This window comes from Ceratotherium simum, chromosome 3 (assembly GCF_057802395.1).
Source record: "Ceratotherium simum simum isolate JZ-2026a chromosome 3, ASM5780239v1, whole genome shotgun sequence".
Taxonomy (NCBI): Eukaryota; Metazoa; Chordata; class Mammalia; order Perissodactyla; family Rhinocerotidae; genus Ceratotherium; species Ceratotherium simum.
Genome location: NC_141902.1, coordinates 36,721,069 through 36,865,247, shown reverse-complemented (window position 1 = coordinate 36,865,247; position 144,179 = coordinate 36,721,069).

Here is a 144,179-nt window from a genome sequence, read left to right as displayed (position 1 = left end):
AAACACCAGACCTTAGAGTCAGGAGAAAGAAGGAAACACCACAGTTTGGGTTAATGACAATGGCAGGAGACGGGCAAGAAGAAAGGATCTTGAGGTCTTAGCTACCTGGTTGTGTTATGTGGATTTCTCCTCCTGTCCCTGGTTCACAGGTTAATTTCTGCATGTCTAGTCTACCTATTTTTTCACAAAAAAGGGGAAAAATAGTATGCAACAAAGCACATTCTGAAAATAGTTTATTGTATCTGGCCTGATAAATCACTATTTTATCTGCTTATTAAATATATCCCATCTTTAAATTCTAGGAGGATTTCTGATCAGTGCCTGGCCACTCTGTAAACCCTTATCAAACACAGAGAGCACATCTGAGAAGATTTGGTCAATCCAAATCCATTAGTGTGAAAACAGAAGGAATAGATTTATTTGTAAGGGAGGGTGTTACAGCTTCCTCAAGCTTCTCTCAGAGCTGGTAGGCACCACAGGGATTGGGACTTCAAGCATAGTTTTTCATTCTTGAATTAAATGTAGTGCTCGTATTCACGTGGGGTAATGCTCAATGTTTCTCCGGCTTGAACTTGATCACTTAGTTGACTATCAGCACCAGAGAATCGGGAAGAAGAGAATGAAGCTTCCAAGGTACATAAAAACTTTATCAGATGTGAGTCCCAACTTGTATATCAAAAATTACACCAATGGTTGAGTGGAAAAATGGATAGAAATATGACTTCCAAACCATAGTGAGCTAGTAATTACAAACTATCATAATAATCCTAGTGAGCTTTTATTAAGGATGGTGTTATGTGGAATTCTATATGGACTGAGTTAATCAAGAGCGTCCCTGCTCTTAGGGCGTTATGTCAGTTCTCAACTTAGAAGACCGTTATGCGAAAGTATCTATCACCCTATAAACAGCACCCTGTAGAGAGCCATATTGTTATTACAAAACTCAATGAAACAGATATTTAGATCACATGCAAGAAATGAAGCTGGAGAAATAGCATCTGATCCAAAGGTTATTGGTACAGAGTGAGAGGATCCTGGTTACTCAGGGCTCAGGAAACCATGGATACATAGGCTGGGATCTTTTATTATCACATAGGCCTCTGGATTAGATCAGGATTCAAATAAAGCAGGAGATAGGAAGAAGGCAAAAATCAAATAACCTGATAGAGCTAATGGCGTGTCTTATTATGATATTGTGAAAGTACTACCAGTTCTGCCAGTTTATTTTTGGTGAATGGGTAGAAATTTAGGATCTATTTATGGGGCTCAGTTATTACCCAGGAAGGAAAATGTTCTTTGCAGCAGGAGAAACATAAATATCTATGGGTTTAGTGAGTCACAATTTTTCTTGCTGAAGGCTGGTTTTAGAACCTTCCCGCAGGGACCTCTGCCCAGGCTGGTTAACTGTTGGAGGAAATGCAACTTCATGGGGTCTCTGTCATTGCTTCTTTCCCTAGCCACCAGGACTTTAGGATGGGGAAAGGAGTTGTGATGATGATAGTGATGATGGCAATGATGATGATTATAATAATAATAATAACAATAGCTTCCATTTTGAGGGCCTACTATGTGTCAAGGGCTGTTTAAGAAAAAACAATTGGTAAAACTAAGAGAACTTAGCAGTTAATTTTGCATTCATATCTTTTGATTCTGACAATTCTTGGTGGCTCATCTTTCCATTATGAGCTTTAATCAGATTGTTGTTCTCGGACACGATGATGACAACTTCATAAGTGTCCATGTTTAAATTCAAGTAAAACTCCGCCGTTTGCTCGGCAAATGTTTTCCTGCTCATTTATGCAATAAGCACTTTCATGAGGAAACAGGACGTGGCCAGTTACTTCAAGGTCTTGGCCCCAGCATGCGCTGCTCAGGCATTAAGCCCTCCAGGCAGTGCCACTCTCTTGATGGGAAAAGGCAGGGAGACTTCACATTGCTTCAAAGGATGCCCTCCGGCCTTGCTGCAGACCTGGCAGGCTTGGGGAGGGTGAGTGTGTTGTGGATGGAGCACGCTGGGGCACAAACCGCCGAAGCACAGCCAGCTCTTTGTAGTCTCTTAGGTGACTCCTCTGCACCCCAACAATTAGACTGGAAATGTCACAAAGCGTGTCAGCGAGAACAGGCTAGACATAAAGCCTGGGCTTTCTCTTTGATTTTAGAATGTAAGTGTGAAGATTCTGCAATCACCTTGATGGCAGAGGTATAATGGTTAACAACACTGGCTTTGGAACGAGATGCAATTGAGTATATAACCTCTCTAAGGTTCTTCTTCTGTGATAGGGGATAAAGCCTTCTGCTTCACAGGCTTGTAGTGTGGATTAAAGGAGATGTAATGGACTGTTCATTGCTCAGATGATTACCCAGCTAACTCTCCCAATTCTTTTAGGTGTCTGCTATTATACTGGTTCCTCAGAAGGGCTTTCCCTGCCTACTTTGTGTAAAATATACTCTACCTTTTTTGTCCATGACTTCCTAGCACCTTACTCTGCTTTAGTTTTCTTTATGGTATTTATCATTACTCAAAATATGTCTATGATTACCTTTTTTTTTTTTTTTTACTGTTTCTCTCTCCCTCCCTAGAATGTAAGTTTTATGAGGGCTAGGAATTTTTAGCCTTGTTCTCTCCTTGGAGATTGATGACACATAGTAGGTGCTCAATAAATGTGTTGAATGAATAAATGCATGAATGAGATGAATGAAGGTAAAATGCTTTGCACAGTGGCTGGCACATAATGAGTGCTTGATGGATTGAAATTTCTGCTGTCAATTATATATGGATTGGCACTAGGTAGAAAGCCCTCCTCTGGGGAGAGTGTCGTTCTATTTTTGGTTGGGCCAGACAGAATGTGGAAGGCCCAATGGCTGGGGATGGATGCAGCATCACCAAGAGAACTTATCAGGTCTTTGGTGGTGTAGGGTCCAGCCAACAGGGTCTGGAAGAAATTCCTCAACTCTCACTCTTCCACACACGGAAACCAGGCAGTGCTCGCAGGTCACAATTGGATACTATGAATGCTCACTTGGGAGGTCACCACGGCCAAGACAACATTGGCCTGCTCACTGGTACACATCATCTGCTCCTGCTTTTCCTTCTGTTATGGGAATAGAGAATGGCCTTTTGCTTTGATACTTTCCTTTTGGCCTAAACTTACATAATGGATATTTATTTATTTTAATGTGTTGCATACAAAATAAAGTTATGGACAAAATTAATCAACTTGAACTTCTATATAGTGTTCCCTGGCTTCCAAACCTATGAAAATCTCAAGAAATCTTCAGGATGCTAACTTATATCCAGGGGACAATCTTAGCCTCTTCCATTTTGTTCCTGCAGACATAATTCAAATGTTCCTCCTTGTGTTAGTCAGGGTCCTCGAGAAGCAGACATCAAGATAGTGTTAAATGTTGCAAGGATTTTCTTAGGGGAAATGCTTGTGTTAAAGGAGGGAGCCAGAGAGGGCTATGTTAGCAGTTAGATTGCCAGTGGGCCTGACTCAGTGAAAGGGATAGGGAGATAAGGCAAGGTGGAAGCAGGCTGCATCGCCATGCAGCCTAAGGAAGCATCAGCAAAGCCGGGAAGTCTTTGTGCCTGAGTCAGCCAACAAAGGAGTCCTGTGTCTCCCAGGAGTGAGTACCCCCCCACACACCCTATCATTGGCAGAGAGAAGCCCTTGGAAGTGGGGTCATGGTGCAAACACTGCAATGGACTTAAAAGTGTAGCAGTTGGGGCCCTGGGTCTATTCCATTTCCTGTAGAAGGAGGTCTGCGAGGCATGTTCTCATGGCTACCATGCTCCAGGAAGCCAGATAATGCCATTACCATCCCCTAAAGCTGGTAGCTTTGCAATGTGGTACCAGGCTGCCAAGTGGGAGAGCTGTGTCAGGCCTCTCACTGAGGAAAATCCAAATTAAATGGGTTAACACAGACATGATAATGGAGGGGTACACTCTCTTCTTCCAGCAGCTGCCCCAGTCACACTGGTTCTCTGATATTCCCTAACCTAAGAATGTACCACTCAAAAGTTGATCTGTGGCCTCTTAGATTCTTCTACATCCCTCTAGCCTAGGACACAAGTTTGTGCTCAGTAAGGCTAGGCTGGGTCAATACCAGGTCTGATAGTTACAGCCTCAAAGAACCAGGACCACTACTTACTCCCAGAGGTCAATCTTGGTGTACAGGCCTGCTCACTGGTCCAATCTCTTTCCACCATGATGTTTTCTCTTAAAGGGGCTGGTAGCTCCTTTTCCTAGGCCTTGGTTAGGGTCACCCAAGTCCTCCTTGAAGATTTCCCACTAAGGAGAATCTCCAGGAGTTGGGTTTGCAGTCTCTTTCCCCTCAGACGGCCATTTGGGCTCCTTATGAAAATTTCCTCATCCTCTCCTTAGCACCTTAACATTCCTGTATCAATAATTTACTTCTGGGGGAAAATTACAAACACATGCTTCACTACAGCTCTACTATACTTGCTAACTGAGAAGGAGGACACTTGAAATAACATCCCAGACAAATATTTTCCATAATCTGTAGAGAGTAATCAATACTCAGAAGGAAAGTTACTTGGCGACAGGGTCAACATTCCATTTTCTGAAGCATTCTTGTGTGCTCCACTTTGCGGTCTCATACCTTTCCATTATTTCTCAACCACTGGTTTGTGGAACTTCTCAGAACCAAGAGGTCCTCCTTGTGTAGATTTGTGTGGCTGATTTCTGCTAAATTCCTTTTATTTTCCTAGAGGTTTGGTATCATGGGACTAGGTCTAATGAAACGAGTCAAATAAATAGCTGATTTCGTTCCCCAGAGCCCTCTCCTTCTGGAACATTGGCTGTCTGATTTGTCTGTGGGAAGACACAGCTGTTAGCAGGCAGCCTGTGTGCCCCAAAGCAAATGGGGAAAAGCCTTCTGGAGAACTTCAGAGCACATGCTGGGGGTGGGGAGGACTTTGTTTTTCACCCTTTTAGAGATTGTTGCTCCCAAATAAATGGCTGTAAATGGAGATGAAGGGATAAGACTTGTGACTAATTTCTCTGGGGAGCCTAAATATCTCCGCTCCTGACCCCAGTGTGTTGCCTCCCCCGTCTTCCCACTGCAAGTCTCATAGCAGCTTTATGACAAGGTGGCTGTTTGTGATCCAGATCAGGATGGGGACTGACCAGTCCTCTCAGGGGTGGTGTTCTTTCCATGACGAGGCTGACGCTCAGCCAGTGGAATCCCAGTGAGCTCAGGGAACATGCGGTGTGTGTCAGGTTGATTCAGCTGAGGAAGTCATGGCCTGGGTTTAACCTTATATGGCTGTGGTTCCGGTGGAAGCGAGACTGTCTCAGCTTGAAACTCAAAGCTCTGAGCCTTCCCAGATGACATCTGTAGTTTTTCCAACACACATTTGGCATCTTTGGTTTCTCGCAGCGCTTGATTGTGCAATCACAACTTGCAGTTTCTTCTGAAATCTGTACGTTTTCAGCTCTGATGTCTCAGAAATAATCATTGAAGAATTTTTATCAGGGTGGTTTATGGTAAAGCAGAACCGCTCCCACCGACATTTCTTGTAACCAGTACCAAGAGAGTGACAACTTAGGAGGGAGGAAGGGGTAGTAGAAGGAGAGCTGGGTTTGGAATTGGATAGACCAAGGTTCAAGTCCTCGCTTCTCTTTTTCACTTGTGGAAGGACTTTAGGCCCTCAGCGGCTCAGATTAATCTTCTGTGAAACGGAGAAAATAGTATCAACCTTGCAGGGCTGTTGTGAGGATTAGATATAACGTAAGCTAAGAGTTCACCAAGCCAGCCCTGGTGGTCTAGTGGTTAAGATTCAGCGCAGCCCGGGGTCTGTTTCCCGGTCAGGGAACTACACCACTCGTCTGTCAGTTGTCATATTCTGGTGGCAGCATGTTGCTGTGATCTGATAGCTATGCCACTGGTATTTCAAATGCCAGCAGGGTCACCCATGGTGGACAGGTTTCAGCAGAGCTTCCAGACTAAGACAGAGTAGGGAGAAGGACCTGGCCAAGCACTTCCAAAATTATTGGCCATTAAAACCCTATGAATAGCAGTAGAGCATTGTCTGATATAATGCCAGAAGGTGAAAGGATGGTGCAAAAAATCCAGTCAGGGTTCTGTTCTGCTGTACACAGGGTCACTAGGAGTTGGAATCTACTCCACTTCACTAACAACGAAAGAATTAATTAAATAAATGGACTCTAAGTTTTGTGCAAAGATATAGGTGGGGTGTGTGTGTGTGTGTGTGTGTGTAGTAATGGTCTTAGTGTAGAGATGGGAGTGGTTATAAGCTGATTGCGTATGTAGGGAATCTCAGCTCACTTTTTAGCCCTCAATAAATCGCACACACATACTCACACATGTACACACACATGCTCGCATGCACGCATACCAACACCACATGCATGCATGCATGCATGCACACATTCCTTGGAAACCTCAACTTTACTTTTGATAAATAATTTGCTTCTCAGGCTGGTCCATGACTACGTGTCTGTGAGTTATTCCTCAAACCTCCATGTTGTCTGGGAATGTCTGAACTGGGTTTTGTGCTGATATCCACAGAGACAGTCCTGGGCTTTTCCTTTTCAGCCATCAACTGGTAGCAGGTACAATCAAAGGATGACCAATTGCTTCTAACTCTCTGACTAATGTCTAAGATCTGAAGACAGAAATCATTCCGAATCGTAGTCTGAGATGTCTGGGAAAGAGAGTAATATTTCTCTCCAGCTCTTGGAATACTTCCCTCTCATTGCAGCATTCATGTTGCTTCCAAATATCGTTTATGACAGACCTTCTTTGGCATAGCGAGAAAAGATACAGTCCTTTCCCTTATGAAGCCTCTATGCCAAAATATTGGCCACTAGCTTCTTAGCACATTTAGTAAAAGGCTTGATGTCTCAAAATTATGAAATGGAACCCCCAAGCAATATATTGTTAAAAGAAAGATAACTCCTGCCTGGAACAAACATAGCAAATTTGACTTGCCATTTGTTTTTACTATTGATAGGTTGAGCTTTGTTTTCATTATTTCATTACTCAGCCAATGGATTAAGCAAAATATTTATTAATAATCCACTACATTCTAGGCACTGTTGAAGTGCTGGGAATACAATGGCGAACATGACAAAGAAAATTATTGTCTTTTATGGAGACTATAGTCCATGAGTTAAGAAGCAAAGAGAAAGTTCTAGGGCGAAAAGATGTACAGGACATTGTGGGAGCACAGGGGAAGGGCACTACATCTAGACTTGCAGAGAGAGAAAGCAAAACGTAACTTGGGATCTGAGAATGATTTAGTGTGGATGGGCCCAGAGTGCCAGGGAGAAAGTGGCCATAGGTGAGGCTGTAGAGGAGAGGTGACCCCAGATCATCAGATCTCAGGCCCTAAAAACCATTGTGGAGAGTTTGGATTCTATTCTGAGGCACCAGTGAAACTATGAAGGATTTTAAGTGTGTGTAATGTGGGAGGAAGGTCAATATTTCATTTTAGAAAGATCAATCTGGTGACAATGTAGAGTATGGGTTGAAAGGGCTGTAAGCTGGGAAGATACTTGGGATTTGTTGTTGTGATCAGTGCAAGAGATGATGGTAGCCTCAACTTTGGCAGTGGAAATAGAAAGGAGTAATGGATTGAAAACATTATTTAGCAGATAGAATCAATAGGACTTGGTAATTTATTGAATATACAGACTGGAGAAAAGAAAGGAGACAAGGGTGATATCAGGTTTTTCTAACTTAAGCAACTAGTTATTTGGAGGTGCCATTTACTAAGACAAGGAATATAAGAAGAGGAGCGAGTTTAGGGGAAAGAGTGACTTCCATGTTTGCGCATGTTAAGCTTGAGATGTCTCTGCAATCAAGCGGAGATGTTGAATACACAGTGGGATATGCAAATCTGAAACTCTGCAGAAATATCAAGCCTATAAACATAGATTTGGAAGTTATCAACATACAGGTGGTAACTTAAGCCATGAGGATTCACACACTAAGAGGGTGTGGAGTGAGAAGTGGACCAAGGGCAGATCCCTGAGGAATGTAACACGTCAAAGATGGGAAGAGAAACAGCCAAAGGAGATAAGAAGGAGCCATCAGAGAAGCAGGAGAAGAATGAGGAAGTGGCTGCAGGAGAGTGGGGAAGAGAGGGTTTCAAAGAGGTAGTGGTCAAATGCGTCTAGTGCAAGTTAGAGGTCAAGGGAGATAGCGATTGAAAGTTTCCTTTGGATTTTATAAAAGAGGGGGTAGTTGTTTACCTTGGCAATGGCAGTTTAAGTGGAGTAGTGGTGAAGGAAGCCAGATTTCAGTGGGATGATCAGTGAGTGGGAGGTGAACAGTGGATGGATATGTGAGGGCGGTGAGATGGTGCAGTAGCCAGAAGGGCACAGGGCAGAGGGCAGATTTAGAGTTCTTTTCTTTCTTCTGTCTATTTATTTTTCAGAGTTAAGAGAGGCTTGAGAGTGTTTAGATGCTACTGAGGAGGGGCTGTTAGGGCGAAGGTGGGCTATGAGAGGGATAACTGACAGAGGGGGTCCCCAGAGAGGGAGAGGGGTAAGTTCCAGGTCACTAGATTATTTAGAGGAATTAGCTCCATAAGTGGGCCACCTTTTCTACTGTAAAAAAGAAAAGGAAGGATGTATACAAGCTGGTAGATTTGGTAGCTGAAATGTAATTTTTCCTGCCCTCATCTCCTCTCCCAAACCATGAATCCTTACCTTCAGCTTTATCCTTGTATTTATGTATTATTTTAAAATACAAGGATTTATCTACCTGGGCATTTCCCCTTGTCTTTTAGGTCATCAGCTGGTATCTTTAATCACTCAACTGTAAGTTCTGGAGGACTGGGCATCTGTTTGTTCACTTTGTCCTGCAAATGAAGGATCTTGCCTTTGCGGGATGGGTAGCCAGGAGTGAGGGCACAGCCTGTGGCCTCCGAACAGAACAAGATGAGATTAGGGCCTGGGTCTCATTCATCTAGTGCTCTAACTGGCTGTGCAAACCAGCCACAGACACTAGTCAGCACTTTATGCAGGTTGGTGCTTCATATTTTATTCTTGAAAAATACTTCAAGAGCTATTTTCAGCTCACTAAGGGAAGGGAGTCTAGGTTAGTTTTGCTTACTTTTTAATTGCTCAAGCAATTTGAAAGCATGGCAAATATCAGACTTGTCTTCTCAGCAACAATTTCCTTTAAATTCATTTGATTGGCTTGGCTCTAAATGGATTTATGTCTTAGGGTAGGACTATCCCAGGGGCAGTAGTACTGGGGCAAATAATTAGCTTCTATCCCCTATATAAATATTGTTTATATGTGTGAAGTTGGGCTACAATGAGTATTAAAGGCAACTGTGAATGGGGAGAAAGATGCCACAGTGTGGCCACTGGTCAGTGTCCTGGAGCTGTTGTGGAGGATAAATACTAAGTCTCTCAGGTGTCTTTCCATCATCAGCCAGCAGATTTACCTCCTTCTCTCCATCCCTCTGTTGGGTGGTTTGCTCTTCACTTAAAATGTGTGGCCCAGGTGAGCAGCTGGATTGTCCAGACCTTGGGGCACTTGGCCCCTGGGAATCTGTGACCAGGGAGAAAATTATGTCTGGTTGTTGTCTTTGAGAGGCCAGCCATGTCTTGGGGCTACTCTCAATGTGATTGAGCAAACTTCCAAAATCTTGCTGGCCTCTGGATCTGGTTCTCAAACTTGGCTTCACATTAAACTCATCAACACATTAGAAGTTAAAAAAAATACTGATACCCGGGTCCCACATATTCTGATTTAATTGGTCTAGGCTGTGTTCAGGGCATTGAGATTTAAAAAAAAAATCTCTCTAGATGATTCTGATGTGCAGCTAAGTTTGAGAACCACTGCTCAAAATCGTTGGGGCTTTTGAGAGATTGGATGAGCTGGAGATCACAAGATGTAAGAGGACTACAGATAACTGATGAGTTCTTAAAAATACATTTTGTTATTTGCAGTCATTGCAATATAATGGACTCTTATACATTTGTTTTTCAGGGCTGCGTTCATGTTTATTTCCTGGAAACCCTTTGGGATGAAGGGTTCATTCATTACTATGGTTCACTACATTTAGTATTCCACACAGCAGGCATATTCACCAGTGTGGCACTTGGACTAAAGAAAAGGGGCTATCTCTAGGGGAGACAATTTGGTTTCTATGTAAGTAGTCTCTGTAGAGAAGGTGGAAACTAAGGAAATGTACTATTCTCAGCTGTCGGAACCTCATTTCAATAGTACTTGACAACATGGGTTAAAGGTGAATTTAGAAATTGTTTCTTTGCAGGACCAGAATTTCTGAGGAACTGGGAATGAAAACAGGACCCCAAGTAAACCCAAAACATGCAGAACTGTATGTCTGAATTCTATACTGCCTAGTTTTAGCGTGCCTATGGAAATGAGCCAAGAAACTCTTCAATAGCCTAGGTTTTATTTGTTAGCATGACTCTTACTCTTAAAATCTGTGTGAACTCTACAGGAAAGAACATAGTAGTCATTTCTACTGGAGCTAAATATGAATTTTTTTTAGGTGAAAGAAATAAAACCAAAACACATCTTCTTACTTAATTCTCAATACTCTAAGAGGTTAACCCAATGACAGTGTGGTTCCTGGAGAAGGTATCAGAGATGGCTTAAGTTTGAGAACCCTTCTTTGTGACTTGAACAAGTCTTGTCATGAGCATGATACATAAATTCTCTCCCTTTGGCTTCATTCTGGCACTATATTTCCTCATAATCCTTCAAAGCTTTACTAAAATGCTATTGATCAAGAGTCTTAGTCTTCTCATAGGTAAGAAGAACTTCAGAACTGGTGGTTCCTCAGAACAAAGTCTTCATCTATGGAAAGCAAGGATTTTCTTTGGTGGACAACTCCTTCTGTTGCTATAAATTCCAAGTTGTTTATCTGGTATCTGAGTTATTTATTTTCATTTTCTTCTTTGGCATGTTTATTATTGATTTTCTAATTTACTTAGCTTTGATTATTCACAGGCACATTCACATTTTTTGGAAGTTATGAGATCATTTTGTAGTTCTTCTCAGTCTTGCTTTCTAGGAATTACATTAATCTGTCCCTCAAATACTCTTTGAGAAGGAAGGCATGGTGGTTCCTTAGAACCTCTCCTTCATACAACTTCAGCTCTTTTGGGAGCCTTGCACTGAATGTGATAAGGGCCAGTGAATGTGAATCATTCTTTGTGAATGTGGTCAACTAGAAAATACTTTCTGGTATAAAGGAGATTGGGATTTTACACAGGAAGAGTTGGCAGTCATTTTGTGATTCAACTCTTGATGTCTCATGAACTATTTCCTGGCAGCCCATTCAGCACTAGAGCTTTCTATAGGAAAAAACATGGTCAAAACACAAGTCTCTCAATTCATTGGCTATTAGAGTTTACAGGAGGCCTTTTACATTTTTCATGGCAGGGGCTCAGTGACTGGGATGCAAAGCAAGGTTTGAGTCACAGAGGAACTGTAAGACCAGGCAGCAATCTAGTTATAGGAAATCCATAATTCAAGGCGAAAACAGAACTTGCAACAAGATCAACGTGTGCTGAATTGATGAACTCTTGAACTTCTCATTTTCCCTTTAAAACGTGTTTGAATTTCTTTTTTAAAAATTAAAATAATGCATGTAGAACTGCAAAGGAGAATACTTTTACTGAAAGAATATTTGTTAAAATAAAAAAATGTAATATAGAGCCAGCCCTGATGGCCCAGTGGTTAAAGTTCGGCACTCACCACTTTGATGGCCTGGGTTCACTTTCTGGTGGTGGAACCACACCACCTGTCTGTGAGTTGCCATGCTGTGGCAGCGGCTCACATAGAAGAACTAGAGTGACTTACAACTAGCATATACAACCATGTACTGGGGCTTTGGGGAGCAAAAAGAGAAAAGAGGAAGATTGGCAACAAATATAAGCTCAGGGCGAATCTTTCCCCACACACACATACAAAAAAAGTAATATAGCGATACATGTGCCTCTTCATTAACACATTACATAAAGAGATCTACCGATGGATCTAGTAACTATCATAATTTCAAAATAGTGATGCGTAACATGGTATTCCTAGATTTCTGTAGCAACTATAATGTGATCTGCGTGTTTAAAATGTTTGAAAGTTTTGTGCATTCACAGAGGTAAGACCACGTGGAGACCCTGGAGGCAGATGGCCACCTACAAGCCAAAGAGAGAGGCCTTAGAAGAAACAAACTCACCTTAATATTGGACTTCTAGCCTCTAGAATTGTGAGAAAATAAATTTCTGTTGTTTAAGCCACCTAGTCTGCAGTATTTTGTTATGGAAGCCCTAGGAAAGTAATTCAACTGATAAAACCATTCAAGAGTTTTGTCTCCGTGGTTTGGCCAATAAGCAGACCCCAGGTCTCTTTCCTCAGCTCCGAAGAGTAGGATACTAGTAGAAATAACCTCCTGCCTGCTAGAACCATGGATCTTTTTGGGCATAGTGGTTCTTAACTAGTGTGTGTGGATGGGATTCAAGGATTCTTTTTTTTTGTGTGTATTATTTCTTCATTTTTCTAGCAATAGGGTCCAGAACTTCCACAAGATTCTCAAAGGGGCTTATGACTTTCCAAAGATTTGTAACCACTATTTTAGAATTTGTCATATATTCTAGGCCTCTCTACCTTGGTTTCAGCAGGACATAGAGTGTACCTAAGGACTACTGATCATCTCTGTAGCTAAAATTATTCATTTATGCAGCTCTTATGTGTGGGGCTGCCCATGTGTTCTGAGAAATACATGAAAGCCCAGAGAACAAAGTGAAGGCATTTATATAGGTGTACATTAAGTATAAGGCATGGTGTTAGGCATGGAGATGTATGAGGAGGCATAAGGAAATATCCCCAACCTCAGATGTTGGGAGAGCAACAAACCTAGACATTTTCTGAGTTTCATAACCCCCGGTGGGTCCTGGCTCTCTTTGGCTGAGGTCAGACAGACAGCTCTGCTCTTCCTGACCCTGCAAACAGCCATGAACTTGCCAAGCCTATGGCCTCGCCAAGCCTATGGCCTCCACATACGTCCATGGGGCCCCTTCCTTTTCACAGGAGTATATTTGTATAAGTAGCTTCATGATTGGGTTTGGTCTCAGAAGAAGGCTGGGAGAGAAAAGAGAGGAAAAAAAACCCCAACCTGACAATACTAAGTGCTGGTGAGAATGTGGAGCAACTAGCACTCTCATATATTGCTGATAGAAATGCAAAATGATAGAGCCACTCTAAAAAGTTTGGCAGTTTCTTATAAAATTGAACATGCATTTACTATATGACCATCAATCCCATTCTAGGTGTTTGTGTAAGAGAAAAGGAAACAGGTTTACATCAAATCTGTATGCAAATATTTATGGAAGCTTTATTCATAATAACCTGAAAGCGCAAACCACTCCAATGTCCTTCAACTTGTGAATGGATGAACAAACTCTGTTGCATTCATACAAGGGGGTAGTACTCAGCAATGAAAAGATGAACTATTCCTGTACAAAAAGGCTTGGATGAATCTCTACTGCTTTGTGTTAAGTTAAAGAAGCCAGACTCAGAAGGCTATATACTGTCTGATTCCATTTATATGACGTCTGGAACAGGCAAAATTATGGGAACAGAGAGTGGTTGGTAGTTTCCAGGGGCTGAGTGAGGGGAGGATTTCGCTACAAATGGGCATTACCAGGGAATTTTTTAGGTGCAAAGGAACTGTTCTGTATCCTGATTTTGGTGATGGTTACGTGACTCTAGGCTTATGTCGAAGCTCACAGAACTGTACACCAAAAAGAGTTAATTTTACTATATGGAAATTTAAAAATAAATTTATAAAAGCAAAGAAAAAGAAAAGGAAGAAAAAAAGAAAGCAGTTCCTGGCTGGACCACAGCCTATTTCAGAGCCAAGAAGGGAGCGCGAGGTCACAAGGGGACATTCCACTCGCTATTGCGTGTTCCACTGGCTTTAGCCAAACCCTTGGTGTGGACAGGCAGTGGGAAGAACATGGCCCTTTCCAACGTTCAGAAGCCCTAAGGTTTGACTCAGGAAACTAGATATAAAGGGAAATCTTGGGAGAAGGCAACTGTGTCGAAGTGGACAAATCGGTCCTCTCAGAATGAAGTTGGGAATGAATATTTTGGTGTTACCTCGTTGGAAAAGAACAATGCAGGTCAGAGCTTATGGTGTTTGGCCATGAGAATTGAAAAGCTGCTGGAAGACTTCCAAAGCTTGGACCCTTCTCCATGTGTTTCTTCTCTGCTAGCAGTTCAGTGAGTAAAGGCTGTGTCCGTAAAGGGAAACCAGTTCTTTGTGGCAATCAGGCTGTATAGCAGCAGATTTTAAGCATTTCTATGAGTCAATGGGTTCTGCTTTTACTCTCAAGCAGGGAGGAAACAAGTTGTGGTAGAGGGAACAAAAGGTTTACCCTCAAGTTTACTTGGGTTATAATAGGCTGTGTGACCTGTGATAGTTACTTACCTTCTTGAAGCCTCCATTTCTTCCTCTGGGACATAAGATGGTTGGAAGATGAGAGATGAGGCAGAATGAAATATTCCCCCTGACCTCCATGCACACGCACATGTGACAGGGCAGGGAGAGCCATCCTCAGCCATTGTTCATCAGGAGCAAGATCAGGGTCAAAGTCATGTTCACAGGAGGGATATCCCTTCCTTATATGGGATAGAGATGGTGGTGAGGGGTGTCTCTAGAAAAATACAGTGCCCCTCTTAGCGTGGCAGCATGCTTCCTAGGCAACTCATGAGAAGTTCACTGTAGCTCTTTTCAGTGGGAACGGGAGGAGTGAGAGTACCTGCTATCCCCCTATTCCTGGGACCAGGGTCTACTCCTTTACCTTTGGGTTTGGCAAAACATGGGCAGAGGGGAGCCTCCATTAGCCGCCTGATCAAGCTTTAGGGCTAGAGTCTGGAAACCCCATCTTGTTAGGAGGGTTGGAGGTTCCCTGGAAGGAGATACAGAAATGAGGGGGATGTCGAGTGAGTGGGTTACGAGGGGAAGAGATGGAGAGAGAGCATGTGAGCACACCATTGTGGGGTATGCTGCTTTCTGACCTCCACGTCTGTCGTAAGCCTTCTTTCTTTTGCGCAGTAAAAGGCAGCAAGCAAGTTAGAAAAAATGACAACCTCCATTCCTTTCATCCTGAACGGCTCAGTGTCACGGTGTGAGTTCATACTTCTATCATGGTCTGTGTGTTGGGTCTGGAGAAGACTAATTAGGCGAGGTACTTGGTGGTGGGGATGTTCACTGTTGTGTGGTCATTATCATCATCACCATAGTTAATGTTTACTGAGCACTGACTACATGCCAGGCCCTGTTTCAAGCACTTCAATCGTTTTAACCTTTATTTAATCCTTACATTAGCCCCAGGTGTGTACTTTTATTTTCGAGCTGACTGTGGGGCAGAGATGGGTTAAGTACCTGGGCCTTGATCACACAGTGAGGGAACAATTTAAGCCTAGGCCACTTGGGTCTAGAGCCCACACTTTTAATCACCTTCCTGTGCACAGAGCCCCCCAGTCACCCCCACCCGCACACGAGAAACTGCAAGAATTAGTTCTCAGACAGAAACTGCCGGTTATTAAGGAACCCTGTTTGGTTTTGAGACCATTAGGAGGGGTGTAGTGAGAATCAATGGCTTGGAAGGCCACTGACACATCGTTAGTGTTAGCAAGGCCTTCACTCCTTGTATTGTTTTTGCATTCTGTCCATGGCTGAAGCATAACAAATCACACTTCGATTAGTTTCTGATTATCTAGATGAGCTTTTCATTAAAAGAAGTTGATTTGAAAACAAATTGAAAAAAAAATGAGATCTTGCTTGGTATTGATGTTCAGATAATATAACAAATTCTACACGCAACTGAAATGATGATAAATAAAACCAATAAAACAAAAAGCCTGAAAAAGATTCTGAGCCTCGAGTCCCTGCTTCTGTAGAAAGAAAGCCCTCTATGTGTTTCTTAAGGCAGTTTGAGCATCACATTTCTTATAAAGAAAAGATTCTTGGTGACTTTCTATCTTCCACCCACACGTTCACTTTGTACCTGGGGTGTGCGGAGCAGCAGACCTGTGGGGCACAGTCCATCTCTTCAGGAAGATACTAGAGGAAAACCAGGAAGAGTTCAGTATGGAGACAAGGTGAAAAACAGGACGAGATTTAAATTGGGTACCCAGGGGTCAATTCAAGGCCTTCCCTTCTCAGGTAGGCTAAGTCCCAGTGTTGAAAATTCGAGGGCACCACTGCCCTCGAATTTTCAGAGCCGTGAGGACAGAAGTCCTGTTTTATGGTCTTCATGAGGCTGTTGTTGGAGCCTTTGCCTCAGTTGGTTAAAGTAGAGTTCAAGTTTGGGCCAGTCTTCCTGATGGCTTAATACAGAGAGGCAAGTCTTATCTGAACTTGTTGGCAAGTGTTATATACCAAAAACTCTTTCGTTTTTACCTATGTCTAGGGCTGCTTTACCATTAATACACTATTTAAGCTATTAGGGACTACTGATATTTACTATTCAAAACACTATTATATAATTATTCTTGCTGCCATGGAACATTTGACATTTTGCAAAGCTCCCACTAGACCTACCCACAAAGAGTTGAACTTTCCACAGTTTTTGGAAAGGATGCCTTATTATAAGTGCGTTATCAGTGATATTTTGAATTGGTTGGTCACAGTTTTCAACTGTTGCTCTTCTTGTATTAATGACTGTAAAATTTAAGGATGTATGTTTATTATCTAGCCTTAGTGTAATTGTTATATTATTACCATTTTGATTTTTTCATTCCTTTCTTTATCTTTTTTTTATCATTGAGATCTTTCCATTGGTAAGTGGAAGTTAATAGGGTAGATGGGTCACTGAGTCTTTTTTCTTCCATCTATAAGAACCACTGGATGGAACATGGTGTTAAAGATCCAGTATAAAGTTATTTCCACTGATACATTCCTGTGTTTCTACCAGGTTGTCCATCTGGGCTTGTGGTTGTGAGCTGAGTGGCTAGGTCTATGAGTGCAGGGCCAGTAGGGCAGATCAGAACCACAGCCTCTGCCAGAAAAAAACAAACAGAAAACCAAACCAAAACAACAATAACAAGAAACTCCAAAGTGCATGCTCTATTGCTGCAGAATGGTGCTCTTTCAAATAAGAAACAAGGCCTTAATAAAACCTGCCCTTCAAACTCTGGAGACATAGGTCCTATTGTTTATACAATCACGTGTAGACTCTATTCTTGAGATGAGACATTTGAGGCTCTTCACAATACTAGTTGACTTTGCCCAGCAATAAATCCTGCCCCCTCCCCATTATCTCACACTCTGGCTTGGGTGACTGTCCCCTACTCACACATTTCATGCCCTGCCATCTCTGTGCCTTTGCTGAGGCTGTAAATCTCAGTGGGAGTGGTCGTCTCCCCTCCATCTCCATGCATGTGGCTATATGTGCATGCACACACGTCTACACACTCCCCTTGACTATCTGGAGAGCTCCAACACATCCTTAAAGAGCTAGTGCAGCCTTTTTGATTCTCTCTTGTAGCTTTTACATCATAGCTCATTTTCAGGTTCAAAAGAGCTGATTTTGTTATTAGTTCCATTGCACAACTGGATCAAGACCCTCACCTCTCTATGATTTTTACAAAATGACAATAGTAATCCCTTTAATCAGATGAAGCTTATTAAATATTTGTGGGAATCTTCAGATAAAAGAATCAATTTAATTGATGAGTTTTATGTAACTTGACTACTGAAGCCAAATTCTTTCTTACATTTGATTTATGTCTGTTTGTATCTGTGTTTGTAAGAGAAAGGCATAATGTAGAATGTATATATGTTGTTTCATGCTTTCCCATGAGCTCAGTCAAATGTACCCTGTGGTATTTACATTTTATTCCACACAGTATAGAAAACACTGACTGTTCAGTCAGCGACAAATTTCCAACAAGCAATAGCTCTGGGAGGGACATGTTGTTAGGAAATGTACAAGGTCACACAGCAGGGCTATAAAGTTTGATTAGTCCATATGGAACATTCTGTACTTTGCAAGAGGAGCAAGATAGATATTTGTCTCAATTTCATTTAAAAGGCATTCTCCTCAGATTTATACACTGAACCATGTGACAGATACGTTTTTTCATAACTCTTTCACTGCATGTGTTACTCATTATAGATTCAGAAGGCTGCAAAAACCACAGTCAGTGTGAGTGAGCAGAAGCCATATGCAGAAAGTAGATTGTTTCAAGTTATACCCTCTGTGGGGCTTCCTTCAGCTCATCCTGACCATCTCACACAAGATGCCCTCCAGAAGCCCGAGCTGGGTTCTGGCATTCCTGGGTGTAAATGCTAGGACTTCAAACTGAATCTCCTGGCTATTCCTTTAGGGCGTTTCTATTAGTTAGAATCCCATAGTGGGAGGCATCCTTTTATTTACTAGAAAGGAAAAAACTTTTTTTAAAAAAAGTTTGAGATATTTCTTTATTCAAGAAACATTTGGGGGCTGGCCTGGTGGCATAGTGGTTAAGTCTGCACACTCTGCTTTGGCGGCCCGGGGTTTGCTGGTTCGGATCCCAGGCATGGACCTACGCATGGCTCATCAAGCCATTCCTTGGTGGTATCCCACATACAAAACAGAGGAAGACTGGCAACAGATGTTAGCTCAGGGACAATCTTCCTCACCAAAAAAAAAAAAAAGAAAAGAAACATTTGTGCATCTAATATGGACTGGGCACTGTGCTGGGTGCAAGAGATATAAAGATGGACAAGAAGAAATATTTGTCCTTCAAGAGCTCTCTGTCTGCTGCCAAGAGACAGAGTGCAATGTGGGGAGAGCCGTAATACAGGTCTGGAGGGGGTGTCATGGGGACCTTGAGGGATGTAGGACCAGATCTGACTGGTGAGGCTGGGAAAGCCTCATGGAGGAGGTGACATTTGAGTTGGGTCTGGAAGGATGAGTAATATTTCACCAGTTTCAACCTCATAGGTATAAGCAAAAGATTATCTTGTTTCATTGCAGATAAAATAAATTCATGTATCAAAATCTAATTTATTTGGCAGAGGGTCAAAAGTAAGATTTATCAGATAATTCCAAGTCCATTGTCAAATGTAATTACAATTAGCAAATACTGATAGGACATGATGTTTGGTTTCCCATCCAAGAATTCACCCAAAATAGAGTAATAAAGATATCATATGAGATTTCAGGACCCACTAAAAGGCTTTTAGAAAAATATTTTGCAATACAAGCAGTCCTTGCTTTGCACAGTTTTGATATGTATGGATTCCAGTTACCACGGTTTACTTAAATTACACCAGCCCCCCAACGACACAGTTCAAATTTCTGTTACTGTGGTATGTTAACTGTGAGCAGTTGCATAAAGTGCAAACTTGGCTGCTGCCTCTTCAGTCTACAAATGACTATGTCAATGATAGATGTACTTTATGATAAGTGACCAATCATGTTGCCTCCTTGTCACTTAGTCATAAAGTGACATGTCACAAAAGAGGATAATCAAAAGAGAGAAGTGGCCAACAAAGATAAAAATACAGCAAAGAACCAGATTTGATAGTGCTGGAAGTGAAATTCGAATCAAATATAAATGGAGTTATAGAAGAAACAGCTGAATGTGCAACTGTTGACTCTGCTGCTAAGACACTCTAGAAATGCAGCCAGAGGAACTTAGTGAAGATGAACTTAGTATGTCAAACTGAAAAGCTTCTGCACAGCAAAGGAAACCATCAACAAAACGAAAAGACAACCTAACAATTGGAAGAAGATATTTGCAAACCATACATCTGATAAGGGCTTAATCTCCAAAATACACAAAGAACTGATGCATCTCAACAACAAAAAAACTAACAACCCAATTAAAAAATGGGCAAAAGACCTGAACAGACATTTCTCCAAAGAAGATATACAGATGGCCAACAGGCACATGAAAAGATGTTCAAAATCATTAACTATCAGGGAAATGCAAATCAAAACTACAATGAGATATCACCTCATGCCCATCACAATGGCTATAATTAACAAGACAGGAAACAACATGTGTTGGAGAGGATGTGGAGAGAAAGGAACTCTCATACACTGCTGGTGGGAGTGCAAACTGGTGCAGCAACTATGGAAAACAGTATGGAGATTCCTCAAAAAATCAAGGATAGAACTACCATACGATCCAGTTATTCCACTGCTGGGTATTTAGCCAAAGAACTTGAAAACACCAATGCATAAAGATACATGCACCCCTGTGTTCACTGCAGCGTTATTCACAATAGCCAAGACGTGGAAGCAACCTAAGTGCCCATCGAGGGACGAATGGATAAAGAAGATGTGGTATATGTACACAATGGAATACTACTCAGCCATAAGAAACGATGAAATCCAGGCATTTGTGACAACATGGATGGACACTGAGGGTATAATGCAAAGTGAAATAAGTCAGAGGGAGAAGGTCAAATACCGTATGATTTCCTTCATTAAGTAGTAGATAACAACAACAATAAACAAACACATAGAGACAGAGATTGGATTGGTGGTTACCAGGGGGAAGGGGGGAGGGGGGAGGGCGAAAGGGATAATTCGGCACATGCGTGTGGTGATGGGTTGTAATTAGTATTTGGGTGGTGAACATGATGTAATCTATGCAGAAATAGAAGTATAATGATGTACACCTGAAATTTATACAATGTAATAAACCAATGTTACTGCAATAAACAAAACAAAAAAAAAAAAAAAAGAAAGGACCCCAAGGAGGAAAGTATTTGAGACGAGAAGGATTAAGATGTCTCAGGAAGTGACGAAAGCAAAAAATCTTCATGTTAAAGGAAATCTTGGAGATATTTCACAACAATGAAAACACAAAGGATAAAGTGTTGGAAGCTGACTCAGATTTAGAAAAGAGGATGGCAACTTGCCAAGGCATAGAAAAGATGCTCACTCTGGAGTTATGAGGAAAAGAAAGCAAGCCCAGTTCAAACTCCTATCGATAAGGTTTTTTTTAACAAATAAATAAAATATTTTAATTTTCAATGTTTCTAATTTTTAAATTTGGTGTACTAAATGAATATTAGTTTGACTATTTTTTTTTTTTTTTTCTTGTGAGGAGATCAGCTCTGTGCTAACATCCGCCAATCCTCCTCTTTTTTTGCTGAGGAAGATGGCCCTGGGCTAACATCCGTGCCCATCCTCCTCCACTTTATATGGGACGCCGCCACAGCATGGCTTGCCAAAGCAGTGCGTCGGTGCGCGCCCGGGATCCGAACCAGCGAACCCTGGGCCGCTGCAGCGGAGCGTGCGCACCCAACCGCTTGCGCCACCGGGCCGGCCCCTTGACTATTTTTTATTTCCCTTATATATTTATAACCAACAGTAGGAGAGTTTTTAAGGTTTGGACAAAAATTTCTAAAGACCATGTAATAATTTTAACTTTTCTCATTAATTATTCAGATCACTGTGTGTGGTTTCAGCTTGCACAGTCATTTTTACGGTTCCCTGCCACCATGCCAAGCAGGAACTTCCTGTATTTTGAAAAGACCAAAGACACTAACAGCCAGTAAAAGCCCAGAGCAGGGAAATACACAAACCTGCTTCTGTTGTCAATTCCGTTCTTAAAACGAAGGCTTTAGCTATTTAAACCGGGTGCTTTGCTTTACATTTCATAAGTCTTACATTTCACAGGTTGGAGGAACTTCCCGGATACAAAACTAATCTTAAGAAGTTGTATGTAAATTTTGCAGCATGGACTGTTTTCATCTCTTTGGCCTCCTAAAGACTTCCCTGCTTGCTATTTGGACCTGTTAGAGCTCCCTTCATGGGGGCAGTTGTGTTCTGTCCTTAGACCACGGTGAGATTTGCTTTTTAACTGTAGGTCATGTTCTAGTGGAGTCCCCAAGTCTGGGAAGTCTGTTGTAAGGAACGTCGGGTTTTTGCCTCTGCAGGGTCCCTTCCCCAGTCTGCGGGAATTGTGTCCTGCATTGGGGTATGCATTTCTCATTGCACACAGTATTGGTGGGAATCTCTTAAGGGGCCTCACACTTCCTTAGCTTTTCTGCCTGGAAATCAAGTATTGAATAGTGTGACCATTGTAGCTGAGTCTCCCCAAGCAGATGTACCCTGCAATGCTGTCCATTAATTCTCTTTATATCCCCAGAGCTGCCTTAATTCGCATTCTTTCTGAATCTCATTACAGTGGTCCCTTGGAATCTGCAGGTGGATTTGTTCCGGGACACCCCGTGGATACCAAACTCTGGGGATCCTCAAATCCCTTAGTCAGCCCTTCTTATCTGCCGTTCCATAGCCAACTTCGGATGGTAAACATAGTACATGATCCATGGTTGGTTGAATCTGGATGCCGAACCCGCAAATACGGAGGGCCGACTGTACTTAAGTTTTCTTTTAATTTTGCAGGCTACCTTGTTCTTTTCCAATAGATTTCCTTTTTTCCCCCCAAGTTAGCCAGAATTAGTTTCTTTGCTTGTTTAAAAAATGTAAACTGTGTTTTGCTCTTAAACTGGGCCTAGTTAAAAAGTAAAGACAAACTTTAAAACCTTCATGTAAAAGAGTAATCCATGAGATGCATTTCCAAATCCTAACAAATCAAAGACAAAGAAATATCAGAGACCCTTGGCTTAATTCAGTGGACTTCTCCTTCTTTCTCCAAATGGAGACTTGCTGGGGCAGCCGCCCCAAACTCACAAAAAAGTAACTAGATCCAAAAAATGGCAGCATATTAGAGATTCATTCTTTCTTTCACTCAAGGTCCAAGTGAGAGGAGAAAGGAACGTCCTGCCATGAAAAAAGATTTCATGTATTTATTATATACATATTATCATATGTATATACATATTTATTATATATATGTATTCATGTATTTGTTGAGCACTTACTATGTAGCAGGCACTCTCCTAGGCACTTGGGATAAATCAGTTGACAAAACAGATAAAAATCTCTGCCCTCTTTGAGTTTTCATTCTAGCCTGGAGACCCAAAGGGAACCCTTCCTGGCCATTATTATTTTGATCCAGTGACTATTAGGTATAATGTATAGATCAAATAAAATTTTACTGGAGATTTTGGCATTTTGCCTCAAGTAAAAATCAAATCCAAACTAATAGCTTTCAGAAGTGTTAAATATTTCTGGCTTTTCCACTTATTTTCCGTTTGGTCAGTCACGGCCAAAATTGGAAGACAAGCATGTCTAGCTCTGGTGAATTCAGAATATTACCAAGAGATTCCACAGTGTCTGTGCCTGGAGCTTGGCAAAAGACCCTCCACACTCTGTTTGCTCAATAAGTGTCTGATGATGGATACTTCTGATCTGAAGCTGGATTTCTCAATAGAAGATGGGAGTGATCCTGCCCAGGGGAGAGTAAAGCTCCTTTCCCCTTTCTTCCTTCCCCAACTTCTGGGATGAAGGGAAAATTGCTATGGAAACGAATTTACTGGCTCAATTTCATGATATTAAAGGCGAAGGGATGAGTCCTTTGGCATTTGATGTGAATTCTAACATCTCTAACTGCATCTGGCCAGTTAGCCATTGCTATTTAAGGGAAAATTGAATACAAACTTTATTTTTCTGAAGCTGCCAATAAAAGTATATTATGAATCCCTAAAGAAATATATTTTGAAAACAACTCATTGCCCTGCTTATAGAATCATGTTATTTGGGAACTGTTCAGTAGAAACTGTAACATCTGATATATAAGGCATACAATGGGAAGTCGCTGAGCGCTGTGGCCAGTGGGACGTAGGAGACAGAAGGAAATTAGCAGATAAATACTTTATTTGTTCTTCCAACGGACAGTTCAGAGACACTGTTTTTTACATAGTGTGTCTGTGGACATCCTGCATGGATGTGTGGTTGGTTGCGTCTCTTCATGAAGCAGTAGCCAGCTCACTACCCCATTACTTGTATTGGCTTCCCATCCCTCCTTATCTCACATCTCTTTTCCCCCCACTCTTACCCTCCTGGAATTGCATCTTCCAAAATGCATTAGCACTTAAGCCTTGCTTCAGGAACTATTTCTAGAATGCCCAAGTTATGAGAGGAGGTGATCAGTTTTTTCCCAAATGGATAGCCCTTTGTCTTCAAACTATTTACTGAATAATCCATCCTTCCTCACGTGTATACCTAGCACTATTTCTGGACTCTGCTCTGTAACATTGATTTGTTTGTCTTTTTCTACACTGTTATCACACTTTTAATTCCTATGGATTTAGTGTTTGATATCTGGTAGGTCCTAAATAATTCTTAAATCCACTTTCAGCTTTTTTCCTTCCCTCATGCTCTGCAGTCACCTCTGCTTCAATTTTATTTTCTGTTTCAGTCCCACTCCCTTTCTCAGCATGGAATCTGTCACCGACTCCTCTGATCTACTGCCAGCATTGCAGCCAGCCTCATCCCTTAATCCAAAATTCCTTGTGGTTTGAATATTATAATAATAATTGGTAATGCAAAAGAGACTGCTGGTAATCTGATATTTGTTTTCTCCTTTTTCCATGATGATAGAACCTCTCACTTTTGACTGTACATACCGTCGTCAGAACGGCAATCTCATTTCCCAGATTCCCTCGTATCTAGGTTTGGCCGTATTACAAAGTTCTGTTCACTGAGATATCAGCAGAAATGTTATATGGAAGCTTCTGGTAAATTTCTAAAGAGACAGTGTAGGCACCCTTTGCCTCTACCTCTTCATTATCCTTTCCTCCATCCTGTTGCCTGGAGTGTACCAGCCGCCATCTTGGATCATGAGGTTGAGGCTATCCACAGAAGAGCAGTCAGGTAGAAGGGACTTGGATCTCTGCCTCTGTGGAGAACCAGACCAGCCTTGGACCTTTTACATTGAGACATAAGTCAACTTTCATATTGTTTAATATACTATTATTTAGGATTTTTTTGTCATTTACAGACTGAACCTGAGCTAATATGTTATAGAAATGAGATGAAGACTGCAGGATAGAAGAAGGGTATTGGCCAGAGGCACAAATTGAAGTTTTCTTTTCTAATCTTATTGAGAACTTTAGGCACCTTAGCAAAACTTTTAGCTTTTGTCTAATATGACCCTTGTGGACTTTGGGCAAATCATTTGATAAATCAAATGTTCAGAAGGCTCAGAAAGAGTCATCCAGATATTACACTATAGCCCAGAAGCTTAGAAATCCTCACTACCACCCCCGTACTGAATTGCTTTCTGTTTCACAGAAGTCAAACACTGTTTTTTACATGATTTCTTAACACAGGGGAGTGAAAAGAAAGAAGTTTTTTGGTTATAAGGTTGAAGTATTCCAAAAAGCTCTCCTGGGTGAGACTGGTTGAGAAGTGCTATTATATATTTCTGTAGTTGAAGGACATGCATCTTTGGTTATTGAAAAATGGAAAGAAAACACATTTGTGAGGATTATCTCATTATTATAAAATCAGGACTGTTTTTTTTTCTTTTGTCTCTATACGTTGTCATCTCAAAAATGAGCCCTCTCTTCCAACTATGGTGCTTGGCTCACTAATCAGTCAGCATAGACTGGTGTAAGATTTTCTTTGGGAAGTTCAGGAAACCTTCTCTGATGGACATGATGGACTTTGTCTAGTGAAGGGAAGAAAATCTTGGCTGTAGAGTTTAAGGATAAGGAAGTTTATATTTCTTCGCTGGAGCATATGTTTATGTGAACTTGCCCAAGGGCCTTGATCTCCCACATACCTGCAGATCTGGTTACACAGAAGATTCCAGGAAACCAGAACTAAATATTTTCCTAGTGACCATCAGAGTGAACATATTGGAGGCAGGGGAGAAAGAAGGGCAAAGCTCCACCATTATGAGCTCTCTGGAGCGTTTGTCCAAAGGTCAGAGTCATTCAAGTGGTGGCTGGTGTAGGAAAAATGACAAGGGTCATGAACGTTGGATAAAATGAGTACCAATTGAAAATAAAGCCGCCAAAAGTAAAACCAAACACTGCAATGCTTGTTTTGAGGGTTATTTTGCTCACCTTCTATTCAAATATTGCTGGGGTTAAGAAGGAAGAAATCACAATAAAAATGGGACAGGCTCTACAATCACTACGTACAGGGTGAGGGCAGGAGGGAAAGGTCCACCATGCCTGATGTAGCTTCGGCACCACCTCTGCTCCTGCTGGGCCCACTCCCCAGGCCTTTAGGTTAAGCTATTGCTTCTAAAACATTCTGTTCAAAGGTAATTGTGAAACGTGAGAGGATTAGTTCATCAGTCCAACCTCACAGTGAGAGATTAACTGACTAGTTTAGGAGTTCAGGGCCTGTGGAGTTGAACCCAAGACAGGCACATTTTGAAAGGTGCTTAGGGGCGAAAATTTGGAGACCAGGCCTCTGCTGGGTTAGGACAGGGGGAGGCCATGGCAGTGCTCATCCAACAGGCAGAGAGCCAAGGGCAGGGTGACTATTAAGGCAGAAAAAGGTGAGATGGGGAAGGTCAAAGGTAACATAGTTTTGTATCAGGGCAGCCTTATATTCAACACTTCCTTGCAAAAGCATATTTCCAAATTCCCAGGCTTTCCACACCTTTAAAATGATGGGCTTTGGGGGTAATAAATATAAGGGATCTCTTTATCTTTTCTCACTTATGAAGTTTGAATTCAGAGCTTTAGAAATCAGATGAGGAGCCAGCCCCGTGGCGAAGCAGTTAAGTGTGCACGCTCCGCTGCTGGCGGCCCAGGTTCAGATCCCGGGCGTGCACCGACGCACCGCTTGTCAGGCCATGCTGTGGTGGTGTCCCATATAAAGTGGAGGAGGATGGGCAGAGATGTTAGCCCAGGGCCAGTCTTCCTCAGCAAAAAGAGGAGGATTGGCATGGATGTTAGCTCAGGGCTGATCTTCCTCACACACACACAAAAAGAAATCAGATGAGAAACAGGGGAAAGTTTATTTCTGTGTTACTAGGTGGGGAGGTTCCAGCTTGATCTTAGGCTGTATTCACTCCTTGAAAACATGTTGGGACTCCTGGTGGGGCAGAACCTGCAGAAATGTATTTGCATGAATGCTTGATGGGCCTCCTAGAAGAAAACTCATCCTAAAAAAAGAGAGTAAGTTAGATTCACTTGATCTGGTGAAAGAGGTTGAGTCTAGGACCATTGGAGGGGAGGAGGAGAAATTTGAGTAATTTACGCTGTCTCTCACTTGGGTTTTTTTCTGGCCCAGCCTCTCATGGAGCACAGTCTGAGTTCTAGGAGAATGGGGTGGAGGGTGAAAATTGAGTCCTTCATGAAACTGTCTGTGAGAAATCCTTGGACAATAGTACTATGTTGGTATCCAGCTGGGCAAATATAGTCCACAAAAGAGGTATAAGTCCTACTTTTGTGTGGAACACAGTGTGGCTTCCGTGGACTGAGGACCCCAGAGGACACAGCTTTGGAAAGTTCAGAATGTCAACATACTGGTCCAATAGTGCTCAGAGTGGGGAGGTGGTCCTCCAGGGAGGTGGCTGCAGTGCTCAAGGGAAACCACATAGGAGCCAAGTGGACACAGAAGAACCCCACAGATGGGGGCTGGGTAGAAGAGAAGTGATAGAAAGGTAGGAGATGCCACGTGGCTGAAGACCTGACTTGATTGTGAGCAGAAAAAGATCTCCTGGGGTCCCCTTGTTCTTATGGGGGGAGGGCATCAAAGATGCTGCAGTGATGAAAGGTCAGTGAGGCACAGAACAAGAGTGTATGTGTGTGTGTGTGTGTGTGTGTGCACACGTGCGGGTTAGGAAAGAGAGAGAGATTTTGTTTTATTTTCATGTTTCCTTAGAGTCTGGTAATTTATCATATTTTTCCATTTTAACACACTTCCCTCAGTTACAGGGATAACTCATCATGATAGTGATTGTCAAGTGTTATCCAGTGGGGAGTGATGGGTGAGTTTTTTCTTAGGTGAGAGTGTAGCTGACTCTCCAGGAGGATGTATGTGGTCGGAAGAGCCTCTCCAACATTTCTGTTAAACGTCCTACTTCTTGGGTGTGTGTGTGTATGTTTGGTCTCTCATTGATAAGGTTGCTGATCACTAAAAGTACTTGGGATCCTTCCTATCTCCAGAAGATTCCCAGGGCTGTAGAGTTATAGCACCCACTTCTACAGTCACAGATCCTAGGTAATTAATGCTTATAGTATCTTCTTGGCTGCTGCTTGATGGTATGAGGTGCTAAGTGAGGTCAAGGTCATGTGGCCAATCCCCGTGTTGGCTCATGAGATGCAACTTTCTCAGTGGATCTCACACCTGGCCTCTTTAACTCTCTTACACATGGGTACTGTCATTTCAAGGGGACTTAGTGAAGAAAATGTGTTTGTATGTGTGTGTGTGGGGGTGGGTACACCAGATTAATAATCCTACTTTGGGGACTGCAAGACTGTGAGTGTACACTTCACAGGTGTATCTTCATATATAAAGATATATGCTGCCATTAATTAATGATATGCAATTTATTAAGCACTTATGTAAGTACTTTACATAGGTTGTATCATTTACTCTTTGCAATAGCCCTATTAGATAGGTACTACTATTGTCTTCATTCTACAGAGCGGGAAATGATGGCCTAAAGAGGTTAAATAATTTGCCCCCAAATGCTCAGCTAGTAAGTAACAGAGACATGTGTAATTGAACCCATAATTCTAAAGCCCGTGTTCTTAATCATGCTGTGCTACCTCACTTTTTAACAGTAATATTTTTCAATTAAAAAATATTTTTTTCTTATTAACAAAAGCACTAAGTCTATGTAAATGTAAACACAGGAACACACAAAAGAAGGACAAAATTTAAAAATTCCTCAGTTCTACCCTCTTCTCTCTCTCTGCATGTGTGTGAAAGAGTGCACGTGTTCTCACATGCATTGGTGAAATATTTTGCGATTCACTTTGGTTTATAGATGGATTAACCGAGGACATAAGGGATATAACTGAAGTCACCTTTGGAGGTGAGGCAAGGACAGAATCAGCCACAGGGGCTCTTGCCTGTTCAGCTACCGAGGAAAGTGGATAGGGCAGGTAAGATTCTGCCAGGAAGCTGAGTCTGGGGCCATTTCTACCACAGCAAAGAGCAGAAGGCAGCAGGAATCCGAATCACTCACGTCTCTCAGAGATCCTGGTCGGGGGTGGGGGGTGGGGTGGGAGGGTGAGGGGGTGGGGGGGACGCGCAGTTTTCCAATTTGCTGACGAGTGTAAGGGATCACAACTTAGGGACTTTTCAGTCCAAAGGGAGCTGTCTACAGGCTCTCCCATTCCAGGCAATGCCACTTTCCCCCAGGTTCTTGCTTGTTGGAATGTGCTCTTCTGCACCACCATTATGAATGTTGGTTCCTGGGTTCTTTTGCCAGATCTCTTTCTTGCCCCCTTTTGGTTAGGGCTCTTAAACAGGGGGTGTTCCAAGCATAAAGCTCTCCGTGCGGCTCTCTAATTCTTGGGACAGAGTGTGAGAGAACCCAAACCTACATGATGAGACACGCACGCTTCCCAGTTCCCACAGAGCCTCAGTAGCAGGGTCCGTCTTGATGGGGTTTGATGCTCCCATTGGAATGCACATCTAAAGCTGGAAACGAGTGCTCTGCCCTTGGCACACTATCCACTGGGAGAGCAGTAGATGTCCTCTCCACAGAGACCTGAAATGTCAGCATAACCAACAGATTGGGATTAAGCTGGGCTCCTGGCAACTGGTAGCAACAGAACAAAATAACTAAATAAAAAGAGATAAGAGGAAGAAATTGGCGCCTTTTCCCCAGCTGTCACTGATGGCTTTGGAGAAAAGATCTCAAAAATTCCTGGGCTGTTACCTCTTCAGCTATTTTCTTGACATTGGGATCTGTCTTCCTCGATAGGGATACTTCAGGATACTTTAGGGGTCTCATAGGGCTTCTGAATGCTGACTTGCCCACCTGTTGCCCCTTTGGGCCAGTGGAGAAGTATTTGTGTAGGAAGCAACACTTGTAGGAGGGTTTTTCAGAGTGTAATCTGTAGACTGTACCAGCCAATCTGGTTGCTCTAAAGGAAGATTCCTGGGCCTTTTCTTGTACCTAATGAATCAGAGTATTTGGGTTCGACACCTGGGAATCTGCATTTCAACAAGCTCTAGGTGAGTCTCATATGCATTAGAATTTGAAAACCATAGATATATATTCATAACATTCACAGATGAGCACTTACCAGGCATGAAAGTGCTTCACATGGATGATCTCATTTTATTCTTGAAAAAAATCATATGCAGTAGGTATTCTCATTTTATAAAAGAAGAAACTGAGGCGTTGAGAGTTTAAGTAACTTATTCTAGACTACACACTTGTAATTGGTGGAGGCAGAATTTGAACCCAGATGTTTCTCTCTGCCCATCTACATAACATTGCATAATTGGGAAGAAATTTTGAAGAGCATGCAGCAATGTGGGGGAGAATCAAGATGAGTCCAAATGACACTCTGAGGGGGATGAAAGATGTTCCCAGGTCTGGCAAGTGTTCTGCCTTATGAAATGGTTTTGAAAAGTGGAAGGGCATTATTCAGTCAGTTTTCCCTAAATGTAGTAATTGCACTAAAATCATCCCGGTTGCATTAAGTGCATGGCTGGCCACATGCAGAAGAATACCTGATAATTTCTGGCCTTGGAGAGTGGGGTCGGAGAGAGTGAGGGAAACTGAAGACTCCCACTGGTAGAATGGAGTAGCTAGAGCCTTAGTTGAGTTTGCTCTTATCCTGCACTTCCCCACATTGCTGAATATGATTGACTTTGACCTCCGCAAACTCAGAACCCCTTGTACCCTATGTTTTTGAGCTTTAAAGTTCTTAAGGACACTTTGCTGTCATGATATTATAGGTCCTGACTCCCAGCCACGGGGATTCAAGGGATGTTTGATGTTTCGTGTTTCTAGACTCAGATTGGCACTAACCATACATCCTCATAGTAGGATTATTAATCAGCAATGAGTCTGAGCCTGGAGAATCAAAATTGGGTCTAGGTCTAGGATCACCTTGGGATCACTGTCCTTATATCTTCTCTGATCTTGTTTATTCATTGCCATCAACATCATTTTGGGAAATGCTTGGTTCTTAAATATTGACTATTAAGGAGGAGATGTCAAAAGGGACAGCTTGTTTTCCTCTCTGTCCTTCCTTCTGTCCCTCCCTCCCTTCTCCCTCCCTTTCTTCTTTTTTTTCTCTGCCCTTCCAAAACGATGATATTAACTGTTATTTCCCTATAGTTTCATTCATAATCTTGGGTTTAGGGAACTGGATGTCAATTTTATCAGCAACGAAATAATTTCTTTTCAGGGCAATATTCTTGACTCATCTGATAGAAATTTAAAAACAAGTGAAAGGATACTGTCTTCTCAATATTGTGAAATTTCCCTTAGGTCCTGCATACCTAGTAGGAAACCAAATACTGAATACAATAGATTTTGGTGATCCCAACTCCTCTGTTGTTTGGGTAGAGGTTGGAGATCCAGTCTGCTGGATTTCTGAAGCCCTCCTCTAATCACATCAAGAATCTCAAAGGTGCATGCACACACACACACATATACACACACTGTTTTACTTGAATGACCCAGGCTTCTTGGGAGAGGGAAGAAAAAAGCAGATTTAGAGATTCATATCCATCTTGCCCACTCTATGAAAATAGACAGGTAAATTCCTCGTATCACTTTGAGGAATCCTGTTTTATGCATCCCGCTATGCAAGTATGAAGATTCTGTTGAGCAGGATCTCCAAGTGTCTTCATGCTAAACTTCATTGTACTCTGTCTTACTTGTCCTCTTTATAGAAAGGGTTTACCCAACTCAAATATTTGTGAGGATTATTTTGCAGTGAGAGGTAGTCAGGGTCTGTCTTATCAGGTCAATGGGTAGTTGTTGCCTACTGGACGTGATGTACTGCTTTAGACACTGCCTGACATCATTTAGAAATTCCATATGGCCCTGGGCTGTTGCCCTGGGTAGAGGGCACCAAATTGGGAGCTGGCAGACCATGCTCCAGGAGGGCCTCTGCCATTAGCTTGTGGTTCAGCTTAGACCAGTATGTTCTCCTCTCTGGGGCTTAGTTTCTTCCACTGTTTCCAGTGCCTTTTCTTCCATACAACTGCCAGAGTAATTTTTTAGAAACATAGTCAGAATCATATAACATCTTTGCTTCAGTAGCTGCCCATAGCCTACAACAGTGGCTTCAACCCTGGTTGTGACCCTGAATCAACTGCAAAGCAAATCACAACTTCAGAGTTTGGGAATCTAAATTTGCTAAAAAAAAAAAAAAAAAAAATCTGATATATCCCTGGACTCCTGCCTCCCAAGATATTCAAATCCCTTCACCATCTGGCCACAGATTCCCATTCCAGCTGCATATCCTTCAGAGTCCCCCATGGGTACTGTGCTCTAACTCAACAGCCCTGCTGCTCTTTTTTCAAAGCGATGTGTTCTCAGACCCCTCCATGTGCTTGGGGGAGCCCTGCCACCCTTCTCACTGCTGAGCCCCACCGTAGACCAGCTTATGTCTCAACTCTTCCCAGGGCTTGCCAGCCTCCCAGAGTAGGAAACCCCATCCTATGTCCCTAGAGCATTTTGTATTCATATTTTTATTATAAATAGTATCGCACTTTAGCAAACATTCATTTTTATGTCTAGTTCCCTTAAAAGAATGGGATCTCCTTGAGAATAAAAACAATACCTTAATTTTGTGCGTCTTGCATCCTACACCCTCATCATGTTTTAATATGACAATTGTAGACTATACTATGCGTAAGTCCTGCCTCATTACTCTTTTTTTCATAATTTTTTAGTTACTGCATATATTTTTTTCAAATGAACTTCATATTCATTTAAAAAATTCAACAATAACAACAGCAGCAGCAGCAATAGCAGCAAAAAACAATTCAAAACAATAACAACAACAATAGCCTTGGTGGAGTTCGGATGGAATTGTATAATATTTATAGATCAGCTTATAAACAATTGGCATGATTTTGACATTAAGTCTTTCCACCTGTGGATATTGTATGTTTATGCATCTATCCAACTCCGCTTTTCTTTCCTTCAGTAATTTACAGTCCTTTTTTTTTTAGTGTAGATACTTTACATTTCTTGATGCATTTATTCTTAGTTTATTACTATTGTTTATGGATTTTCCTAAGTTCTCTTTTTTGTTGGGGAGCTATTGTATTTGTTCTATCTTTTAACTGGCCACCTTCAGGAAATCTTATTGGTTCTAATGGTTTTTCAGTTGATTCTCATGAATTTTCCAAATGAATAATCACTTCTTTTGCTAAGAATGTTATTTTTAGCTCCTTTCCAACATTAACATTTCATTTTACAATAATTTTTTTGTCTAGTTATATAGAACAGAGCTTCTGTAACAATGTAAAATAATAGTGGTGGTGGCAGGCATAGTGTCTTTTTCTTGACTTTAATGTGACTGCCTCAACTATTTGAGCCTTAAGTATAAAGCTGATTATTCGTTGTCAATAGATATAATCGTTATTATTTTATTTTGTTTTTTATTTATTTTTTATTTTTTTATTTTTTTGTGAGGAAGATCAGCTCTGAGCTAACATCTATGCCAATCCTCCTCTTTTTGATGAAGAAGACTGGCCCTGGGTTAACATCCCTGCCCATCTTCCTCTACTTTATATGGGACGCTGCCACAGCATGGCGTGACAAGCTGTGTTGGTGCGTGCCCAGGATCCGAACCCCGGCTGCCAGCAGTGGAGCGTGCGCACTTAACTGCTATGCCACGGGGCTGGCCCCCATGATCATTTTTTTTTGTTTGTTTTTGTGAGGAGATCAGCCCTGTGCTAACATCTGCCAATCCTCCTCTTTTTTTGCCAAGGAAGACTGACCCTGGGCTAACATCCATGCCCATCTTCCTCCACTTTATATGGGACGCGGCCACAGCATGGCTTGCCAAGCAGTGCGTCCGTGCGCGCCCAGGATCCGAACCGGCGAACCCTGGGCCGCGGCAGTGGAGCGTGCTCACTTAACCGCTTGCGCCACCTGGCTGGCCCCGCCCAATTATCATTTTAATGAAATGTTTTTTCCAACTTAACTATGATTTTTTAAAATGAAGGAGTGAAAGTTACATTTTATCAAACGTCCTTCAGGCATCTGTTGAGATGGTCATCTATTTTCCCTTGACCTATTAATGAATTATACTAACACAGTTTCTCATACTGAATGATTCTTGTGTTCTTGGAATAAAACTTGCTTGGCCATTTTGAATTATTCTTTTAATACTTAGTTGGATCCTATTGACAAACATTTTATTGGTGACCTCTATATATCATACGTGATATTAATATGTATAAAGTATGTGGAGTGTGTGCAGCTATGTGTGTTGACTGTGTCAGGTTTTGGGTGTCAAACGTCTACCAACTTCTTAAAATTAATTAGAAAGCTTTGCATTTTTTAAAAATTCTCAGAGACAATCCAAAAAAAAAAACTTAGGAATTATATACCGCCTAGGGCTGGTGATTTTTTTATGGTTTTCTTTCTATCTTTTTTTCTTTCCAATTTAAATTAGCATATTAATTGAATATGTCTTGAGTCAGTTTTTCCATTTAAGTGTTCTAGAAAATTTTCTAATACATTGACACTTTTTTCAATCTATTAGCGTAGAATTATATGCAGTATTCCCTTATAATATTAATATCTTTCTTAGCTATAGTTATATTCCTTTTCTCTTTCCTGAAATAGTTTACTAATATTTTTCTCCCATTTCATTCTTAGTTTATTTATTTTCATCTTTCCTTGTGTAATATTTAATGCATTTGTAATACCACAGTTTTTTTCTAAATAAACTTTGGCCACACGCTATGCATTTTGATATGTAGTTTTGTCAATATCATTATTTTTCCCTAAAAACTCTAAAACTGCAAATCTGATTTCCTCTTTGACCCAAGAGTTATGTAGGAAAGTGTTTAATCAGCTCCTTTCTAGCACTGACTGCTTTCCTGCGGTAAGATGAAGGGCACAGAGAGTACATTTTAATACAGGAGATGTTGAGGGAGGTCTAGACTGAGACGGTGCTGGTCCGGGCAGTGTGGGTGAAGTGCTTGATAAGCAGTCTGGCATTCCTCAGTGAGGGATGCAAAAAATAGGGCAGAGGATGCTAAAATGAAACTTGGAAGAGAATAAAAGCAAACTTTAAGATTTAATCAAGGGCCGGCCGTGGTCTGGCTCCTCTGCAGGTAATGGTTGATGGATGCGGTTCTTCTCTTGCTTGACCATCTTCTCTGGGCTTAGCAACTGATGAGTGCTGCAGGGGCCGTCAAGAGTCACAACCACATCTCTACTTCTCTGAGTGTACAGCAGCCACTCGGGAAGCCAGCTTGACAAGGCAATGTGCATACAGAGCATATGTCACCTGGGAAGAAGAGGCCTTAACTGCATCTTCCTTCTTTCCCCATCTGCAAGGATCTTCTCTAGGAACTATGAAAAGGGCCTCCTCTCTCTAAGGGGCAAAAGACGGAAAAGCTATTCTTTTTCCTCCCCAGTTTTATTGAGATGTAATTGACATATAACATTAGATTAGTTTAAGATGTGTAAGGTAATGATTTGCTATGTGTATATTTTGAAATGATCACCACAATAAGTTTAGTTTACATCCATTACCACGTGGTTACAAATATCTTTTTCTTATGATGAGAACTTTTATGATCTACTCTCTTAGAAACTTTCAAATATACAATAAAGTGTGGTTAACTATACTCGCCATGCTGTACATTACGTCTCCAGATTTACCCTATAACTGGAAGTTTGTCCTTTTGACCACCTTCACCCATGTTGCCTCCTGCCCTGCCCGCCTCTGGGAACCACTGCTCTCGTCTCAGTTTCTATGAGTTTAGTTTCTTTAGATTCTACATGTAAGTGAGATCATACAGTATTTGTCTTTCTCTGTCTGACTTATTTCACTTAGGATAATGCCCTCAAGTTCCATTCATGTTGTTGCAAACGGCAGGATTTCCCTCTTATGGATGGATAATATGTGTATCTCTCTCTCTCACGTCTTCCTTATTCATTCATCTCTTGATGGACACTTAGGTTGTTTCCATGTCTTGGCTATTGTAAATAATGCTGCAATGAATGTGGGGGTGCAGATATCTCTTTGAGACAGTGATTTTGTTTTCTTTGGATATATATCCAGAAGTGAGATTGCTGGACCATATGGTAGTTCTATTTTTAATTTAGGAAGAATCTCCATAATGTTTTCCCTAGTGGCTGTACCAACTTACATTCCCACCAACAGTGCCCATCCCTTTCCTCCACACTCTCACCAATACTTGTTGTCTCTTGTCTTTTTTGATAATAGCCATTCTAACAGGGGTGATGGGATATCTCACTGTGGTTTTGATTTGCATTTCCCTGATGATTAGTGATGTTGAGTATCTTTTCATATACCTGTTGAGCACTTGTATGTCTTCTTTGGAGAAATGTCTATTCAGTTCCTCTGCCCATTGTTTAATCAGATTGTTTGTTTTCTCTTTTCTACTTGGATAGCACCAGCAGCACCAATGCCTTTGCCACAAACGACAGAGCAACTCCCTTTGGCAAAGATGGACTTCATTTTCTGATACTTTTTTGTTTACTTTTCTCTTTTTGATGTGGCTTAAGCACTGCCTGTGTTTGGCTTGACAAGTAAACCATCAAAATGACAAGCAGTGGCTTGGAAGAGGCCTGAAATAAATGGAACACGAGGTCAGCCTCTAGCTCTTTCTTTGTCATAAGTGTCAGCATTCATTTTTCCTTTCTTTCTTTCAGAGGGGGTGTCTGCCCACCTCTTTCCTGTTGTTTTCTGTTTGCAGGTTGGATGGTCTCTCAAAGAGTTCTGGCCGAGGCGGTAGCTGTGCTTCACCCTGTACGAAGGCTTTGGGAGTGAGCTTCCTGGTTGTTCTGCCTGGCATCAGCACTTCTGTGTTACAGACTCACAGCAGGACATCACACGGTGGCTGGCAGCCCTCACCAGACACAGCCTGGATTTTAGTAGTAAGGTCACGTCCTTTGATTTGAAACCAGCCTAGGGACTATGTGAATTTTGAAAAAACTCTGTGGGGTAGCGTTGGTCCCAGGAGAAGTTTGGGGAAGTTTATCATGAGGCCCATTCTCTTCTTTTTAAGTATTTTTTCCAAATATGGTAGTGCCTCCTTTCTCCCTTTGGAGAATTAGTTTTTTCTTCTCCTAGTTCATATCTGTCTTGAAGAAATGATTTGTTAGACTCATGCATCCTGAGGCAATATTCTTCATTGTAGACAAGACCGCTAGTTGTCCCCTGCTTCCAGTCCTTCAAGCACCAAAATGCTTGAATTTTATCTGGGCCCATGGCTACCCAGAACAGGAGACTACATTCGCCAGCCCCTCTTGTAGCTCCTTATGGCCAAGTGACTGAGTTCTGGCCTCTGTGCCTCTTCGCCTCCCTCACCCTCCCATACCACTGAACTGAATGCAGATGTGCTGGGGGCTATCTTGGGCCATATGAAGGAGGACAACAGACTAGGGATGGCAGAGCAACAAGATGGAAGGAGCCTGGGTCCTAGAAACTGAGGAGCTTCCGTATCAGCCCAGCTTGTGCTTAGTCTCTGTGGTTTGGGTTCTGTTCTAGCAGCTGAGCCTGATCCTAAGGAAAGTGCCCATGAGATGTGGGTAGCTAGAGTGTGAGTGGTGAAGCGGCACCTGTTCTGTCAGAGGGAATCAGTAAAGGCAGGAATCTGGCTTCACACGGCTGCTCCAGGGGGCTTGCCGCATACCTGCTCCCGCCTGTGCCAGGGGCCTATTTTACAGTCTACAACGACAGTCTTTCCATGTGAGTTTTCTGCTTCTGAGCTCCTTCCAAGGCTCATACAACATGGCATATGTAGATGGGAGAAAGTTCACCACCTTTTCTGAGCAAAAATTTTGAGCTGTATATTGACTTTAGAATTGTTAATAAATCCTTTTCCTTGAGTATGAAAATCAACTGTTCTCTCTATTTCTATAAAAAGCAGTTGTGATTGTAAGCACTTCCCTGGTGTGAGATATGTCAGGTTAGGATAAATAACCAGAGACCACTTGTTTGAAAATGAATTATGTGAAGCAGTTTAGGGCAGAGTTTGGCAAACTATTACTATAAAGGGCCGTATAGTAAATGTTTGAGGCTTTGTGGGGTCAGTATGGTCTCTGTTGCAACTATTCAACTCTACAGCTGCAGAGTGAAAACAGCCATAGACAATACATGAATGAATGCCTGTGGCTGTGTGAAACTTCCTTTACAAAAACACACAGCAGACTGGCTTAGGCTTGTGAACTGTCGATGGCTGACCTCTGATAGGGCCTTTTAAAACTATTCACTTTTCAGGGAAGTTGTATACAAGAGCATTTAAAGAGTTAATTGTTGCATTCTGCTTATCTTGAATCGGAAGTATTTTGACAATTGCATCAAGAATCATCTTATCAAAAATGTGTTAGCATTTCAGTTGGTTCTTTGCTTGACCGGGAGTGATCTTACTATTAAACTGGAAGAGCTGTCCACCAAGAGGCGAACTCTCCATTCTGACCACACAGTATAGATGCTCTCTGACATCAGCGAGGGAAGGGCAGAAGCATGGGCTGGAAATCTTGGTTCCCAAGTGTGGTGGAAACATTTTGTAGGAAAGTAGGTTTACTCAAGACAAAAAAACCTAAATTAGGGCAGGCCCCATGGCCTACTGGTTAAGTCTAACATGCTCTGCTTCGGCGGCCTGGATTCGTAGGTTCCGATCCCGGGCGTGGACTTACACCACTCATCAGCCATGTTGTGGTGGCATCCTACACACAAAATAGAGGAAGATCAGCACAAATCTTAGCTCAGGGCAAATCTTCCTCAGCAAAAAACAAAAAACAAAAAACCAAAAAAACCCTAAATTATAAATTTCTTTCTTTCTAACTGAACAATATTTTTATTTTTAATACTCCTTCCAGCAGCTGTGTAGAAGATACTGAGCATAGGAAAGGATTCAAAGATTCGTGTATCTCCTTTGCTTTCTTAGTCACAATTTTAGTGTATGCTTTCCAAAGTGGGAACTCAAGGATTATTTTTTGGCCTTTTTCCCCGCAAGGGAAGGACCAGAGATGATGGGGCATTTTTGTGCTTTCATTTTTATTTAGGAATTCCTGACAGGAAAGAGGCACACCCGTTGAGAATTTAGCAAAACCAGAGAACCATGCCATAATATTGGGGGATTTATGTATGTGCTTTCTGAGGTACTTTTGTAGTAAAGTGTTCCTGTGGTTTTGGAATGAGGAATGAGATGTTTATTTTCTTCTTGGAAATGTGTGCCCATGCTTTGATTTCAGTTCTTTTAAATTCAACAAGTCTTCATGGAATACTTTCTGTGTGCTCATTCCATATAGGATGAAAGGGAAAAGAATAGGAGAGATCCAGGAGCTTGCTCAGAGAAAGGAGGCTCATGGTTTTTGATTTGATGTCTTTTCCATTGTTTGCATAACTGCCATGGTTTTTCTGCTGTTTTACATCAGTACCTAGAAGAGAAAATACGCAACCCTTTGGTCCCTCAATCCATCCTAAATGGTTGGGACTCTTCTGGGAAACGTCCTTTTTTCAAATGTGTCTTGGAAGCACATGATTTTTAAAAAATTAATTTTGTCACAGGTCTCCTCAGAAAAGCGTCACTCTGCGGTACTGAAGGACTTCAGGCTCGCCTCCTCAAACTCCTTCTCCAGACCCAGAGGAAACAGACTGTGTGGACACAAGATAACCCCCTCTGCAAACAGGGTGCCCTTTGAGAGTGAACACAGCAAATATCGAGGCGCTTTCCTTCCCGCCTTTCCTCTCCCATGCCATATATGGTAGAGGGACCTAGAGCAACAGCCATCTACTTTCAATAAAAGGAATTCTTTGATGTGGGGGACTAAACTGGGCTGTTTTTGGGCCTGTGGTGGGAGGGAGTCGGGGAAAGGGGAATTAAAGTTCATGGAGGAAGCTGTAGTCTCTAGGTCAAGCCGAGATGTGACCCTCAGAGCTTGCCAAGTCCATGAGAGAACATAAGTTGCCTTTGGACTGCTTCTCAATGGCCCCTCTGTGGCCGTGAGTCTCAGGTCCTGGTGAGACACTCTCTGATGTGAACTGGAAGCATCAGTCTGCACAGCAGGGACCTGCCCTGTCCACATAGGTGGCTAACCAGTGGCATCTTCCAAGTATAGTCTTGGGAAATGGAAACATACACACAAAACTCTTACCCCAGTGCCCTAGCTACCTAGCCCTGCTAATTGGCTTCTTTTCCACCAATAAAGAGTCTTTTGAAAAGTTTCCACCCCTACATTATTCTTTGGGGCAAGGTAAACTATCTTTTCCTACTTAATTTGCAAGCTTCCAGCCCTCCCTGAGACCTGCTAAAATATCTCAAAATGTGTCCTGCCGATCCCGAAATTCTGAAAATGACCATTGCTTTCTCTGACCCAAACTCCTGTTTATTTAATCCTCTTAAAATGTAGAATTGTTGCCAAACCATAGTTTTTGTTTGATTTTATGTTTTGTATTCTCCCAGGGACACGAGCACCATCAATTTTAAAAGGCGCCATGTTTATGGTTATTGTCTAGTCGGTTTGCATTTCTAGTTCTCAGGCACTGACCTAAGACTGTTGTGTTTGGGTTCCCAACACTACCGAGAATGTTGACATTTTAAAGTCCCTCTCAACATTCTCCCTCTCTCTCAATCTTTCTCTCTCTCTCTCTCACACACACACACATACTAAAGAAAAAGACTTGACTTTAAAAATGCACAAAATGACAGTTTTTATTTTGCCTTTGTATCACTAGCATATTTTTAAGGTAATTTTTACTTTTGGACTTTGAATTCAGTTTCTGGAGCCTAGAAGTTTGTGGTGACATGGTGGTGGCCAGTCAGAATGCCTGGGAGAAATTTTGGGTCAACAACCAACATGCTCTTCCAATTTGGTTCTTGGAAGAACCAAGCCTTGGTTCCCCAGGCTTCTTGAGTTTGGAACACAGGTTAAAAAATTCTTCTGAGTCTTGGTCTCATTTTCTCAGGAAAGTTTCAAGGGAAAAACAAAAACTTGGACATCAGAAAGATTCAGGCTAAAATCCTCACATTCTATCTGTGTGAACTTGGAAAAGTTACTTGATTTCTCTAAATATCAATTTCCTCATGTACAAAATGGAGGTAAGACCTGCTTGAGATCCTTCTGAAGATTAAATGTGATCATGTCTATAAAGCGGCCATCCCAGTGTCTGGTGAGATATTTAAGTGCGTGAGAGATGTTTCCTTGCTCTTCCATAGCTCCTTCCATGTCTGTCTGTTGGCTCCCCTACTTGTAGGGATATGGCCTATGGCCAAGTTAGCTCATCACACTGCAGTAGCTCCTGTGAGTGAAGGGAGCATGTTAAGACTTGGCATATGAGGTTGCATGGTCAACCAAGGTAGGGCAGAGAGAATTCCTCCTGGACGTGCTGAAGGCAGAGAAGGCAAATTCACCTTTATCGAGCTCTCTTATACACGAGGCACCTTAGGCCTTTCATTTGTATATTCATTCATCCTAGACATCAAGTGGGAGACTGAGCTGAGAAGACACTACTACATGGGCTGGTTTAGCTGGATGATACCTGGCTACTGCATACAGAACAAGAATGAAGGACAATACCTGTTCCTTATGATGTGGTAAACACTATGTACATAGGAAGTCACCTGTCTGAGGGACCACCTGTTCTCCTTTGACTTTCCTTACTTGAAACGTGGGAGAAATGACAACAGAGACACTGTTCTCTGGAGACAAGAGGCCAGATTACAGTCACTTTACCGATTTCCTCTGAACATTCAGTGTGCTGTAATCATACTTGACGACAGACCCAGTGAGTGAGTCCAGTACTTGGTGGTCTTTTTAATAGTGCCGAGCACATTGATGGCATTAAAAAGAGTTGTGTCAAATGAAGAAAAGAAGAACCCTCTCCCCTGATGCTGACAACCCCTCTTACCAAAGGCTGTTAACGCGACATATAATTTCTTTGCATCTTTGTTCTCACTCTTCCGGAGTATGAAGGTGTCAGCTAGTAAGCCATCAGCCACTGTGCTGAGTGGTATTCTGAGAGGAGTTTATTCATAGGATCAGGGCCATATTTGCCCAACTTGGTAGATTATCTTTAAGATCCCCTCCATACCTCTTGGACTTTGGACCATGACTCCAATTGGTTGTTGATACTGGCCTAAGTCATCTCAGCTTGCGTATTTATGGGGAAGCTTAATAAACAGTGCAAAACACCACAGACCCAGGCCTTAAACTAAGTAGAGCCATCAAGAGAAATTAAGCTAGAATCAAGTGAAGACATATTGAAAATTGAAGGATATCACCACAACACCAGCAGTGTTAGTTAAGGTCGCCAGTGCTGAAGCCTCTTGGTTTTTCATTGCTTCGAAATTGATATATGGGCTGAGAATGTCGACTAAACTTACAGACTTCAAAAAGCATCTTATCATTTAGGATCCTACTAAATCCTTCCACTGAGCTTGTAAAAGATCCCCAGAGTGCTGACTCTGACAATCTATTAATGGAAAGGTACACATGAAAGAATTGCTTTCTTTATATAGATGCTTACCCAAGAAGATGTTGAACATGAGGGACGCTTTGTGACCAAGAAATTACAGTCATCTGAGAGGACTCTGGCAGAAAGCACTGTATGGAGGAGAAGGTGCTCTTTGGGAGACCCCTTTGAAGAACAAGAAGGGAGAGGGAGGTTTGAGGAGGCCTGAGCAGGAGAGAGCAGGGCAGAAGAGACTTACTGAGCTGGTGCACATCATGGGAGGAAGGCAAGGAAAAACCAGGCTATAATGAGGTGAGTCTCTGAAAGCCATTTCTCAGGCTTTCCCCCAAAGGAGGGACTGTGCCCTGAGAGGTGGGCTAACGAGGATACTTAAGGTTTAATGGAGGACCTTTCAAGGACCTCTTGACTTGCTGCATCTATTCATCCCATCAGCAAGTCTTCTGTGCCCAAGACACCAGGATAGATCCTGGAGTTATAAAAGGAATGCATGAGACTCTCTCTGCCTTCATAGAGCCAACGATATCTCTGGGGGGACCAGACCTACACAGAAACATGCACAATCTTATTTGTTTAGTGATGGATCTTTGTGGAAAGATGGCTAACGCAGCACAGCATACACTATGTAGAGGATGAATCAGACTGCCAAAACCACAGTCTGATTCACTACTTGACAATCTTTTTCTCTAACAATGAGCTATTTTTTAAATGTAAATGAATTTCAAATTTCTCTGAAATGACCAAAGACCACTTTTTGTTTTCAAAAGGGCAATGTACAATACAGCCAGGGAGCTGGCTTCCAAGTTATTTTCTTCCCTGCTCATGAAGGCAACAGTGGAACAGGCCTTCAGAGGGGCTCTGTGCTTAAGGATGCCACACGGTGTGGGCAGCAGGTTCCACACTGAACTCTTGGGCAGCCGAAATGGAGATATCTGAACATTTCTTGCCCCGCCTGAGCTGGTGTGAACTATTCTCTGTTTGCTTTTCCCCTCGAACTTTCCCTCTTGTTGCCAGAGCCTCTTAGGGACGATCTCATGCATTTACGTATTTATTTATTCAACACATATTTTAACCCCCATCTACGTATCAAGCACAGTGTAAGGCACTGGGTATCCGATGATATATAGGCCCACACAGCCCCTGCCCTCAAGGAGCTTAAAATCTAGTGAGAGAGACAACATTATTAGTGTGATATTAATTATACACATTATTGTTGTTGGGTAATATTGCTGCCTAAAAATGACAGTTAGATCTACTATAACATAATTTACAAAATCTCAATGACTAATGAATATGGGTAGTCATTTTCCCAAAGCCCCACTCACGTTATAATTTAATTATACTGCTGAAGAAAGCGACACTGGCAAAGAACAGGGTGTGATGAGAGAGTATAATGGGGACCTATCCTAGCCTGTGGGGGCCGGGGAAAGCTTTCCCGAGGAAGTGACTTTTAGTATAAAACTTGAGGAATGAATAAAAGTTGGCCAGGGGAAGAGGAAGTAGAGATGAAGAATAGAAAATAGTCTAGGCAGAGGGAACAAGATGAGCAAAGGCCCTGGGGCCTTTGAAACTAGTCCCAGTCTGGATTTGTGAACCCTTTCAGGGGTGCTCCATGCTGGTCCCCTTCTACTTTTCAAACAAAGTTCAAAATGCTTTCAATTGCCCATGTTTATAGGCTGTCAGCTTATTCCTAGCTCCCCCACTTTCCCCGTCTCTCCTACTCTCAGCCCTCTGCCCCTAATGTTTAATCATACAAGAGAGCCCACACATTGTAGTGGTGTCTTCCCTGACTCTGGGCAGCAGAGCCTTGGTAAAAGTCTTATGTGTCTAGACAAATGATGGGTTAGTCTTTGCGAAAGTAAGCGTTCCAGGTCTGACTCAACCTGACTGAGAGCCAAGAAAGAGATGATAGGGCTGATAGAAAAGATCTCCTTAATGAACGACAGTAAAAAACAACCCAAAGGTGAAGGCACGCAACTGCCTTGGCGTTTCCTGAGGCTGCTGGCCCCAGACGCTCTTGAAAGCGCTCAAGGATAAGAGGTAGGAAGGCTATTTTATTTCCTTTCTGCTACTTGTATTAACACTTTCCTGCCTCTCACGCTAATCTCTATTCCCCACACCTCATGCTCCAAATAGTCGCCCTTTAGTTTTGGGGGGTAAATATTATCCCTCTTGAGTGGGATAAGATGTCTACGTTACACAGCCCATAGGGATGGAAATTATTTTGTCAACGTTCCTGGTGGTCCCTTTTTTTTTAACCCTTTCAACCTCAGTGTGTTCATTTATAAACTGGTTGTCACGAAGAGGACTGAGAGTTTAAACAACGGATTATAAATGATATGAAATGTTGGCTATTAAAAAGGAAAATCCCTTATTATTTCCTAGTATCCCCGGGTAGCCATTCCCTGTGGCGGAGGAGTTGTCACTTTATGTGCACTTAAGGAATCTCACTTCAGGGGACTACCAATGTCGTAGTAATCTGGCAGGGTTTTTTTCTCTTCCCAGAAATAAGAAATATAAACAAGGTTTAAATTAGTAGCCAAGAGACATACTTTTCTCTCAATTTTAATGAGAAAAATTTGAAAAACAAAGCCACATCTAACCTTTTAAAAACACACTCTAATTATGAAGCCCTTCCAATACAGTGAGTAAAATATAGATCTCATTTCGGTCTCCTTTCTCTTTCCAATCATCCCTGTGAGGTAAGTAGGACGGCTCTTTATTTTATGGACAGGAATTGGAGCCTTGAAGAAATTAAGCCTCTGGCTCAAGACCACATAACTAGCAGGTGGCAAAGACAGATTTTGACCCAAGTGTTTTGATTTCAGGTCCAGTGGTATCTCTGCTTTATTTACTGCCACTGGACCTAAGAACCCATGCTCCAGGAGTAACAAACAGCTCCATCAAGGGAGGGCATCTGCTGTGATTTACTATGGCATCCTGATATGTTTTGGATGACAGCAATGTTGGAAAAGCAAGAATTTTTTCCCACTTAGTAGCCAGGAGGGCAACTCAGTTCCTGTAAGTGGGGAGCTCCTGATTTTCACCCACTGGCTGGGAGTTTGATGCATGCCCTGAAGATTCTAACAGGGATTAGACCAGAACTTGTTCTCCAGTTGTCGGCTAGGGTGGGTGGAGGTAGGTGGGACAAAAGAGGGGACATATTGTAGAGGAGGGCCCTGAAGGTTTGGATTCCTCGTGCTGAGGTCTAGTACCATCACCTTGCAACACGTACTTCACGCTGGGAGCACTTCTGAAAGTTTAAAAATGCTTTCAAGCTGAGCAGTGGGGACTCCGAGAAAACCGTTGCATGAGGTTTAAAGGCTCGCAGTCCTGGGAGTCTCTTGCTGCAAGGGAGAGACAGTAAAATGGAATGATAATGGATTTTGGAGTCAAACAGACACAAGTTCAAATTTGGGCTCTACCATATTTGTGCTGTCTTCAGTTTTCTTATTTGTCAAGCGAAGCTAATAATACCTACTCAGAGGATTTCCTGAGGACTTAAATGAGCAAATAAGGGTCCCACACCGTGCATATCAGAGACAGTGCTCAAATGTTGTTGGTTCCCACGCTCCTGCACATAGGACTCCTATTGTACGTTTATTTGTTTATCTTACCATGTGATTTATATGATTTGTCTGTCATCTGCCCCCCAATAGAATGTGAGCTCCAGTACCTGAAGGGAAGTTACATCATCTCGGGTGCTCACAGCAGTGCCTGGAACATGGTAGATGTGGATAAATATTTGCTTAATAAATAGTATTAATCAAATATGTGTTGATGTAAAGAAGAGAGATAGAAGCACTCAGAAAGCTAAAAGCAAATTCAGCCTCTTAAAATCGGGGACGTATCCAAACCATGAGGGGCCCAAGGAAAGACAACAACTTGGGCTACTGCTTACTATGCTGGGCGGCCCCTCCCAGAGGCATGAGGCTAGGGCATTCTCAGGCGTGGAGGACACTGCATTGTTCCGGAAGCCCTGCCCCTCCACAGCTCCAGGGCCACTGTTGGAGCTGGCGCCCAGGGAGACAGGCTGACTACAAGTGCAAAGAAAAAGCAGCTTCTGTTCTAACATACAGAGGATCCATCTTTTCTCCCCCTGGGTCTCTAGGATCATATTATTCTGAGCTGGATAAACCTATGTTTTGACAATTGAGATGAGCAGCTGTGCTAAGTCTCTCCTCAGCGTGTGGCTGGGAGTGCTCTGGCCAAAAGCAGAAATTGGTCAGAATTCTGGCATTCTTGGTTTAGAATAGAGCCTGAACAGGTAGATTTTTCTGCATCTGTTTGCTTCCGGGAAAGCCCAACATCTCTGCGTGAGCTTCTAAAATGCCTACTGCTCTTACACAATTCTACTTGCTGGATGAACATTAATGGAGCAGGACACACAGATAGAATTTCCCAGAAAACGCGCTGTAGATTCCAATGTTTTTGTCAAAGGTGGCGGCACGTGTCAAAGCCGTGATGACACATGCGGCAGGCTTTGGTAGCTGCTTAAGAATAACTGAGGGTTTGGTTAACCACAGGAAAGCTGGGGGTGGGGGACAGGCCTTCCTCTCTCCTGTGCCCTCCCGCGATGATTCAGTGGTCCCTAGCTCAGGGCAGAAAGCTCCATCTCTGCAGGCCACCTGCTGCCAAGTGACAGGAATCATTTGGAACGAGTCATGGACGGTGACCAGGGTGGTCGTGGCAGCGAGGCGGAGCCTGGACAACTCAAGGAAGCTGCCACAGCCACATGCACAGAGCCTCACGCTAGAGCTCTGTCACTGATGACCCGAAAAGGCATATGGTTCACAGATGCTATTTACAGCCAGGACTGAACAAACTCAGAGAAGCCAAATTCCATGTGGTACAGTCAGAAAGAAATTAATTAAAAACACCAGCAATTACCGTGCTCATGCCATTTGCACATTTCTTTGTGTTTGGAGTTCACTTCTGAAATTCACGGTTTCTTGCGGGCTGGCTAGTGTAAGAAATGAAAGTGAGCTCTGGGTCACTTTGACCGCGTTTGCCTCAATTTGAGCAACTTCCACACCATCGCTTGGAGCACAGTTATTAGAGAGAATGTCTCTGCCCCATGAGACACTGAGCTCCTTGAGGGCAGGAGCCGGACTAGCCCCCCCACCCCCCACTCCACACATTCTGTGTCCTGCACAACACTTTGGGCATTTTAGGCTCTTAGTGAATGTTTGCTGAACTTAAAAGTTTTTGTTTTGTTTTGTTACTGTTTTTACTTCTCTTCTGCCATCACTGCTATGCATAGCGTGTTTTTATAGGTGAGTTTCTCTCCTTCTCCTCCTGCATGTTGGCATGGCACATGGAGCTGGGTTTTTGTCCAGGGTGGTCCCCAGCTTGGCATCAGGAAGTGATTTTGCGAGAGGAGCTATTGGCACTAGTCATAGAGAGTGATGAGAACAAGCAGGACAGAGGGGCTGAGGTCCTGCTTCCAATCATGGGGTCTGGCTGTCCATGTTACAGTCCTTAACGCACACATTCTCCACAATCACTCTTCTCCAATTCTACCGGCATCTTTGGCAGGCCCATCAGCCTGCAGGGCTGGAAAGAGCAGGATGGAATTGGGATACCCAGGGCCTAGCTGTGCTCCGCCCTGTGACTGTGCAAGTCCTATCACATCTTTGGGTTTTAATTTCTTCAGCTATGAAAGGAAGGCATGGGATTGATGACCATGAAGGTACTTCTTAGCTCAGTACTGAGTCTACCATCCCCCATCCAGTACTTTGCCTCCTCCTTATATGAGTGTCTGTCTGCCCAAAGCCCTCTTGGCATGGTGACCTCCCGGAACAACTGTGTAACAACTGTGGGGAATTTTAGAATTGTCTAGCAAATGACCTGATTCTCTTCCTTTTGTGTCTCTTGGGCAAGGTCTAAGTTTACGAATGTAGAACTAGGAGTCAGGAGAGGATCTGTGGATGGGAAGAGAGTCTTAGTATGGCATGATGTGCCCTTCCTGTGGGAAGGGCTGTCACCCAGCAGAACAGTTCCCAGAATTATCAGGGCTGCCTCTTTCAGCTTTAGAATCTGGATCTATAGAATTTGACTGGGGCCTGTGGTGCTGGCAGGAATCAGACTGATGTACCGGATGCCAATTTATAGGGACAATGAGGTAGAGACTTTGAATCCACATTTTGTTAGGCCTAGAAAAATAAGTCCAGTGGGATTTAAAATAATACAACCTTACAAATGCAGACTCTCTAACAAACAGTTCTGTGTGTGACCACGATTTGCAGTTTTCTTTCAACATGTCCATCAGTGTCCTCTGCAGTTCGGATTTCCCCAGGGGCTAGTCAATCTGCCCCATGTTCTCCTCCCTCCTATCTGCCCAATCTTCCTTCATCTGTCAGATGGAAATGAGGTGAGAGTGAAGACCCAGAGACTGGCAGCTTTACTTCTCCCTGGACCTCACCCTATTCACCTGGGGAGAGGGATAAAGAAAATTCCTTCCCTCCAAGACTCTTGTTATGAGTAGTTCATGCAAAGCCTGCAAGGCAATTGGCTGCTATACAGTGCTTTAATCTGCCCATTTGGACTACTAAGGACAGTTGCCAAGAAGCACCCATGATTTAAAATGTTTCAATGCCAATGCAGAACGGCTCATCAGAGAATCTGGAGTCACATGTGGACGGCTGGATCGGGTCCACATGTGCAGAAAGGCTAAGTGTTCATTCCACTTCTCCAGCAGCATTCCTGGCTCTCCAGGAGATGGAATGTGCATTGTCATTGAATTGTGAGTGATGGGATAAATGTGTAGTGGGGGCTCTGTCCAAAGCAAGGGTCATTCCAGGTACTGCTTTCTGAACTAAGTACCACAAAGCTTGGCATTTGATTCAACAATTCTTTTTGTTTCATTACAACACCTGGCAGAGATAGAATGAATGATCATCTTATTTGGAGTGAATTCCATAAACCTCAATTTATAAGTGACTGCAATAAAGAGCAGGCAGACAAGAGTGAGAATTGACAGATGGAGTATCAATCCTTTTATGTCACCCTTGAACCGAACAAGCCAGTCCTTGTGAGTAACTTTCCAAATTAGCCCTGCCAGGTCTGGTGGACCAGGGCACTAGGCCTTTAGGGAAGACAGCTGGCCTGTTTTGCAGGCCCCCACCCAGGTCCAACTCACACCCAGTCTCTGGGGACCTGTTGGAAAGCTCAAATTTGGCAACTTTTTGGGCATAAGTTTGGGGTCTGTACTAGACTCTTCTGGAAGTCAAGGTAGGTTTCTTGGTGGTTTATGAAATATTAACTTATGAGAAGTTATACAGTTCCAACACACACACACACACACACACACACACACACACACACACACACAATCTGGAAACTGTATCTAGGTTGGCAGAGGAAACTTGCTGTCTCATCTTTGAGGTGTGGTCTGCCTCCACATCTGGAGGTTTTTAATCTCTTGCGAAGAATTCTCATTAGGTGCTTGGAAGAGGCATCTATTCATTTCTCTTGTGCTTTGTCTTTCCATCTAGAGGATAGCCATCTTGAAGAACAGAATCCTGTCTAACATTAATTTACCTTCTCCATTGTACCGAGCATAGTGCTTGGCAAAAAAGGTGCTCCATGACGTTTGAATTGATGCACCATAAACCTGCAGTTTCCTAGTATCTCCCTGAGTCCATGCAGATGCACAAAGGTAACTAGGAGAAGTCTCCAACACTCTGTGTGAGCTGAATTCCCTGGAATGCAAATGCTGAGATGGAGATAGAAGTGCAGGAGGTTTATGGAGTGGGAGGATAATGCCTGTAAAAGATAAAAGGGGGAGGAAGCAGGACTGAGCAGGGAAAGTATTCTGAGACCAGTGCGGATCTCACACCCATGAAAGGAAAAGGGGGAGTAGGCAGGATGGAGCAAGAGGAGGTCTCAAACTACAAAGCAGACCTGACCGAGTCTTGTGAAATATGCAGGGAGGTCCGAGAGATTGCCGTGACAGGAGTCCGTATTGGGTGGAGAGGAGTGGGCCCTCGTGTCCCTGCTGTGTGCGGTCATTGGCTGAGGGCTGCCTGAGAAAAGTGTGGCTTCAGCACAAAAGCTGAGGCAGATCCTGAAGGTGTCCACAGTTGGAGGCTGTCAGCTGACTGCGCTTCTTGCAGCTGAATAGCAAATTCTTCCTTGAAGGGAGGTCCAGGCAGCACACCGCCGTGGCCGCACATACTTCCTTTCCCTCATTTCTCCGCCTTGCCCCATTCTACCCATTCCTACCAAATCCATAACCAGTTGCCACTAAATTGATCTCAAAGATATTTTCCAGGTTGGTTTACTTCTCTATGTCTCCTACACCAGCCCAAGGTAACATCCTCTCTCTCCTGGACTCATGGCCAATCTCATGAGCATGTGACCAGTGCAGTCACACAGGACCCCCTATTCCAAGGGACCCTCCACTTAGGGTTTAATGCTCTGCATTAGTGTCTTGAAATCTTAATAATAATTTTATCTTTGCATTTGTATTTTGTAAGTGAAGCAACAATGGAGATTTGTAACTGATGGAACAATGGAGTATGTGCTGGGGGCTTGGAGCCTTGGTTGACACACGGTTCCATCTCCTGCTGCCTCCTCCCCTCCTCAGATGGTTCTTGGCTACTGACTTCCCTGGGTCCTGGCACCGCAGTCCCTACCTAGTCTCCTCACCACCTCTATGACTACTGCCACCTTCTGCTTCTGACAGGCACCTGGGCACAGGGGTGGAGAGGGTTGGGGTTGAGTGTGGGGTCTTGGAGCAGGGCATGGAGATGGCTGTCCCTGACCTGGACTGGCAATTTCAAGGTGCATTTGGCAGGTGACTCAGCAGGGGTGATCCTCTTGCCCACCTCTGATCAAGGTGAATAGCATGTCCAGGTGTGGAGGTTGCAATACCTTTGCAAGTCACTCTCTGCTGTGGGTTGGGGAGGCAGGCCCATGGGAAAAGGAGATTCCTGGATCAACTTCCCCACTCCCCACTGGCGCACAAGCCTTCAGTCTGGCTGATGGCAGGAGGCGGACCCTGGGCTGCATGTGCGTGCCAAGTCACAGGTTAGAAGCCCCAGGTGCCTGTGAGGGTCTGCACTCGCCCTGTGAGTATCTCTATGCCCAAGGGAGCAAGACACTAAATAGCAAATAAAAAACACCAGGGCAGACAGTGAGAGACAGTAGAAGAAAGGAAATAGCTTAATATTTCAGTACCTTTAAAAGCACGTTTATCCTGCTTTGTGAACAAGGGGCCTCACAGTTTCATTTTGCACCGGTCCCTACAAATTACGTAGCTGGTCCTGCCTGGACCACTGCAATAACATCCTAGCTGTCTCTTGACATCCACCCTAGCCTCCTTCCAATCTGTTCTCCACATCGCAGGCAGTCAGCGTGCCAAATCCAAATCAGTTTAGGGTGCCACCTGCCCCCAGTTAGGGCCGCTGATAGCTCCCCAGTGCTCTCGGGGTGGAATCCTATAAGGCCCGTAGATGTGGACCGTGCTCTACCCATTTACTACACCTGGAGGCGGCTGCTCTACATGCAAACAGCTTCCTGTTTTCTCTTTCCCAGAAGGCACTGTAAAGTCTCCAGGAACACCCTGAACCAGTGGGAGTTGGGGATCAATGGTTCGCCATTCTTTCTCCTCAGTGGGACAAAGCTGAGGTATGTTCTACACGGTCTCTCTGAGGGTCCTCATTCAAACTGGGCTTCAGTTGCTCACAGCAGAAATCCACTCATTACTGCCCCACTATTGCTTTTCTCTCTTCACTCTTTCTTTCCTCCTTCCTCACTGAATGCTCTGAAATCACCTCCTACTTAAAGTACCTGAACCCAATCCTCATCTCAGACTCTGCTTCCCAGGAAACCCAAACTAAGCCCGGCCCCATCTACCCTGTAGCCTCACCCTGCACTGTCCTCCCTCTCGCTGCCCCTTTGAGTTTGTTGACCTAGCCCTGCTCCTTCCCTGTGTGGCCTCTGTGTGTGTTGTTCATGCTGCCTGCCCTGTTCTCCATCCTTATTCCCTATTCCTAATTGACTCCTATCCATCCTTTAGATCAGCTGCAAAAACCTCCACAGGGAAGCCTTTCCTGGCTCAGTCATTGATAGGTTCTTTAATTATACATTCTCAGAGCCTCTGTTTCTTTTGCATCTGACAACTTAGGTCACTTTGTAAATTTGTGTTCATTATTATGATAATTTGGTTGATAATTACCTTCAGTAGACTATAGGCTTCCTGAGAGGAAGGACCACATACCTTATTGCTTTCTATTTTCCCTCCAAAACCATCACAAAGCCTGGATCATAGTTGGGTAGTACTAAAAGCCACTTTAAATGTCACAGAGGCCACTCACGACTGACCAGAACTCTGAGTCATTTAAGCTGTGTGACCTTGGGCAGATTCTTGAAACATTCTGAGCCTCAGTTTCCTAATGTGAAAATGAGGGCAATAATGACTCATATATTTTAGGGTTCTCAAAGAAGTAAATGAGATAATGCAGGTAACGTGCTGTGAGGGTGTCTGACATAATAAGTGCTAATTAAAATGTTAGGTTTGTTTCTCTCCCTCTGTACAATTTGTGAGGACTAGGGATTATGTGGGAGGATGATTATGAGCTGGAAAATAAAACCTCTGAGGAAAGGTAAAAATGATGGAATCAATATGCCTAGAAAAAAGAAAGATAAGGAATTATGAAATGCCACCCCAAGAATAAATTATGATGAGCTCTTTTTCCTCTCCATTCAATATAGGATATGAGAAAATTTTGACAAACATGAGCATGTTGCATATAAGTTAGTTGTAAAGTAAAATTTCCATTAATGACCCAAGTTTACCCATCTCCAGTGTTGAGGCCCAGGGCAGGCCGCTCCAAAATATCCCGCAATAGTGTATTGATGATTTTGAATTAAAGTTACTTGAGAAGCAAAAAGGGCACTTTGACCCTCCTGTCTCTGTTCCCCCAAAAGCAGGACATAATCTCCCATGTGAATGGTGCTCTCCCTGCATCCCTATCACCAGAGCTGGGGAATTCAGGGCTGAGAAGCCTGCAGAAACAAAGCTTGCTAATTGACTACCTCGAGCCTAAACTCTGCTCATATTCCCCACTAATTATGTACCTCGAATCTAAGTTTCCTTGTCCTGTCAATTCTTCACAAATTTATTGTTTCTTTGTGTAAAAGATATATATACTGCCTGCTTTGTTCACTCTCCAAGTATCATTTCTCTATGATTTCCAATACGTAGGTATTAAACTGGGTTTTTCTCCTGTTATTCTGATCTTTCGCCAATATTATTATTAGTCCAGCCATAAGAGCACAAGAAGCGTAGAAAGGGGATTTTCCCCCACCCTGACATTCACTCATTTTTCTCTATTCTTAACCATTGTCATCATAATTTGGTCACAGTCTACACATTAGCGTGTCTGTGTTGCAAGAGGTTTGTAGTGTGTCACTAGAAACTGAAATCAATGTTTCAGGGCAATGCATTAGTTTCTATTCAGGCATACTCAGCCAAGGCATGTCCTGTTTTTGCGTGTTTTCTATTTCACGTGCTCTCCAGATGAGCAATTAACATTTAAATGTTCATTTCAGTGCTTTTTAAGGATGAGGAAATGTAAGACATTGGGACATACTCGTGACATGAATTCTTTGACATAATTAAAATTTGAGTTGGGTGAACTGTTGCCTAGGAAGTAAATTTCTACAGCTTGAAAGCTATTTCATTTTTGCCTATTTATTTCAATAGTTGTGTATTTATTAAATATATATTGTATTTATTTTTGCTCTTAAGTATTTAATATTTCTGTCATATTATATGTGTATTTATTAATTATTTAGACATTTAACAAATATTTATTAAGCATCTTCTAGGTGGAAAGGGTAATATAAGGATTTAGAGAAGAACTGGAGATGTTTCCAGCTCTCGAGAGCCTTGTTCTGATAGGAGAGCCAAGAATCTAGAGCATAGATAATTCCTTACTTGATTAAGTGGTATTTAGCACTCGCGATGTTCCAGGCACTGTTTTAGGCACTGGTGATATAGTCTTCAAAAAACAAAGTCCTTTATTAGAGCCTACAGTATATAATTCCAAATTACATGTGATAATAGGGCTCAGAGGGAGTAAGATTCTGAGTACCAATTCCAATGTGTGGAGTGAATTTTCTGCACACACAAGCAATTCTCCAACACCAGCTGGATGTCCTGCAGTTCAACTCAATTCTGACACCATCTACGTGGAGATAGCATCAGATTCCACAGGTTAAGGGCTCAGTCCCTCAAGACTGCCCCCACTTCAGGTGCCAATTGCAAGTTCAGGTTGTTACCTGTGCTTCTGACCAACTGGCTAGAAATCAGAGGTTGCCATGACCCCCCTCCTTGAGTTTGATTAATTTGCTAGAGTGGCTCACAGAACTCAGAAACCTGTTTACTCACTAGATTACCAATTTATTACAAAGGATATTAAAGGATACCAATCAACAGCCAGAGGAAGATATACAAAGTGTGAGGTCCCGAACAAAAGAGCTTCTGTCCTCTCGGAGTTTGGAGTCTGGCACAGTGGCACATGGAAGCGTTCTGGTTCACCAACCTGGAAGCTCTCGGAACCCTGTCCTTTATGGAGGTTTCATTACATAGACATGATTGATTAAATCACTGGCCATTGATGATTAATTCAACTTCCAGTCCCTCTCCCCTCCCTGGAAATCAAGGGATGGGACTGAAAGTTCCAACCTTCTAAGCACAGGGTTGGTTCTCCTGGCAACCAGCCCCCATCCTTAGGTGTTTTCCAAAAGTCACCTCATTAACATAACAGAAACACTTTATTATTGTCATCACCTAGGAAATTCCAAGGGTTTTAGGAGCTCTGTGCCAGGAACAGGACGAAGACCAAATATATATTTCTTATTTTAAATCACAATACCACAGGGGGCTTTAGGCTTTGAACACATGAGCCATCTCTAGGGAATTGCAAGTCATCAATTAAAGAGTTGACTATAAAAAAAAGGAGTAGAGAGAAAGCTATAGAGCAGGGTTTCTCAACCTCAGCACTACTGACATGCTGGGTGGGATAATTCGTTGTTGTTGGGGGCTGTCTTGGGCATTGCTGGATGTTTAGCAGCATCCCTGGCCTCTAGTCATTAGATCCAAGAAGCAGGCCCCCGGTTGTAACAAACAAAAATGTCTCCATACATGGCCAATGTCCCTGGAGGGCACAATGGCCCCCTTGAGGACCACCACAATAGAGACCAGATTGTGGGTTCCCTTAACTGCCACAGTCAGAAGTACTGATTTTAATTGGATGTAAAAGGCCCACCAACATCAACTAAAGGATTAAGCTGTTGGATCTGTGTATCAGAATGAAATCTGAAGATATCGAAAGGGTGATAGGGAGATTATTGATGGAAAGCTAGTAATAAGAGATTAACAAGGTCGTGAGAGGAAGAGAATAAAAGAAAGAAGATGGTAGAAGTTATCCCATCTCCCTTTCCTCACTTGTTTCCAAGTCTTTTCCATCTGTTGTTTTATTCTTCTGGTTGTTGAAATGCTGAAGGCTGAAAGCTGCTCTTTGAGGGGAGATACTACACAATATTATAAAAGGAACCTCAAATTGTCTCTTTATTATAGGTGGAGCAGCTTTCTTAAGGGACCTTTCTGCCTTGGGGAAGTGAAGGATGGAACACCGCGTAATCATCTGGGTTGTCTCAGGAATATGGGAAATTAAAGAGTAAGACATTTAGTCTGCTCAGTGCTCCCTGGTGATAGTTCCAGGCTGGCAAGAGTTAAAAAGATGTGCTTATCTTTCCAACCAAAAATTCAGCCATCTTTATAGAAAACTCGGCAAGGGCAACTACATTCATTCCATGGTATGTAGGGTGGGCGTGAGTGTGTGTGTGTGAGAAAGAGAGGGTGTGTGTGTGTGTCTGATTCCTTCCTCCTGCCTTACACCATTAGGGCTTGAACTTACTCTGTGTGCCTCTGCAGGGTTCTCTGTTTCAGAGTGGTCATAAGCAGGAAGTATGGAAACCTGGTGCTTTCCAAGCCCAGTACTTCTGCTGATACACTGTAGGATGTTGGGCAAACCATTTAACCTCCCCATACCCTTGCTTTAGGTCACTGAGAATGAGGAAGCAAGATTCCATGAAACATTTAACTTTCAAAATAGGTTGTGGTCAAAGAGATTGAGCATCCTCACTAACTGGCTCTCCCTTAGTTAATCTCTCATTTCTATGTTATGATCAAACTTTGGATTGTGGTGGAGTCAACAGCCACTCATTCCCTGTTTGTGGTTTTACCACAAGTCTGATCTTGAGCCTGGATAAGTGAGTCCAAATCTTAGCCTTTAATAAGACCTCTCCAAACTCGTCCCAAGGCTCTGCTAGTGGAGACAAGGTGCAAGATGCCATGAAAAAAGAAAACCCAGAATAACCTAGTGGGCAGAGCCAGCTTTTAGAAATATGTTTGCCGCCCTGCTCAGACTCTTGATCTCTGGGTTTAAAAGCAAAATTGATTTGTCTTACACATTTTTTGTTTTTTTCCCAACCTATACCGATTGATTCCTAAATGCCAGAAACTGGGCAATCAGCAGAAAACAAAAAGCACATGAAGTTCCTGTTGTCCTAGAGGTTACATTCTAGTGTGAGGAGATAGAGAATAAACAAACAAATATTTGTGGTTTTTTGGTGATGATAGATGATAAAAATTAAATTATTGTAGAGGAAAAAGGATGATGGGGAGGTTTTAATCTTTTAGATACAGTGGTCAGAGGAGGCATTTCTGAAAAGGTAATATTTGAGCAGCAACCTGAAGGTAATGGGAGAAGGAAGATCACAGCACTCCAGGCAGAGGGGACAGCAATGCAAAGGTTCTGAGGAGGAGGAAGCCTGGTGTGTTTGGTCAAGGTCCAGAATAAAAATGGCCATTAGCAGGCCAAGGACCATCCTGTGGCGCCAGGATACAAGCAAAGGTGCCCAGCTATTCTGCTGTCTCTTTCTGCTTTTTCCATTCTCTATTCAGAAATGTACAAAAATACCAGTTGCCCTATAGTCTACTGGGAAAAGCTGGGCTGTGGTTCCAGTTAGATCAACCAACTTGAATGGAGAAATCACAGAGAAAACTCTGAACGATGTAGCTTTGTACCTACCGGAATGGGAGCCGACACAAATGGGTTAGGGTCGGAGAACCGGTGAAAGAAAGACACTTGAGAATTGTGGTTACCTTCTGTGAATATCAGCGCCAGGATGCTGTGGGGCTTTGGAGGGTTGTCTTGGCCCAGGGACTCCAGAGAAGATGGGCAATAAGTAACATGTGGCTCTAAGGCCGTGATTAATTTTCTTTTAGATGGGGACCGTGTCTTTGCTTACTGGCACCTCTCACTGCACAGAGCACAGTATTAGGCAAATCATCAGCACATATTTAATGTTTATTAAATGAATATGTTGTAATTGCATCATCAACCCAGGAATCTGGTGAAGCTGGGAGAATCTTGGGGGAGCTTCAGGTCCTGGCCCTTGCTTATTCAAGTATGAGTTTGCTTCAAGGCCAATATGAAAAACATCTTCTAAGCTCATATCAGGATAAACTCAGTAGTCATAAACCAATCATTTGCCATAAACTAGACAACAAGAGATATTGTCCTGAAGGAGATTTGTGTCCAGAGCTGTAGTAGTCACAGGATTCTGCTCTCATATTAACACTGACTTTTTGATGACCACATCCATAAAACATCCGTATACTTGCCAAAATTGAGAAACACGTTAGACAGTGTGGTTGGCTCCTATGTTTGGATAGCCTGTGAAATTTCACTGTCTAGTGGAATATTCCAGCTGCCATTCTTGGGAGATGAATTCTATGTTTTACATTTAGCTATCTCTTTTGGAAGATCTCAAGTGAAGAAGATTCTACAAAATCCTTTGGAAAAAGTCTAAGGAAATTCTAGCTCTTTATTTTCTTTAATTTCTCTTGCTATCATTATATCATCATCATCATCATCATCATTATTATTAATACTACTAAGCAGTTTTTTTTATTGCTTAAGTAACCTTTAGTTATTTTTCTTCCAGATATGTTACTGAATATCATTTGCCATAGAGTAAGTTAGTGGATTGCTGCTTTTGTTTCAAAGGAGGCTAATGATTCAAATTTCATTTATAGCCATAACAGTCCGTACAGTCATACAGAACTAATACTACAACCCCACTGTTCTGCAAAATTAATATTGCATTTGTTTGCTATTGTCGGAAATCTCTTACTTTGTGACCTTGGGCATATTACTTAGCCTCTCTGAACCTCACTTTCATCACATGTAAAATGGGGAAAAATAATAGTAACCATGTCAGATGTTGTTCTTAAAATTGCCCAAGATGATATATGCATAGCTTTAAGTACTGTGCCTGGCACAAGTTGGGGTTCAATAATCAAGAGAGGGAATCACTAGCTGTGATAGTAAATAGAACAGGAAAAAAAAAAGAAAAATAACTGTAAGATACAGTTTACCAACATTAATAAGTATACTTCTTAACTTTGTATAAATTCAAAGAGCTGCGAGGTGGACTAAGGTCTTCAGAAATAGGATTGGTGTTCACATGGTTGGACCAGTGTAGGTTAAATGGCTTAAACATTTTTTTTTAGCCTTCTAAACACTCTCACATCTGATATCCTTGTTACACATTTAGGCTTCCCTGAGCATTATCACTCAGCTTTTCATTTTTCTAAAGTCAGCCTAAGGACGGATGATCTGCACAACTATGATTAGATGGTTGTACTGGATAATTCAGACCTTGCTCAACTTTGAGATTCTATGAGCCTCAGCCCTCCTATGGTACCATTGGTTGGTATATTGAGTCATAGCCATTATTGTGACCATTTTATGGAAGAGCACACTGATGTGTGGAGGTGAAGTGACCTCTCAGCACAAGTTCACACCTTTCACAGGTGGTGTTCACACTCAGGTTCACCTGATGACAAGGCTGGTTTTCTTAAATGCTATGTAACTGCCATTACCAGAGGAAATTGTGACCGCTCAAAAATTCTCAAACAATACATTTTATTTTATTTTAAAATATCAATATATAGTATTAAGTCATAAAATAATAGAGATTTAAAATAAAGCAACATATGCTTCATATAATATCCAGGGATATGGGTGTAGGGTTGAATACTAGACAAATCAAATAATATCAATGTTTCTTAACTAATGTTGTCTTTTATTGCTTTAGATACAATTTGACAACCATAAGTTACAAGCTAAGAAGACTAAGTAGTTCAGCTTAGCATTGTCACTTAATTAAACTACAATAAATTTGATCACATTAAAATATGCAAAACTTCTGTTTATTTGCGTGGTAATTGACTACATATTTATGACTGCATGGTTACATTTAGTATTGCAAGGATTACATTGAGTATTGCTTTTATAGGAAACGTACGACTTTTCTTCTCCTATGGTTTAATTCACTAGTATGAAGAATTGGTCTCATCATGAGCAGTTTTCCCTGGTGCTATGTCCTTTTTCATTGTTACCCTCATGGCCATGTGTATAATCCCACTCAGATCCTAGATCTTCCTCTCCAGTAAGTTTCTCTTGTTCTTCATCTTGATGCCCCTCTGGGCAGTGCTGGGCTTTCACCAACCTAATGTTTCCGCTGCCTGATCTTCTATCCTGTTGGGGTATCTTCAATACGATGGTGCAGGTCTAATTTCAAATACTCTTCCTTTTTTTTTCCAGATTGTGGGTCAATCCATGGATCTTATTCAGAAAAATAGAGTCATAGGATCAGATTGGGATTATTCCCAAAGAACTGGGGCAAGGTGAAGAGGAAAGTAGCCCATGACTCCTTTTGAGGGCACTGAGGTTGTCCTGTATGTACTGGCCTCGAGAAGAGGAGAGGGCTCAGTGAGAGTATGCCCCTGCCCCTGGGCATGTGGGGCAAGAAGATGGTGATGGTGCTCAGGGCAAGCTGCCCCAGGAAGCACCACTCTGGTATGCGGATTATTTCGAGCTGAAGACAATAAGGACTCAGAGAGCTCAAGAAAAATATTTGAGTTTCCCCTCCCAAACTGCCTAAAAAATTTAAAACCAAAAAATCTGTTTTAGGAAGGGGTTATTATCATGACTGCTATAAAAGATAATTTAGGATAGAGGTTACAATAGAAAAGGCACCAACAAGCCCATCTTATCGGGAGTTCTGTCTCTCTGGTCACATTCTTTGATGGCCCTGCGAGGAGTTGTCAGACAATCATTTACAAGGGAAGTCTCCATTTGTAAAGGTATCTCCCTCTCTGTATTGGGAAAAGGGGGGGGGGTGGGCTCATTTCTAGTAACTTATCAATGTGGAAGGTGAGGCCTTGGGGCTGTATAATAAACCTTACTCTTGTTTACTGTGCTTTAGTGATAATCTCCTGTAACTGACTCCCCCCACCCCCAAAATCCTCCTTTGTCATTGGCTGAAAATGATATTTAAGACGAGAATTTCTGCTATTGTGTTAAAAAACACAGTGTCCCTGCTTTCTCCCATATATACATGTTATTAAACTTGGTATTATTTTCTCCTGCTAACCTGTCTTGTGGATTATTTGGCCAGCCAGAAGAACCTTAAGGGAAAGGGCAGAGGGAGATTCTCCCTCTTCCCCCGACAATGGGAATAGGCCAGACACCTCCTTGCTCCTTTTGGGTAAGTGTTCTGCCACCTCCCGCTCCACCTCAACCCCCAGAACACCAGGCAGCAGAAAAGTTCCTACAGGAAGCTTAGGTTTAAGATCAGTTTTAGGTGTAGTGGAGTGTGAGAGGGATGAAGACCTCCCTGCCTTCCATCAAACGCTCCTGCCAAAGATCTCCCCATTTGTTTTCTATTGTCTGAAATTCTTTTGACATACGTCTTTAATTGCACAATAAAAGATTAAAGGCTTACACTTGCAAATCCAGTAAATGATGAGTCCTTTGTTGAATTTAGAGAAGGGGTTAGAAAGGGGACTTGGAAATACAGAAAAAATGCCTGCCCTTTACAGTTTTCCTTGGGCCACTCCTGTCTATTTTTATCTTGGCGAGAACCTCTGTGTAACAGGGTTTTTTGCAGAAAGGTTCTTCATATTCTGAACCTCTAATCACAAGTCATCACTGTCTATCTCAATGGCCTTTTCCACAGAGTGACTTATGTTGTCATCGGTAGATAAATCTGACACACTGGGTTATTCATAGATTGTTTCTAAATGTCCTTGTTGGAGGATTTATGTTACCTCTGGTGGGTGACAATGATATTCAATGTACCAACTAAGTAAATCTTGTGAGGGGACAAATTGGGGTATCATCTAAGAAATTGCGACAAAAATGAAAGGGATTTTAGTCATTGAGGGAAAGAGGGGCATTTGTTCTGAATTATATGAACCAGCTGCATATTTTGGATTGAACTCAGCATTTTATTTATTTGAGTGTTCATACATTCAAAAAATACCTACTCAGTGCCTGTTATGTTCTAGAAACTGTATTCAGCGCTAGAGTTATAGTAGTGAGCAAGAAAGATGTGGTTCCTCTTTGCACAGAGTCATCGTCCAGCGGCTAGAAGTGGAGCCAGAAGAGTCCCTGGGATCATCTGGTACAAACCTCCTCATTTTACAGGTTAGAAAATGGAAGCACCAAGAGGTGAAGGAAATTGTCCCTTGCCACTGCTGGTTAGTGGCAGAGCCAGGACGTAAATTGACTCTTGCAACTCCCGGCCCAATTGTCCAGATAAACTAACAAAGTCAGTTAGCACAGGACCATAGGCATTGTGGCAACAATCCCCTTGACAGTTCCCCGTGGCCTGAAAGGGTCCCTGCCCTTCCCCAAGCTTCATGGATGCCCAGAAAATGACTTAAATATTGGGGTGAATTTTGTTCATGACATTAGAGCATGTGGGGGTGTGATGAGGAAGCAGAGCCATGGAGCATGGTTCACTTTGGGAGAAAGTCATCTTCTCCCTGTGTCCCTCGGGGCATTTGTGGGCCTGCCCGAACAGAGGAGTTTGGCCGACTACTGGATTGTTATTAAAATGATAATTAAAGAGGTAACAGGCAGGGAGCACGTTCCAATACTATCCAGAAGAGTCAGCACTTTGGCTGGATAATAAATTCTTTATACCTCAGGGTTATTACTCAACTAAAGAAGTGCAGTTGTATCTGGAATCAATAAAGATATATCCTCAATCAATGGGTTTAATGACCAACTTGTCGCTTAAAACTACATCTTAGAACAACAGGAAGATAGGTGATGGTCTTGAATCATCCACAGTGAATCTGCTGCTACTCTTAGCAAGGCGTTTGCAGGCACCTTTTAACCTTTTAAGATCGCCTTTTAGAGAGATCCATAATCCTGGGATTTTCCTGGGATATAGGATTTTTAACAGTTTATTGGGAGTTTTTAGACTTGTTTCATATGGCAATGGAAATGCATGTCGATATGGAGGATTGGGAGTTGTTCCTGCAGGCCATGCAAAGTCACCAAAGAGGAGGGTTCTTCCCTGAGTCTCCCCGACGCATTCCACTGATGGCCTTTGCCTGTGCATGCTGCCCACTCCTATGGGTGAGCCCAGGGTCTGTGCAATCACTGGACTGCAGCTGTCATTCGCTTCCTTTCTCGCCCTCAAGGAGGCATACTCAAATGAGTTTCCCAAAGTCATTTGACTTCTGAACCCTTCCTTTCAGAGATTTCCTATTAATAATTCATGGAACTACTGTTCTATAGAACAAGACTTGGGAAACAGTGACAAATAGACATGAAACTGGGTGAATGTGATGATGCTGTGGGACTAAACTTGCAACAGTTCAATTTATTAAAATGAAATATGTAATTCATAAAATTCTGCACTTTAATTTTTATTGTGAGTCCAGCACTGAAGTTGGCACAGACCTCACAATTAAACAGAGGTGTTAGGTCTATCCCCATTAGTGCTGAAGATGCAGAAACAATGGTGAGCCCACTAGGCTGGGGGCAGTGTCCACTTCTGCTCCAGAGGACTTGTCCCAGGGAAGATGTGCCTCAGATCAGCAGAACTTCCTCGAGTCTGTTCACTGATGCCTCGTTTCCCGTCAGCATGAGGGGGAAGGCAGGCAAAAAGATAGTCACTCAATAAGTTAGTCATGTTGGGAAACTTATCTGTTTCAGGCACTGGTTCCTCTCAAGCAAGGGGTGGCAGATGTGTGGTCCAGCTTGCAGACTAAAGCCATTTCCCAGTACTATCACTAATACTCAAGACGTGTGCTATTTCCAGCTTGTCATTTATCCATTGGCTTGCGAAACAACCATCCAAGAGAGCAAAAGCATTTCTACCCCCTTAGGCCATTTCCTCCTGACATTCTTTGCTGATTACCTCTGAAGCAGCTGTAATCACTTCTTTGCATGGTCAAAGCATCAGTGGATGGCTCTTTGTTTCACCAGAAACAGGCCAGCCCCGGCTGGTCCCAGCAACAAGCCGTGGGTGAAGTTCCGGGATACAGGGTCTTGACCTGGCTTCCAATGAAGCTGCACATAACAAAGCGCATTTTGGAGGCATGATGATCTGGAGGTGTTATGACAGGGTGAAATGATGGAATTATAAATATTTAGTTCATTCCCCAGTCTCGAACAGAAATGAGTCTAAGCCAATCCAGACTGGTAAGAAGCAGAAATACTACTAAATGTCCATTGAAAAGGAAATTCTACAGTCACCTTCCTCCCACTTTGGTGGCTTCAAACTTTGATGTTTCCGGGTGAGGAAAGAACTAAAGTTTGTCATCCTCCATAGAATTTTCCTGAGGGTACACTGAATTTACACACATCGTGTATATATAAATATAAATATATGTATTTATACACAAACACACACATATATATCACTTGCGCTTACCATTAGGCACTGTGGTGCATATGCTTGTATGTGTTGGGGAATTTTAAAAATGTGTAACAGTCTGTCTCCAAGGGGAATTTAATCTATTTAAAGATATGAGATATATGTAAGGCTGCATGTGATAAGAACCATGTGAGTCTGGACCATGAGCTCAGATTGTCATGGAAATTATTACAAAGGAGGTAAGTCTTCAGCTGGGCATTGAAATACTACTACTCCAACTTTTTAACATGTATTGAACACTTAGCAAATTCCTTTTGATTCTTTTTTTGTTTTTTTATTTTATTTGTAGAGACTTTTTAAAAAAATTTTTTTGTTTACTGCAGTAACATTGGTATATAACATTGCATAAATTTCAGGTGTACATCATTATACTTCTATTTCTGCATAGATTACATCATATTCACCACCCAAATACTAATTACAACCCATCACCACACACATGTGCCGAATTATCCCTTTCGCCCTCCTCCCTCCCCCCTTCCCCTCTGGTAACCACCAATCCAATCTCTGTCTCTATGTGTTTGTTTATTGTTGTTATTATCTACTACTTAATGAAGGAAATCATACGGTATTTGACCTTCTCCCTCTGACTTATTTCGCTTTGCATAATACCCTCAATGTCCATCCACGTTGTCACAAATGGCTGGATTTCATCGTTTCTTATGGCTGAGTAGTATTCCATTGTGTATATATACCACACCTTCTTTATCCATTTGCCCCTTGATGGGCACTTAGGTTGCTTCCAAGTCTTGGCTATTGTGAATAATGCTGCAATGAACACAGGGGTGCATGTATCTTTATGCACTGGTGTTTTCAAGTTCTTTGGATAAATACCCAGCGGTGGAATAGCTGGATCATATGGTAGTTCTATCCTTGATTTTTTGAGGAATCTCCATACTGTTTTCCATAGTTGCTGTACCAGTTTGCACTCCCACCAGCAGTGTATGAGAGTTCCCTTCTCTCCACATCCTCTCCAACACATGTTGTATCCTGTCTTGTTAATTATAGCCATTCTGACGAGCGTGAGGTGATATCTCATTGTAGTTTGGATTTGCATTTCCATTGTAGTTAGTGATTTTGAACATCTTTTCATGTGTCTGTTGGCCATCTGTATATCTTCTTTGGAGAAATGTCTGTTCAGGTCTTTTGCCCATTTTTTGATTGGGTTGGTAGTTTTTGAGATGCATGAGTTCTTTATATATTTTGGAGATTAAGCCCTTATCAGATGTATGGTTTGCAAATATCTTCTCCCAACTGTTAGGTTGTCTTTTCATTTTGTTGATGGTTTCCTTTGCTGTGCAGAAGATTTTAGTTTGATGTAGTCCCATTTGTTTATTTTTTCTATAGTTTCTCTTGCCCGGTCAGACATGGTGCTTGAAAATATGTTGTTAAGACCTATGTCGAAGAGCGTACTGCCTATGTTTTCTTCTAGAAGTTTCATAGTTTCAGGTCTTACATTCAAGTCTTTAATCCATTTGGAGTTAATTTTTATGTATGGTGTAAGGTAAGGGTCTACTTTCATTTTTTTGCATGTGGCTATCCAGTTTTCCAAACACCATTTGTTGAAGAGATTTTCTTTTCTCCACTGTATGTTCTTGGCTCCTTTGTCTAAGATTAGCTTTCCATAGATGTGTGGGTTTATTTCTGGGCTTTCGAGTCTATTCCATTGATCTGTGTGTCTGTTTTTGTGCCAGTACCGTGCTGTTTTGGTTACTATAGCTTTGTAGTATATTTTGAAATCAGGGAGTGTGATACCTCCAGCTTTGTTCTTTTTTCTCAGGATTCCTTTAGCTATTCGGGGTCTTTTGTTTTCCATATAAATTTTAGGATTCTTTGTTCTATTTCTGTGAAAAATGTTGTTGGAACTTTGATAGGGATTGCAGTGAATCTATAGATTGCTTTAGGAAGTATGGACATCTTAACTATGTTAATTCTTCCAATCCAAGAGCACGGAATATCTTTCCATTTCTTTGTGTCTTCTTCAATTTCTTTCAGCAATGGTTTATAGTTTTCTGTGTACAGCTCTTTCACCTCTTTGGTTAAGTTTATTCCTAGGTATTTTATTCTTTTTGTTGCAATTGTAAATGGGATGGTATTCTTAATTTCTCTTTCTGCTACTTCATTGTTAGTGTATAGAAATACAACTGATTTTTGTATGTTGATTTTGTATCCTGCAACTTTACCATATTCATTTATTACTTCTAAAAGTTTTCTGGTGGATTCTTTAGGGTTTTCTATATATAAAATCATGTCATCTGCAAATAGTGACAGTTTCACTTCTTCCTTTCCAATTTGGATCCCTTTTATTTCTTTCTCTTGCCTGATTGCTCTGGCTAGGACTTCCAGTACTATGTTAAACAGGAGTGGTGACAGTGGGCATCCTTGTCTGGTTTCTGTTCTTAGAGAGATAGCTTTCAGTTTTTCACCATTGAGGATGATATTAGCTGTGGCTTTGTCATATGTGGTCTTTATTATGTTGAGGTACTTTCCTTCTATACACATTTTATTCAGAGTTTTTATCATAAATGGATACTGTATCTTGTGAAATTCTTTCTCTGCATCTATTGAGATGATCATGTGATTTTTAATCTTCATTTTATTAATGTGGTGTATCACGTTGATTGATTTGCGAATATTAAACCATCCCTGCATACCTGGAATAAATCCCATTTGATTATGGTGTATAATCTTTTTAATGTATTGTATATGCGATTTACTGGTATTTTGTTGAGGATTTTTGCATCGATGTTCATCAGTGATATTGGCCGATAGTTTTCTTTTTTTGTGTTGTCCTTGTCTGGTTTTGGTATCAGGGTAATGTCGGCTTCGTAGAATGAGTTAGGGAGCTTCCCCTGCTCCTCAATTTTTTGGAAGAGTTTGAGAAGGATAGGTATTAAGTCTTCTTCGAATGTTTGGTAGAATTCACCAGGGAAGCCGTCTGGTCCTGGACTTTTATTTTTGGGGAGGTTTTTGATTACTGTTTTGATCTCCTTACTGGTGATTGGTCTATTCAAATTCACTACTTCTTCTTGATCCAGTTTTGGAAGGTTGTATGATTCTAAGAATTTATCCATTTCTTCCAGATTGTCGAATTGGTTGGCATATAGCTTTTCATAGTATTCTCTTATAATCTTTTGTATTTCTCAGGTGTCTGTTGTAATTTCTCCTCTTTCATTTCTGATTTTACTTATTTGTGCCTTCTCTCTTTTTTTCTTGGTGAGTCTAGCTAAAAGTTTGTCAATTTTGTTGATCTTTTCAAAGAACCAGCTCTTGGTTTTATTAATTTTTTCTATTGTTTTTTTGGTCTCTATTTCATTTATTTCTGCTCTGATTTTTATTATTTCTCTTCTTCTACTGAATTTGGGCTTTGTTTATTCTTCTTTTTCCAGTTCCTTTAGATGCATTGTTAGATTATTTATTTGAGATTTTTCTTGTTTGTTGAGATAGGCCTGTATTGCTATAAACTTCCCTCTTAGAACCGCTTTTGCTGTATCCCATAAATTTTGGCATGTCGTATTTTCATTTTCATTTGTCTCCAGGTATTTTTTGATTTCTTCTTTGATTTCTTCGTTGACCCAGTCATTGTTCAGTGGCATTTTGTTTAATCTCCATGTATTTGTGGCTTTTCTGATTTTCTTCCTATAGTTGATTTCTAGTTTCATACCGTTGTGGTCAGAATAGATGCTTGGTATTATTTCAATCTTCTTAAATTTATGGAGACTTGTTTTGTGGCCTAATATGTGATCAATCCTGGAGAATGTTCCATGTGCATTTGAAAAGAACGTGTATTCTTCGGTTTTTGGATGGAATGCTCTGTATATATCTACTAGGTCCATCTGTTCTAGTGTGTCATTTAAGGCCAATGTTTCCTTATTAATCTTCTGTTTGGATGATCTATCCATTGGTGTAAGTGGAGTGTTAAAGTCCCCTACTATTATTGTGTTACTGTCTATTTCTGTTTTTATGTCTGTTAATAATTGCTTTATATATTTAGGTGCACCTACATTGGGCGCATAGATATTTACAAGTGTTATATCCTCTTGTTGGATTGTTCCCTTGATCATTATGTAATGCCCTTCTTTGTCTCTTTTTACAGTTTTTGTTTTAAAGTCTATTTTGTCGGCTTTGAGTACTGCTACCCCAGTTTTCTTTTCATTGCCATTTGTGTGGAGTATCTTTTTCCATCCCTTCACTTTCAGTTTGTGAGTGTCTTTAGGTCTGAAGTGTTCTCTTGTATGCAGCATATATATGGGTCTTGTTGTTTTATCCAATCAGCCACCCTATGCCTTTTAATTGGAGCATTTAGTCCATTGATGTTTAAAGTAGCTATTGATAAGTATGTACTTACTGCCCTTTTTTAACTTTTTTCCCTCAGTGTTTTAGTAGTCCTTCTCTGTTCCTTTCTTCTTCTATACAGAATTGATGGTCACTTTAGTTTGACCTCTGTCTGAAAGCTGTACTCTTTAACTCCCCTCCTTCCTCCTTTCATGTTTTTGATATCATATCTAACCTCTTTTTTTGTGCATTTGTATCCATTACCCTCTTATCATGGAAATAGATAATTTTTCCTATTTGTGGTCTTCTCTTTTCCCCTTAAATGAGTCCCTTTAACATTTCTTGTAGCACTGGTTGCTTGGTGACAAACTCCTTTAATTTTTGCTTGTCTGGGAAATTTTTGATCTCTCCTTCCATTTTGAATGATAACCTTGCTGGGTAGAGTATTCTTGGCTGTAAGTTTTTTCCTTTTAGCACTTTAAATATATCGTGCCATTCTCTTCTAGCCTCTAAGGTTTCTGCTGAGAAGTCAGCTGATAGCCTTATGGGGTTTCCTTTGTATGTAACTTGACATTCTCTTGTGGCTTTTAGGATTCTCTCTTTATCTTTAATTCTGGACATTTTGATTATGATGTGTCTTGGTGTGGGCCTCTTTGGGTTTATCTTGTTTGGGGCTCTCTGTGCTTCCTGTACCTGGATGTCTGTTTCCTTCCTTAGGTTAGGGAAGTTTTCATCTATTATTTCTTGAAATAGATTCTCTGCCCCTTTGTCTCGCTCTTCTCCTTCCGGGACACCTATAATGGATGTTAGTGTGCTTGGTGTTGTCCCAGAGGTCCCTTAGACTGTCCTCACTCTTTTTAATTCTTTTCTCTTTTACCTGTTCAGCTTGGGTAATTTCTTCTAGTCTTTCGTCCAGCTCGCAAATCTGTTCTTCTGTATCCTCTACTCTGCTTTTGAGTCCCTCTAGTGAATTTTTCATTTCCAGTATTGTATTCTTCATTTCTGATTGGTTCTTTATTATATCTTCCATTTCTTTGTTGACATTCTCACTGAGTTCATCTATTCTTCTCCCCAGATCAGTGAGCATCTTTACCACTCTTTGTTTGAACTCTCTGTCGGGGAGGTTGCTCATTTCTGTTTCACTTAGTTCCTTTTCTGGGGTTTTGTCCTGTTCCCTTACTTGGAATGTATTCCTTTGCCTCCTCATTTTGCCTCTTTCCCTGTGCTTGTGTCTACGTATTAGGTAGGTCAGCTACGTCTCCTGCTCTTGGATAGGTGACCTTATGTAAGTGATGCCTTAGGAGGCTTCTAGTATGCTTCCCTCAGTTCTCAATGTTCCAGGGGTGACCCCTATGTGGGCTATGTGTGTCCTTCTGCTGTGGCCTATTTGCTCTCTCTGTAGGTGCCCAGGGAGGCCGAGTTATGCTCCTGGCCAGCTGTTGTAATGCTCAGCTGCTTGTAGTTGTTGTAGGCCCTTCAGTCTCTTTATCAGGTGTGGGGAGCCCCAGCACAGTTGGCTGCAAGTTCTAATACCACATTTGTGTTGCAGTATTTCTTTTAAGTGAGTAGGCCCCCAGTGTGGCAGGTTGTTAGGCTCAGGGCCTTACTATTGCTATAAGCCTCCAGCCTTTAGGTCTCTTGTCAGCTCTCTGAGGATTGCAGCTGAGTGGGGCTGGCCTAAGGCATGGGAGCACCCAATTGTTTCAGGCTTTGGACGGTGGGGCCAACCCCCTATGTGGGTCTTTGAGAAGCACAAGTCTTCTGCAGCTGACAAGCCCTGCTGCCCACAGGTCCACACACACAGTCAACATAGTCCTGCCCCGTGTGCACGCCCCGACATCCCGAAGCGGACCCAGTCTCTCCATGGCAGGAGCCCCACACACTCCACCACTGCCCCACACTCTCCACCCGCTCCTTGTGCACGCCCTGCCCCACTGAAGTGGGCTCAGTTGCCAGGCTGCAGAGAATCCAGTCACCGATGTATGCAGGCCCAAAGTTGCCTGAGGGCTTGTTGTTGGGTGGGGCCAGTCTCTAGGGTGGGCTGCCTGCCGTGGCTGAGCTGGATTAAATCGGTGCTCTAGCGGGTGGGGCAGACCCTGGGCTAGCAGGCCTCAGGGAGACTCCAGTGTCGTCTATGTCAGCACGCCCACACCAGGCCACAACAATGGCCGCCGCCAATGTCCCGGTCCCTGGAGAGGTCTCACCTCTCACCGAGATGCACTCAGGGCCTATCAGGTGAGTCTCTTGTCACCAAAGCACTGTGCACCTTTCTTTCTGGTGATTTTAAGTTGCTTTCTGAAATGGGTGAGTTTACGCGTGGGCCCTTCAAGAGCCGGTTTTAATTTCTTTGTGAATCAGCTTTTCTGGGGGTACTCCCCAATGTTTTAGTAGCAGGCAAAGTCAGATATTCTGCCACTTATCTCGATTGTGCTGGATCCACAAAATGCCCCCAGCGGGGGCGCTCCCTGGCTCAGGGCCCCACTTCTCCAGGGAGGCTGCGTACCTGTGGGCTGCTCCCGTGTGGCCGTGAGGCGCTGCGGCTTGTGAAGGCGGCGTTTTTCCTCTCCAGAAGGGAGTTTCTGCGTCTTCTACCTCAGTTAGGATTGTCCGTTGTTGCAGGAGTTCCTCTTATCCAGCTTTCAGTTCTGTCTCAGGGGTAATTTTTCCACGAGTAGTTGTAAATTGGCCTTGTCCACCGGAGGACGTGAGTTCAGAGTCTGCCTACGCCGCCATCTTGACTTCCTCTCTCTGGTATGATTCTAAATACCTTTACATACTCTACTAAGTGCTTTTTACATATGTTTAATCATCACAATAGCACTGTAAGGAAGAATGAGGAGGAAACTAAAGCATAAGGAATTTAAGAAACTTGCCCAAGGTCACACAGCTCATTAGTGGTGGATTTCAATTTCAATCAAAAGCAATCAGATTGCAAAGCCCCCACTCCTTTCCACCAGGCATGCTGTCCCTGATAGAGGGAGTTCAATAAGTGCAGAGAAGGGCAAAGGCAATTCTAATGAGAGGAGCTTGATCAGCAAAGGAGTGGTGGCAGTAAGGTTTAAACGGAAAATGCCTGGCTAGTGGGTGTTTGGTGTAATGGTTGGAACAATGCCTGGCATAGAGTAAGTGCTTGAAAAATGTTTGTTGATTTATTGACTGAATGGTTAGAGAGAGCGCTGGAGAAGGAGACTCTTATCGATTGTGTAGGGTTTTGAATTACAGTCTAAGTGATTTAAACTTAATACTGTGGATAATGTCTTCTCTAGAATGCTTGAGTTTCTGGAAAGGGCAACATACTACAGTTACGCACCGCATAATGACGTGTCAGTCAAGGACAGACCACATGTACGAGGGTGGTCCCATAAGATTAGTACCGTATAGAGTAGGTGTGTAGTAGGTTACACCATCTAGGTTTGTGTAAGCTATGATGTTTACACAATGGCAAAATTTCTAATGACGAATTTCTCAGAATGTAACCCCGTCATTAAGCCACTCACAACTGTAGTTCATAAACAGCTGTCATTTTAACCTATATTTTCTCTTCTTCAGTTCTTTCTATAGAATTGCGAGGGGAAAAAAAAAAAATGAAACCATGCTGATGAAGCCTATTACAAAATTATGCTCTCTAAGTTTTGTTGAGCCTTCACTACAAAAGTTGGATGCTAGTCATCCTTGACAGGTCAGTCTTTGTCTATTACGCAACAGTTCCTTCTAAATGCATGTTAATGGGCAAGTCATTAGAAAATCAGATTGTATATGGTGTGACCCCACTCTTCCTGGCCATAGATGGCTGGACTTCAGCTGGGCATTGTGACATGACAGTGCACTCTCTTTGGAAATATCAAGAGTACAAAGCATTTAGCAGAGGGTGTAGAACTGAAAGATCATGCTGGAGAGAAGAGCCAAAGAGAATGCAACAAACTGCACATGTACCAAAATGATGAGGGAGCAGGAATAATGCCTAAGCAGAAAGTATGATGTAGAGAGAAGTTATTTTATGTACACCTTGAGCTCAAATCTTTTGATTTCAAATTCAGTTCTGGATACTTCCTGAAGTTCTCCATAAAATTAAAAATCCTACCACTGTTTTCCAGTATTCATTCTCCTTGACTTTTCTGCTGCATTTTACATAATTGCTCATTCACTTGTCTCTGAAACTCTTTGCACTGGAGTGCAGTACTCTCCTGGGTCTCCTCCTCCTTCTCCGCTTTTCCCTTTCTCTTCTTAAGCTCCTCTTCCTCTATGCCTAAGGCTTTTCTGAAACGCATTTCTCTTCTGTTTCTCTGTCTGCATGATTTCATCCATTTTCAGGCTTTAAACTTATATCACTTTGCATATGGTTCCCCAAAGTATGGACACAATCTGGATATCTTCTCTGAGCTCTCAGGGGGCTTGCATTTCCAGTTGTTTGCCCAATACCTCAACTAATTGGAGAAGGCCCCAAGCAGTCCCATGGTCATCTCTCTGTTCAGGACTTTATTACTACTTAACTGACATCTCCATTCCCAGTGGATTTTGTATGCTGCTGCAAAAATAATCCCTAGAGCACAGCTCTGATTTTATCACTTTCCTGCCCCCAAATCTTCAGTGACTCCTTCTCATCTACCAGGAAAAATGCACATTCCTTAACTTGGCACTTTTGTTCATCTTTAATTTGGTCCTGGTAGATGATTCCAGAATATTTACATGACTTTTAGACTTTTGCAAAGTAGAATCCTTTCTATACCTCTTCTAACTTTCGAAATTCTATCCATTTCCCCCAAATTTCCAAAGTGCTGCCTCTTTCCTAAAGCATCACCAATTCTAAATATCTCTTTTCTCTGAATTTTCATGATTTTTTTGTTTGTAACTCTGTTAAGGTAATTATTGTAAGGTTATTGAACATTCATTTTACATTCTCTGTGATATTGCTAATTTGTATTCGCCTATGACACAGGTGTCCAAGTGTGCTGTATAGAGCCTGCTTGCTGTAATACCCATTCCTTACCTTTCCCTGCTCTGCCCTGTATCACAGGGGCTGAACCTGTGTGCTGTGCAGCCCACACTCCTGTGTCAACTGGTTTCATACTGGTTGGTTTAATACTGGACGGGTTTCATACTGGGTGAGTCTCATACTGGGAGGTACTGGCATCAGAAACCAGGATCTTCTCCCCACTCCCTCTGCCTTGGGAGATGTCTCCAGGAGAGCTGTATCTCCTTTGAGTCTGCAACTCCCACCTGAGTTCTAGCTTCTGAACTGTTTCCGGAACCTGCCCTTGGGTTCCGGAAACACGGCTTCCTTATTCTTCCTGCCTAGGGATGGCAGTGCTGCCTGCTATTGTTTATTTCTGGATTGCTCAGCATCCCCTGATGGGCTTCTTGTTTTTCCATCAGCTGTGCAACCAATTCCCATATATTAAATTCCTTTTATTTGAAATAGAAATGGTTTCTCTTTTTCCAGGATGGTTGATGACGGATGTACTCCCTTCTAACTTTCACAACAGACTATGTCTCTGTGGTGCCTGGCTCGGTGACTTGCATACTGCAGGTGCCGAATAAATATTTACTGAGTAAAGGCATAAATAAAAGAAGATTTTTTGCTATGTTTAAAAGTAGCACAGTTAATTTTTAGAAAAATTACTCAGAAAAATTCAGGAGGCACTAACTATATTAGTGATTAAGGAGAGATATCAAAAACCAAAAGTCAAAGACAATATCCTTATTATGAAAAATTAAAAAGGCTACTGGGAGACTTTAAAAAGGCACTGAATTTGCATTAGAAAATTTAGTGAACTGGAAAATATCTACTTAAAATAGTTCCTTTTTACTTTTTCTTCTCCTGAGCTTTGAGGAATGCTTATAAAGTTAGCAGGCTCAAATTGTTCCTAAAATTAGCTCTCCAGTCTCTTTTCCAAGCCCAAATGTTGATATTCTCCACCTTGGCCTTAGGAGGTATTAGGAAGAAGATACTAAAATAGTTAGCATGTTAATTGTTACATTATTTTGAGTAATTTTTTCCTTGAGGTCCTTAAGCCCAGAAGAACTCATGGGTTTTCTGAGTCGCTGTCACTGTCTCTGTTCATTAGGGTCCCCACTCCCGAGGGCTGCAGTACTATGGGTGTGCATGTGGGAATATGGAGGGGACAGCTGGAGGGATGAGCCAGCGCTTTTAGAACCATGCCCACGGCAGCGAAAAGTGGATTTGTGGCTCAAGTTCTTCATGGAACTCCCTACTCCACCTCTGGATTGACCTATGGCCTTGAACCTTCTCTCCCAGCCTTAATTTCCTCATTCATCAGAAAGTGGCACAAGTTATGAAAAGGATTCTGTGGGGAAATGACTTGACAAAATAGAGGGTGAGCTGAAAGAGGGAAAGGATTGAACCATTGCCATAGATGGGCCCTGCCACACAAAGTTGTGGAAAGCAATGAATTTGTTCGAGTTTGTTCAATCAACAACTTTTTATTGGATGCCTCTTATGTTACTGGCACTAGGGTCAGTGCAAGGAATTAAAAAGAAGTTGCCAACAGTCTTCTGCATTTATCATAAGAAAATAATATCACTCCTAGTTTCCTGCTGTTATTCTTTGCAGACCGAAGATCAGAATAAACATTTTATTTGTTCAGATCTTGGACATGAAAGCAATGGGAGAAAGCACGCATTCTGTCTACTGAAGTTAGTATTTCTTATCTCTTTGCATGCAGATGTGGTCATGCATATTGTAGCATGCATATTATTTAAGGGATACACAGACATTTTAAAATAATTTTGTTTCAGCTTGGGAAAAGGGTATTGTGGAAGTGAAGTCAAAACTTCTGGCCTGGAGGGCTGGCCCTGCAATAATTTGTTCTTTGCTGAATGCATCTGGAAATCTGCTGGGGCTTTACTTTTAAAAGGACTTTTTTCTTTTTTCCCTGAAAGGAGACTGTGTCCACGGCTGTTCATCTTAAAGGCATATGGTTTTGATAATACATGTTTCAGAAGACTTGCTATTCCCCACAGCTGAAGAACCTGCACTGCCCTTGTCATCATGAGAATAGTAGGCCCTGCTCAGCAGTCTGAGACCTCACGCCTTGCTTGGGGTCTCTGATTTCCCCCCAGCAACTTTGGGATGGGGGATGGGTCTGATTCCATACCTAGAACCAGAGACAGCTTGCATGTTCTTACGCAGAATTGTTTATGTCGAGGTCACTGGATCTTCACGGCACACCTAGATCAAGGCAGGAAACTGAGAGTCTCCAAGACACCTAGACAGGCGTTGGCTTTACCTCTGCCAGAACATTCATTTAACAAGCATTTCTTGAGTATCTTATATACCAGGCCAGCACTGTTGCTAAAGACAAATAAGTCACAGATGTTAGACTCAAGGAATCATGACTAGAATATTTGACTGCTTTTAAATTCTGACCAGGCTAACATTTTATCATTTTTAGCATGAGCTACAGGATGATAGGTTTAGAATCTAGCCTGTTAATACTCTTCATGTGGTAAGGTCAACTTGTGGAGAGGTTAAAGAGGTAACACCCATGATGACGAGAGGGTGTATGTCATTGACAAAAGACCCTTGTCCCAAAAGTGTCTCCTTTCACCCTTCAAGTTCCTACAATATTTTTTCACTTTCTGTTTTAGGCAATACAGATATTTAAGTCTTGAGACGTTTTTTAAAATTTTGGAGTGGGCAGTTCATTAAGCTTATTAAAACGGCAGTTCAAACCACTTCATCAGTTTAATTTCATCCTAAAGCTCTAGAACTTTCCTTTATGAGCCTGGAGAAGTTTTCTTCTTCTTTCCTATCATGTGGTCTTGCTTCCCTTAGGCTCCTGCTTTCTGCTATGTAAGGGAACAAAAAACTAGAGGTGGTGGGTGGGAGCTTCCCAAATTCTAAGTGGAAAGGGAGGAAGTTGGGACAGTTCATAGTGTGGATTCAGTTGCAGTGAGGTAAAAATTGTGGTAGTTTACTAATGGTGAGATGGGTGCTGGTTAAGGTGCTGCGAACTGGTTAGGCTGGAAGGATTGGCAACAACATCAAGGGCCCAATGATGGTCGGAGAAAATGGAATTTGTGGTCAAGTCAGTACAATTTGGTCATTTCTGTGCAAACAGATAACTGGCTGGTGCTTGTGTACATATGTGTGTGTGTGTGTGTGACAGACGTAGTGATAGAGATAGATAGATAGACAGACAGATAGCTAGTTAGCTAATAGAAAAGATGTAAGATGTCTGGTCACTGCTCATCCATTTGTGCTAGCTCCAAACAATGACTAATGATGGAAATTTCAAGCTGGAAAAGAGGAGGGGTCTGCTGACTTGCCTGGCTGTGTGAGAGGTGATTTTGGAGCAGTTGCAACTTTATAGCCTCCTCAAAATACTTCTTGAAGCCCTCTGAGTGTTGAGAATACCAGGATTGAAAATGATAAGGACCATCTCAAACCTTTTGGGTGTAGCCCAAACTAGGCATCTAAGAGGTTGCCTGAGGCCAGGACATTGGAGCAGAACAACAGCTGGTTGCCATATTGCAGGCCATGTCCATGGCACACCCTAGACTAAGTCTTTCGCCTACATGATTTAGTTTAATCCTCTCAATAAGTTCTTGAAGTCAAGTATTACTAATTCTGATTTATCGATGAAGAAACTGAGGCTCAGAGTGGTTAAGTAACCTGCCCAAGATCTAAAATCAGGGGGTTTGGGTACAAAGTATTTCTGTTATACGATGTCTTGATTCTGCCTTGACCTGTGATTTTGCTTGAGTGAACGGATTTCTGATAAGATTCTCTATTCTGTCCTAGTGGGAAAAGGTCACAGAGCCTCGAGGTCTTGGAGCTGATCTGTCCAATATGACGCAGAACGGAGGCCTCACTTCCACACTGCTGGGCTCTCCTTGCGTGCTAGCTTCTTGCTGTAGCTGGTTCTGTGACGCAATGTCCATCTTCCTACTCTACTCATAACTTGGTGATATCAACAGCAAGGCAGTGGAACATCTGCCCTTCAAAGACCACAAAGGAAGCTATTGTCTTCTCCATAAGTGGCAGTAGAGAAAGTTAGAAAGTTCCACTGCCCCAGCCTGTGAAATCATGATGTTAAGTATTGAGGGGTTATGAAAGAATTTCATTGGTTTTGGAGTAAAAGTTATTGGTTTTGTTAATTTTTGGTTCCCAGCTAACTTTTTGTTCCAACTAAAGAATTTGTCTTTTCGTACAGAGCTTGCATGTATTTCAAGTTTCTAAGTTGTACACTTAGCTGATACACTGAAAATTATCAACTTACATAAAACAGCAAAAATCAAATTGTTCGAATTCCCAGCTGAAAATATATCTGTTCTCCCATAGCTCACATTCAATTATGTGCTCCTCTTTATTCCAGTATGACAGATTTTACTTCTCTTTGGGCTGTACATCTGGAATATTGTTCTCAATATAACAATACTAGCAGCAGTACCATCACCAATAATAAACTCTGTCTGGTCCATTCTTCCATGTCTGTGTCCACTGTTAGTTCTTACATCCCAATCCTGGGACTCTCTCTCCACAAACCCTCCTGTTGTGTACTGACTTGTTATGATTTCAAATCCATGTTTTGAAAGTTTATTTGGGACAAAGTTGTTTGTGGTTTGAACTTGTTTCGATGAAATTGTTTTGAAGTTAGACATTAGGACTTTCTTATCCAAATCTCGAACCTGGAGTGGAGAGGACCATTATGTCGTTGACACCATAGTCAGGCAGTGGTGTCCATAATGTGATGGACTTTTAAACTTAAAAACCACCAGGTTTGACCAGCAACTTGAGAGTGTTTGGTCTGGGCAAGGCTACTCTTTGCTGATCTAAATAGCTCTCCGAAGATCTTGAGACGCTTGTGCCTGCTGTGGCCAGGCTACTCTTGTTTGGCAGTGGTATAAAACCACGCAGCAGTCTCAGAAAGAGAAGGATCAATCTGTTCCTGCCTTGCTGAGGCTACTCCTTGTAGGTGTAGGCAGTGGCACGAGCTGTGTAATGGTCCCTGGAGTTATAACTTTGGAGCAGCCCCCCTTGCTGGGCAATACCGGTGCCATAGCCTGCTAGCTACGTGCCCCAGCAATGAGGGACCTGAGCCGGCAGCTGATCCTCACCCAGCTTTTAGTTGGGAGGACTGAGTCTACCAAGAACCAACTTGTGGAAAGGTACACCTCAACTAAATTTAGACTTTATTTTTTTCTATCTGCCCTTTGTTTGGTACAATGATGTAATTAACCTACCATTGATTTGGAGTATGTTATTTCTTTATTGGCTTATAAAGAGATATTATCCTGTATGCTATTGGCTTGTGAAATATTATCTTAAATTATAATTCCTGCAGTGAACCTGTGTTAAATAAAAATAATGGGCAAAGACAATCTCAGTCTCTGAGCATAATTTGCCACAGACAAAACAACTCTCCTTGAGCCTTTCTTCTTCAGTCTTTCAGCACTGCCCCCTCCTTTATTTCCCCATGTATTTTTACTCTGGGGCAAAACAACACACTGGTAACTCTGCCTCCTCCATTACACGCTTGGCTTTGTCTCAATTAGGGGCCCACCACGCACAGAATTCTACTCATCTGGTTTAACTGAAGAGATTTTACTGAAGAGACTATGCAGAATGCTTGAGGGCAGGTTTAAAGGAAGTTGAGGTACTCAGACACTAGCAAATGTGAGAAGCCGTAGGCATATCTGAGCCCAGAAGGTCAAGGGGGAAATAATGTTACTGAATCTCAGAGCAAGTGGGAGCCACGGAAGATGGGCTGCCAGGCAGGAGCTGTAACTGTGAAGAGAAGTGATTACAGCTGACCCTCAGAGATGAAGCACGGACGGAGCAGGAGGAGAAATACCCCCATGTCTCTCTCCTGCCCTTTCCAACCTCCCACAGGTTCTCCCATTGTGTGAAAGTATTCGACAACCAGGAGGCAAGGACGCCTGGCTGATGCAGTGGGAGTTGTGCTCCTAGAGTACAGCGTAGTGCAGAAAAGGGCCGAGATGGATCTGAGCATGTGGGAGCAGCAAATGGAGTAACACCAGCATAATATCTTATCCATCATTGGATCCCCAATGGATAGTACAGTAGTACCTCCTAATCCATGGTCTCACTTTCTGTAGTTTCAGTTACCTGCGGTCAATCATGGTCCAAAAATAGTAAATGGAAAATTCCAGAAATAACCAATTCCTAAGTTTTAAATTGTGCGCCGCCCTTCTGAGTAGCGTGATAAAATCTCATGCTGTCCTGCTCCGTCCCTCTTGCCCTAGGTGTGAATCATCCCTTTGTCCGGTATATCCACACTGTACACTCAGTAGCCATCTGGGTTATGAGATCAACTCTCCAGTATCACAGTGCTTGTGTTCAAGTCACCCTTAGTTTACTTAATAACGGCCCCAAAGCGCAAGAGTAGTGATGCTGGCAATTCAGATATGCCAAAGAGAAGCCGTAAAGTACTTCCTGTAAGGGAAAAGGTGAAAGTTCTCAACTTAATAAGGAAAGAAAAAAAGTCATATGCTAAGGTTGCTAAGATCCATGGTAACTTTTATTAAAGTAGATTGTTATAATTGTTCTATTTCATTTTAGTTATTGTTGTTAATCTCTTACTGTGACTAATTTACAAATTAAACTTTATCATTAGTATGTATGTACAGGAAAAAACATAGTATATATAGGGCTTGGTGCTATCTGTGGTTTCAGGCATCCACTGGGGGTCTTGGAACGTATCCCCTGTGGATAAGGGGGAACTATTTTATAGTACCCAGCACCGAGTAGAAAGTTAACAAACGGTTTTTAAATGGAACAGAGCTGGAAGAGCTCTCAGTACCGAATGGGTTCAGTTATCTGATTTTAGAGCTGAGGAAACTGGAATTGAGAGATACGGAGGTGACTTACTCAAGGGCGGTGCAAGCAGCTAGCGGCTAAATGGGGATCATGGAGAAGGCATCTGGATTCCTCGACCAGCGCTCCCTCCACACCGCCGCCGTCCATCAGCGAGCACTGACCTCACCCTTACACCTGGAGCAACTTTCCTCTCCTTCCTCTTCTCAATCACGTGTATTACTGAGCACCCGTTATGCCCCAGATGATACACAGTCCTGGACGAACATGAGTTTGTCATGAGTAAGACCAGGATAGTCTCCACACTCTTTCACAGCCACTCCTTTGTACTGGCCATTCCCTATCCTTGGAATGTAATTCATCTTTGTGACCCCCTGGCCAACTCCTGTCCAACATTCACAGTTCAACCCTTACGCCACCTCTTCTGAAGGAGCCCCAACTCCCTCTTGTCTGGCATTTAACTCATTGCACTATGATTATCTGTGTACATGTCTTGCTCCCTTACTTAAAGAGGAACACTCAAACTCTAGCATGATTTCTATTACACAGTGGGTTTTAATAAATGATTGGTAAGCAATTGAATAAAGGGTGGATGAAAGAATGGATCCATCATGTGGATCCATCATTTGAAGCTGTTGGCTTCCTCTATCTCCTACGACGGTTATGTTCCAGCCACTCACAGAAGAGCTACACATTTTGTTCTTTGAGGTGTTACTACTGTTTGTGGAGCACCTATGACTTGCCAAAAGCTAATTTAGTTCCCATTTGACAGATAAAGAAACTGAGCTGAAGAATAAACTAACTTGCCCGAGGTCACATGTCCAGCAGATTCGTGCTGAATTTTGACCTGAAGACTGCCTGACTCTAAGTGTATGAACTACACTACATTGTCCCATTTGTCTTATGCTTATAAGAATATGCTCATTTGTTACTTGTAAAATTGAAATATTTAATTAAAATGCTATATGAAGAACATTTTCTTCTCTAACTCACATTTATCTCCTCTGCTGTAAGTGTAATTGCTGCCGTTCACTTTTTTTATGGCGCTTAGATGGTCACCATGGTCCTTGTGCTATGTGACTTTCAAAGATTAAGGTAAATATCATGTTTTATATTTTCTGAAATTACTTTGGTACTTTATATGTGTACAATGAACAGATTTTACGATCGCGTGACATTGGAAAGAGATTGAAATCTCCGTTTTTGAAAGAGGGCCAGATTGAGTTCAGGGCAGTTAAGCAATTCAACCACGTTCTTACAAAGAACTGTGGCATAATTTTGACCACAACTAGTAAAAAAATGGGAAGTAAACACAATTTGTTTCTTGCCCTACTTATCTCTTATCAGGCCTTTCTGGGTCTTAAATATTGGATTATAATCTAATGAAACTGTAAAGTATGGCCCTTCCTAGGACATACTGCATTTTTAAAAAATTATTTTATTGAGGTCATATTGGCTTATAACGTTGTGTAAATTTCAGGTGTACATTATTATATGTCAGTTTCTGTATAGACTGCATTGTGTTCACCACCAATAGTCTAGTTTTTATCTGTCACTTTTAAGGTTATCTTTAAGATTGAAAAAACTTTAAAACTCAAAAGTGTTAAGCCACAATGGTGGAATGACAGGTAATCCCATCAATAATTTGGGCAGCAACCAGCTGCTTAAACTGAGAAGTGATAAAACCAGGCTCACCTAAGAATAAGATCCCAGTTTCTCCCATTATCTGATTACTTAGTAACATCCAATGGGGTGTGGATGCCAGTTTCCACCCTTGCTTGTCAATTTTCCCTTTCTTATCTACACAAGAGCTCTGAGGGCTGTCCAAGGCCTAGCGAAGAGACCTAGACTGACGTGGGCTTGGAGGAGACGTGAAGCTTGGCCCTGTAGGAGGAAACTGCGGTGCAGACCAAGCTTAACTTAAATCGTTTGATCCTGAGAGTGATTTATGTTTTATGTGGAAGACAAACCCAGAGATAAGGCATTTGATAAGAACTTAGATCCGGAAACTATAGCTGGTTACATAACTCTAGGAAAGGCAAAGGGACTCTTCAGGTCTTCAAATGTGTGTATCCAGCAGAGAGGGAGAGACAGAGAGAAAGAGCTGTTTTAATCAGTGACTTTCTGGTCTCTAACACTGAGGTATTGATCACCGTTGTCATTTTGGTGGGTCTGGCAGCTGACCCTGTCAGACACAAGGTCAACAGGTACTAAACAAGAATGACGCATCTATGAATACTAGCAGAAGGGGCTCCTGGCCACGCTCCTGGAGTGGCGGACACTCAGGAATGGTTGCTGCCTGGGGATGACAAGGGAGTCTGTGTTCCCTGACGGCGTGGGGGCTGGAATAGGGGAGGGTTTATAGGCAGGCACTGGGCGTCATTGACCTGCCTAGCTATTTGTGCTCCATGAGTGTTTATGTATGTGTGTGCAAATGCACGTGGGCATGTGTGGATTTTGTCTTTCTCCCCCTTGATATTTTAAATAATCTCCTGCATGAATTCTCATTTACTCAGCTCTGTTACAGCCTAAACTCCTTTAGGGGCTTGTCCTTTTTTTTATTTACATTTTCCTCTGTCATTTTATGTCATTGTTTTACCATTTGGCAATCAACTGCCGGGTTGGGAAATACTTTTATGATAGGCGCTAAGAAGAAAGTAGTAACTTTGCTCTGAATTGCTGTTTTCCTATTTCAGTGCTGCCCCTCCACCGTTGCACTGCAGTGATGTTATCTGTGGACTCTGCCACGGTTACCACTAGACACAGGGACACTGCAGACGTCTGTGGGCTGGAAGCCTATTTGCAACACTGCCCACACCTTATGTCTTTCTCTGGGTCTCCAGGTTCCTGGGACAGAAGGAATTTTTTGCTCCATAAAAACAGGTAAACCTCTCACAACGCTGTTTTGTTTTGTTTTTGATTTGGGAGGTTAGAGGTAAATTCCAACTAAGATCATGTTGTGTTCTCAACCAATAAATGAAACATGAGTTGGCAAAAATAGATACTCCTATGTGAACAACGGGTTTCAATATTTGAAGTCATGAACTAAACTTTTTTTTATGTACAAAAAATCTTTATTTTTCTCTTTATTTAAATATTAACTTGGATGGCTATTTATTTCTAGGTTGAAAATTGCTATGCACAAATATATGACAATATCAAATTTAAGAAAAAAAATACATCTCTGCAACAAGAACAGAGTTTAAAAGTTTTTAGCCAGCTTGATAAACAATTTTATACATGGAAACAAAAAAGAGTGATGCATATTTATAATGTTAAAGTCATTAATTTTGTAACACAAATATTTAAATCAATTTATTATAAAAATCACGTTTTAGGTTGCAATACTGCTTTCTTACCCTCATGTTTTCTTAAATAGTTTGCATTTCCATTATGAACTAAACTTTTAGATGTAAAATGTGGGGTTTTTACAGAGGTCTTGTTCAACTCTCAGATTCCAATGCAATGAATATTTGTTGAATAAATAATTTTGTGCAAGGCGAGGGATTTGCCTCTTATAAACTGGTGTCATGTGCTGAGGACACGAGTTCCCTGTGCTTATTGCCTAGATTGTGGCTAGTGCCACAAGAGCCATCTTGCAGGTGAGACGCTATGACAGGATGGCAGTGGTAGGGAACAACTGCTCGTGTGCAAAGGTCATCCTGTGACCCAGGAGTGATAATTTGACATGCAGGGACAGGCTCTCAGTTTGGAAGGAAATCTGTTTTGGATTATCCCTAGATTATTAGGACACAAAGTCTTTCAGGGAAGGGTAACCATGCTCATTCATTTGTTCAACAAATATCGAATGAACCTCTTAATATAGAAGGCACTTAGGAGTAGAGAAATGAATAAGATAGTCATTTTCTCCTGCTGTCATGGAGTTTATATTCTAGTAGGAAAAACAGACTTTAACAAAGACCTAAAGATGTAATTGTTACATTCTAATTATAATTGTCTTGAAGGTGGAAATATAGAGTGCTATAAGAAAATATAAAAGGAGACACATAATTTGGATATCCTGAAAAAGTGACATGTAGGCAGAAATATGATCGATGAAAAGAAATGAACCCAGTTAAGGTGGTGGGTTGTGGGGGAGGAGGAAGGTTGTAATTCAGATGAGGACATGGCATGTCATAAGGTCCTGAGGCAGGCAGGTATGGTTAGAAGGACAAAGTAGAGTGTGTGAGTGTGAGTGGGGGTGAGGTGTGATCAGGCTCAAGAGGATGGCTGGCTGTGGACATGACTTTTAACTTTATTCTAAGAACAATGGGAAAGTTTTGAGCAGGAGCTCAGCACAATCAGATATGTGTTTCAAGAAGAGGGTCTGGCTGCTGGTGGGAAGTGGGCTGAAAGGTGGTAAAGACAGCAGGGACAGCAGGATAAGGCCATTTCCACAGTGTCAGCGAGGGATGATGGTGGTAGTGTTCGTGCACTTTGATGCTTTATGTGTCTACTGGATTTGGGGCTCAATCAAGTTTAATTCGTGCTAGACAAGCTGGCCATTTCATGGGTGGCTTCCCAGTGTTAAGGTCAGAGCATCAAAGGTTTGGCACCCAATCCTCTGAACCAACTACATCTCTCTCATTTGGGGTTGATGTGTATAATGCCATGTGTTTCCTTAGCGCTTAGAACCCTGCAAAATGTAAGGGAGCAGCCTCTATGAACTCTGGCTTCTGTAATAGGCAGTGAAGTTTTAATTATTTAACAGCTCTGGCTGCCAACATTCTCGCTCTTATTTTTTTTTTTTTTTTTTGAGAGTTAGCGTGCCATGCTGTTGGAAATGCCCTATCTGTTATGCAATATTAGGGTGACTAAGTGAAGCAGGATTGCCCACGCAGGGGAAAATGCTCCCAGCTCCCGATGAACGTCCTGCATGCGAGTGGGAGGAGCAGATGCACCCCAATTCTGCAGGTCAAGGGCCCTGTCTTCCTGCCTGTGTGTTGGTGCTGCTGCTAATATGTGAGCCACACAGCTCTGCAGCCACTGAGACGCAGCTCCTTAAGCCAAGCCATCCAGTAGTGGGCAAGTCTTCTCTCTTCCCTGCTTATTACATTGCATCAGGTTTTCCTACCTTTTGGTAGGCTGTACGAAACATACTATAGTGGACAGACCACAAGCTTTGGAGAGAGGCACATCTCTATTGTGCCGTGTGCAGCTCTGTAACCTTAAGCATGCTGTTGAACCTCTCTGAGCCTGGAATAATTACAGTACTACCCTTTGGGGATTCCTAGGAGAAATAAATGAGATGGTGGGTGCAAAGTGCCCTGCCCAGGGCCTACTACACTGCAGGCGTCCGATAACTGTGTTTCCTTCCCTGTGATAACCATGTAATAACTTGCTTGCCTGATGTCACCCAGGGGCCCCAGTCCTTCTGTGGTCACGGGATCACCACCACATCCTCATATTTTGTAGCTGATTTGTGGGAACTTCACTTATCTGTGGTGTTCCTTCCTTCTGAGGGCACGGATAATCAAATTTTCAGTCGGAGGTTGAGGCAGATGAAACTGTAAGCTCTGAGAATATCTGACTATAATTTGTAGACTGTCCATAACATAATACAACCAGTCTGGCATTTGGTCTCTGACAAATGCATGAGAAGATATAGTGTTGTTCTCAAATGGTTAAAAGAGTGGATCCTTCATCTATAAATTTATTAAAATCTCATTTGAACCTTTGATGATCATCTACCACATCTCTGGGTTAATGGGTCCAGGAATGTATTAAATACGTTCATAGAAGTGCTTTTTCATGGGGCCTAAATTTACCCTTTTGCTAACCTCAAATCATGCTTCTTGGTTCTAATATTTTCTTGGATTAGGGAATAAATTCTTACTCATCTTACTCCTGTTTTCATTTTAGGCGGCTGAGCTACAAGAAAAAGCATTGGACCTGGGCTCAGGACATCGGCTTAGAGTCTCATTTCTGCCACTTGTCAGTTGGATAGATGTAATTTCTTTGAGACTCAATTTTCTCACATGTGAAATAGTGGTAATTCTACCCGCTCTGCCCCCTTTCTACGTGGCTGTGAGGATCAAAAGATATTGTTGAAAGCTATGTAAACTGTAAAGCACCGTACAAATGATTTTCATCGCACGCACACTTGAATCACCATGGAGATTAAAAATAATTTTGATGTCAGGGCCTCCCCTGGTCTACTGAATCAGAGTCTTTAGTGGTGGGACCCAGGCACCTCTATTTCAAAAAATATAACTGAGTATGTGCAGTAAGGGTCGAAATCCACTGCCCTATAAAAATATAGGATGAGGGGCTGGCCCCGTGGCTTAGTGGTTAAGTGCACGTGCTCTGCTAATGGCGGCCCGAATTCGGAACCCTGGGTGCGCACCGATGCACCGCTTGTCCGGCCATGCTGAGGCCGCGTCCCACATACAGCAACTAGAAGGATGTGCAGCTATGACATGCAACTGTCTACTGGGGCTTTGGGGAGAAAAAGGGAACAAAAAAGAAAAAAGGAGGAGGATTGGCAATAGATGTTAGCTCAGGGCCGGTCTTCCTCACACACACAAAAAATATATATAGGATGATATCACTACTCACAATATTGTGACTTCGGTTGTCTTAACAGATGAGCTCTCATCCTTCTGGTTCATCTCCAGCCGCAGCTCTTTATCCCTCACACTCTAAGCGAGGGTTTTCAGACCTAGCCCCATCCTGCTCTTCCATTCTCAGCTCCTGTGTTATCTCTCTCCAGCCCAATTCTCCAGCCACATCAGACTAGCTGCCATGCACCAAAAACCCCACTCACTTCCCTGCCTCTGTGATTCTGCTTGGTGATTCCTTGAGAGGGTGGTCTTACTGGGGGGGCAGGCACCTGGTCTTCTCGTAGCACCGATAGAGACGTAGACATTTCAAATAGGAAGTGATCTTCAGACCATTCAATGTATCTTCTGCTTCCTAGAGGAAAACCCTGGGACCGAAAGAGGTTAAGTGACTTTCCCGAGGTGACACAGCTAGTTAGTGGGAGTCAGGATTAGAATCCAGGCCTCCAGACTCCAGACCAGTGCTCTCGACACGACTTACCCTTCTAAAAATACTAATGGAGCACCTATTATGTCCAGGCACTGGCAAAGAGTTGCACTACGTATATGCAAAACAGTCTCGTGTCTCATGTATCTGCCATGGCAAATACAGAGCACTTGTCTCTAGCACTTGTAATTTTAAAATGATCTCTTTTAGTATACTTACATATGCACTCCGTCTTTCAATCTTTTCAGGACATTCTCCTTTCCCCTATAGTATAATCTTTTACCCCCTACAGCCCATGCACATCTGCCTTGTGTTACGCACCGATCTGAGTTACATGAGGCCGGGGCCTTCTCTTCAGCGGTTTCAGCTGCCCGCCTCTCCCACGCTCAGATCATTAGCAGAGACCGGGGCTGCTTCTGGCCCCTTTTCCTCACTCCAAGCGCTCACCCATGGCTGCTCACTGTCCCTCCCTTGAGCTCCCGGGAGTAGTCTTTAGATAGATCCTTTACCTTCGCGTCTGCTGTGTTGACACCAGCTCTGCAGAACTCAATCACCTGAAGTTTGTTCTCAGTATTTCATTTTGGGACAAACTGGTAAATTATGATAAAATAATTTGATACAAGGATTTTTTTAGGATTTACAGAGCCTGGCTTGGGCTGGCACATACTCAACCTAATCACCCAAGTTATCCTGTTTACAGCTATGGAGTCATGTTATCGATATGATTCTCAGAAAGCTCAGATTGCACCAGAAAACTTCTACTAAATGTATAGATTAAATGTGTAGAGGGGTAAGTGCAGGAAACTGTGATTTCTCTTCTCATCCCTCCTCATTCAATTTGGTTTAGGAGCAGAGATGCAGGGATGGGAATTGCTGATCACTAGAGAGTTCTTCCTGAAATAAAAAGAGTGGCCCCCACTTCTCTATTTGACAACTGAGTATCTGAAGAACCTACATTAAGCAATGTGTGCAAAACTCATCGTCATTTCAACATTTCCTCTGTATCGCTGCATTTATGAGGCCCCTGTATTTCCAGCCCGTCAGCAAGAGCAGTTTAGAAAATAAACAATAGTGATGAGTCAGTACTACATGTCATAAGATCAAATATTGACTAATATCTGCTGCAGTGAAGAAAAGGATGCAAATTCATGTTCGCACTTAAGTTTCTAATGCCAGAGCCTATCACGTGTTGTTTCAAATAAAACTCCCTTCATTAAACCCACTAGAACTTATAAGGAAATTATTATTAATTTGAGATCTTTAAAGATCTATATGTCCTTCTAGGGGGATCAGAATTAGGCAAATACTGAATATTGAAATAAACAAAGGGCATACTCTCTCTTACACTATTCATTACTTTTTCTTCTTGAAAGATCTGTATATTTAATAGTTATTGTTTTCTGCTATAGAAATTAGTTAAAACTTGGTCTGTAGCCCCATTCTCTCTTATGCTTTTTCAATGCATTTTCTTTTTCATTCAACAAATGCTTACTGAATGCTGACACTGTGCCAGGCAAGCTTCTAGGTGCTGGGGATACCACAATGAACAAACGTGTTCCTGCCAGTGCAGGGGACAAAGGTTGTATCTTTGGAAAGACTTAACAAAGTTGACAAACTTTTGACAGAAGTGATGAATAGAAAAAAAGAGAGAAAGAATAAATGTAATGAAAAGGGAAATATAATCACAAATTCTGCATTTATTAAAAAGATAAGATTTTGTGGACCTATATGGCATCAAATTAAAAAAAATTAGATAAAATACATAAATATCTAGAAAGAAATTATATCACAACTAACTCAAGAAGAGATAAAAAGTCTAAATGGTCCTATATCTTTTAAAGGAATTGAACCAATTATTTAAAATCTTCCTACAAAGAAAACATCAACCCCAATAATTTTGGAGGTGAGTTCCACCAATAATCCAAGGAACAGGTAAATCAAAACTTGCAGATAATAAAAAAGAGGGAATACTCTCTCAATTTCTCATGAAATGAGTAAAAACTTGGTGCTAAAACCAGAGAAGGACAGATGAGAAAGGAAAATTACACAGCAGTTTCACTCATGAACATAGATATAAAAATGCTAAATGAAAACGTTAGCAAGCTAAATCCAGCAATATATTGACAAAATATAATAGATTATGACCAAGTTGGATGTTTTCCAAAATGCAAGGTAAACTAAACATTAGAAAATATATTATTGTAATTCACCCTTTTAAAGATTGAAGTGAACAAAAATATGGTCATCTTGACAAATGCAGGAAAAACATTTGATAAAATCCAAGAACCGTTCATGATAAAAATTTGTAGCTAAGAAAGCAAATTTCCTAAACTGGTTTGAGTAGCTACAGGAAACATGATACTTAATGGCAAAATGTTAAAAATATCATTCTCGGGGCCGGCCTGGTGGCATAGTGGTCAAGTTTGTGCACTCCACTTCTGCGGCCTGGGGTTTGCAGGTTTGGAACCCAGGCACAGACCTACGCACTGCTTGTCGAGCCATGCTGTGGCAGGCATCCTACATGTAAAGTAGAGGAAGATGGGCACGGGTGTTAGCCCAGGGCTAATCTTCCTCAGCAGAACGAGGAGGATTGGCAACAGATGTCAGCTCAGGGCTAATCTTCCTCACACACACACACACAAATATCATTCTGTTTAAAGTCAGGAAGAAGACAAACATATCTGGTATCACTGTTTCAATGCAAATGGTAATGCAAGAAAAAAATAAATAAAATGTATAAGGATTAGAAAAAAGGAAGAAAACTCATTATTTGCAGATGACAAAATTTTTGCTTAAAAATAAGAAGAATCTACAAAGTTTATGGTTGCATCTCAGGTACAATAAGGTCCTTGGACTCTCAAATGTAACTTACTTGAAGGGAAAGGTTAAGGGTTAATATACGTTGGACCTTAGCAGTTGTCAGGCTCAGGAACAGAATGTTTATTTAAAATAATAATAATTATTATTGTTATTGCAGCTACCATTTATTGTACACCAAACCCCCAGCCAAGAACAGGGTAAATTTTTACAGTTAATATTTCTAAGCCTCACACAAACTTCAAGATATTATTCAAGGGATGATTATCCTTATTTTACAGATGAGAAAACTGAGATTCAGAGAGGTAAAGTAAATTACTCAAGCTCACACAGCTAGAAAGTGGCAGAACTGGGATTTCAAAAAGGGTCTTTTGGACTCTGAGCTGTGTACTTCACAATACAGACAGCTTCCCTAAGGTACAGGGCTTGTGTCCTGTTGATGTCCTAGGTGCTCAATCAATATTGGTGGACTGTTTCACTTGGAACCCAGGTCAAAAACTTGTCTCACAAAGGGATCAACACTTCTAAAAATCAGGAGTCAGGGCCATGAAAGCAGCTATCACTTGTCCAGGATTTTCTGGTTTCTTTGTTTTTTCTCTTGGGGCCAGAGGAACTTTCTAGGGAGTTTATACTGTTTGGGAACTAGAAAGAATAGAGGACATCTGTATTAGTTTGCTCTGGCTGCCATACCAAAAGACCATAGACTGGGTGACTTAAACAACAGAAATTTGTTTTCTCACAATTCTGGTGGCTAGAAGCCCAAGATCAAGGTGTTAGCAGCTTTGGTTTCTTCTGAGGTCTCTCTCTTTGGCTTGCAGATGGCCATCTTCTGCTGTGTCCCTCGCATGGCCATCTCTTTGTGTTGTCCGTGTCCTAATCTCCTCTTCTTATAAGGACACCAGTAATATTGGATTAGGGCTCACCCTAATGATGCAATTTAACTTAATTACTTCTTTAAAGGCCCTATCTCCAAATACAGTCACATTCTGAGGTACTAGGCTTTAGGATTTCAACATATGAATTTTGGAGGGACTCAATTCAGTCCCTGACACCATCTCAAGGGAATAAGAGGGAAGATTCGGAGAGAGGTTGGATACTTTCAGGGTATGAGGGAATGAGTCCTTAAGGGCAATCCTCCTTGGACAAAGAACAGCAGCAGCCCTACACTTCAGGCTCAGAGAACCACTCTCATTGGACTCAAGGATGAAAAGGCAAATGCAAGGTCAGCTCTCCGTTGAGAACAAGAGCAACCAACAGGATATCCCTCCCTCCTCATTTTCCCTTCATCTTTTAGGAACCTGCCAAGGCTTGGTGAGTGGGAGCTTCAAAACGCCCACCCAGCCGGCCATACATTCATCAATTCATCAGTTCTGTTAGGATAATGAGAACTTAGAAGCAGTCTCAAATTTCCAGATGGGTTTAGAAAATAATAGAACTTTGATATTTCATGAGAGTATTTTTTAAGGCCGTGTTTTGGCCTCGGAGGCCATACAAAGGCATACAGAATAGAGCATGAGAGCATGGGAAGAAACCTGCATAACAAAGCTGGACTTGACAACATTCCTTGGTGCTGGCCCTTGTCTATTCTTAGCCTTGCCCCATGATCCTTTTAGAAGAGAAACAGAGCTTTCCCTTTGGAAGATAAATCTGGAGGCAGCCTTGAAACCAACCCAAGGGCAATTTCCCAAAGAGCCAGGCCACCATTTAGTCCCTGCCCAGCCCTCCAATTTGGTAAAGAGATGTTGGAACTATCTTCACCTGCTGAGTCGAGACCATGGATCTCTAGGTAACTCCTGTAGTCATCACTTGGATTGACATTGACCTTCAATTTGAGATTGACAAACTCATGCATACCTTTATTTTTAAATTGCCTTATCATTGTGCTCACAAAAGGGCTCACAGAGGATTGGGGAATTAAGAGGTCTCTAGGGTATCAATGGGGAGGGTATTTAATGGTTTGAGTGATGATTAAGAAAGGTTAGAGGATGAGAATTTGAAGAATAATATTATTTTCTAACTTTACGTTTCTGGGATACACCCACCTTTGTCATGATTCTTTTTTTTGAATCAAGGCTTGGGCTCAATATAGGACATCCTTGAATCTCCCAATTAAAGCATCACAATGACATTAGAAGGAACATGGTTAAACTGCATGGAAGGCAGTTATCTTTTATCGAATGTTTGCTGTATGTTTGGTACTGTGCTAGTAACTTTATATTATTTCTTTATTTAATAAAAAAATAGTGTGGTGGTGGCAACATTTAGCATGAAGATATGGCTCCAGCATGGATTCAAAGCTTGAAGGGAGCCACATGAAATGCAGGATACCCGATCTGCTTACATCCTCACCTCTCTCCTTTTTCTCTCACCTCAAATCCCACAGGCATGGTGGCTGTACTTCAGCACCTCCTATTAAATGGTTTAGAACAGACAACCTTTAGGAGATGCTCTGAATTTAAAAATCACCTCCAACGATAGGCCTTCCTTGACCACACTATCTAGAGAAGCCACCAAGCATCACTCCATCAAATGCTTGTATTTTGTTATCTCATAGCATTTCTTATGATCCTATATTTTTCTTGCTCTTTACTATCTAGACCCCCTTCTAGAAGGCAGTCAGTCTTGTTCTCTGCTGTGTCCACAGGACCTGAAACAGTGATGGGCACAGAGTAAGTTTCCATGGTTATTTGTTGCTTGAATATATTAATGAAAAGACTCAGACAAATCATAGTAACTCCACTAACTGGCTAACTGGTTTGGAGTACATCATGTTTGTAAGAAATCAAAGCTCTTGCTGATGGCGGCAGAAATCTCCAGTTTTCCCATGAATTCGCAGTAACATAAGACTGGAGTTACTTATAACCTGCCATTGTAATGCCTGATGTATTATTTAGTTCACTAAAATATGCTTCCATTTTCCTGTAATTAATATTTCCTGAGTGGAGTGCTAGCACCAGACAGTGCCAGCCACTGCAGAAGCTGGAGTAAAATAGTGAATGGGGCTAAAGTTTATTGAGCACTTACTGTATGCTGTGAACACTTGTGTAACTTTCCTTGCTATATAATATTTTATTGTTTGGATATTACACGTTTTTTATCTGTTTACCTTTTGATGGACGTTTGGGTTGTTTCCACTTTTTGCTATTCATACTTAGGAACATTTTAATGCATGTCTCCTGGTGCATATAGGCAAGGATTTCTCTAGGGCATTCGTTCTCAAATTGTGGTCCTTGGACAAGGAGCTTAGTCTCCATCCCCAGCCTACTGAGTTAGCATCTCTGTGGGTGGGAACCAGCCATCTGGGTTTTAATAAGCTCTCCAGCTGATTATGATGCACATTAGAACCACCTGAGGAGTTTTCAAAACATACCGATGGCTGAGCCCTACCTCAAAATGATGACATTTTGGCTGATGACATCAGCCCTACCTGATGACATCATAATCAGGTAGGATGGGGTCGGGTGATTCTACTGTTGCTGGAGTTGAAAGCTACAGCTCTTGAGTGTGTAAGTGGGAGTGGAATTTTCAGGTCGTAGGGTCCAGGTTACTTAAATATTACTAAGTGAAGTCAAATTGCTTTTCCGAAACAGTTGCCCAATGTATGCTTTTTATGAGTGTTCCTGTTGCTCCCCATCTTCATCAAAACCTGTGTTGACTTTTTAACTGTTGCCATTTTGACAGATAACAATTGGGGTCTTATTATAATTTTAATTTGTACTTATTTGATTAATAATGGGGCTGAGCATCTTTTTGTATGTTTAAAGGCCATCAATATTTTTACTTCTGTGAAATCCCTGTTCATCTCTTCTGCCATTTTTTCCTACTGGACTGTCTTTTTAGTGATTTGCAGTAATTCTTTACGTATTCTGGATGCTAATTCTTGTCAATTACATATGAAGGAACCATCTTCCTTCTCCTATTTTTTGGCTTATCTTTTTATTCCCTGTAGGGAGTATTTTGACTAATAGAAATTCTTTTATGTCATTGAATTTCTCTCTCTTTTCGGTTAGGGTTTGTGTTTTTTGTGTCCTGTTAGAGAAATCTTTCCCTACTCAAAGTCCAAAAGATATTCTCCTATACTTACTTCTAAACATTTAAAAATTTTGCCTTTCACATTTAAGTACTTAATCCATCTCGAATTTTTTAAATCAGTAATCTAAAGGAGATATTCGTTTTCACTTATTTTCCTTCTGGATAAACAATTGTCTAATACTATTTACTAATTAACCCATCCTTTCTCTACTAAACTGCCCTGCCAGCCTCATTCATATACCCGTTATAGATAAATGCATGGGTCTGTTTCTGAGCTATTTTATCTATGGGCCAATTGGTTTTTAAAGCCATGAGCCAGTGCTTCACTGTTTAATTATTATAGTTTACAATCAGTCCTGATACATGACAGGGCAAGTCCCCACCTGGTGTTTCTCCAAGAACATCTTGGCTATTCTTGGTGTTTTGCTTCAGGGACTTAACAATTAGCTTGTTAGGTACCATGAAAAGTCGTGCTGGAATTTTGATTAGAAATGCATTCAATCTTTACATCAATTTGGGGATGTATACCATCTTTAAAAATGTTGGCCCTTCCAATTAGTGAAGATAGTATGTCTCTGTTTATTCAGGGTTTCTTTAATGTCTTTCAATAAAGTTTTATAGTTTTCTACATAAAATCCTTACAAAACTTTTGTTGGATTTATTGTCTGGATTCCTTATATTTTTGTTGTTATTTTAAATAATATTTTTCCTTTTTAGTTGCATTTTACAAAACTGTTGGTATCTATATATGGAAATAAAATTGATTTCTGTATATTAATCTTATGTCTGGCAACCAATCTAAATTCTTTTTATTAATTCTAACAATTTCATAGATTATTTTGAATTTTCTATGCAAATGGTTAATTCATCTGTAAATAATTGTTTTCTTTTTCTAACCCTTATACCGTGTGTGTGTGTGTATGTGTGAGTGTGTACGTATTTTGCCTTATTACTAACCAGAGCACCAAGTTGTATAGAAGTGGTGATAGTGGGCATCCTTGCCTTGTTCCTGATTTTAAAGGTACTGATGTTTTCAACATTTCCTCATTGAGTAATATATCTGTGGTAATATTTTTGTCTTGTTTTGTTTTCTTTCTTTTTTTAACTACTCTTGAGTGAGCTAAGAAAGTTCTCTTCTACTCATAGTTAGCTAAGAAATTTATCTTGAGTAGTTGTTGAATTTTATCAATTGTTATTTCTGTCTTTATCAAAATAATCATTTAGTTTTTTCCCCCTTTAGTCTATTAATACGGTGAATTATATTAACAGATTTCCTAACGTTGACTCAACTATGCATTCCTAGAATACACATCCCGCTGGTCATGATTCATTTTCTCTTCTTACAGCCAGCATTCAATTTTCGAATATTTTAGTTCAGAAATTATTTGCATTTATTTTAGTGGGTAAGATCAGCATGTATTGTTCCTTTCTTGTGCTGTCCTGTCTTGTGGTGGTATCAAGGTTTCCTTGCCTCGTAAAATATGTTGGGAGAGTAATCTCTCTTTTCCTACTCTATGAAAATGTTTGTGTAAGAAGGGAATTATATGCTTCTTACTGTTTGCTAGAATTCTTCTCTAAAATAATATGGGCCTGTTACTTTCTTTTTTGTAAAGATTTTGTTTTTGCACCTTTTGCTAAGGTATAAAATCCATCCAGAGAAGTGTAGAGCTGATGAATTATCACAAACTGAACACACCCCTTTAACTAGCACCCAGATCAAGAAACAAAACTCTGCCAGCACAGTTGAAGCCCCCTGCTGTACCTTGTTCCCATCACTCCACCCACAACAAGATTTTAAATGTTAGAAGTACCCTGATTTCTAATGCCATGTATTATTAGTTTTGCCTGTTTTTTTTTTTTTGGTGAGGAAGATTGGCCCTAAGCTAACAACTGTGCCAATCTCCCTCTATTTTTGTTTGTATGTGGGATGCCACCACAGCACAGCTTGATGAATGGTGTGTAGGTCTGAGCCAGGGATCTGAACCCATGAACCCTGGGCCGCTGAAGTGAAGCGCACAAACCCAACCACTACACCATGGGGCTGGCCCCCAGTTTTGCCTGTTTTTGAACTTTATATAAATGAAATTCTATAGTATATATAAGTCAAGATGTTTTGAGAATTCATAAATTTCTTTAATGGTTATAGAGTTAGTCTTTCTATTTGGATAATTATATTTTTATAAAAATTTGTTTTAGTTTAAGTTTTCAAATTTATGTGTGTGCACTTAGTTACAGTATTTTTTATTATCATTTTCATCAATGCACTATTAGTAGTTAGGTTTTCATTTTATTTTATTTCTGCCATTTATTTTACTAGATCAGACTTATTAAAGGTTTGTCAATATTTATTAGTTTTTTCAAAAACTAACTTTGTTCAGTTTTATCTGGTTAGTTTCTATTATATTACTTTTTGTTTTATTTTTATTATTTTTTTCCACTTTCTTCAGGTTTATTCTACTGTTATTTTTATAACTTGTTTTATTCTGATCTCACTAATTTTCAGCCTGCCTTCTTTTCTTATATATGTTTTTAAAGATTATTTTAAACAATGAAGCCCTCCAGGTACCATTTTAGCTGCATCCAAGGCATTTTATTAAGCAATATTTTTGTTATAATTTAGCTCTATGCTTTTTCCCCCTAAATTTCATTATGTGTTCTTTGACATATGAATTATTTAAACATTTGTTTTTCAAAATACAGTTATCTTTTTGGTTTTGATTTCTACGTTTATCATATTGCAGTAAGAATATGTGGTCTGTATAAAACTGATTTTTGGAAATTTTTGAGATTTGCTTTGTGATCTAGAATGTATTCAATTTTTATAAATGTTTTATGACGACTTGAAAAGCATATCTATTTTCTAATTGTTGGGTGCGATGTTCTGAATATATATATACTAGATTTATCTTTTTAATTGTGTTGCTTAATTCTTCTCCATCCTTGCTATAATAGTGAAGATGGATTAGCTTGTAATAAACAGTCCCACAATTAATGTTTACTTCTGGCTCATGCTTATATCATCGTTATTAAGGAATCAGGCTGACAGAGGTCCAACTCTGTGCTTCCATGATAGCCCCAGCAGGAACAAGAACTCCTGCGGTGTCTCACACTGGCCATTAAGTGCTTTTGCCTGGAAGTGATGCTAATAACTTCTACTCACATTTCATTGGCCAAAGCTAGTCATGTGACCAAAAAAGCCACACCTAACTTCAAGGGGCAGGAGAATGTATTCCTAGCCATGTACTATGAAGGAGGAAAACCAAAATTTTTGTGACTAGCACTAATGACTACCACACTTTTTGATTTGTTTTGTCTGCTTTACTGATTACTGAAAAAGGGGGTTTGAATCTCCTATCATGATGATGGGCTCATCGATATAACCTTATATATTTTGACAATTTTTTTCTTCATATAGTATAAGCCTTTGTTCTCAGGTGGCTGTAGTTAGAATTTTAATACTTTCAGGGGAAATGTGTAGTGATCATCTTTGCCTTTCAAAATGTTCTTAACTTAAATTTGTTTGTTGTTAATAGAGATCACTCTTTGGAGAGCTTAGTAGTTGCCTGATATAGAGTTGCCTTCTTTTTATTTTCAACCTTTTAATTTCCTTTTGTCTTAGGTGTGTCTCTTACTAAAAAGTAAATTAAAAAAATAAAATATAGCTGGATTGTTTTATTGTCCTAAAAATCTCTGCCTGCATTTCAAGAGATTTTTCCTTTCTTTCTTCCCTTCCTCCATCCTTTCCTTCCTTCCTTCCTCACTCCATTCCTCCCTCCTTCCCTTTCTGCCTTCCTCTTCTTCTTTGGCACTTTCTGGATTGATTGAGATTCCCCCACTCAAATTCATTTTTTTAAAACAAGTTTGGAAGTTACATAGTATTTAATCTTTTAGTGTTTATTCATTTCAACATGCATATATGTTAACAAAGTATGAATTTAATCAATCTCTTTGCCCTACTCTTGAATAATACAAGGATCTCAGAATTTTGCTAATCAGAGTTTGATTTTCAAGCAGCAGCATGGACACATCTGGGAACTTGTTAGAACTGGAAAATTTCAACCCCTGACCTACTGAATCAGAATGTGCATTTTTACTAAGATCTCCAGTGACTCCAGTGTATATTAAAATTTAAGAAGCTCTGCCTTAGAACATTTTAAATCCGATTACAGCCTTCCTAATTTATATGCTTTTGGTATCCAGAATTTAACACCATCTGGATCATTTTTAACTCTACAAATTAGACTTCATTCTTACTATTTTATACAGTTAATATGTGTTTAGATTTACCCACAAGTTTACCATTTTCTTTGCTCAGTATTTCTTCTTGTACATCAGACCTATCTCAGATCTTTTCCTCCTTCCTTAGGTACATCTTTTAAAAGTTCCTGTATTAAGGTGCTGTTGGGAGTGAACTCAGTTTTTGTTCACTGAAAAATGCATTTTTCTCATGTTTTTAAAATACTCTTTACTAGATAACATTTCAAGGTCAATAGTTATTTTTTCTTGGTATTTTGAATATATTTCCATTGTCATTTGACTTCCTTTATTGTTGCTGAGAAGTTAGCTGACAGCTAATTGTTTTCCCTTGATAGTTAATCTCTTTGTCCCCCTCTCTGTCTCCTCTCTCTCTTTTTTCTTTACCTTCTTTGAAAACCTTCTAATATATATATGTGTGTGTGTGTGTATATATATATGTGAAAGATACTTATATAAGAATATATTTATGAAGTATATCAATCCTAAGGTTCAAGAAGCCTAATGGATTCTGTGCTGAATACATATCCATTAGGATTCTTGAACCTGGACATTGGTATCTTTCATCAATTCTGGAAAGTTATTAGTCATTATATCTTTAAACAAGGTCTTTCCTCCATTTTTTCTCTTCTCTCTTTCTGAAACTCTCATTATGTGTTTGTTAAATCTTCTACTCTAATCACCATATATCTTAAACGTTCATATTTTCCATCTTTTTGTTTGTGCGCAATTGTCTCCTATGTTATTTCTCATCTCTGTCTTCTAGTTCACTAATTCTCTCTTCATCTGTATCTTCTGAATGGAGTCTATGGCCCACTCAAATTTGCACATGCTCTCAGAGGAAATATTAGCTCCAGCACTGGCTTGCCCTTCTGTAATCATAATTTTTCTGGGCTATATCTTCTCTTTATTTTATGTCCCAATTAGCCATGATTTTGAGGAATGTTTATAATATCTTATCCAGTATTTTTATATGTTCTATCCTGGGATAGATTTCACCATAGTGCTAGAAATGGAAATCTGAATTTCTCTTACACTTATCATATTTTGCCTAGTATATTGGTCCTTTTTATACTGAAATCTATTATTATTAGGTTTTATTCCTTATGGGCAAAATTCTTATCTGATTCATTTTGAAGTCTCCAAATTAACTAGAATACTTAAACAATATTTGTTGCATAAGTGATTCCAATAGTTAGTGTACTCTTCTCATATTATTCTCATGTAATCAGGTAATCAGGTAATCTTCTCATGTAATCAGGTCCCAAGACCTGATTGTGGGGAAGTACCAGAAGAGGTAATGCTGTAAATTTAACCATTAAGAACTCTAGCATACAACCAGTTCAATAGGAGGAAACGCCTGTTCAAGTCCCAACTTTTCTTTCATTTCCTGTTGGGCAACTTCCTAGGTTGAAGAAAATTAGGGAAACAAAATATTTTCTCTAGATGCTGACAGAATTGTACAAAAATTTGTTTTCCATGTATTCTTTCACATTTTAAATTATTTCTAAAAGACTATTAAAGTTGTTTTTAAGTTCCAGACCACAAATATTAAAATGCAAATAAATAATATAATCAAGGAAGACACTGAAAGATAGATGGCAAACAATCTTAGAAAATTATCCTCCCTCTGCTCTTCTACCTCATCTCATCACATAGCAGCTCTTGGTCGTATAAATTCCTGGAGAACATGGGCTTTCCAATTTTTCCATATTTAATCAATTAAAGAGTGAAAACCCGACATCTACATAATATTTGTTCCAAATATGAAAATTTATTATACTTAAGAAAGGGCAACATATTAGCAACAGCATCTAACGATGACCAAGCTACTCAGAGATTAGGTGTACCAATCTCCTCATTCTATGATTTAGAGACTTAGGATAAGGCTTACTCCAAAATGAGTGTCCGTTCTCAATCTCCAAAGACTGCCACACTTGGATTTCATTTCCATGGATGACAGAGCAATAAAATGTTCAAGCATACAGTTATGCAAAAAAAAAAACAACTTGGGAAGGGTTTTTACTCAATTTAAGGATCAACCTTTGACCCAAATGAAGCACAGGGTGAGATATTCATTAGTATTGAAAAGACATCAAAATAATATTGGTGAGTCTGATTATAATAATAATATTTACACTTACGCTTATTTCCTTTTGGTTAATTAGAACAAAAGTTAGTTTGGTTAATTAGAACAGTATGTTAGGACCACTTAGAAAGTGCAGTTCAGTACTCAGTTGTAGTTCAGTCAATGGACAACACTCAATCAACTGTATCTCCTTCTATTCAATTTCTGCAATATTTGACAATACTGGCCAAGACCAGCTCATCAAAGATATGCACTTCTTCCTTGGTTTCTATGATAGTAAACTCTCCTGGATCTCCTCCTATCTTTCTGTCTGCATCTTTTCCCTCTCTCCTCTCCCTACTCTCTCCCCTCAGCCATAAATCTTTGGCATAATGTGAGATTTTACACTTTGCTATGAATCATCTCATTGGATCTCATACTTGAACTAATTTCAAGTCTTTACCTCTATGTATTTCTTTTGTTTCTCTAGGTCCACGTTTCTAATTGCCTACTTTATACTTCCAGCAGGACATCCCACAGATAACTTTAATTCACTGTGCAAAAGAGAAATCATAATTTCCTTATTTCATTCCTATTCACCCAATCTAGAAATCTAGCTTTCTTAATGTCTCACTTTTTTTCACCACTTACATATAATTATGGACAAAATCCAGTTAAATATACAACTAGCAATTGTACTTCTCTGCTTTTGCTCATGGTATTCCTTCCTTTTGAAATTCCGGTAAAAATTCAACTCATTTTCAAGAGCTAACTCCAAAGTGGACATTTCTATAAGTCTCTCTCAATAGCCCACAGTGGAATCAATCATTTCTTATTTTTAATTTTCCTAGTCTTCTTTAAAATAACCCTCTTATTAGGTAAAATATAATTGACATACTTTAGGTATGTATGCACGTATAAATCCCTTCCAATAAATTATAAGGCTAAGAGTGTCACCTGTCTCTTATTTGTGTCTCTCCCACTGAACTTGAGTGCTGTGCAGTGTTAGGCTTTCAATAAGTATTTCCTAGAGTGAAAAAGAGGTGTGCATGGATATTCTACTTATTCCAAACCCAGCTAGGAAAATCTACCTTTAGTGAAAAAGCAAAGGACAACCAAACCCCAAAGAGAACTGTCATGTTTACTTATACTAAAGCTATTAAAATGAGAGTTGCTTTAAAAAATCCTTTTATTTCCTATGGGCTCTAAAGTCAATAGAAAAGACAACTTGAACATGTATCAGCTCTTAAATGGTGATAAAGCAAAGCAGGCAGAGACCAAACCAAACTCACACACAAACACACACATTCAGCTTGGCGGATGCAAGAAAGACCTGATATCAATTTCAGTTCAATGTAACATATGTTTAGCATTTACTCTAAACAAGGTATTAGGGGCAAAAAAGACAAATGTTATAGTTTTCCTGGGAATTCTTCTAGTACTCCCTCTGCTTTACCAAAAAATTTTTTTCTTTAGCTCAGAATGACTCTTGCCTCTAACCAAGAAAATTTTAACATAATATTGTTGGCTACTTGAAAGATGATTCCATTTTCATTGATAATGTTATTGGCTACTTGAAAAATAGTTACATTTTCCTAGAGACAGTCTTAAAGGTGCCATGGTAACAGAATGATTAAGGATAGAAATCATGTGGATAATCCTGATAACTTTAAGAATGTTTCAAGATAACACAGAGTGATGTTTACTACAGAGTGATGTTTACTTATTTCTCATAAAACTGTCCCAAATATCACACTTAATTGAACTTGAACCCTCTTTAAACAAGTTGCCCAAAAAAGGTAATCCACAAACTTTCTTTAACAATTCCTAAAGTATGAGCACAATAATCACTCATACAACTTTAAATTACGTGCAAAATCAGAAATAAAAATAATCCTCTTAAATTGACTGTTTTTAGATTTGCTACCCACTTTCAGAATCTAATAACATAGTACACTTTCATTGCCTCTGTGAACCGCAACGTACATGCCGTACTGTTTACCTCCAACAGGAAAAAACTACTTCTTGACACATGCAATTTAACAATAATAGCCCAGACCATTCATGTCTGAGTCCTAGAACTGGAATTTCCTGCATTATGGATATTCCATGTTGGAAATATTGCTGGTTTGGCCCAGTGAAAAATAAATGGCTTTGGCTCTGTTGGGAAATAACACTCTGAACTAGATCACTGTGACATCCTGGAGGCTTAACTTCTAAGTTTGGTGAGTTGGACTGAATTCTGGATGATGAGCATCTTTGTTGGATATCAGTAGATGTGCTAGAGAAGGAAGTTATAAATTGGCTGTCCATTTTTTAATACCATTTTGGAAGAAATGGGAAAGAAAGAAGGAGGGTATCTAAGCTGTGAATGTTTTTAATAATTTATCTTACTTTATGATGGTATTAATAGTTATCCAAGAAGGGAGAGCTATGTCACATACTATCGATAACCAAGTAATTCACTCAGCAAATGCTTGTGATATGATAGGACTGTGCTAGGGATGAAGACAGAGAGTCTGCAGATATGGCACTGTGCTCACAGAGACTATACTGTGGTGAGTTTAATCTTAGCAAATCCTTTAATAGTCACCAGATTAGATATTGCTTGTGAAGGTGGGTTGCATTCCAAGTTACAAGATAACTGAGCTTCTGAACTTGCATAATAGTGTGTCAACCTACCTTCTGCTCATCAGATATTTAAAACTAGAGTGACCATAATTTATCACCTGGAATGGGGGTAGTTTTGAGAGTGGAAGGAAGAGCTACTTATAATTATGCTGGGGAAACAGACATAAACCAGGAAAGAACCTAGTTTACATATGATCACCCTATCTAAAACCAGAGAGCTTCCCTTAACCACTAATGTATACTACTCAATTTGGAGCTCTCATCAAGGAGAGAAATTCTAATTTATCCACCTTCATTAATGGATGGCTAACAGAAGTGGTATTAGATGAAGAGTCTGAAAGTCATATTATTCATTCACTCTGCCAGGTATTTTAAGTTCATCATTTTCTGATAATCAGGAAAGATCAGAAATCCACATATATGAGTCATATTAGCTTAGCTCCCAACATAGATGTCTTCTTTAAATTATGCTTTACTGTCTGAGCCAGAAAGAACTGTGCAGCCATTTAACTTTGCACCTGTGTTTGTGATAAAAGTGTTATTGAAGATTTTTTCCCATTGTGTCATTTAAAGGTGTGTAAAAGAGTCCACATGATTTCTCCTAGAACGTTTGCTCTCTTTTCAGGAACTAACAAGTTCCTTTCTATCAGATAAAGATTTATATAGGCTTCTCATTTGTCCTTTTATGTCTGGCTCCCAATGGTCATCACAGGAATCCCTCCTTGAGGTGAATCATTCATATTCTACTCATTCTCATGTTTGGCTTCTCTCTTTTTTGATGTGGCATTGTCTTTCTTCTAAATTGGTTAATTTTCCAAAGTTTTATCTTTTAATATTTTCCTATTACCAAATAAAATTTGAACTTTTTGGCCTGGTGCTCATGGCCTACATATCTGACCCTAATCCCCTGGTCATTCTCACTTCCTAATACTATCCCTCATGTACTCTTTCTCCAATTGGACTATTTGCTCTTCCCAGTAGTACGTGTCCCATATTTTATTGCCTTCATGCCCATGTTCATGCTGTTCTCACTATTTGGGGGATTTGAAGAAAGTTTATTAAGATCTATAGTGGGGAGTAGAACAAGGAGTTTATTGGGGGAAGAATAAAAAGATTGTTCACTGGAACATTTGGAACCCATTGGGAGAGAAAATGTGAAACACCCTGACCCCTTCATTGTACATGCTCTGGCCTGCTACCATTATCCTTTCCATATGGGAAGACTTGTCCTGGAAAATTCATCTCTTGAATGAGCAGAGACTCATTTTTAATTTTTTTTTTCTGGGGTGTGGGGGAAAGCCAGTGGCATGGAGATCATACAAATTGTGCTCTGGGCAGAGGCATGCTGAAGCCATCTGCTTCTCTTTGGATAGTCATTCAAACCACTTAGGTATTTGCCATCCCACCCCCCACCCCCAAAGCCACACACACACACAAAAAAGCCAGGGGCATTTGCCTCAAGGAATAGAATCACAGGAATTTACCTCCTGTTTATAATCACATAATCTTGGGTGGGTGGAGAATGGGAAACCATTGGAGTTGTTCCCACATTTGACTACGCATTCAGAGTCTAGATGTTTTTGTGAAGTCATGAAAGAAAAATGTAAAAAGAATATGTGGTGCATGGGGCAATGTTCACAAACCCTAATTTTTTCCACGGCCCTTTCTTTGTCTATTTCCTCCCTTTTTTTCTTTCCTTGTTCATTTTGTAGGATGGACTCTTGGCTCTAGCTCAAGCACGTGGCAGAGGAATGGTGGAAAGGGACTGTGGTTAGCTAGGTTATACCACAAGACAACAAAAAAAGACATCGAATACCCACCTTGGCAGTGGCCCAGAAGCCTTCCAGTGGATACTGGTTTGCTATAAGCACAAAAGACCCATGCACAGGGGCTTGAAAATGTGGTTAGGCCTATTTGCTTTTCAGCACAGGAGGAAATTGGAAACAGAAGTCTGGATTGCCATGGAGAGGTAATTTTGAGTTAATTAATCAAGTGAGGCAGTCTAATGGCCTGGAAACGGTGGCAACAGAGTCAGTTTTGCACTTTGGGCCTGCAAACAGGGCATTGGCGATCCTAATAATTTGACTGTGGTGTGCTGCCTGAGGGAGTTGTTGTCCTCTCAACATACCTGGGTGCAAGGCTGTAGAACACAGTCCTCCGTACCTGTTTTGGTGTAGTCCTGTCATTGGTGGTTAGAAAATACCTTGCAAAAGTAGCTATATAGTGACAGTGGTAGTAGGGTGGAAATACAGATGTATTAATTATGATGACAACAGTTAGGATAATGGTAAAATGTTAGGAAAAAGTTGTAAAGCCTAAGAATGTAAAATAAGGTGACAGTGTTCTATTATCCTGAGAGATGAATCCTAAAATAATCTTTCTACTAGTTGGCAAGTTCGCTAAAGGCAGAGGTCACATCTTACTCAGTGTTGAGCCAATGGTGCCTAGCACACTGAGGGCATCAATAAATGAATGAAAGACTCTTCTAATCCATCTCCTTGCCCTTTGCTATGGTCTGAATGTTTGTGTCCCCCCCAAATTCGTATGTTGAAATCTTGACTCGTAAAATGATGGTGTTGAGAGGTGGGGCCTTGGGGAGATGATTAGGTTGTGAGAGTGGAGCCCTTGTGAGTGGAATTGGTGCCCTTATAAAAGAGACCCCAGAGAGCTAGCTTGTCCTTTCCACCATGTGAGGACACAGAAAGAACGTGCCATCTATGAACCAGAAGGTGGTTCTGGTTCTCGCTACACGTTGAGTCGGCCAGTGCCTTGATCTCAGACTTCCCAGCATCCAGGACTGTGAGAAATAAATCCCTGTTGTTTATAAGCCACCCAGTCTATGGTATTTTGTTATAGCAGCCCTAACAGACTAAGACATCCTTGAACTGTCCTTGCACAGATGAGTGCCTGATAATATTCTTAAATATTATTAATATCTTAAAGGTCTCTGTGAAAGAATATTCCACAACCAACTCAGTAACTTATATTTCCAGTTTTTTTATTCTCAAAGCATTTTTTGCATTCTAACCCAGATCCTACCTGCTATTATTTAAAACCTTTGTTTTATGCTGTCCTTCATGAAGCTAGATGTGACTTTCTTCCATATAAAATGCTATCCTTAAAAAGTGAATGGCTGGGCTGGCCCGGTGGTGCAAGTGGTTAAGTGCGCGTGCTCTGCTGCGGCGGCCTGGGGTTCGAAGGTTTGGATCCCGGGCATGCACTGATGCACCGCTTGTCAAGCCATGCTGTGGTGGCGTCCCATATAAAGTGGAGGAAGATGGGAATGGATGTTACCCTGGGGCCAGTCTTCCTCAGCAAAAAGAGGAGGATTGGCAAATGTTAGCTCAGGGCTGATCTTCCTCAGAAAAAAAAAAAAAAAAAGTGAATGGCCCTACTAAGCCACTACTGGCCCTCAAGCAGTAAGAAGACAAGACCATCATACAGAAAACAGTCACAAAACCATAGGAGGTGGATTAAGTGCCTAAATGAATGACACGTATGCAGTGTGTTACAGAGGAGCAACAGTGAAAGTCATTCACATGGCTATGTGGCTCTTTTCTTGGGCCAGAGTCTTATTCTTACCTTTGTTGATGCTCTGCCTCTAAATATATATGTTTTTTCCTATAACTTTTTAATTTGAAAAGTTTCAAACTTAAAAGAAAGGGGATTCCTATACACAGATCCCCACTAGATCTTGCTTTTTTCTCTCTCTGTTCTTCAACCTTTTTTTTTCATTATTGCTCCCTCAAGGAGACATTTTATACATTTTTTTCCCTAATCATTTACCCCATGAACATTTAAGACCACAGATAAACTGTATATCTGTATATAACCATTGTAATATCTAAGAATATTTTGTACCCCCAAGAACTAATGCTTACCCTCTCATATTTCTGTACCATTTGAGAATAAGTTGGAGACATTGTACATTTTTCTCCTAAATATTTCAGTATTTATTTATTTCCTAAGAACAAGGGCCACCTTTTACATAACCAAAATATAAATATAAAAATCTGACAATTTAACATGGACAGAATATTATAATCTAAAATCCACAGTCCATATTCAAATTTTGTCAATTGTCCCAATAATGTCCTTTATAGCTAATTTTCCCCAGCCTAGCCAGGATTCCATCCAGAATTACACATGACATTTTGGTGTTATGTTTTTTTAGTCACTCTTACTCTGGAACATTTCCTCAGCCATTCTTGACCTTGACATTTTTAAAAAGTACAGGCTATTTTGTAGAAGGCCCCTCAGTTTGGGTTTTCTGATGTTTTGTCCGCATTAGAGTCAGGTTTTACATTTTCGACCAGAATGCCATAAAAGTGATGTTATGTCTTTCTCAATACAACACATCAGGGGACACGTGACATCAGTGTGTCCTAGTCCTGGTGATAACATTGATCATATGCTTCAGTTAGTGACTGCCAGTTTTGCCACTGTAAAGTTACTATCTTTCCATTGTAAATAAGTAATTTGTGGGGAAATACTTTGATATGATGAAAATATCCTATTTCTCATAAAACTTTCCCCTGTTTAGTTTTGCCATTCATTAATGATTTTTTAAATGCTGTTGTCCCTTTTATAGTTTTTATTTGGAATTCTACTGTAAGGAATAACTTTCTCTTCACTTCCAATTATCTATTTTATTTACTTGTTTATATCGGTATGGACTCATGTATTCTAATTTTATTCATTGAGTCATAATCCATGTCTATCATTATTTTAGTGCTCTAATTGTGCTGAATTTGGCCCATGGGAGCCCCTTCAAGCTGGCTCCTGTGTCCTCTGACTCTCAATTTTGAATAGTAGCCATCCTTTTTAGTACCTGAGGTAGCTCTTCAATACGTTTCCCCCTTTGTTGAATTCCATCATGGTGGGAGACAGGAGAAAGAGAGCATTGAATCTACAATCAGTAGGTCAGGCTCCATCATTGGCAGGTAGATGACCTTCAACTTGTGAGCCTCAGTTTACTCATTTGTAAAATGCAGCTAATAATAGTGTTCTGACTATTTAGCTGGGGTGTTGTGGGGTTTCAAATAAAATGTTGCATAAGAAATGCTAGACAAGCCGTAAAACTTCAATCCTATATGAGATTTATAATTATTATTATTAAATTATGCTTTTTTGATGATAATAATGTAAGCCTTATATTAGTAACAAAATACTTTGAATGATGCAATAGGTGATGGCCCAGAAACAGGAATACTTCTGATAAATGCTGAGGATCTGGTTATTATAATGAAGTCTTTTGTATCAGTTCCATTTTCCAGAAAACTTCATATGCACTATTATCATTCCTTTGATGAAATCCCAAATCAGGAGGCATGCAATTGTCTTTATAGAGTATTATTCCCTGAGTAGATCCCTGCCTTTCATTTAAACATTGGCACCCGCCTGACGTGCAATTCACCAGAAAGGCATTTGCACACATGCTAGGTCAGTCTCATTTATCCTATAAATCTGGAAGTCCTGAGAGACTGCAGTGCTGATCGGGCTGCTCTAAAGAGTCTCTTCCCCTGAGAGGAGAACCTTTCTCATGGGTTCTTTTTTTGTTTGTTTGTTCTCAGTGTGGTCCTCACTCTGTAGTCTCAGAAAACTCGTGGAATTTTTGCAGCTCTAGGGAAGAGGCATTTGTTTCTTAGAAGTTAAGCTTTTTCTTGAAGAGTCTTAGGCTAACGTATTATCCAATGAATAAAACAGTCTTTTACTTGAGTGCAAACATTTACACAATTATTAGGGAAAAGGGAATTAGTTTGACAAGTGGTACATCACAACCAGAAATCTTCCCCTGTTTGGGGGCTCCTAGTAGGACTGTGAATTTGTTTCCTATCCCCTGAGTTGAAGTTTGAGTTCTGGCAAAACCTAAAAACCCAAAAACAAATCCCCTTTGATACCACCTGGGCTTGTTGGCTGTCAGGTCAGCATCTTTTACATCTCTAGGTTCTGGGATCAAGTTGGAGAGACCTGAGCAGTATTTAGTTCAGGTTCTTCATTTTCACAATTTGCCTAAGCTCAGTAATTACTCCTGCAAATACTCTGAAACTATATGTTAGAGAAGTAGGAAGTAGGAAAAACCACAACAATGTTCCCAGCCTGGATAAGATTCCTGTTCTCAGACTATCTAACCTTCACCAATGTCATTTGCTAGTTTACCTGGAAGAGGGACAATGGTATTCAGGCCAGGACTGTGGTGTTTCTCGGTCTAATGCTCATACTGAATGAGCATTAATTGTCTATATAGGGCCTATAAGGGAATCAAGAAATGTCAGACATAGTCCTCTTCCTCAAGGAGCTTTCAGTCTAGTCTCTTAATTTCTCACAGCCTCACTTTGATTAGGCCTGACCTAGGTAGTTTTAGTCTTTGGACCTTTTGAGTCTATGGAATAAGTCCCTGAGGATGGGAACTTTTCTGCTACCATCTTGGGCATGCTTTAAGAAAACATTTCTATTCTCTTCTTTTCTCCACGAACTCACTATTATTCAAGATGGGGAATGTATGGGAAATGGTCTGTGGCAAATTGGAGCAAGGAAGCCTTGAACTTCTAAGTCAATTTCTGTCTCCACTACTCAGAAGTATAATGTGGTTATGGTAGACTGAAAAACAATAGCCACACCATTTTTGCAGCTCCTCCCAGCATAGCTGGAGTCTATTTCCCCACCCTTGGAATTTGGGTTGGCCATAAGATTTGCTTTGCAAAACGGGACTGTAGCAACTTGATGCAGAGACTTGCAAAGAACGTGCATATTGAACCTTACTCTCTTGCTGTTTTTTGGAACCCTGTAACTGCCACCTTGTGAACAAGCCGGGGCTGGGCTGCTGAACAGGAGAGATATGTGGCATAGTGGCCCCTATCAGGTTCTTGCCCCAGCCAGCCAAGCCCCAGAAGCAGACACACCTAGTTGACTGGCAGCTGACTGCAAAGGCGTGAGTTACTAGCTGAAGGGCTCTCAGTTGATCCCAGCCTAAATTGCCAACTCATAAGAATGGTGTGCTAGATAAATGCTTGTTGCTTTAAGCCAGTAATTTTTTTTTTTTTACTTTTTATTTTGATTTACAAATGCTGCAAATGTAACAAAGTCTAGTGCATCTTTCACTCAGCTTTCCCTAAGGGTGGCAACTTATGTAGCTGCAATACAGTATCAAAAGCAGGAAATTGACATAGGTGCATTATTGGTGACTAGACTAAACTTATTCAGTTTTCACCATGTTTTTAAAAGTCTGCATTCATTTATGTGTGTGTGTGTGTGTAGCTCTATGCAATTGTATACACATTGTATACATCTACTCTATACACGTATAGATTTGTGTAACCACCACTATCGCCACAAAAGAACTTCCTGCTCTCTTTTTGTGTTTGCCACCTACCCCCGTCACACTCCCATCCTTATCCCCTGGCAACCACTAACCTGTTTTCCATTTCTACAGTTTTGTCTTTTCAAGAATGTTGTGTAAATTGAATCATACTGTATGTATCCTTTTGAAGTCCATCCAGGTTACCTGAATCAGGAGTTCATTCCTTTTTTATTGTTGAATAGAATTTCACTGATGGATGGACCAAGTTCGTCCTAGAAACGAGTTCTTTGATGAATATGTGGTTTGCAAATATTTTCTCCCAATCTGTAGCTTATCTTTTTATCCTCTTAGAATCTTTTGCAGTACAAATGTTTTTAATTTTGATGACATCTAACATTAATTGTTCTTTTATGTATTGTGCTTTTGGTGTCATATCTAAGAACTCTTCACCTAGCCCTGGGTCCTGAAGATTTTATTGTTTTCCTCAAAAAGGCTTATATTTTGTTTTCCACTTAAATCTATGATCCATTTTGAAGTAATTTTTGTATGTGACATGAGGTTCATTTTTTAGCTTACATTTTGTCGCATCACAGTTTGTTGGAAAAACTGCACAGCCTCCATTGAAATGCTTTTGCACCATTGTAAAAAAAAATCAATGAAATCATTGTAAACGAAATCAACCAAATTTCTTCGTTCTCTATATTGCTCTATTGATCTATGTGTCTGTCGATTCACCAATAGCACACAGCTATTATTAAGCTATGTAACTATTATTATTAAGATTACTAAAGCTATATAGTTAAGTCTTAACATCAGGTAAAATGATTTCTCCTACCTAATGCTTTTTTTCATAATTGGTTTTAGCCATTCTGCTTCCTTTTCCTTCCCATATATATTTTAGAATAAGTTTTTCTATGCTTACAAGAAAGCTTGCTGGGATTTTGATAGGAATTACATCAAATCTATAGAATGATTTGGAGGAATGGACTTCTTTACTACACTGAATCTTCCAATCCATGATCACAGTATATTTTGCCACTTGTTTAGCTCTTTACCTTCGTTCATCAGAATTTTATAAATTTCAGCTTATGGATCCTGTACATGTTTTGTTAGATAAGTTACTAATTTTTACGATGGTTTTTCATGCAAAAATCGATAACTGATATCAAAAGCAGGAAATTGACATTGGCACATTGTGGCCTTGACAAGATTGCAAAAGCCAAACACGGCTCAGCTCTATGTGCCAATACACTCCAGTCTCACAGTGAGGAAATCAGAGGGAAAAGTGCAGACAACAGTAAATCGTAGGTGGAGTGGTGCTGGAGAGGGTCAACAGATGGGTCGCCCCCTGCTGAAAGCATCTCAAGGCTTACACCAGGCTTCCAGGAAAAAGGCAGGACTTTACCTCTAAGACCAAACTTAGTCTAGAACTTTCAAACTAGAATTTAGATTTGCCCTCTGATAAAATCTGTCCATTAAAATTTTCCTTTAGATTTCCCCTCAAGATTGTAAAATGAGCACGTCCATAATCTCCTTGGCTTTTAACAGAAAAGATTGATAAAAAACTTATGTTTATGCAGACTGAGTCTGGGTGGGGCTGCCCTCACATCTGTAACTATAACTGCACAAGGAACCCTTGATTGGGACTGAAATACTCCTACAATAAGTTAGCCCTAGTGATAAATTATATTTTTCCTTGTCGTGTTGATATAGCTGCTCTCTCATCTGTTTTTACTCTGTTTCTCATTTTAAAAAAAGACAAAAAAATCCAAAAAAACTTAACGTTTGATTTTTTTTTTTGGTAAACACAGTTACACTCACAGATAGGATAAGATCCAACGATCTGGAACTAACAGAAACCTATAGAGGGGAACAGAGGCTAAAGGCAATTGGATCATAGCAAATGGATACCATATACAAATAGTAGAGGCTCAGCTTCAAAGATCATTTGGTGATCAAGGCATTGCTTATCCGACAAAAGGCAGAACACCTGAGCTGGGCTTCCCAGATGAAGCTGAGATCAGTGTTTACAGCTTCTGACAGCCAGTAGACATGAAAAAATTCTACTAACTACCCATCATTGGATCCTGCCTTCCTGTGGTTGTGGGATGAAAAAGAGACATCTGGATGAGAATGGGAGCCAGGCCCTGCTGCCTCTAGCCTTAGCCCTCAATGTGGTACTACCAGTGGTGGCTGGGAATAAGATACTACATCTTGGCTTGGTGATGCACACCTGGAGTCCCAGGATAAAGTAACCAACCCTAAAACCACTTGACAGGGAGGGGAGTCTACCAGAAAAAACTGCCAAGCAAGATAAGCTTTCAAACAAAAATTACAAAATACACAAGGACATTTTCTGTCATGAGGATACTTAGCAGACTCAATAATCTAAAGACTCCACAAATTAGGAACTAGCAATCTCTAGAACCTATAGACTCCACATATGAGGAACTAGAAATAACGGTGCAGTATCAAAATACGTTAAAATAAGTACTTTGGAATCATCAAGTAAGTCAAAGAGGGAATGAGAACAGAGGATTATTAATCAAGAACAGTAAGGTATTAAAAAGATTCATCTAAAAACCTTGACTCACTGTGAAGTGCAGACCTTGAACTTGCACAAGCCTGAGAGTGAATGCCTCTTTACATCCGGCACCCATGGCGCTGTGCTTTCCTCACTCTTGCCCCAGCTCTGGTAGACACGGCTGAAGAGAAAGTTAAGAGTTAGAAGATAAAACTGAAGGAATGACCTAGAAGGCAGATAAAGAGGTCTAAAATATGAAAAGTTGAGAGACATAGAGGAAAGCTCCAAAAAATGTCTTAACTCTTCCAGAAGGAGACACTAAAAAGAATAACAAAAAGAACTATTAAGAGAGATAACCTGAAAAATTTCCAGAATTAAAGATATTAATCCTTCAATTAAAATACTTTTGTCTTTATAAATGAGATTTTAAACAATTCATTATTCTTTGCTGAAAAGACGAAAGGCCCAAATTCCTGATTGTCTTCTGACTCAGGCCAGTTTAATTGGGTTGGAAAAATTCTATTTAATCTCAGGGCATTGGCACATTAAAGAGGATTATGGATGGCACAGAGGGATTATGTCCTCAGTTTTACTTGTCTGGCCGGTAAACATTCCACAGTTTCCAGTACTCAGTTGCTTCTGAGCAGCAGTGGCTCAACAGCGACTGGATTGTCTCATAACTTACTGGGGGAGGTAAGAGTCTTTTGTTTGCAACTAGTACTTTGAAGTTAGGCTGGACGCGTGTTTGGGAACCACTCTATCTACATGTCCTTCTTCCTCCCTACTGTGTCTGAACTATTTTTAGCCCCTTGTGCCTCTGTTGTTTTCATCTGCCTCCTCTGGAAAGGGAAATGTGTTGTGTTTGTCCGACTGCTACACTAATAGCACAGATTGCTGGTAAAGAGAGTACCACTTCAGTTCTTAAAGCAGTTTGTTTTTCTCTGCTCCTTATCACAACTAAATCTGTAGCTACAAGCAGGAAGCCTGACTGTTTTGGCCTAGCCAATGCACGATTAAAGAAAGAGATGGACCACTGCTTATTTCTATGCTTACTTTAGCCCTCATGCCAATTTAGGACTAGTAATGGGTGCAAAGTTTACTTTCCCTTCTTAATTAGTTCTATGTCACATGGGTGGCAGAGTAAACAAAGACTCAAGTCATGAAGAACTTTGGGGCAGGTAGAAATCCTTCGCGTATAGGTGAGGGAGAATTTTGAATAAACAATTTGAGTTAGCTTTGCAAGGCTCTGTTTATTTCGAGGTAATTAAAATGTTCTGGGTTTGAAGGAGAAATAATGCTTTGGGAATTACTCATTTGGTGTTTTCAAATTAGAGGTTTGGCATCTCTTTCCTAGAGTGAGTAATTTCTTTTGTGGTGTCTGTGTGCAGATAACACAACAATCAAAATAATCCAGAGTCTGCATTCAAAATGTGGCTGGGAAGAACCAAAGAATGCTGCATTCTAAATTGGGGCTCAGGAGATGCTAAGACAAAAATGTTACATGGAAAACATAGACTCTAAATTAGGACACTGAAGGATTGGATCGAGTGTGTTTTTGTATGTGTATGTGTATGTGTTTGCATGAAAGAAAGACAAAGAGACAGAGAGGTGCAGAGAGACAGAGACTATGAAACAGAGATAAAGAGATAGAGAGGCCAAAAGACAATGAGACAGAGACAAAACCAGATTACTCTTGGGAGTTCAGTTGAAAATCAGGAAACTGAACTAGGTAGGAGAAAAATTGCCTGGTCATCATCAAAGCACAAATATAAGACATAAAATAAAGATCATTCACCATGTACCAGATGTAGTACAGAATGTGAGAACAATACAAAAGCATGGCCCCTTTCTAAGCGGGAGGAATGGGGTATGGAGAGAAGTAAGGTTGGTTGTAGTTGTGCATTACGGTAGCGCAGGATTAGAGGGGAACACATTGTAGAGTCAACTAAGATCAACTAACTTATCCAGTTCGATCCTGAGACCTGGCTTATGCAGTCTAGGGTGCTTGTTGTGGGGGGCTTCAGTGAGTATCATCTCGATGCAATGGTGTGGTCTGAGGAGCCTCAAAATAACGTAGAGATAAACATTTATCTAGATGTTCATCTTCCTAACTCATGCCATCTCAAATAGAAAATAGGAAATGCCAACTAAGGAATACACTTGTTTTGGACTCAGTTAATATAATAGTTATATTAGAGTCAAGCTTTTACATTTCACAAATCACTTTCACTTATAGCATCTGGTTACATCTTCAAGACAAGTCTGTGTTGGGGAGATATCATTGTTGCATAGGCAAAGACACTGAAGCACAGAGATGTTGAAATACTTGCCCAAGGCTACAGAGCTAGGAAATGGCCAAGCAGGGCGTGAATTCAAGTTCAGTGTTCTCCCACTGTGCCATACGCCTGATCGCCTGCCATATGAAATGATATTTATGATTCTGCATTTTGTTCAATTTCTTCTTACAACTATGTTAAGAAAAGAATGCTAGAGTCCAGGTTTATAGAAAATTACTATATCTAAATTTTCTGCTGGAAGTTGATGGAGACCCCTAATAATTTTTATTTTTGTTCACAACTTTTACAGAAGGCCAAGAAGTTTGGTCACCTTATGTATTAAAAATTATTGCTACATTAATCATTTCAACATAATAGATTAATCATTTCAACATAATATCTGAATTCCATTTAAGATAATTTCTTCTTAGTGTTGAGTGAATTGGTTTTAATTTCTGTCAAACTCTGTCCAACCAGGAGCAGAATGACCAGCTCCCTGGCAGAGCACAGAGCGGGGAGGCTGAGTTTGGCTTGTCATTGACTGGTCGCTGTAGTTGGAGGGAACATAGCTCAAAACATAGTGAGAGGGCCGGCTCCGTGGCTTAGCGGTTAAGTGCGCGCGCTCTGATGCTGGCGGCCCGGGTTCGGATCCCGGGAGCGCCCCGAGGCACCACTTCTCCGTCCAACGTGAGGCCGAGTCCCACGTACAGCAACTAGAAGGATGTGAACCTATGACATACAACTATCTACTGGGGCTTTGGGGGGAAAAAACTGAATAAATAAAATCTTTAAAAAAAAAAAAAAAAAAAAAAAACAAAAACATAGTGAGAGAAGAGCATACCATATGTTTCCGCTCTCAGAAGGTTAGTTTGGGAAACAGAAAGAGCCTCATTCCGTTTGAAACTTTCAGCTCCATAACCTGAAATTTTCCATTTGAGACTCAGAAACAGAGGTTTTGAGGGTCAGAGGAAACTCAAGGGAGACATAATCGCTTTCAACTTGGGCCTACACTACACATCTTAAAGATGGAAATAATGGATGAAAGGCTGAGTTGGTGATTAAAGATAATATTGGCCTCTTGTTTGGCATTGCAAATTAAATTCCCCATATATTTATCCCATGGGTGTTTGTTTCATATTGATTGATATTGATGATAAATGACACCGGACGATTGTTTTTCTCTTTGATTCAGGCAGATATTTTTGGGTATATGGCTCTCAAAGAAAAAATCTTAACTATTTGAATTTCCTATGAATAAAGCTTCGGCAGACCCATCACTAACGCTGGCATTCAAGTCCCCTAAAACCATTGTGCTTGGATACTTCTTAAAAGACGAGATTTCAGAAAGCTGGCAAATTCCATATATCTGAGGAATCTGCATCCATATTCTTAAAAGGGGTGTATGAACGTTAAGGCATCTCAGGCCTGTCTTACCAGAAGGCTAAATCAGGAGGAATAAGTTCATGCTTTTCAATTCAATAAATATTAATTCAATATCAATTGTGTATCTGGATCTCTGCTAGGTGATTTGACATTCTATCATCTTATAAGTGTTTAGAATGGTGTTATTGCCTCCATTGCACAGAGTGAGGACAAGGAGGCTCAGACACAGGCCCTTTGTGACAGCTTGCAGGTGGCAGAGGCAGGATTCCTTCAGACATGAAGCCCTTGCTCTCTCTGTGACACCCCTGTGGGCAAACAGGTCAGGGGACTCCACATGGTCTGAGGCCAAATGAGCTCTATATCACTAGAGAAGCTGTGCTTCTTCTAACATTATTTTCTTGAAGTCTGGAGAAGTAGTATCCTTAGCACTTAAATATCACGGGATTGGTTTCCTAAAAAGCAGGTTTCTGGTGCAAGGCCCAGGAGAGAGGGTTACAGGTCCTCACCTTTCTTATGGGGGAAGAATTTAAGTCATTACAAAGTATAATCTAAAATGTTCCCCCAAGGGATACTTCCAGGGGTAAAATAGGATTGTAGGTTATCTGGCTGATTTATCCTAGTGGAAAACTGAATTGAGAGGCATTTTACAGAGCTGTTTCAGGGTGTGGACAGACTTAGCATGTGATTTAAATAGCCAAAGAAGGGGAAAAAAGAGTCAACTCTGGGGGGAAAAAGTCCAAGAAACAAAAAAGCAATCAGAACATTCTCCTTGGCTCACCAATGAACTGTGTTTATGTCCTCATAAGAGTAATTGTGATAAAACTCTACTGGGAAGATGGGGAAGGAGGATGGGTGTAGTCATGGAGATGAGAGGTGATGTTGTGGATGTTTCATCCAAAGTCCCTGGACGGTGAGTACAGTTTCTGGGTAAAATTTCACCCCTAAAGAGCCAACAGCCCAGTCTCTAGATGGTTCAGGAGAACTATTCTATTTTGCTTTTTAATACTTGAGGTCATTCAATCCTTATACAAGGACCTATAATGTTAAACCTCTATTCCGAAACTAGAAAAATGCCTCTAATTTCTTCACAACTTCAGTTTTAGAAAACTAGTCAAAGAGGTCTTTCTATAAGATTTTTTGCTTGTTTATAAAAGAATATTAGATCTTTAATTATTGAAATGGACAAAAACTCCATTTTTACAAATGCGCTGGTCATGATCAACTTTTCTAGATGGAAACTTGAATCCTGAAGCGATCAGCCTTGAGTTACATGACAAGTTGCAGGTCACTTCCTCTCTCTAGGTCTCAGTTTTCTCATTCATGGAAAGAAGGAGTTGAACTAAAAAAATCTTTCCGGTTCCTTCCAGCACCACAATTTATGGTGGCAGAAATGGAGAATGCCATGTTTCTGCAGGCCTGGCCTTAGTGCTGATGGGGTCTTCCTGTCCCCTGGGAATGCCCCCCTTAGGTTCAGGGCTGGGCCTGCCTCTGTGGGAGTACATTCCAGCCCTGGCCCTTCCTAGCCAGATGAGGACAGGGATTCCTTAGCAAGCCTCTGAGGGTCCCCAGAAGCTGGAGCTGGGTTCTACCACAGAGGCGAGTGTTGCGTGAGGGATGCTTGCGTCCCAGCGGGCCGACATCCAGCAGCACTTTTCTGGGAAACAGTTTTAATTGTTAGCAGGAGAAACAGGCTAATGATATTCTCATATGTTCATACATGGCCCTCCATCTGGATAAGTGAGTAATCTGACTTGCCGAGAGTGTGTTTACAGAAAATAGCCAATGCAGAGTCTCTTGGAGTCAGAGATAAACACAAAATGGCAAAAGGCAAAGCTTTTCAGAATCCTATTGTCAAGCCAGGGGCCAAATGATGCTGCCAAGAATGGTTCCGCCTACCAAACCGGGTGCCTGGTAGTCTCCCAGCCAAATTCTTGAACTGCCTGCATCCCACCAAAGGCTTGAAGAAGCAGTGTGGTCGGTGGGTATCTACACTCTGGTGCTGTACTGATCCCAAACCCTCTAACCTCTCATCATTTGAACTCTGTTGCTAATTTTGGTACTTCGTCCAAACTGTTTAACCAGAGGGGAGGGCTCCCTCTGGCACTGTGACCTGAGGCCTTGGAGAGCCGAGTCTCTTTTAGGTGTGGCATTGCCCTGTTACAGATGCTTGAGGGCTGGTGTTTTGGTTTGTAGGGTCAGCCACCGGAGGTGGGATGGGACACGTGGGAGCCTGAGAGACAATGGGTGGGACTCTCCTACCCACTATTCTAGGACCAGTCATCCTGGCTAAAGACTTTGAAATGAAGCCTGTCTAATTCTCCTTTTTATCGTTCACATGGATCCCCATTTCCTCCTCCTTATCCTCTCTGTACTTCATCAAAACAGGACTACTTCCTGTCCCCAAATGCCCCCGGCATTTTCCCACGTCTGTACCTTTACTTAGGTAGTCTCTGTACCTGGAATGCCTGTACTTTCTTCTTCAGCTGTCAACATCTCTGATTCTCTCCAAATATTGACTCTTCAAGGAGGTTTTTACAACCCATCCTTTCCCTAGTCAGGAGCCATGGCTCTCCTCTGGGCACCTTTGTGTAGCCGTAACTTTAGTGCTTCTGGAGTCAGAGCTTGTGGCAGCAGCCAGCCTGCTGTCTTGCCTCTCTCCCCTCATTCCCTCACTGGCTTCTAGCAGTCCTTCAAAAGCACCACATTAACTTTGACCTTTTGTGAAAGGTCTTTTACTTTACACATGTGGATCCCCCCTGCCTAGAATGCCTACCCCCTCACCATCCCCATCGCACCCCTTTGCCGAGGAAATGGCTACTCATCCTTCAAGTGTCAGTTTCAACATCATTTTCTCAGGGAAGCCTTCTTGAACCCCCAAACTAGCTCATGTCCACCTGTTAAGTGCTCTCATAGGACCCTTCATAGCATTTATCCCTGTTTTAGTGAGTTACTTAATTCTATGCTTATTTGCTTGATTACCATCTCCCAGGCTAGAATAAAAGCTTTATGAAGATAGTACCATACCTTTCATGGTCTTCCCTGAATCCTTAGTTCCCAGTGTGGGGTTTAGCTATAGTAGATGGTCAACAAATGTTCACTGAATTTCTGGATGTGTGGGTTGTGTTTCCTCTACTAGTATGAGTTCCTTCACAACAGGTAACTGACCTCTACTTCCAGGGCCAGTGCTGGGGGCTCTGGTTGGACCTGAGATTTTTGTGTGTGTGGTAAAATGTGCATAACATAAAAATTACCATTGTTACCATTTCTAAGTGTACAATTCAGTGGCATTAAATACTTTTTCCTTGTTGTGCAACCATCAGTAGACCTGGGATTTTTGTAGCCAGATCTGTATGTGGGAGAAGCTGGAGACAAAGGAGAACAAGGGTGCAAAGTGAAAAGAGAGCTTTGGGAATTAAGGAAGAAATGAAAAATGCAAATGATCAAGTCTGCCGAGGTTGGTGGTGCATAAGAGTATCTAGATCTCTATGAAAGGGACTTGAAGTGAGGTCAGAGAGCAAGTGGGTTCCAGAGACACCCAGAGGGGTGAACGTGGTAGTGGGGAGCCTTCCGTGGGCTCGTTGTAGCTGAGTTCATTGTGGAGGTGTTGGGATGCTGAAGCAGCTGGGACACCAGTGGCCGTGTCTTGTTCATTCTTCTATATCTAGAATCTCCCTCAGCATTTGGCACCTGAGAAGGCGTGTAATAAAAACTTTATATTAAATTGAACTTGTGGTTTATGGTAGTGGCAGAGGATGGGTGGATACTCAGGATGTGCCTACTGCCACCTTGGGCCATAGGTAAAGTCTGTCTAGAATGATCAGTTGCCTTTCCTTTCACTCACCTCAAAAACTTTGGCTGTATTATCCTTGTAGGGCTGTTTCAGCTTTTTAAAATTTCAAATAGTAACAACGTAGAGAGAATTGAAAGGGTGCTGAGGAACAGAAACCAGATTTGCCAAATGCTCAATCTTTACCCAAGGAATAGGTCAGCCAAGGAAGCAGGAGGCAAATGGATGCTTGTGTCTTTTTGCTAACCTCTGGCAAATCTTACAGTCTGTGAACGTCCTTGGTCCCTTCCCCCACCCACCGTGCTGAACTTGGGTGTTGCAGGAGCAGTGGTGCTCAATGAAGGACCTCTTGTAGCCTCTGACAGAACTTACTTTCTGCCCTTTGACCCTGTTTGCATCATTGATGGACTTGGACTCACTTGCTAAAACCTTATGATGGGAAGAGCATGTCTTTTCTCCGACACTGGGAGCACAGAGTGGGCAGTGATGTCTTCTTGGAGGAGGCAGGAAGGGGAATGGCCGTCATCTTTTGGCCACTCCCTCTCGCTAGTTGGAAAAGCTGCCACAGCCGGATGCAGGGTCAAGACCTTCTGAATGAAAGGGAAAAGGGGGAAATTTCAGGCAATAGACATTGAAGATAAGGATGTGAAGATGGGAATTAGCGTGCGTATTATAGGGTTGTGAGGACATGAGTCTGAGGGGTACAGAAGAAACAGGTGGCAAAGCAGTGAGAAATAGGGTTAAATAGACAAACTGTGGCCCAAGGATGAAGGACCGTGACAGCTAAGCAGAGATATAGAGGTTTGATGCACCCAGTTATCGGGAGACTTTGCAAGTTTCCAAAAATTTATTAAACAATTTTTCTTGAATGTTCTGATGTTTCAGGCACTAATGTAAGCTCTGGGGCTACAATGGTAGGTGAGCCTGCCTTTAAAGAGTGTACAGTCTAGAGAGGGAGACAGTTAAGCGCCAGGCAATTACAACGCAGTGCCTACATGAAAAAGATATGCTAAAATTAATCCATAGATAAGAACAGATTAGAAGGAGTAAAATCTGAATCATGGAGGCCTGATATGAAACTTTTGCAATAATTGAAAACATAGGTTATGAAGATCTTGAGAGTGTGGTGGTGGAAACAGGAAGGAATGCACAGAGAGAGGATGTATTTCTAACGAGGGATAGTATCTGCAACACAGTTTTGCACTATTTTGCACTCAATATGACATTTGAATAAATGAATGCAGAACTTTGCAACTCCAGTTTTCTAAGAAGATGGCAAAAAAAATTAGCTACATGGTTTTGAACTTGGGTGATAGAGAGAAAGGAGATATCGATGACAGAACAAAGAAGTTGGGCAGAAGGAAAATAAGGAGGGGGATAGGAAAGGAAGAGAAAGAAAGATATTGCATTTGACTTGAGAAGACAGGTTGAGTCTAAAATGACGGCGGAACATCCCATAGGAAATGTCTAGTTTGAGGTTAGAGAATAAAGCAAGCAAGCAAAGAAACAAACAAGCCTTGGAAAGAGGTTCTGGAGAATGCATGTTAGAACAGGCTGGGAGATGCTCATTTGGAGTCATTAGTCAAGTAATAAGAATGGAATACCTCAGATTAAGTGCTCTGAGAAAGAAAAATAAAGCTATAAAAAGGAGCAGAGAGTTAAGGATCATGACTTAGAAATTACTCACACTTTTCTCCTAATAACCGAGGTCCGCACTAGGTCTTGCTGTTGGACTTCTTGGCCCCAGGTGTCTGGGTGAGCTCTCCCCTGGCTACATCTTGCAAGGTTGCCTACTCTCTCCTGGGGCTGCAGCTCTCAACCCAGGTGTGCACACAAGTAGCTGAACCTCATCTAGTGTTTTCTAGCTTCTTATTCCTAGCAGGTGGACCATGTCCCAGCGTCAAGTAGCTGTAACTAGGATCCTAATTCAAATTAGATTGAAATCCGCTCCCCACAAATGGCCTCAGACCATGCCAACTCCAGATAGCTGTATTTTACCCCTACCTAGAGATTTCTGCTGTTCTCTTCACATCAGACCAGATGGCCTGGACCCAGAGGACGGGACACAGAGATATGATCTGCCTGTCTTGGGGAACCCTGTCCCTTGTCCCATTGATGTTAATGTTCCCAACTTTGGCCCATCCTGTTTTTACCTTCTGCCTCTTTCCCAATTGGCCTCCAACTAAAATGAGGGCATACCTCCAAGGCTGGGGCAAAACGGGGAATGTGCAATTGTCGCCATGACCTTCCTCTGGTCCTGGAGAGAACTGAGTCCTAACCAGCATTATATGAGTCTGTCTGGATTGTTTTACCTCCGTTTGTTTTCTATAGTCATCACAGCAGGTTTTGAAGAGAACCACCTTTCTCTGATGTCTCCACACAGCCTGGAACTGGTGCAAGGCTTTGTGAAATTTTGTTATTTCTTTTCGACTCCTTATTACCATCGGGAAATTCATGAATGCCTGTCAAAAATGAGGTGACAATCTAATTTGGAATCTTAACTATTCTAAAGAAGTCAGCATTCCAGAATGGAAACAAAACAAATCATCATGGAAACTAAGAACTGATTTTTTTTTAATGATATTCTGAAAAAGGAGGTATAATATATATATATATTTTATTAGTTGTGAAGTTTTCTGAATGTTCCAGCCGTTAACAGTCAGTAAAGTAACCTGCAATGGTAATAGGAAGTCTTTTTTGCCAATTGTATTTACAGAAAATTATTTTTTGAGTAATATATGTTTATGAACCCAAATTCAAAATGAAGAGAAGATTATACAGTAAGATATAGTCTTCTCACATCCCACCCCGAGTTTCCCAGTTCTCAGGTCCCATGCCAACCATCCTACCACTTATACAGTTCTTCCAGAGATGGTCTGTGTAAGCACACACACATGTACACAAACATACACAAGTATAGAATCTCTTTTTCCTTCAAACAGTAGTACATTATGCAACATTCTGTATTGTTTTTTTCACTTACCACTCTCTTAGAGGCTATTTCCTATAAGTTTAGAGTGTTGCATTACTATTTTTAAAAGCTGCAGACCATTCTGTTGTTGGAATGCATATAATTTATTTAAGCAATTATTAATAAATAAAAATGTACTTATTAATTTATAAAAGATCAGTTATGTTGTTTCCAATCTTGGCTATTAAAATAATGTTGCAATTGACATTTTTATGCTTATTAAGATGACCAAGGGAAAATGAAAATAGTGCCCTTATGCCGGTATAACCATAAGATAAATTCCTAGAAGTGTATGTCTGGGTCCAGTGATGAGAACATTTTATATTTTCATGGATATTGCTAAATTGTTCTCCATTTATACTAAACTGCTTGCTCTCCATTTATACTCCATCAGTTTCTACTGATGTATGAAAATGTCTGTTCCTTTGTACCGTTAGCCAAAGAAGCTTAACAACAAAGTCTGTATAAAGTCAACTTAGTAGAATGAACATTGATATTGTCAAATAAGCTGAAGAGTAGAGTAGAATTAGCCTCAGGCATAAATAAATGGAATAAATTCCTTTCCAGAGTATAATCTGAAAGGCTCTGAAGATCTGCTTGGTAATTTTTTCTTAATGTCTGCTATGGACTGAATGTTCGTGTCCCTCTAAAATTCATATGTTAATATTCTAATTCTCAATGTGATGGTATTTGGAAATGAGACTTTTAGGAGATAATTAGGTCATGAGGGTGGAGCCCTCACAATGGAGTTAGGTCCCTTATGAGAACAGACAGACAGGAGAGGCCTTATGGTTTCTCTCTGTTCTCTGCCAGGTGAGGACAAAGAGAGAAAGCGGCTGTCTGCGAACCAAGAAGACCTTCATCAAGAACCTGATTGTGAAGGCACCCTGATCTCGGACTTCAGTGTCTAGAACTGTAAGAAATAAACTGCTATAGTTTAAGCTACCCGGTCTACAGTAATTTGATACAGCAGCCCAAAATGAGTATATCTTATCTTACTATATAAGAGACAATATCTTACTGATGCTGTCTACTCTTATTGCATAATAAATATTTTATGTTTTTCAATTGATAGAATCCACTTAACCTGTGTTACCTCATGTTTACCTCATGAGAATCCTCTGAAATAGGCAAGGCCTTGTATTTCTATTCTTTTGTCCCTATCAAGCGCCTGAGGCTTAAATATTAACTGGTTTGTTGAAGGTCACCAGGCTTAGGACTCAGGAATTCTTTCTTCTATACCCGCGCTCCATGCCCCTCCCATTATTCCCTTTCGTTCTTAGAACCAGGCTTGCCTGAGCTGTGCAAAAGTAAATATTCTTTCCTAGTTCTTTTCTTCTTCCTTTCTCTGAAATTATGGTTTCAAAACATTATATTCTAAGATAACTTTTCTTAATGCACAAAATATCCTGAAAGTTGAAAGTAATTTTATGAATTGAACAAAAAAGTAGTGTATCAGGGTTGCTTATTTTTCTGAACAGGGAATGTAGCAAATTGCTTCAGAAAGAAATATTTTTCAAAGAAAAATAAAACTAACTTTTCTCTGTAGTACAAACCTGAATTATAATATATGGTTGCTTAAAATGAAATACACTAGTTAGTCTTTGTGCATTTTTTCTAATGTCACTAATATAGCCTTTAGAAACCAATGGGTACTTAGTAAATAATATTTTCTGACTCCCTGGATTATTTTATGGTGAATTATTCTCTATTCCTGTGTCCAATTATTCTTAATTCTTATGCTTTTTCATATAATTGGCTTTTGGGACTATATAGTGTATTACTAAAAATCTATCAATCAACTGAACATGACGTTTAAGAAAACATCATATTGAATCACCAGAAAAAACCCCACCATATGCCACAAGAAAAGAATTCATTAACTGATAAGTTTTGTTGCCTGCCAGAAGACTGATATGGTATCCTTTATGATGCTATCTTGTTTTTGTTTTTTGTCAGAATAGATTTAGATTTCACCATTTGTTTTTTATGACATCTGGGTATTCTGTGTGTACCACATCCTGCAGTGAGAATGAATAGCTTATGAATATTCCACATTTAAGTTTAAATAGTAAGTTTTGGGTTTCTGCAAATTACTTTATACTTTAGTGTTATGAAAACATAGTGACACTAGAATTCTTACTAACAAGAGTTTCCTTCCTAATGGGGAGGAAGGATAATGGAAATTGAAAACAAATGTTGCTTAGGCATTTTAGAGCTCTGTAGAATTTCCACTCTGCTGCATGTTGAATTACTGACCAATTTGGCTCAAGAGTCGGGGATTCTTCATTTTAAGAAGGAAGAAATTAGGAGAGCTGTGAGAAGCTCTTTGTTATAGTCCAGGCATCAGCTGAATTGCCACAATCATCTTAACTATCCACCTTGCCTGAATCATTATTTTATTTGACTTCAGTGAAATCCTGTTATTGAAAAAAGAGGCAATAAAAATCCTGAAATTCAGGAGGGGATTTAACCAAAGCCCCTGAGGAGAATGGGAAAAGCTGGACGATACAAGGCGATTCAGAAAAAGAGTGTCAGCTGTGGAGACTTGGCCCTTCACACTGTGACCTTTGACGATAGACTCGACCATGCTTCCAAGAAAAAATTCAGAGTCAATGTTTGTCACCAGCATCTCCACCTCTGGTCCCACCCTTTATTGTTTCAACAGTGAACTGAAGCGATTCCATTTGCATAGACCTCCCTGGGGTGGATGCATTCGGCTACTCTCCAATTATTTAGTGAATGTGTTTTAGAGCAGAGGTTGGTGCATTTTTCCTGTAAGGGACCAGACAGTAAAAATTTTAGGCTTGTGGGCCATATGGTCTTTGTTGCAACTATTCAACTCTGAAAGCAGAAGACATTCAACTTTGAAAGAGAACATATGTAAACACTAAGTGTGGCTGGGTCCAATACACCTTTCCTTCAACAATCGGAGAGTGAGCTGGATTTGGCCCATGAGCTGTAGTTTGCCAACTCTTGTTTTAGAGGATGGGCAACTTTCCAGTCATTCATTATTCATTTATTAATAAATTCAGCAAGTGTTTATCGGTCACTTATTCATTGCCAGGTACTGTGAATAACTGTATTCTAAACTTTGCTTTAATAGAAGAGAACCAGCAAACCACACTTACCAAGCAAATTAACAACGGCAACAATATCTGAAAGAATTAATTTCTATTAAAAACTGAGTATTAGCCTGCATTTATACTGAAATGTGTTCTTTGACTCTAAGCATAAAGTAATTCTACATATAGTCAGAATTCCATTAGTCTATATTGAAGGTGTGCTTGAATATAGTAAAGCAGGATTAAATACTGTGTATATCTCACATAACTCAAAGGTATATATGCTGGTCAAAGGAGGTAACAGATAGGGCAATGCTATATAAGAATATTTGTAATAAAATACAATGTTATATTTTATGCCTATTCACACATTAGTATTAAGGATAAAGCATACTCACACATAAATAATATGTATGTGGGGCTTACAATGCAAAGCTGGTAGACATTTTACTAGGTTGAGTTTTTGAGACTATTGCAGGTCCTTGAAGTTGGTATTATCTCAGCCACATTACCCTCTTGTAGTTCAATATGTTCTCCTCTCAAAGGTAAGGTGTGTATGGGAGAAGAAAAAAGGAGGATCATATATTTCTGGCTAAAATGGAGAGGGGTGAATCACAAACTTTCCAGAGTAGAAAAGGCAGAACATTTGTCAGCCTTTTCCATGAGTCCAACAAAACTTGATAGCAAAACTTGACAAAGATACTATAAGAAAAAAAATTTCACAGGCCAGCTTCTCTCATGGTCATGGATATAAAAATGATAAAGAAAATATTAGCAAAATAAATCCAGTGACTGGTGAAAATGATTTCATATCATGACCAATTTGAGTTTATTTTAGGAATCCAAGGTTGGCTGAAAATTGATATAATTTACCACATAAGCATTACAAAGGAGAAAAACCATGTGATCATACCAATGCATACAGAAAATATTTGATAAAATTCAATACCTATTCATGGCTAAAATTTTAAAAAAGACTCTTAGCATTTAAAAATCTATGAGAAACATCATTATTAACTGTGAAATACTAAGAGGTATCCTACCTGGCATGAGGAACAAAACAATAACATCAATTATCACTATTTTGTTTCAACAATGTGCTAGAAGTCACCACTGCAATAAGTCAAGAAAAATAGAAGAATTGGTAAAGAAACAAACTGGTATTATTTGTACTGTATATATAAAGGATTTAAAGAATTTACAAACTATTAAAATTAATATTAAAATTCAGTGACTTTTGCAAGGTCACTGAATATAAGGTCAATATGAACATATTAGTTGCATTTCTCTATTTCGGTAACAACTGGAATTTGAAATACGAAAAAACAATTAAAAGAGCATCAAAAACATTAAATATCTAGGAATAAGTGTAATAAAAGAAATGCAAAACCTCTAACCAGAATACTAAAAAACTTACTGAGAGAAATTAAAGAAGACCTAAGTAAATGGAGGGAAAAACTTTGTTCACGGATTGAAAGACTCAATCGTAAATGACTTCCTTGGAGGTGAGAGTAAGAAGTAAATATTTTTTTAAATAGGCTGGTGTGGGGAAAGAAGTTCCATGCTTCATTTGTACAATTTGAATAGCCTCAGTTAATGTAAGATTTGTGGAGCACTCAGCAAGTGTTGGGCACATGGAATTTAGAGATGAATAAGATACAGTCCATACGCTCAAGAACCTCAAGAATCATGTGCGTGTGTGTGTATGTGTGTCCAGGAAGGACAGCCACTTAACACAAATTCAACACTATAGTATAATGAAATTAGTGAAGCAAAATATAATGTATACAGCGCTATGGAAACACAATAAGAGAATGGTGCATTTTACCAGGAGTTGAAGGGGTCCAGGAGAGGATAATAAAATAATGACATTTGCTCTGGTCTTTAATAGATGAATCAGAATTTTCCAAGTGGATAGCATATATGTGTGTGTGTTTATGTGCACGTGTAGGGGTTTGACTGGGGGGGGAGGGCGGTGGGGATCCCAGGCAGAGAGATTTGCATGAAAAATGGCGCAGGGGAGTGAAAATTAACTCCTTGTTCAGGGTATCTGTGTTACTAAGACATAAGGTTGGGAATGTATAATGGCTTCAGATAAGGTTAAAAAGATAGGCTAGGATCCATTATGAAGGACATCCAGCCGTTAATCAAATGCTTTACCCATAGGCTACTTTTCAAACTGAAGTATGCATGAGAATTACTCTAATAGAGTAGTCCCCCCTTATCCACGGTTTCATTTTCCACAGTTTCCATTACCTGTGGTCAGCCACAGTCCAAAAATATTAAATGGAAAATTCCAGAAATAAACAATTCATAAGTTTTAAATTGCATGCCTTTCTGAGTAGCATGACGAAATCTCGAATTGTCCCGCTCCATCCTGCTTGGGATGTGAATCATCCCTTTGTCCAGCGGATCCATCCTGTACACAGTACCCGTCCAGTAGTCACTGAGTAGCCATCTCCATTATCAGATTGACTGTTGTGGTATCACAGTGCTTCTGTTCCAGTAACCCTTATTTTACTTAATAATAATCCCAAAGTGCAAGAGTAGTGATGCTGGCAATTCAGATATGCCGAAGAGAAGCCGTAAAGTGCTTCCTCTAAGTGAAAAGGTGAAAGTTCTCAATTTAATAAGGAAAGAAAAGAATCATATGCTCAGGTTGCTAAGATCTACGGGAAGAACGAATCTTCTATCCATGAAATTGTGAAGAAGTAAAAAGAAACTCGTGCTAGTTTTTCTGTAGCATCACAAATATGTACATATAGGAAAATACATAGTATATACAGGGTTCAGTATTATCTGTGGTTTCAGGCATCCACTGGGGGTCTTGGGACATATTCCCCATGGATAAGGGGGGACTACTGTATACGTTAAACATGCAGATCCCAAGGCTCGACCTTCAGAAATCCTGATTTGGTTGATACAGGTGCTCAAGTTGACTTGGATGGCTCCTGAACAGCAGTTTGAGAACTTCCCTCGCCGGTAGTTTTCTGAGCAGGTGTTTTACAGATGACCCTAGCACAGGTGTGGAGAATGAATTAGAGTGGGGGTGGGGCAGCAGGGGGAATCTGAGGCAAGAAGAAAAATGAGGAAATTATTGCAATATCTCAAGTGAGAGTGACTTTAATGAATTCCCTTGAAATTCACGTTTTTGTGGGTCTGGTGGCTCCCTTTGTGGTGGGCATCCCGAGTGTGGGAAGCTAACGCTCATGGTGTTTTGTGGCTTCCAGTGCCCAGCAGGGTGCCCTATCATTACACAGTTGGTGCTTTTGAGTGAAATGAGGGATGTGGTCTCCCCACTTCGGCAGCATTTTGGGGGCATATATATTTTATTTTCAGGGTCCTCATTTCTCTTTTCCCGTCTTGGATGTGGTGACATCACTTTCCAGGTGACAGTGCCCCCAGGGGTCCCTGACCCTTGCCAGGCTTGGTCCAGTCTGTCCTGGCCTTGTTCTGAGCAGTTGAGTCTGTCTCGGTCTCTGTGTCTGTCTCTCTGTCTATCTCTCTCTCTCTTTTCTTCAAAAGCGTTTCTGCTAGTGTGCTTCCGCAATGAAACTGGTCAGTCAGTGATGCTTCCAGGACACTGATACACCAATTGGCTCCCACTGGGCAACATGTATAGATGCAATAATGATGAAAGAATGAACAAATCTGAAGGCTAAAATTCGGTAACTTCTTGTTCACTCATGTACCATCAGTGTGTCTAGCTTCATGTCTGGCACATAAGTGTTCAAAGGATAGTTGAAGAATTTATGATTAAATATACAAATGAATTAATTTGAGGGCAGGCAAGCCTTTGAGCATGTTGAATGTCCTCCCAGGAGCCCAGCAGAAAGCCTGTTCCGGAGGCAATGAGTGAGAGGATTAATTTCAGCAGCGAGGCTGCAGGCGCCCCCAGCCCAAGGGAATAGAAACAGCTCCTGCCAGCAAGGTAAATCCAAAAGCCAGAGCAGAGGGCATTCATTCCAGCCTGCTGCCTGGACCTACACACAGTCCTGACTTTTGGAAATGACAACTTATATTTGCAGCTGGACATCACTTAATTTATGGAGATTTGTTGAGTTGGGTTTCAGATATTTCCTAGGATTTCGGAGTCCAACATTTGTTCTTTGGGTTTAAAGATGAAATAATGAAGACATAATCCAGGAGAAAGCTCGGCCTCTGGAAGAAGATGTATGCATAGGATCCCTAAGTAAGTGCTGGAGACGGCAGGGGTTCACACGCTGACTTTTGGCAAAGCCGGCTTGGCCCCGTGCATGGATGAGCGGCCGGGGAGACTTGCGCAGGGTCTCAGCAACCACAGACCCCAGCTCCCACAGGAGGAGCTTGATAACCCCAGGGGACTCTTCTGTGCATTTTCTGTGGCAAATTCAGGAAAGGGATTAAGTAAGAGTTTCTTCCTCTTCTCCCTGCTCCCCAATTTAGACATCGATATGGTAAAACGATCATTTGAAATGAAAACCCCTTAATGAATATTTAACTTTCTCTGTTTTGCCACAAATTATTTTAACATTCCTTGGAGCCTCTACTCTCCTTCTTATTTTAAGAACTTTCACATTTTAATGTCAAAACAACTCCAAGAAGCAGGAAGAGTTTGCCCACAGAGCCCGGCTCTGGGAAGCTAACCTGTTTTGCAGTCAGACTCCTGTGGTTGGGGTGTTTAGGGTCGGTGTTAACGCGCTGTGTCTTGCATCAGCATGGGGTTGGTTTTCCATTTCAGAACGTATCTCCAGGTTCACGTAGACTTAAAGTTACTGATCTTTGGTGTGAGTTTGCTCTCCCTTAGCAAGGTAGTTATCCTCCCTTGGCTCCTACTTGTGATCCTGGGGATTTCTCTTGACCAGTGTGAGCCTCAATTTCTCCATCTGTAAAATGTAGACAATATCACTAGCTTCCTGGTGAACTGGTTTTGAGGATTACATTAAATTAATTTGTTTAAAGCACTTAGCGTAAGACACGTAAATCACTCGGTAAAGTTAGCTCTCAGCTTTGTCCACTCCTTCCTCATAGAAATGCTGAGCCAAATGCAGCACTAAATATAGACAATCCCTGCTCTTTCATGAAAAAAAAATTATATAAAGTTTAAATGTGTGCCCTCAAACCCATGTCGTGTTGTATTATACTTATTTGCCTAAATGTGTGTATATGTATGACCCCTCCTCCCCATTACACTGTATTCCTTCTGGGCAAGATGGCAACTTATTAATCTCCTAAGGCCTAGCACCCATCATGGAGCCAACCTCATGTTCACATTTAATAACCATTACCATCATGTGCTGCATAACGGTGTTTCGATCACTGACAGACCACATATACCACAGCGGCCCCATAAGATTAGTACCCTATAGCCTAGGTGCATAGTAGGCTATACCATCTAGGTTTGTGTAAGTATACTCTATGATGTTCACACAATGATGAAATTGCCTAACGATGTATTTCTCAGAAAGTATCCATGTTGTTATGCAACACATGACTGTATTGGGTTAAAAGACAAATTGCAAGAGTCAGAAAGGCCTGGGCTGTTGATTCCTTGGCAGGTTAACTCTCTGAATGTTGATGCCCTCACTGTAAAATGGAGATAGTAAGGCCTACTTCACCAAGTCATTCTGAATATTAAGGAGGCAATGGATGAACATTAAGTCAGGCACTTGGCTCTCAGGGTGCTAAATAAATTATAATTTATAACAAAGAAGAAGTTGAGAGCATATCATTTTTTTTTTTTTTTGGTGAGGAAGATTCACCCTGAGCTAACACCTGTGCCAATCTTCCTCTATTTTGTATGTGAGTCACCACCACAATATGGCTTGATGAGTGGTGTAGGTCTGCGCCTGGGATCCAAACCCACGAACCTGGGCTGCGGAAGCAGACCGTGCCAGACTTAACCACTACACCATGGGGCCGGTCCCAAGGGCATATCATTTTTTAAACCACTATGTACTTTTCTCTCTACTCCATAACCACTTTATTGTCACGGATATGAGGAAACTGTCAGAGCCTTGTCTTATAGAAGGGAAGACTTTCTTCCCAGGATGAGAGATCAGATCCCTGAGCAACACATTGCATATATAGGATCTTAGGGGTCCTTGGTGTTGACTAGTGACCAGACCAATGTCTACAACCAGCCTCCTTCTCCAGACCCAGCCATTTCCAAGGCAGCAATCAGTGCAGTCTTTTCAAAATGTTAATCATAATTAATATTTACTTAATTAAAATGCCATTGTTCTTGGGATAGATAGGACTCCTCAAGGCCCTACATTGGTCCCTATATACTTTCCTCCTTCCTCTTAAATTACTCTCTCTTTTCCTCTCTCACCTCTAGCCACATCTGCCTTCTTCCAGTTCTCCCCACCACAGGACTTTTGCACATGTTGTTACCTCTGTTCAAAATGCTTTTTTATTCCCTTATTGACTTGTTAACTCCTATTCATCCTTCAGATCTTAGCCTATACCTTGCTTCTTCAGGGAAGCCTTCCCCCATCAGTCTGAAATGGTCAAATTCCAATATTTATGCCCTTCTTGCATTGGATACCTATCTTTGAAGTGTTCTTTACAGCCACAGTTTTATATTTGGTAATTTTTTTCCCCAATTTTATTGAGAAATAATTGACACACATCACTGTAGTAAGTTTAAGGTGTGCAGCATGATGGTTTGATTTACATATATTGTCAAATGATTACCACAATAGGTTCAGCTAAAATCCATCTTGCCATATAGACACAATAAAAAGAAAAGAGAGAAAAAAAGGAAAAAATTTTCTCTTTGTGATGAAAACTCAGAAGTACTCTCTTAACAGCTTTCCTATATGTCATACAGCAGTGTTAACTATAGTCATCATGTTGTACGTTACATCCCTTATTTATCTTACAAGTGGAAGTTTATACCTTTTGACCACCTTCCTCCGATTCCTCCTGACTCCACCCTCTGCCTCAAGTCTGATCTCTTTTTCTATGAGTTTGATATTTTTTTAGATTCCACATACAAGTGAGATCATACAGTGTTTGTCTTTCTCTGTCTGACTTATTTCACTTAGCATGATGCCTTCAAGGACCATCCGTGTTGTTGCAAATGATAGGATTTCCTCATTTTTTATGGCTGAATAATATTCCATATATATATACACACATACAACTTCTTTATCCATTCATCCATCAATGGACATTTAGGTTGTTTCCATGTCTTGGCTATTGTAAATAATGCTACAACGAACATGGGGTGCAAATATCTTTTCGAGTTAGTGTTTTCGTTTCCTTTGGATGTGTACACAGAAGTGGAATTGCTGGATCATATGGTAGTTCTATTTTTAATTTTTTGAGGAACCTCCATACTGTTTTCTGTAGTGGCTGTACCAATTTACATTCCCATCAACAGTGCATAAGGGTTCCCTTTTCTCCACATCCACGTCAGCATTTATCACTTGATTTTTGATGATGGCCATTCCAACAGGTGTGAAGTAATATCTCTGTGTGGTTTTAATTTGTACTTCCCTAATGGTTAGTGATGTTGAGCATCTTTTCATGTACCTGTTGGCCTTTTATATATATTCTTTGGAAAAATGTCTATTCAGGTCCTTTGCCTGTTTTTTAATTGGGTTATTTGTTTTTTTGCTATTGAGCTGTATGAGTCCTTTGTATATTTTGGATATTAACCCCTTATCAGATATATGGTTTGCAAATATTTTTCCCATTGCATAGGTTGTCTTTTCACTTTCTTGATGGTTTATTTTGCTGAGCAGAATATATTTGGTAATTTTTAACCCAACTGGGATCTTACGTTGTTTGTGTGATTATTTGATTACTGTCTGTCTTAGTCCATTTGGGCTGCTATAACAAAATATCACAGACTGGGTTGCTTATAAACAACAAACATTTGTTGCTCATGGTTGTGGAGGCTAGAAGTCCAAGATTAGGGTGCCAGTATGGTCAGGTTCTAGTTAGGGCCTTCTCCCTGGTTGAACACTTCTCGCTGTGTCCACACATGATGGAAGGGACTAGGGAGCTCTGTGGGGTCACTAATTCCATCCATGAGGGCTCCACTCTCATGACCTAATCACCTCCCAAAGCCCCCACCTACTAATACAAGCACCTTTGGGGGCTAAGATTTCAATATATGAATTTTGGGAGGATACAGACATTCAGACCACAGCGCTGTCTCTTGCATTGTACTGTGGGATCCACGAGGCAGAAGACTTCCTTCTATTTTGTACATTCTTGTATCAGAGACTCATATTCAGCTGGCTTAGACTGGTAAGGCCCTACCAGTTACTAAACTGCTGAAACAATTCCATACCAAGCAAATACCTGACCCCTGAAGCCCCTGAGTACCCCTCTGCCACCCCAGCTGCCCTGATCAGTCACCTGAAAGCTCTGGACCTCCCCAAATCTAGCAACAAAAGGAGGAAGTCATGGCACAGTGGAGCCCTTCAAAACCCTGCTCCAGCACTCTGGCTGGTGCCCATACCAAGCCCATATCTTATCCATTCTGGACTATTTTGAATAGCACTCTGTATTGTTCCCAGTAAACACAGAGCAGCTACGTGCTAAGTGTTTGATAAATATTTATTGAATGAAGTGGATGGTCACTGAATGGAGATATGGACGTGGCTGTGGAGTGGGGCTCAGCCTCCCCTGCAGCTATGGCTAGGACTGCAGCCCTGCTCCTTTATTTAAAGGGTCCTGGGGGCTTCCTCACCAGAGGCGTTTCTTCTGACTATGTACATCATCCTTATAATGGCTGGGTTTGGAGGCCTAGGATTAAAACAAGGAAATCCAGCAACTGGGAAAAAAAGAGAGGAGAAAAAAATGACCCGAGGACGAGATCAGATTCTCTCCTCCTCTGAACCTCCTGACGTTTGCTCCACGATGGCTGAGTTGACAGGAATAAGGAGAAATGCCTTCTCCAGACAGCTCTGCCTTAGGCCACTCCCTTTATTTCTCTGTATAAAATAATTAAGTCTTGAGACAATTTAACACATTTCTTTGTTTCTTGGGTCATGAAACAGGGCAAACTCAGAGCCATAGCTGTTCAGGGCTTGTGGAAGAGAAGACAAAATGAAGTACGGCGTTGGGCCTATGTTGGAAGACTGAGCTAATTATAAAGGTGAAGACAGAGAGCAGGGAAGGAATTCAGGTTGCACTTCAAAGGAATCTCTGTTTCACAATTCCATGGGGGCGAAGTCCGTTTAGCTGAGCCCTGCAGGCCTGCCATGGCATTGAGACTCCTACAGTAATAAGGGTCGAATTAAGACAACGGAGTGGCTGCCCCCAGCTCTCGGGGCTTTGCCTGCAGTTGATGGTTGACAAACATGGGGAGCAGTGGTTGGAAGACATAGGGATATAGAAGAAGCTTTCGAAAGTCAAACAATAGCATCCTTGCAAGGGAGTATGCCTCAGGTTAAACCTTACTTGAATTTTATTCATTGATTTATTTATTAACTATTTTAAGTGGGGATAAAAAGATGAATGACTTATAATTCTTGCTCTTAAGGACTTTGGTTTAAAAATAAAGATAAAAATGCACAGAAATAATAATATCAAGTAGAGCAAAGAAGAGTCAAGTGCCCAAGGAGTTTAGACAAAAGAGAGATTACTTTCTATAGGGGCAGACAATGCTACACGGGGAAGGTACCATTTGGGGTCTGAAGGGTATGTAGGCCTTGGACATATTATGATGGAAAAGAGACTGTCATAAGGGATTAGCAGAGGAGTGATCTGATTAGAGCTGTGACAGTAGTATGCTGGATGGGGTCAGGGTGGGGGGTGAGAGAAACGTAGAGTTAGGGGAAACAGTTCTATTGGTTGGGGCCACCGCAATTGAAGGACTGGAAAGGTGGTGGTCGGCTGGAGAACTGCCTGCTCACAGGCTTTGGAACATGGTTGGTCTTGAGAGGCAGCCATGGAGAAGGAGGCAGTTAAAAGGAGAGTCTGAAGTCTAGGTGAAATTCTGGAAGGATAACAGAGCCATTATCATAAATCTGACATGCCAAAGAAAGAAAAAAATAGTTGAAGAGCTAACAGTGAGTTTGATTTAGTTTTTGTTGAGCTTAAGAAGCCAACAGGATGGAGCATGAAGACATCAAATGGACAATTAGAGTGAAAGACTGAAGCTGAGGGTGAGAGTCAGGATTGAGCTACAGATTTGGGGTGAAATATATGAAGATGAAAGGGAGCCAGGCAATGATGAGATTGCCCGAGGATAGACTTTAGAGAGAAACTGGGCAGTGAGGGGGTACCGACAGCAATACCAAAGGAAATAGGCACATGATCCAGGAATTCCCTGGGCACCCGTGGTTTCTGACTTTGCATGCAACAATCCAGGTGAGGGGAATTGACAAGTAGGTCTGCTGAAAGGTGTGGAGGTTGACTTTTGGAATCTAGGCGGTGTCTAGTCCCAGTCTGGTTTTAGCATGCAAAATCCCATGTCTCAGGAAACCCCATCAGTCCCAGGCAAACTGGGACAGTTGGTCACCCTATATACGTCAAACCTCAGTGATTAGAACCCCTGCTATAAACTTCTGGCATAAATAACTTTTCTTTCTCTCTTACCAAAGGATCAACCTTCTCTGCTGAGGCAAATGTGCGTGAGAAAAGCAACCTTGTCCACCGGCTACTGAGCAGCCCTGCTGTGTGTCCAAAGGATGAGATTTGACTGGTATGAGGCTGATCAAATTTGCCCCCTAAGGGCCAATGTTCATACCTGAAAGGAGCAAAATGGGCTCCAGCTTTGATGAAAGATGGACAAACCATTCATGTCTGGATGTTTGCAGCCATCAGCTTGATGAGAATGGGCTCTATCAACACTGGGTGTCCCTCAACTGTGATGCATGTCACCTGCTTGGAATATGGGCCTTGGTAATGGGTGAGTGACAGAAGAGACACCAGAGAAACACCAAGAGATGCCAGGTTTGATGTGTTATTCAAGGCTTCAACTTGAAAAGAAACTGAAAACAAGTGGCCTTCAGTCCAAGCAGCTGTGTTTGGCCAAGTCCCCACCTAACTTAATGTAAATAAGCCATCGACTCTCCTAGTTTTTCCATGGGTGGTGGCTCTTAGGAAAACTCTTGTCAAAATGATCTACTGAAGTACACACTAGACGCTTCTGATATGTTCAGCTCCAAACTAGGCTGTGTGGGAGAGCCAAAAAAAAAAAAAAATAGTAATGTAGAATTCTTGGTTCAAGGGAATCAAAATTCAGTCAGAGATAGAGGTGAATACAGCTGAAACAACTAGAGAATAATGTCAAAGAAAATCTGATAAAGCTCCATGTTGTGAGGCGTAAAAGTAGGTGCTCCAGGAATTCAGAAGAGGGAGTGTGGGTTTGGGCAGGTGCAGCCCTTGAGGGCTTCAAGGAGGAGGGGGTGCTTTTGCTGGGCCTCAGAGAAGAGAGAGGAGGCAGTGTCGTGGCAGAGTCAGCATCAGTGAAGACTCAAGCCTCATTCTCTAGTGGAGCCCAGTGTCACCTCTATCACTTTGCTTTTGCTTTATCACTAACGACTGTGTTGAAAGTGTGACAGATCTGCTGCTAGGCGGGGAAACAGAAGTTTCGACATGCTTTTCTCCCCTGCAGTCACTCCCAGATTGATGAAAGCAACTCTAGTTTGCTTCTCACTCAATTTCCAAACTTTCAATCCAGCCATGTGCCGTTGGGTAGATATTAGTGTCATGAGTTTTTGTGTTGTTTTAAAGACGATAGGAACTGTCAATGCTTATCTTTATTTCTTTTCTCTCTTTCTTATGTTTGCTGAGGCAGAGGAGTTGGAATAATTTCTCTAACAATTGTTTGCTTTCCTACCACAGTCAAATGAAATATGATAGACTTTATTCTTCTTCCTGTCAGTGTTTGGTCATTTTCTCAAATTATACCAACAAAAAGCTTGGGATTCAGTTTGACCCCGTTTGGCTACTGTTTCTGCATGATCTAATGTTTAGGGAGTGGCCCTCTCAGGCCCTCAGCTCGGCCAAGTGGACTTGAGTTGGGCGCCATAGGGCTTGAGTTTAACAGCCTGAAAGGCAAAAGCTGCGAGCTCTGAGTGACTCACTCTGATTTCCTTGTGGGGCCCCAGTTTACAGTACTTTCTTGGTAAAGAAAACCTCTTTAGAACATGTCACAATCACTGTGTACTTAATTTTTTTGCAGAAAAGGGGAAATGCAATTGGATATGTAGCTTCTTGGAGGAAGGCTTAGAAAGGGGGAATGGATATGCAAAGCTGAGTGGCAAGAATCTGTTTGGAGGGGTGGATGGGGATAGTGATGGGGCTGTGAGGAAAAGTAGTGGGGCCAGGCAGCACCCCTCTTCCAAGGCAATGGAAAGAGGCAAGTTGAAGCCTCCAGGGCACTTTGCACATAGTGATAAAATACCATCCACTCTTTGTGCGTGTCTTTCACTGAACTTGCACAGTTGGGCAGATGGTACAGTTTCTCCCTCAGGGCTGGTGTCCCAACTTTTGTGTTGGTTTGGTGTGGCTGACATGGAGAAATGTTAAAAGTAAAGATCTCTGGGGAGTATTGACTCAAGGGGCTACTTGAAAACCACCATGGCCCATTTCCTTGTTTTTGACATTGTGTATCCTGTCCTATTCATGCTCAGTGCCTCCATGTAATGAATGTTGGTTGATCGAATGAATGACTATATGGGACTCACTAAAGAACTGTTTCTTGAGGAAAAGGGAATGAATAACAGACTTGCCCTTGTCTTGGCTGTCCTTATCTTGAAAACTCTCAAACATAAAAGTCAATCAAATCTTTCAGCCATTTCAGCTGCCCATCACCACCTTCTCCATCTCCCCAGTGTCCAGAGTTGAGCGTGGTTAGGTAAGCAAGGATAACTTGCAATGTCTCAAAACATGACCGAGTGAGTCGTTGATCTAAATGTTTTTACTGAGCTGGCTTTTTTAGCGAGTCTAGTTAATGTGGCTATGGGCACAAAGGATGGATTCAAATTTTACCTTCTGTATCTGACTTCTCCATTGCTGCCTGCCATGGGGGAAAAGCATTAGGAGTTCAATGCCCTTTCTGTTGACTGCAGGAGTCCTCCTGCTGTTACATTCTATTCCTGTCTGGAATTGCAGAGAAGAGACACCGGGACTTGAAAAGTTGCTTATGCCGACATGCTCAGGGTTATGTTGTTGCTTTGTGGAAAGTCTTGTGCTGCTCTTAAAGTTTGTGAAAAATCATGTTTTCACCACCTCAGGGGGACCTAGCCAAACATTTGGTAAATTTCTGCCTGAATTGGTTTGGAGGCTTTTTATGGATGAAAGATGCCTGCTTCCAGCTCTTGTCACCGCTGGACCTGGGCGGTAAGGTTTTCTTTAGCTTAACATACACACACGTACAGGTGGTGGAAGTGAGGGAAATCCCTGACTGAGATATAGAAATATCTCAGCTCTGACCTAGCCACCGAGAGCTTCCATTGAATTATGGCTGGGTTTTATCAGATTTGTGACGACAGGGAGTGGATATGAGTGTGTAGCCTGGCTCAGGAGAGGAGACTTGTCTCCTGCAACACAACCTGAACCAGGAAGAATTGAAAGCTCTTGTTCGAAGTTTAATGGCTGGGCTCAGTAGATGCGTGAAGAACACTGGGTTCATGCCCAAATTTTGCCAGAGAGAGTCAGTGCCTTTTCAGTAAATGCCAAACAAAACAAGCTCCTGATTTAGGGTTTGTCAAGGTGCTCCCCCGCCCCTTCAGAAAGGTCTTCCTGGACAAATAGGTCTGATCCTATTTTTTCTTTTTTTCAAATAGGTCTTATCTTATTGGCCTGAAGTTACCACATAGATGGTGCTCTGGCCAGATTATATTAGTCTTTAAGAAATTTATTTTACTTTGAACAGAACAAAAGGAAACATACATTTGGTGCCTGGGGGCGTCTACTTAGCAGATAATCACAGTGATGAAAATCACTCTCTCCTTTAGCAACCTTGGACTCTAAAGGAAATGGCGAGAACGATGCCTCTGAAGGCTGCCAGACCAAAAGGATGACTCTTGTCCGTTGTGAAAAGAACATCCTCCCTGTCTGGATGTCTGTTTTTATTAGGAATCGTATATTTCTCTTATGTGAACTTGTGACCCAATAATAAACCACCCGGCTATGAAAGCTATAGGCTATGATTTGCTATCCTAAACCTTTCACCCAGGCCTGTTGTGAGTAGGGGTGCCTCTGCCAGTGGCCTGAACCTACTGCCGGCCCTAGCCGTGAGCATTTGTTCTAGAGCACTGTGAACGCCCTGCTGAGGCCATTTTGAACCCGTATGGCTGGCTGGCGTGTGGATGGTGAGGAACAGAGAGAAAATCCTGCTTCCAGCTGCCTCTAGCAGGGCTGGTTCTGACCCGCGTTTATCCTCTGGCTCAGGTAGGATGGCTGCTTCGTGAGTCCAGCTTGGCTAGCACAGTGGCCTTCCAATGTGAGCAAGACCTGAGCAGTTTATGGATTCTGGTTCGCTCTGCGCAGTTCACTGGAGGGGGTTCCTGTGAAGTCACAGAAGCCCATGTGGTCCCTAAAACCTTAGAGTACAAAAAAGCGTCACATTCATTCCCTTTCTATTTCTTTCAGGCCAGTCTGTGTGCCCCTCATGTGTGACTCAGGCTCTTGGTAACTTCTCCTGTTGGGATCTCAGAGACCTGAAGATTTCTCATGCTGTTCCCTCAGCCTGGAGCAATCTTTGCCAGCTGCTCTCTCACGGCTGGATCCTTCTCCTCCTTCAGGTCTCAGTATCTTCCAAAAGGCTTTCTCTGACTAAGCTGCCACCAAGCTGCTTGCAATTTGCTATCAGAGAGCTATGTTCGTTTTCTTTGAAACACTATTGCAATCAGTTATGATATGTGTTCACTTCTTTACTGTCTTTCTCTCTGAACAGAGCCTAAACTACTAAATCTTTATTATTCCTTGCTTTACATCTAGCACTTAGCTCATAGTAGGTTGTCAATAAATATATGTTGATTGAATGAATGAATGAGGTTACTGTCAGCCTCGTAAAATAATCAGAACCTTACGTTAGTTTTCCCAGAAAACAACTTTGCCTCTCTTCCCCTTGGCAAATTAGGAGAGCAGAGAGAAGAGTTAGCATAAGAGGGAATAGCAAGATATTCCAGCAAGACTTTCATTCTTGTCCAAGAAAAATATTAGTAGGCTAAGCTAACACCTTTGTGCCCAGACATGCCTGCCCCTACCAGCCACCTTGCCAACGTTTCCCAGTCTTCCTGGCCAGGCAGCTTGTGCCAGAGGCCCTGTCTCCCTGTATGGGTAACTATTAAGGTAGACTGGAGAATTGCTGGCACATCATTTACCCCCTGGCATCCTCTCAGCAAGGATTAATCATTCCCATGAGCCTTGTTTATGTGCTTGATTGATTTTGATAATTCTTAGTACCTTCAGCAGGGGCAGCCCTCTGCATAGAGCTCATGGAAGGGCGGGACGTTTCCCTGTCCTGCCACCTAAGTTGCTCTCAGTAACATCAGTTCAGATCCTTTCAATTCCATTCAACCCAATCCAATCTTTATTGAACTTGTATAGTGTAAATAAACGGCGATTAATGAAGCTGTTCACTAAGCCATTTGGGGGATTTCTTCTGCAGGTGGCATTGGGGTTGGCTGATCTTGTTGGGAGCTTCTAGTTGTTGTTGCACAGCTCTCTAGATCTCTGAGGTTCTAGATGGGAGGAGTGATGCCGGAGCGGCCTGTTCATCCGCAGGTTCCAGAGGCACCGGCTCAGTCAGGACACCACCCAAGCAAGGTCATCTGAATCAAGGACTCTTGAAAGTTTTTCTTCCCCATTTCTCTCTCTCTTCTTGTCTCCAGGACAGATGCTTTTTTACCTCTCCCTGCCTTCTTTGTAAGGGTTCACATTGACATATTCAGGGGCATCAGTCCCCACCTGGGCTCTGGGATCTGGATAGTGATAGGGTTTGTCCCAAGTTAGGGATTCTGTCTCAAAACCTTATTCAGTATGTCCTTTATTATAATTCATTTCAGGTGATTCTTTTTGCTGTAAATTTACTGTGATTTCTTTCGAGAGCCTTAACTCTCGATCACCTGCTATGGGCCAAGTGCTCTGAGCCTTGATTTCAAATAGCTCACAATGTATTGAAGAAAATAGATGCTTAAACAAGTAAACATAAAGCAAAGCAAGCTCTCATATTGCTTTTTTCCATAGATATGTACACATGCATATATATACATCAATGTTCCATGAGGGCTGCAGTCAGACCCTGAAAATGACCAAGTTCCTGCACCAGTTCTTGTTGCACTTCTGACTGGTAATAATTTAACTATTTACATCAAGGGATGCAAATTCAAATGCAAATTCAAAAATGTCTACATGACTCAGGTAGAAAATACAAATGAAATAAGTCGTAGGACTTTAGTATATTGGAGAGAGTTGCCCAGACTAGGGAGGTCCATGGCTACTCAGAGTTGTCTGATTATTGCTACTCAAGAATGAGGCATCACTATTGCCAGATCTTTGGATTGTTCAAGAGAACATAGAAACTCAGATCTCTCATGTGGCATTTCCCAATGTTTAAATCATGCTATTGGCCAAAAAAAATCCAGTCTAGGTCTGAATACAGCTCATAGACACCAATTCATAAGACTGATTTGCACCAGGAATGCAGACTTAGTTATGAACATCTAAGCTCAACTGGAAACCATGTGGGCTAATTTTGTGGGCTTCCAGCATCTGTGTATCCGTTCATCTCCTGTGGCTCTGATGGCCTTCGGTCCTCAGTTACCACATGTCACTGTCTATTCTCTGATGATCCATTATCCTCCGGAAGATTCACCTGACTTGTTGCTATTCGTGTGGGGGGGACCTCACAAGATGCCTCCATAAATCACTCAGAGTCTTGTTGCTTTGAAGACCCTGGGTTGCTCTGGGTTCGGTTTTCTCCTCCTTCTCTCTGCCTTTATATAAATTCTGCCTTCCCCGAATTCTGCTGTAGGATCTCTTTTTCTCTTTCCCATTTCATCCACTCTCCCGACCTCCTGGCAGAGACTGGTTAGTTGTTTACAAAAACTGTTTTTTTTCTTCTTCCTGGGCACATGACTAGATTGCATTTCCCAGTCTTCCCTGCAGTTAAGGTAGACCATGTGACTGACCATCCCAGTTGTGCTCGTATGTGTCCTGTCCCATGTCCACAAGGGGAGTTACCTGTACTGTGAATGTTTTTCTTGACCTGTTTTATTGTGGGAATGAGGGAGGGTAAGGAGAGCTGAGGAGAGAAGCAGAAGATCTTAGAAGTCGTATTTTAAAGAGAGTTTTTCATATTTGATTTTTAACAATTTGCATAGAAAGTTAACAGACTGAATGGAAAGTTGACAAATTGCATAGAAGGAAAGGGGAAACCCCTCTCGCCCAAGCTGTGTCATTGTGGTATTGAGCAAATTTGTGTTTCTGCAACCTCAAGGGGGTGTAAATGAAACTCTTCTCTCTAAGTACGGGACCAAAGCTGCTCGTCCTCACACTTTTTTGAGTTGCCCCATCATTTTCCCACACACCCCACTGCTCCCCAGCAAACACGAGCTGCAGCACTACACGATTGGGCAATGACCTTTTCACACTTGCCAGTCCCGCTGGTCCTTTTGCAATTACGAATGTCATAGAGAGCATCTGCGTCAAGGTCTGTGTGGAGCCTTCCTGTTTGGTTGAGCTGGGAACAGCTCTTTAGCCGTTCTTTCGAACTAGTAACATTCAAAGTGTGCAAGCAAGCATCTGAAA